Source organism: Callithrix jacchus, chromosome 7 (assembly GCF_049354715.1).
Source record: "Callithrix jacchus isolate 240 chromosome 7, calJac240_pri, whole genome shotgun sequence".
NCBI classification, from domain to species: domain Eukaryota; kingdom Metazoa; phylum Chordata; class Mammalia; order Primates; family Cebidae; genus Callithrix; species Callithrix jacchus.
In genome coordinates, this window is record NC_133508.1 from 39,182,743 (window position 1) to 39,315,803 (window position 133,061).

At 60.7% G+C, this 133,061-nt stretch overlaps 9 protein-coding genes and 1 long non-coding RNA gene across 72 annotated transcripts in view; 5 read left to right on the plus strand and 5 right to left on the minus strand.

The window, feature by feature from the left end:
* Positions 1 to 227: 227 nt before the first annotated feature.
* On the plus strand, positions 228 to 4,984 carry KLHL17 (kelch like family member 17). Of its 10 annotated transcripts, XM_035307221.3 has the most exons (12): positions 228 to 474; positions 944 to 1,203; positions 1,290 to 1,411; positions 1,508 to 1,729; positions 2,047 to 2,163; positions 2,388 to 2,601; positions 2,789 to 2,933; positions 3,018 to 3,185; positions 3,554 to 3,642; positions 3,741 to 3,814; positions 3,981 to 4,162; positions 4,286 to 4,984. In XM_035307221.3, the coding sequence occupies exons 1-12, from the start codon at positions 362 to 364 to the stop codon at positions 4,512 to 4,514; spliced, it is 1,935 nt and encodes a 644-aa protein (XP_035163112.1). In that variant the 5' UTR covers positions 228 to 361; the 3' UTR covers positions 4,515 to 4,984. The 10 variants fall into 10 exon arrangements, 9 of the variants coding, with proteins under 9 accessions (XP_035163112.1, XP_078186062.1, XP_078186061.1 ...); XR_013519703.1 differs by having other exon boundaries at positions 228 to 1,203; positions 3,741 to 3,801; XM_078329936.1 differs by lacking the exon at positions 3,981 to 4,162.
* A 649-nt stretch (positions 4,985 to 5,633) lies between these two features.
* PLEKHN1 (pleckstrin homology domain containing N1) lies at positions 5,634 to 14,523 on the plus strand. 7 transcript variants are annotated; one of them, XR_013519705.1, is made up of 16 exons: positions 5,634 to 5,777; positions 5,863 to 5,962; positions 8,845 to 8,991; positions 9,090 to 9,170; positions 9,227 to 9,323; positions 9,441 to 9,568; positions 9,639 to 9,770; positions 9,875 to 9,955; positions 10,600 to 10,675; positions 10,815 to 10,951; positions 11,653 to 11,802; positions 12,001 to 12,115; positions 12,243 to 12,380; positions 12,607 to 12,825; positions 13,106 to 13,154; positions 13,231 to 13,897. XR_013519705.1 is itself a non-coding variant. In XM_035307230.3 (16 exons), the coding sequence occupies exons 1-16, from the start codon at positions 5,695 to 5,697 to the stop codon at positions 13,362 to 13,364; spliced, it is 1,917 nt and encodes a 638-aa protein (XP_035163121.1). In that variant the 5' UTR covers positions 5,634 to 5,694; the 3' UTR covers positions 13,365 to 14,523. The 7 variants fall into 7 exon arrangements, 4 of the variants coding, with proteins under 4 accessions (XP_035163121.1, XP_078186069.1, XP_035163122.1 ...); XR_013519706.1 differs by having other exon boundaries at positions 9,251 to 9,323; XR_013519704.1 differs by having other exon boundaries at positions 10,791 to 10,951; positions 13,231 to 13,875.
* Positions 13,883 to 18,931, minus strand: PERM1 (PPARGC1 and ESRR induced regulator, muscle 1). Of its 4 annotated transcripts, none has more exons than XM_035307225.3 (4): positions 18,904 to 18,931; positions 15,944 to 18,032; positions 15,152 to 15,277; positions 13,883 to 14,941 (listed from the first exon to the last, which is right to left on the minus strand). In XM_035307225.3, exons 2-4 carry the CDS (start codon positions 17,901 to 17,903, stop codon positions 14,838 to 14,840), a joined length of 2,190 nt encoding a protein of 729 aa, XP_035163116.1. In that variant the 5' UTR covers positions 17,904 to 18,032; positions 18,904 to 18,931; the 3' UTR covers positions 13,883 to 14,837. The 4 variants fall into 4 exon arrangements, with proteins under 4 accessions (XP_035163116.1, XP_078186064.1, XP_078186068.1 ...); XM_078329938.1 differs by having other exon boundaries at positions 15,944 to 18,177; XM_078329942.1 differs by having other exon boundaries at positions 18,812 to 18,931.
* Positions 18,932 to 33,873: 14,942 nt separating this feature from the next.
* LOC144576906 (uncharacterized) lies at positions 33,874 to 35,721 on the minus strand. Its single transcript, XR_013519707.1, has 2 exons — positions 35,574 to 35,721; positions 33,874 to 34,023 (listed from the first exon to the last, which is right to left on the minus strand). It is a non-coding gene; the product is annotated as an uncharacterized LOC144576906 (long non-coding RNA).
* Positions 35,722 to 36,027: 306 nt separating this feature from the next.
* Positions 36,028 to 37,148, minus strand: HES4 (hes family bHLH transcription factor 4). 2 transcript variants are annotated; one of them, XM_035307235.3, is made up of 4 exons: positions 36,944 to 37,148; positions 36,765 to 36,860; positions 36,597 to 36,684; positions 36,028 to 36,500 (listed from the first exon to the last, which is right to left on the minus strand). In XM_035307235.3, exons 1-4 carry the CDS (start codon positions 37,049 to 37,051, stop codon positions 36,124 to 36,126), a joined length of 669 nt encoding a protein of 222 aa, XP_035163126.1. In that variant the 5' UTR covers positions 37,052 to 37,148; the 3' UTR covers positions 36,028 to 36,123. The 2 variants fall into 2 exon arrangements, with proteins under 2 accessions (XP_035163126.1, XP_035163125.1); XM_035307234.3 differs by having other exon boundaries at positions 36,028 to 36,684.
* Positions 37,149 to 47,441: 10,293 nt separating this feature from the next.
* ISG15 (ISG15 ubiquitin like modifier) lies at positions 47,442 to 48,445 on the plus strand. Its single transcript, XM_009000214.5, has 2 exons — positions 47,442 to 47,506; positions 47,888 to 48,445. The coding sequence occupies exons 1-2, from the start codon at positions 47,504 to 47,506 to the stop codon at positions 48,401 to 48,403; spliced, it is 519 nt and encodes a 172-aa protein (XP_008998462.1). The 5' UTR covers positions 47,442 to 47,503; the 3' UTR covers positions 48,404 to 48,445.
* A 3,424-nt stretch (positions 48,446 to 51,869) lies between these two features.
* Positions 51,870 to 86,953, plus strand: AGRN (agrin). 17 transcript variants are annotated; one of them, XM_035307236.3, is made up of 39 exons: positions 51,870 to 52,126; positions 53,863 to 54,124; positions 64,728 to 64,775; positions 70,086 to 70,301; positions 70,712 to 70,936; positions 71,017 to 71,241; positions 71,552 to 71,758; positions 72,876 to 73,094; positions 73,175 to 73,369; positions 73,449 to 73,649; positions 73,735 to 73,883; positions 73,960 to 74,065; positions 74,767 to 74,883; positions 74,963 to 75,127; positions 76,487 to 76,630; positions 76,717 to 76,841; positions 76,914 to 77,019; positions 77,157 to 77,483; positions 77,565 to 77,702; positions 78,052 to 78,179; positions 78,424 to 78,538; positions 78,628 to 78,747; positions 78,856 to 79,215; positions 79,391 to 79,583; positions 79,882 to 80,097; positions 80,200 to 80,429; positions 80,512 to 80,646; positions 80,832 to 80,928; positions 81,020 to 81,184; positions 81,316 to 81,427; positions 81,621 to 81,632; positions 81,829 to 81,945; positions 82,031 to 82,223; positions 82,303 to 82,390; positions 82,520 to 82,543; positions 84,307 to 84,339; positions 84,596 to 84,820; positions 85,287 to 85,390; positions 85,656 to 86,953. In XM_035307236.3, exons 1-39 carry the CDS (start codon positions 51,920 to 51,922, stop codon positions 85,811 to 85,813), a joined length of 6,207 nt encoding a protein of 2,068 aa, XP_035163127.3. In that variant the 5' UTR covers positions 51,870 to 51,919; the 3' UTR covers positions 85,814 to 86,953. The 17 variants fall into 17 exon arrangements, with proteins under 17 accessions (XP_035163127.3, XP_035163130.3, XP_035163129.3 ...); XM_035307239.3 differs by lacking the exon at positions 84,307 to 84,339; XM_035307238.3 differs by lacking the exon at positions 82,520 to 82,543.
* A 14,319-nt stretch (positions 86,954 to 101,272) lies between these two features.
* Positions 101,273 to 102,533, plus strand: LOC144576907 (uncharacterized). 2 transcript variants are annotated; one of them, XM_078329964.1, is made up of 3 exons: positions 101,273 to 101,425; positions 101,742 to 101,876; positions 102,178 to 102,533. In XM_078329964.1, exons 1-3 carry the CDS (start codon positions 101,414 to 101,416, stop codon positions 102,391 to 102,393), a joined length of 363 nt encoding a protein of 120 aa, XP_078186090.1. In that variant the 5' UTR covers positions 101,273 to 101,413; the 3' UTR covers positions 102,394 to 102,533. The 2 variants fall into 2 exon arrangements, with proteins under 2 accessions (XP_078186090.1, XP_078186091.1); XM_078329965.1 differs by having other exon boundaries at positions 101,742 to 102,088; positions 102,178 to 102,312.
* Positions 102,534 to 103,520: 987 nt separating this feature from the next.
* RNF223 (ring finger protein 223) lies at positions 103,521 to 106,822 on the minus strand. 4 transcript variants are annotated; one of them, XM_054258687.2, is made up of 3 exons: positions 106,573 to 106,822; positions 105,109 to 105,191; positions 103,521 to 104,875 (listed from the first exon to the last, which is right to left on the minus strand). In XM_054258687.2, the coding sequence occupies exons 2-3, from the start codon at positions 105,130 to 105,132 to the stop codon at positions 104,114 to 104,116; spliced, it is 786 nt and encodes a 261-aa protein (XP_054114662.1). In that variant the 5' UTR covers positions 105,133 to 105,191; positions 106,573 to 106,822; the 3' UTR covers positions 103,521 to 104,113. The 4 variants fall into 4 exon arrangements, with proteins under 4 accessions (XP_054114662.1, XP_054114661.1, XP_035163153.1 ...); XM_054258686.2 differs by having other exon boundaries at positions 105,109 to 105,195; XM_035307262.3 differs by lacking the exon at positions 105,109 to 105,191 and having other exon boundaries at positions 106,573 to 106,655.
* A 3,966-nt stretch (positions 106,823 to 110,788) lies between these two features.
* Positions 110,789 to 133,061, minus strand: part of C7H1orf159 (chromosome 7 C1orf159 homolog) — a 33,598-nt gene continuing 11,325 nt past the window's right edge. For 3 of the 24 annotated variants that reach the window (XM_078329953.1, XM_035307248.3, XM_078329954.1), the window contains 10 exons: positions 123,623 to 123,735; positions 123,037 to 123,133; positions 121,918 to 121,993; positions 118,385 to 118,480; positions 118,020 to 118,085; positions 115,059 to 115,193; positions 113,682 to 113,707; positions 113,555 to 113,585; positions 112,465 to 112,660; positions 110,789 to 112,006 (listed from right to left, as the gene is read on the minus strand). In XM_078329953.1, coding sequence (XP_078186079.1) covers positions 111,712 to 112,006; positions 112,465 to 112,660; positions 113,555 to 113,585; positions 113,682 to 113,707; positions 115,059 to 115,193; positions 118,020 to 118,085; positions 118,385 to 118,480; positions 121,918 to 121,993; positions 123,037 to 123,108 — 993 coding nt within the window. In that variant the 5' untranslated portion in view covers positions 123,109 to 123,133; positions 123,623 to 123,735 and the 3' untranslated portion in view covers positions 110,789 to 111,711. Of the gene's footprint in view, positions 112,007 to 112,464; positions 112,661 to 113,554; positions 113,586 to 113,681; positions 113,708 to 114,110; positions 115,194 to 115,294; positions 115,510 to 118,019; positions 118,086 to 118,384; positions 118,481 to 121,917; positions 122,229 to 122,845; positions 123,134 to 123,622; positions 123,736 to 133,061 lie in introns of those variants that run through there. The other 21 variants (XM_035307249.3, XM_054258674.2, XM_035307251.3 and 18 more) reach the window with 17 other exon arrangements.

Sequence of the window (133,061 nt, forward strand, 5' to 3'; positions counted from 1 at the left end):
CTGGGAGGAGGGCGGGGCCTGAGGGCGGCTTCTCCCGGGAGGAGGGCGGGGCCTGGGAGGGGTCTTCTCTTGCGAGGAGGGCGGCGCCTGGCGGGGCTTCTCGGAGGAGGGCAGCGCCTGGGGGGGTGCTTCTAGCCGGAGGAGGCGGACCCCAGGCGCGGCGCTCGGAGGATTGGCGTCTAACATCGAGTACCACCAGCCTCTCGGGAGGCGGGGCGGGCGGCGCCGAGAAACAGCGGCTGCTGGCTGGAGCCGCGGAAGCGACGCTTAGCGGGCCGCCACCGCCGAGCAGCCCTCCGGTCGTCCCCGCGTCTGTCCGCCTGCGCGTTCTCCGCGAATCCGCGGCGGGTCCGGCGGCCGAATGCAGCCCCGCAGCGAGCGCCCGGCTGGCAGAACGCAGAGCCCGGAGCACGGCAGCCCGGGACCCGGGCCGGAGGCGCCGCCGCCGCCACCGCCGCAGCCGCAGCAGACGGCGTGAGTGTGCGTGGGGCGGCCTCGGGACCTGCCCGGCCCCCGCCCTCGCGTCCGCCGCAGAAGAGGCTGGGGCCGCGCCGAGGGCTCGGGGAGGTCGGGACTCGGGTGCTGAGCGGGGTCGCCCCGGCGCGGCAGCTCCACCCGCTCCCCGTGCGCGGAGGACGTGGCTCCCGCTGCGGGCCCTAGAGGGCGGCCTGGGACGCGGGGGAGCCGAGCTCGTAGCGGCGCCCGCCGGGGAGCGGGGTGGAGCGCGGGGCTGTGCTCGCGGCTCTGGCGACGCCCGGGGGAGCAGGGGCGCAGCGCAGGCCTGGACTCGGCGCGGGGCGTACGGGGCGGGGTCCTGGGCTGGGGTCGGGCGAGGGTTGCCGGCGCCCCCGCCGCACCTGGGGCAGTGTCCCCGCGGGCTGCCCAGGTCCGGCCCAGAGGCTCCGGAGGGGCGAAGCCTGAGCCGCCCACCCGCCCCCCGCAGCCCTGAGGCGGAGCGCGCGCGGCCCCGGCCGGCGCGGCCAGCAGCCCCCATGGAGGGAGCCGTGCAGCTGCTGAGCCGCGAGGGCCACAGCGTGGCCCACAACTCCAAGCGACACTACCACGACGCCTTCGTAGCCATGAGCCGCATGCGCCAGCGCGGCCTCCTGTGCGACATCGTCCTGCACGTGGCCGCCAAGGAGATCCGCGCGCACAAAGTGGTGCTGGCCTCCTGCAGCCCGTACTTCCACGCCATGTTCACAAGCAAGTACCGTCCTGCGCGGCCTGCACGGCGCTATGCGCTCCGTGGGCCCCTTGGGGTCGGCCCCTCTGATCCTCTGTCCCCACAGATGAGATGAGCGAGAGCCGCCAGACTCATGTGACGCTGCATGACATCGACCCTCAGGCCTTGGACCAGCTGGTGCAGTTTGCGTACACGGCTGAGATCGTGGTGGGCGAGGGCAACGTGCAGGTGAGGCTGCCTCACTAGGGCCTTGCAGAGGCCTCGCACCCGATCCTCCTGTCCCCGACCCTGTGTCTCTCTGACCCGCATCTCCCTGCTGCGCAGACGCTGCTTCCAGCCGCCAGCCTGCTGCAGCTGAACGGTGTCCGAGACGCCTGCTGCAAGTTCCTGCTGAGTCAGCTGGACCCCTCCAACTGCCTGGGCATCCGGGGCTTTGCCGATGCGCACTCCTGCAGTGACCTGCTCAAGGCGGCCCACAGGTACGTGCTGCAGCACTTCGTGGACGTGGCCAAGACCGAGGAGTTCATGCTGCTGCCCCTGAAACAGGTAACAGCGGCCCAGCCCTCACTGTCAGCCTGACCCCACCCAAGTCTTTGCCTTTGACTGCTGACCCCGTTTTGTCCGTAACGCAGCCCTGCCTGCCACCCTTAGTGCCTGCTGTATGCGCCCAAGTCCTGTCTGGGTAGAGGCCCCCCCAAGTCCTGTCTGGGTAGAGCCATTTCTGTGGCTCCTGACTCTGCTCGGCCCCTCCCAGTGTAAGCACTCAGTCCCCACCCCCTGACCCTCCCTCCTACGCATCTTCAGGGCTCCCTGGGCCCACAGGACCCTCCCCAGATCTCAGGCCTGGGGACCCTCATCTCCAGGTGCTGGAACTGGTATCTAGTGACAGCTTGAACGTGCCTTCAGAGGAGGAGGTCTACCGCGCCGTCCTGAGCTGGGTGAAACACGACGTGGACGCCCGCAGGCAGCATGTCCCACGGGTGAGGCCCAGCCCCGGGGGCTCCCATAGTGTCTGTGAAGGCGTACAGGTGGCCAAGGGTCTGGTGTGCCTTGACCTTCCTCGGGTGCAGGGACTCCTTGGGGGTGGTGCCCGCACTTGTCTGAAGAATTGGTCACAGGTGGTATGGGCATCTGGGGGGGTCTCAATCCTGGGGCCAAGTGTACCCAAGGGTCCTGCCTGACCTTGGCACCTCCGGCGCCCCAGCTCATGAAGTGTGTGCGGCTGCCTCTGCTGAGCCGTGACTTCCTGCTGGGCCACGTGGATGCCGAGAGCCTGGTGAGGCACCACCCCGACTGCAAGGACCTCCTCATCGAGGCTCTGAAGTTTCACCTACTGCCGGAGCAGAGGGGCGTCCTGGGCACCAGCCGCACTCGGCCCCGGCGCTGTGAGGGGGCCGGCCCAGTGCTCTTCGCCGTGGGTACGGCTCCGCCTCTTTCCCTCCTGCCTTGTGCCTTCCAGGCTTACCAGCACCCACCCTCTCCATGTGTGCGGGTCAGGGCCTGAGCTGTTCCTCCACTCCTCCATCCAGGGGCCTCCCCAGGAGCCCGAAGTGTAGCCCATCAGTGGGTCCCCTTACAAGTCTTGTCTCCACCTGTCTTTGCCAGGCGGTGGGAGCCTGTTTGCCATCCACGGAGACTGTGAGGCCTACGACACGCGCACCGACCGCTGGCACATGGTGGCCTCCATGTCCACGCGCAGGGCCCGGGTGGGCGTGGCTGCCGTGGGGAACCGGCTGTATGCTGTGGGCGGGTAAGCCTGGAGGCAGGACTTGGGTCAGGGGTCTGGCGCTTACGTGATAGGCCAGTCTTGACCTGTGTGGGTCTGTTGTGCTAGCTACGACGGGACCTCAGACCTGGCTACCGTGGAGTCCTACGACCCCGTGACTAACACGTGGCAGCCGGAGGTGTCCATGGGCACGAGGCGAAGCTGCCTGGGTGTGGCCGCCCTGCATGGGCTCCTGTACTCGGCTGGCGGCTATGACGGGGCCTCCTGCCTGAACAGGTAGTAGTTGGGGACCCGGTGGCTTTACAGGGTCCGACTGCACGAGGCGAGGCTACGTCACCATCACCCAGGTTGCGTCTGACTGTGGCCGCTAAAGGGGATCCGTGCAGTCTCTTCATCCCAGGCCACACACTGAGCTCCTGGCTTTGCTAGGCCAGTGCCCTTTCTTCTCTAGGGTCCTCACCCCCAGTCCAGAGGCTGGGCCCAGGCGGGTGCACACCAGGGTTGTCCAGGCAGCTTAGGGCCTGTGTCCACCGGCGGGCCTTGCCTGTCTGGGAGTAGTTTGTCTCCAGCGCTGGGGAGGGCAGGTCCTGGGGCTGGGGCACCTTCCGTGTCTTCTGAGCTGCGGTGGGTCGTGGTGCCCACAGTGCCGAGCGCTACGACCCCCTGACTGGAGCGTGGACATCCGTTGCTGCCATGAGCACCCGGAGACGCTATGTGCGTGTGGCCACGCTCGGTGGGTGATGGGGTCTGCCTTGGGGGCATCCCCATCTTCCCCCACCCTGGAGACCCCACTCACAGCAGGAATGCCATGGGTGTGCTGGCTTCCTGCAGATGGGAACCTGTACGCCGTGGGCGGCTACGACAGCTCCTCACATCTGGCCACTGTGGAGAAGTACGAGCCCCAGGTGCATAACGCACCCCTCCCGGCCCCCCCTTCCGGGTGTTGCGGGCTGTCTGCCCTGCAGTCACCCACATCCCACCCATCCCTGATACCCACCCTTGGAGTAGGGGCTGCAGCAGGGGATGGAAGCCCATGGCGGGTCTGCCTCCAGCCCGCTCCCTCACCCCCAGGTGAACGTGTGGTCGCCTGTGGCGTCCATGCTGAGCCGGCGCAGCTCAGCAGGTGTGGCTGTGCTGGAGGGTGCCCTGTACGTGGCAGGGGGCAACGATGGCACCAGCTGCCTCAATTCAGTGGAGAGATACAGCCCCAAGGCCGGCGCCTGGGAGAGTGTGGCGCCCATGAACATCCGCAGGTCCGCAGCCGGGCGTCCTGCAGGGAGGGGTTCTCACCTCGCCCCGCCCCGCCCCTTCTCATGGTGCGACCCCTCCCCCTCATCCCTTCCTGCCTCCTGGGTCTCACCCCGCCTGCCCTCCAGGAGCACACACGACCTGGTGGCCATGGATGGATGGCTGTACGCAGTCGGGGGCAACGATGGCAGCTCCAGCCTCAACTCCATCGAGAAGTACAACCCGAGGACCAACAAGTGGGTGGCTGCCTCCTGCATGTTCACCCGGCGCAGCAGCGTGGGCGTCGCGGTGCTGGAGCTGCTCAACTTTCCGCCACCATCCTCGCCCACGCTCTCCGTGTCCTCCACCAGCCTCTGACCCAGCCACTGCCAGAGTCCCGCAGCCTCCCACATGCCTTAAGGGGGCCATGGCCCCCACCAGGGACGCCCTGCACCATCTGTTCGCATCTTCCGACCATTCCTTTTTGTCTGTGTTTAGTTGTTTATTTATTTATTGAGGGCTGAGTGGTGCTGCAGCCGCTCCTTTACACCTTGAGCGTTTAGTCCTCTGTGTCCTCCCACCCACTCGTTGCCCCAGGGCCACCGCCTGCTCAGACCCTGCAGGCCGAGGAGCACGAGGTCCTGGGGCCTTCCAAGCAGCTGCAGACTCAGCTGTTGCACACGGTCCTCACTTGCACATGGGGGTCCTGGGAAGGATGGGAGCAGGGTCCTGTCTGCCACGCCACGTGCTGTCTTCCCTGGGTCTTGTAGTGGGTGCACACGTGCACACGGACCCTACACAGCAATACAAGCCAACTTGAACAATAAACACATTTCCTGGGCTCCTCAGGCCTGAGGCCGAGCATCTCTCTGGCTTGTGGGGCACCTGCACAACTTGGGTCCTGTTGGGGTGGGGGGTGGGGTCTGAATTGCTGCGTGAGCCTCTGAGGGCTGAAAGGTAGAGCTGTGCATGGTGGGGGGGTGGGTTGGGGCCATGGAGTCCTTGTGGCCAGTCCCCAGCTGTGAGTGGGGTTTGCCAGGGCTGGGTCCTGAGGCCGAGGTCTGGGGGTGGGGCCAGGCAGAACAGCGTTGCCCCCGTGTACCCCAACTGTCCTGGCTGCCTAGGGAGCATGTGGCCTTCTGGGTCTCCTTAAACCTTGGGGATCCTTCCTCAGGCCTGTGGTGAGGAGGCCACACAGGAGGAGAGGCTGGGGTGACTCAGGCCTGCCAGGGTGTAGATGGAAATGGGATGTGTGCCCACATGGTTCTTGGGGGCAGCCAGGGTTCGCCAAGCCAAGCACAGGCAAGTGGGGACTCCCTGCACACTGGAGGCCTTGTCTGGGCCAGAGGGGTGCTCGCCCCAAGGCTGGCCTCTCGGTGTGGTGGGCCCAGGGCAGAGACCCGGATGGCTCAGGTAGGGCCAGGCCCCTTCCAGAAAGGCTCCACCCTGGCCCAGCCCTCAGTGCCAGGTGGGACGTCCCACAGCCCCGCCTGCCCCAGGGAGGCGGCAGCAGAAGGCTGTGGAAGGGGACCCAGACCTGCCAACCTGTGACTCGGCCATGGGGAACAGCCACTGCGTCCCGCAGGCCCCCAGAAGGCTCCGGGCCTCCTTCTCCAGGAAGCCCTCGCTGAAGGGAAACAGGTGAGGGGCATGGGCGCGGCCACCTGGGCGCGGGGCTCCTCCGCCTGCTCCGGGTCCAGCCCGTGAGCCCTTCCCTCGTCCCCAGAGAGGACAGTGCGCGGAAGCCGGCCATTCTGCTGGGCCCCGAGGCCGCTGGGAGCGGGGACACCGCCGCCGACAAGCTCTTCCACTACATCCCGGGCATGGTGAGCGGCGGGCGGGGAACGGCTCTGCCTGTGCATGTGCGCCGCGCCTCCCTCGGCCCGGCTCGGGGGAGTCAGACCCCCCCAGGTGAGGAGCAGCCCCGCCCCGGGGAGTTCATCCGGCCGAAAGTCTGAGCGGAGAGCGAAACCGAGACGCGGGACTGAGTCAGTCGGAGCGCGCTGGGCGGGGCGGGGCGGGCCGGGCGGGGTACCAGCACGCACATCTCGGCTGTTGCAGTGGGGCTGGGGTCGTGCTGGTAGCGTCCATGGGGAGTAAGAGGCCTCAGAAGAGCAGTGAGCCCTCCGGTCACCTACGCCGGCCTCAGTTTCCCCACCGGCGTCTCGCAGGAAGTTGCTGCTGGCTGGCCGCCTGGTCCACAGCAACTGTGCGCACTGCTCAGGCCTCCTCCCAGCCTGCCAAATCCTCGCAGCAAGGAGGTATTTCCCTGGCCCACACGCGGCCACCTCGCCATGGAAGGAGTGTAAACGGCCCACACCCACCCTGCGGGGCCCGGGGTACTGAGGGTCTTCACAGGATAGAGACACCCAGCCCCTTTGAGACGCGGCCGGTGCTGGGTTGAGGGAACAGGAGGAGGAATCTGGGCTTCAGGGCAGACAGGAATTCCCACTGCAGCCCCCTCGGGCAACCTGGATGGGTGGGCTCTGCTATATGGGCCCCAGGGGGATCTAGGGGGAGGACCTCTGCCCTGCACTGTACAGATCCCTTCCCACCATGGCCCACCAGGCAGGAAGCTTGTGCCGTAGCCTCTCCTGACCCCCCGAGTTTCAGGGCACCCTGCAGATAGGGGCAGGCTTCAGAAACATGCTATCTCAGAGGCGTGGGCAGGGAGCAGAGCCGGGCTGGGTCAGGGGTAGGGGGTCTCTGGCTGCATCTGAGCCACCACACTCTCTCTGTCCAAGCCCAGGATGTGCAGTGTGACCCTGGTAGGGTCCTATGAGGTATGGTGACCCTGGTGGTCCTCCCTTGCCAGGACATGGTAGCCGGAGAGGGAAAAACCTGCTGAATCTCAGAAGATGGGGCTGGGGGAGGAGTTTTGGGTTTGTCCTAGAGCCATTCACCTCCACCCTGTGCCTGGGCTCTGCACCCGTGCTGTGAACTGGCCCTGCCACTGCTCCAGGCTGCGTCCTCCTCAGGGCCCCAAGGCTGAGCTGGGCTGCAGGACCAGCTGTGTGGCCCTTCCTGATTTGTGGCCTGTTTTTCATGGGTGCCAGCCCGGCATCAGTTCCCATGCTGGGTGTGGGCACAGGAGGCCCCACCCAGAGGCAGGAGGCCGGGGAAGCCACGCATCTGTCCCTTCACATTCCTGGGCCTGCTCAGGGGCAGCTAAGCTTGGCCAGGGCACAGCAGCCCTACAGGTAGCCCTTAGCAGCTCCTAGAGGGAGCAGGACACCTACCCACTTGCCCCTGAGCCTGTGGATAGGTCACAAAGCTCTCCAGCCCCAGGTTCAAGCCCATGCCCTTTCCGATCCCTAAGTTGGTGATTCCAGCCTCCATCTGTAGAGGACTGTGTGCCAGGACTGGCTGAATGTGGGTGAATATAGATTCCTCCGTCCCTGTCAGCACCCTGTGGGTGCCCACAGCACATCCCAGGCCCCATCTTAGGCTCTGGGGACACAGCAGTGAACGAGACAGAAACCCCTGTTCTTCTGGTGCTCTCATTCCCACAGCAGACACGTGATGGGACAAATAGAAGATACCGCAAGTGGGGTGGGGTTGGCGCTAAGGAGAAAAATAGAGGGGCCAGGTGCAGAGGCTCGGGAAGGCTGGAATTTTAGGACTTTCAGAAAAGGGCCTCTTAGAACAGGTGAGGTTAGAGCAAAGCTGTAAAGTGGGTAAGGGTTAGGGTGAGGGCTGAGTGGTCCCGAAGAGCTTGGGCCTGAGGTGAGGAGACAGTGAGGCAGAGGCAGCTACGGAGACCCCTTGGGGCACTGCCAAGACCTGGCTGTCACCCGAGTGAAGCTTGGGGAGCGGCCGGCACACGCCCAGGGGATGGATTCCAGAAATCTCCTCATATCTTTCTCTCAGGCTGGGGGCTGGAAATGGCTGGCAGTGGGGACATTTACACTGAGGAAATTGGCAAGCGTTATCAATCAGGTCCTTGGTGTGCGTGTGTGTTTGTAAAACCAGGTGCTAAACATTTACCGGCCAATACTGCAGACACGAGAGAGTTTTAGGTGTTACTTCCCCCACACACCCCCAAATTCTTTTAACCAGTCTTCAGAGGTTGAATAACCACAGCCATATTACACGTCTTAGGAAAGAGTGAAGATACGGTTTAATCCACTGAGTCCACATCTCAATCTCATCTCCACCAGGCAGCTCTGTGTGGGGAAGAGTGTCTGTGTGTGTGTATGTGCGTATGCATGTATGTGAATGTATGTGTGCAAAAATGTTTATGTGTGTGTATGCACATCTGCACATGTATGTTTGCATACATGTGCCCCGTGTATGTGTGTGCATGTTTGTGCATGCATACATGTGTGTAGTTGTGCGTTGATGTATACTGTGTATGCACGTGTCTATTTGTGTCATTTGTGTGTGCACGTGTGATGTATGTCTCTGTGTGCATGTGTATGCATGCATATGTGTGTGCTTGTATGAGCATGTATTGTGTATGTGCACATGTGTGTATGTGTGTGGGCATATGTGCATGTATTTATGCATGTATGTGTGTAAATTCTGCTGTGATTCTTCCTGTGGAGGGGCTGTGAGCATGCAGGGCTCTGTGCACGTGAGGCTGCGTTCTTTGCATAGGTGTTGTCTGGCCGTGCAGACTCTGCCTGTTGGCATATAGCTGTGTGGACATTGATGAGGGTGTGGAGCGCCCAGCCCAGGACCCTCCCCTGAGTTCTGTGCCTTCTAGGACATCCTGGACCTGGAGAATCAGCGAGAAAACGCGGAGCAGCCATTCCTGAGTGTGTTCAAGAAGGGGCAGCGGAGGGTGCCTGTGAGGAACCTGGGAAAGGTGGTGCACTACGCCAAGGTCCAGCTGCGGTTCCTGCACAGCCAGGTGTGGCCACGTGGGTGGGCGCGCTCAGCATCCAGCATCCGCACCAACCTGGGGCCTGCTCCCCAGACCCTCCACTGACCACCCTGCTCCCTGCACAGGATGTCAGTGACTGCTACCTGGAGCTGTTCCCCGCCCACCTCTACTTCCAGGCCCATGGCTCTGAAGGACTCACATTACAGGTGAGGTGGTGGGCAGCAGGGGTGGGGGGGCATGATCTCTCCCTGAATCCCTGAAGGCCCTGTTATCCTGTGCCCGGCAGGGGCTGTTACCACTGACGGAGCTGAGCGTCTGTGCGCTCAAGGGCTCCCGAGAGCACGGCTTCCAGATCACAGGTGTGTGGGATGCTGACCGGGCCCCCAGACGCACCCCTGACCAGGCCTTAGAGAGGAGCCTGCCTGCCTGCTGCTGAGTGTGTGTGCATACCTGTGCCCTCTCTGCCCCTCCCACAGGCCCACTACCCGCACCCCTCCTGGTGCTCTGCCCCGGCCGGGCCGAGCTGAACTGCTGGCTCTACCACATGGAAAAGCAGATGGCCCTCCTCGGGGGGCTCCGGCGCTGCCACTCAGCACCCCCACAGGTCAGTGCCAGGGACCCCACCACCCTCCCCACCCTGATCCTCGCAGCCTGCTCTGACCACATCCTCACAGGGGCCCCCTGGAGAGGAGCTACCCTGGACTCTCCAGCGCCGTCTCACCCGGCTGCGGACAGCATCAGGGCACGAACCTGGCGGCAGCGCCATCTGTGCCTCAAGGGTCAAGCTCCAGCACCTGCCTGCACAGGTGGGTGGGAGGTGGGGCTGTCAGGGGACAGGAGGGGTGCAGGGTGGGGGGCCAGCCCTGGGTTCCCAGCAGCTCAGCTCCCCCTTGTTTGATCCCCAACTCAGGAGCAATGGGACCGGCTCTTGGTCCTGTACCCAACGTCCCTGGCCATTTTCTCTGAGGAGCCGGATGGGCTTTGCTTCAAGGTGGGCCCCTCCCCACTGTGGACCCGCCCCAGGGAGGCACCTGTGTGGGGGTGGGAGGGGGCGGCCATGCAGGAGGAACCTGTATTTCGGGGCCTGTTGAGACAGAGCATGGGGCCCTGCCCACCCGGCCCGCTGTCCTGGTCAGTCTGGTCTCCACCATGACGTGGAGCCCCTGCCCTGCATCCCAGCCCATCCTGAGGTTCTCAGTCCCAGCCGACTGTCACCCTGGGTCGGGCAGCATGGGAGTGATAGCTACTCCTGGGACGGTCTGGTGCGTGCCCTGGTGTGTGAGGGCTGTGTGTTCACGTGTGTGCGTGCCCTCCGGGGTGGGAGTATGGGGTGCACGCACAGTGACCTTCAGTCACCGAGGAAGGACTGAAGGTCACCCCCACCGCAACTGCTCCAGGGACTCTAGAAGCCCAGTCCTGTGGCTTCGTCTGTTAAGTACCAGCTGGCGAAGGCCCCCTGAGGGCTGGTGGTAGCCCCAGGACAGATGGGACCCACTGGCCTCTCCCAGGGTGGTGGCCTCAGTCCTGGCTCTCCAAGTGCCCAGCCAAGCTCTTGTGGGCAAGAGGGTGGGATGAGACCAGGCGGGGGCCCAGGGGCTGCCCTACAAAGGCCTGGCTCTCATTCTGCCCCCAAAGGGGGAGCTCCCACTCCGCGCCATCCACATCAACCTGGAGGAGAAGGAGAAGGAGATCCGATCCTTCCTAATCGAAGGTGGGCCCTGCCCCCTAGTCTGCCTCCTGCTGGCCAGGCCAGGGTGGGGGCGGGAGCCTGGTGGATGCCCCAGTTCTCTAGTGGGGGCACTGAGGGGTGCACCCCACCCTGCCAGCCCCTCACAGCGTCTGTGTGCCAGGTCCCCTCATCAATACCATCCGAGTGGTATGCTCCAGCTATGAGGACTACAGCCACTGGCTGCTCTGCCTCCGCGACGTCACCCACAGGGAGGGGGCCCGGCAGCTGCCTGGCACCGAGAGCTTCCTGGGAATGCAGGTGAGAGGTCAGCAGCACCCACAGCCCAGATCCTGGGCAGTGGTAAAAATGGGGCAGCAGGCCACACGCAGTGGTTCATGCCTGTAATCCCAGCGCTCTGAGAGGCTGAGGTGAGCGGATCATTTGAGGTTAGGAGTTCAAGACCAGCCTGAAACCCCATCTCTACTAAAAATGCAAAGAAATTAGCCAGGTCTGGTGGTACATGCCTGTAGTCCCAGCTACTCGGCAGGCTGAGGCAGGAGAATCACTTGAACCCGGGAGGCGGAGATTGCAGTGAGTGAAGATTGTGCCATTGCACTCCAGCCTGGGTCACAGAATGAGACTCCACAAAAAAAGGGGGGCAGCAAGGTGGGTCCAGGAAGGGGGCAGGTGGGGAGGGGGTGGGTCCAGGCAGGAGGCAGGTGGGGAGGGGGTGGGTCCAGGCAGGAGTCAGGTGGGGAGGGGGTGGATCCAGGCAGGGGGGTAAGTGGGGAGGGGATGGGTCCAGCTATGGGGGTACGTGGGGAGGGGGTGGGTCCAGGCAGGGAGGCAGGTGGGGAGGGGGTGGGTGCAGGCAGGGGGGTAAGTGGGAGAGGGTGGGTCCAGCCAGGGGGGTAGGTGGGGAGAGGTCCAGGAAGGGGGGGCAAGTGGGGAGGGGTCCAGGCAGGGGACAGGTAGGGAGGGGTCCAGTCCTCACTCACCCCCACTCACTGCCCACCCAGGCGATGGGCAGCGGCCGAGGCTCACTCTCCTCAGGTGGACTGACCAGCTGGGACTTGGAGTGCCTGGCGCCCCCGTCCACCCGCACCAGCCACTCCCTGCCTGAGTCCTCAGTGCCACCCACTGTGGGCTCTCCCTCCCTGTACACACTGGTGAGTATCTGGGGGGTGGCAGACAGAAGCGGGCAGAAGGCCATTGGGTAAGCATGTGTTGGGGACCCTGTTTCCTCAGGGGACTAAGACTGGAGGGAGCCCCTGGCAGCCTCAGGGAATTGCATGGAGAGGGCCCCAGAGGCTCTTTCTGGAAGGTCTGTGGTCCTCACAGGACCAGGCCAACTCTGACCCCACCAGCATCTGCCAACGGAGGACAGAGCTGAGGCGCAGAGGCAGCAGCCGGTCACCCAGGAGCAAAGCCCGGGCAGAGGGCCAAGGCCCTGCCATACCACTGCACCTGGACCTGACACAGGTGGGCCTGGCACACCGGGGTGGGAGTATGGGCCCTGGCCTGGCTCCCACCACTCCTCATCTCAGAGAAGGAAAGAGTTAGGCTGCTTCGAGCTGAGGAACACACCTCTCCCACCTCTCCCCTGCAGCTGAACAGGCTGAGCCTGGAGGGCAGCTCAGAGGCCGCTGGCCACACAGAAACACCACACTCGCCCCTCTATGCCGACCCCTACACCCCACCGGCCACCTCCCACTGCAGAATCACAGATGTCCAGGGCCTGGAGGAGGTCAGTCCCTTGCTGAGCCAAAGAAAGGGTGGGATGTGCGGCCACCTGAGGTCGGGAGGTACCTGCACCCCAAGGTTCGGGGTCTAAGGAGGTCTAGCCCATGAATCTCGCCCTGGGGTCCGGGGCTGCCCAAAGCCTGAGGTCTGTTCTGACTGTGCTGGGAGGTTGAGTTTCGTTGCTGGGGTCCCTGGTGCCATCAAGGTTCCAGCCCAGGCCCTCCCTGCAGTTCCTCAGCGCCACGCAGAGCTCACCTGGACCTGTGCCCTTGAGCCCGCTCCCCTTGTTGCCCACATCTGTGCCTGTCTCTGACCCTGGCTCCAGCTCCCCCTGCCCCACTGGGCCCCACTTGCTCTCCAAGAAGGGAGCCTTGCAGTCCAGAGCCTCTCAGAGACACCGAGGCTCAGCCAAGGGTGCAGGGCCGCAGCCCGCAGACGCCCCTCAGCTCGTGAGTAGCAGCCCCCATGCCGGTGTGCCGTGGGCTCTGGGGGTGCTGGGGGGGCTGGTGTGGGGGCCTCCTGGGACTCTAAGGGAACAGGGAGGGAAACAGGAGGGCAGGGGCAGCTGGAGACCAGGGCAGCCAGCAGGGAGGCAGGCAGACAGGGCCAGGAAGGGAGAGCAGGGGTCATGTGGGTGATGCAGGGTCCAGCACTGCGCATGGACAGGCTGCCTCCAAGCTGCTTGCCTGGGGCCGTGCCCCTCTTAGACTTGTGGTTTGGGGTTCCCAGGTCTCTTCTGCCAGGGAAGGTTCACCCGAACCTCGTCTGCCTCTGACAGGTGAGTGACAGTCCTGCCTCCTAGGGAGGGTGCCTGTGGCCTCCCGTAGGCTGATGCATCTCTGCCTTCCCCCTAGATGGCCAGCCCCCCAGGAGGAACGAGGGCCCAGGCTGCAGCCACCCCTGGGATGAGACTTTGGCTTCCTCCCACCAGAAGTGCGCCCAGCTGGGAGGGCATGAGGCCAGTGGCGGGCTTGTGCAGTGGATCTGATGGCCCCAGCAGGGCAGGTTCTCAGGACCACCCTTGCCAGGCCTCCATGACACCCACCCCCTAAGCCACTTCAAAGTCCAAGTCAGGGTCTGAACCCAGTGAGGTGGGGGGAGTCTCCAGGGCCCTGGGCTCCTCAGCGCCAGCAGCTGGGGTGAGGAAGGGGCCCCATCCCAAGGACACCCTGGCTGGAGAGGCCAGGTCACAGGTCAGGGAGGCCCTGGCCATCCACAGGGTTGGCCCTCAGCTCAGCCAGCCAGGAGTCGGGGAGGAGACTTGGGGCGTTCCTGGGAGTGGGAGGGTGGCATGGGTGTGAAGGTCGGAGGACAGAGCAAGGTTAGCAGGGTCAGAGTATGTGAGGTCAGAGGGCAAGAGGGTCACCGGTCAGCAAGTGTGAAGGGCACAAGCCAGGGTGTGGGTGGGGGTGTCCCAAGGAGGAGGGCAGGTGCGGCCTTGTGGCCTGGGTGTGTGCAGCTTGGGAGAGGCCGACACCACCGGACAAGAAAGAAAAAAAGAAGAGAGAGAGAGAAAGAAAAGATTTTATTGGTGCCGCGTCTACATGTTCTCTGCTCAGCAGCTGGGGTCTCCCACAGTCTTGGACACCCTCTCACGCTCCCTCGGGGTTCCCCCATCTGGCACCCAGCCAGGCAGCCCCCTGCTACTGCCACCTCAGGCCCCTCACCTGCCTTCCCACTGCGTCTCTCACCCCTCTCAGCTGTGCCCCACAGCACCCCACTTCTGCCACCTCAGTCCCCTCACCTGCCTTCCCACCACGTTTCTGACTCCTCTGAGCCCCCAGGAGAAACCCAGAGCCCAGTCCTCCATCTGATGCCACCGAATTCTCCCTCAGCACCTGCACCAAGGGCCCTCGGGGCTCTACTGCAGACCCCCCACCCTGCAGGGGCCGCCTTCACTGTGTCAGGCCAGAGCCCGAGAGGCCTTGGCCACAGTCCCTCTGGAATTTGGGGTGATGAGCCTCGGAGCCCTTGCCACCAAGCCTACCCATGAGGAGGGCAGAGTCCTTAGACCCCCCACCCGCTTTGAGGCCACCCCATGTCCTCACTCCTTCCTCTGCCCAGAGCTCCTGTCCCGCCGCTCAGCCCCACTGCATCCTGGAAGCACAGGGGCGGTTTCCAGGTAAACAAGTCACTTCTCAGTAAAATGGCCTCCGTAGTATTGCACGTCCGAAATTCAAATTTAACCACATGCCCCGTGTTCTCATCTGTGAATCTGGCCACCCTGCTGCCCAGCCACCTGCCCGGCCTCCACCCACCGAGACTGGCATCTCCGTCCCCAGTGTGGGGAGCAGCTGTGCTCACTGGCTGGACCCTCAGGTGAGTCCTAGGGAGCAGCACCAGGACACGCCCCCCCGGACCCCGCAGAAGACGAGTCAGGGGGCCCCGGCGAGGGCGGCACCTGTTCCAGGCACCCGTGCTCAGCTCCTCGTCCTGCGTCTCCCTGGCCCGGGCCTGGCTCCTAGGAGCTGGGGCTGGGGCTGCGGCTGCGGCTGCGGCACCCTTGCCTCACCTGCCGGCGGAAGAATCGGATGGCAGAGACGGTGCCAATGTTGGCCAGCAAGACTGCAAGGGAAGCACAGGGTCTCCTGAGGGCCAGCTGTGGCCGTCAGCACCATCTGCCCGAAACGCTCAGGACTCGAAGGACGGGCAAGTCCCGTGCGGCTGGGGAGGAGGTCAGGGGAGAGCCCTGGGTCCCCCACACAACCCTCATCCTGCTGGTGCCCCTGGGTCTGACTTATAGGCACAGTTCCCTCTGCCCCCAGGCACCCGAACCTGTTTTCCAGGCGTCTGGGGTGTGCAGATCTGACGTCCTCACAGCCCAGGTGGCAAAGGCTACAAACACCAGGCACATGTCATTCTGGCTGAAGACAGATGATGGGACGGGCCCCCGGAGCTCCCCTAGGAAAGAAGCCCTCCTTCAGCCCCACAGCCGCACTCAGAGACTGGCCTGCACGCCCACCCCGAGAATCACCTGCCCCGGGAACCGCTTGCCCCAGGAACCGCTTGCCCCAGGAAACACCTGCCCCGCACACGCCTGCCCCAAGAACCAACCACCCGCCCCAAGAGCCATCTGCCCCACACACGCCTGCCCCTGACACATCCATCCTGGGACACATCTGTCCCAAGATCCGTTTGTCCTGGACACATCTTCCCAAGAACCACCTGCCCCGACACATCTGTCTGAGACTTTCACGTGGTTGAGCTGGGCCAGTTTCGGGGAACTGCCTGTGGGCCCCCATTTTCTGATGCGTAAAGCACCTCCCAGAGGAGATGAGATGTGTGATGCTACCTGGCGAACGCCTCACCCTGAAGGCAGCCAGGCCTGGACAGGAGCTCACCAGAGGCCGGGGCAGGCGCTGTCATCACGTGGGCTGAACAGACCAACGGCCAGTGCGGAGCCAAAGCCCTGAACGGCCCGGGTGCCTGGCCATGGCCGCCCCGTCTGCACTGTGTCCTGGAATGACCTGGGCCCTGCCTGCCTGCCCCTCAGCGGCCCCGTGGCTGAGCTCCCTGGACACTGTGTGTCTGTGACCTGGATGGGCTGTGGGACCCGAGGGCACGTACCTGCCTGCCTGAGAGCCAGGTGGAACCGCTCTACTGTGGCTGGCTTGGAGGGGGTCCCAGGCCCCGCTCCCTGGGAGGCCAAGCTGGGAGGCTCCAGGGCCTGTAGCCAGTTCGGGGCAGCCCCCGCACCCGGGACACCCCCAGGCACATCCTCTCCAAAGAAGTGTTCATAGGCCTCAGGGATGGAAATGGGCACGGGGTCTCCAGGTGGGGGGGCCGGCATGGAACCAGCTCTCGGGGATGGCACTGGGGCCCGCCGCTGCCTCAACCTCTGGGCTCCACAGTCTTGGAAGAAGAACTCGCACGTGTCCGGCCACTGGACATCTGCTGGGCCCTGGCTGGCCGCTGCTGCCTCGGCATGTTCGTCCTCCTCGATGGGGTCACAGAAGAAGAACTCGTAGGCCTCTGGGAGGGTCACAGCAAAGCGGCTCCCGGGCCCGGCCCTCGTCATGGCAGAAGGGGGCGGGCGAGGCAGATGCTTGAGGATGCGAGGCTGGTGGGGCTGGGGCCCAAAGGCCACAGCGTCCCAGACTCCAGGCCCCCTGTGACCCCCAGTCACTGTCCGGAGGGCTGAGGGCCGGGCTGTGGCGGGTGGGGCCGGGCCTGAGGCCTCCCCTGTGCCTGGCTCCTTGGGGGTGGGGACAACCATGGAGAATCGCACTTTCTTCTTCTTGGGGACTTGGGTGAGACCCGGTGTGGGCTCCCCAGAGCAGCGTCCACAGGCTCGTGCTGAGGGCTCAGACCCGACAACCTCCGTGTCCACCACGTCAGGCCCAGCTTTTTGGGTGGGAGACCAAGCAGGGCCAGTGGTGTCAGCTCCAGAACCAGGTGTACACACAAGCCCGGCCGACTCGGCCATCCTTGGCACAGCCCCTGAGACAGGTGGAAATGAAGCCACCTCTAGCTTCACCACTCGGCCTGCTGTAGCCAAGGCCACATCCAGGCAAGATGTGGAGGCTGGTGTGGACAGAGCCATGTCCATGTCTGGTTGAGAAGTGGAGGCTGGTGTAGACACAGCCATGTCAGGTTGAGGCTTGGAGGCGGGTGTAGACACAGCGATGTCACACTGAGGCTTGGAGGCGGGTGTAGACACAGCCATGTATGACTCAGACCGTGAAACATCTGGGTGGGCTTCCTGGATGGGTCTGGACACTGTGTGCAGCCTGGTGCTGGGGGCGGCTCTGATTTGGTCTGTACCTTGCTCAGTCACAGGGACAGGTATGGACAGGCCCAAACCTGGCCCTAGTTTGGCTTCCTGAACAGGAGGCCCAGGGCCAGGCTTGGGAGCTCCTACAGGGCCTGGCCCCAGCTTCTCCTGCCTGGCTCTGGCTGTCAGCTTTGCAATCTCAGGGGAGTCCGTCTGTGCAGAAGCAGGGGCTCCTGCCTGCCCACTCCCCTTAGCACCCACCGCTCGCCTCTTCTTTCGGCCGGGGCTCCATGACGAGGCTCCAGGGCTACTGGGGGGCCTCTGGGAGGCAGCGCAGTGGCCAGGGGACTCAGGACTTTGAGGGGGCTCCCCTGGGGGCTGTGGGGCAGGCCCCTGTAGAAGTCTCTGCATCTGGTCTCCAGAAGACGCTGGACTGGGGCGGGATGAGTGCTGGCCAGGAGGAGTGGTGCCGGGGCCAAGGAACAGCCGAGCTTCTGCCCGTGCGGACGTGCTGGGTGTCAGGTGACTGGTCCCCAGGGCCAAGACAGGGTCACACCAAGACCTGCTGACAGGGAACTGCCCGGCCACCTCCTCCTCCTCACAGCCCTGCCCCCCAACCACTGGCTGCCCAGTCAGGAGAGGCGGGGCGCTGGGGGGATTGCTGCCGCTGCTGTCCCCTTGGTCAATGTCACTGGACAAGAGCTCGTCCCCAGAGGCCAGGCCAGCCTGCAGGAGGCCACACTCGTCGGTGGTGGCTGAGAACTCGGCCCAGTCCTGGTCACTCAGCTGGACGCTGTACTGGAAATTTTCCATCTGGGGTCAGCAGAGGCACTGAGACTGGTGGGGTCCTCATGGGTTCAGGCCCCAGGCACCACCCTGCACCTGCTGCCCCTGCCCCACGAGACCTGGGGGCTCCCACTGCCTCGGGGCTCTATGCGTGCCCTGGAAGGAAGAGAACAGCATATAGAAGGGCCGGGCCTCCTTCAAACCTAGTGGCGACGATTTCCTCCAAGCTAGCAAGTCTGCAGCTCCCATGGCCCTATTTCCCAGCGCACTCAGACGGGCTTTGAAAGACGTTGCTACATTCCTAAAATCGGAAATGACCTATCAATGAAGCACCCTATAAACCAGCAGTCCTCAGGTCTGAATGCTGCTTCCCATCACGGCTTCGCTGGCAGCCTCACCCCCTCCACCCTCTGCCAGCACTGTCTTTACACAGCAAAGCCCCTTTTGAGGTCCACCCAGTGGGACCAATGACCTCGGGTTCGGGGGGGCAGCCCTGGCCTGACCAGCGTGCCGCAGCTGGTTTACAGGGCCCGGCAGGTGCCCAGCCCTTGGGGATGACCTTCCCATCGCCTTGGCTGGGACGGGCTTCCTCTGAGCTCACCAAGTGGTGCTGGTCTGAGACGGCCCAGGTCAGCAGGGAGAGCCTGGGCAGGAGGTGCAGGGTGAGATGGTTTCTCAGCCGCCAGCGGCCACCTCGGGCCGTCCTCAAGGTCTTCACCACGACCCAGGCCTGCCCAGCTACCAGGGGTGCCTTCCTTTGCCCCATCTCAGAGAACAGGGAGAACCTAGCTGGCTGTTAGGTGTACCCCAAGAGGGGGCTCCCCTCGGCCTCAGGTCAGCCCCTCTGGACCCAGGGTGTAGGAGGTCACTCTCGGGGACAGTCCTGAGATGGAGATGCCTTGAGGCCAGGAAACGGCGGCTTTCTGCCCACTGACCTTTGCCCTCCTCTCTGGTCCCTTGAGAAGTCTCTAGGGTTTGTTGCCATTGGGACCCTTGGGTCAGGAGCAAGCAGCGGGTCATGTCCTACCTGGGTCCCGGCGGCCAAGCAGGTGTCTGAGCAGTCTGTCCCTGGCATGGCACTAGGCTGGCCGAACAGGCTCCACCCCCTGTGCCAAAAATACCATGTCCCTGTGGTTACATGTGACACGTGCCAGCCCTCAGGGTCCAGGCCACAAATAGATGGCATTTGAGGGCCCTCCAGCTACGGCTGTGAGAACAGCTTCCTGGTGTGGGGCTGGCTGCAGTGGGGTCGGACACTAGCCGCAGGGCGCTGACCAGCAAACAGCACTGCAGGGTCCTTCCCAAGCTGAAGGCCACGCTGTGCTTCCGCCGCCGCAGTGAAACCTCAGACCTGCCCTCCCTGCTGCCCTGGAATGTTCTGGCCCGCTTCTGAGATGGCCTCTGTGTCCTGACCTCAGGGCTCATGTGAGGGCGAGTGACCCTCTGGACCTTCACCCCTGGCTCTGCTCAGCTGCACCCTCCAGGCTGTCCTGACCTTGGGGTTCACAGTGCCCACCCCCAGGCAGGTTCCAAGCCGGGGACAGGAGAACAGGGCAAGGGAGCCACAATAAACATCCCATCAAGCAGGGAGATGAGCTCAGCTCCGACAATAACATGTCCTGAGAAAGAAGGAGGGAGACGGGTGGCCAGAGACCTCTCTGAGGAGGGGGCCTTGGAACCAGAAGCTCCTGACAGTCCAGGGTGCTGGGGCCTGTGCTGTGAGGGGTGGTGGTGAGGGCGAGGTGTGCAAAAGTGCATGCCTGGTCCCACACGATGCTCTTCAGGAAGTAGCCGGCTCGAGCCCACAGGACAAGGCATTCACCCCCAGGGCCAGCCTGTCGTGAGCCTTCACAGGCGGACTCACACCCTGCATACCTTTCTGCAGTGGTGTCCTCGGCCGAGGTTGCGCTCTGGAGACAGCTGCCACGAGGGCTGCGGGTGAGGCTGTCCCACGAGAACATGCCACGTGGCTGCCTGAGTTTCCCATGGGTGGTGACGTGGGTCATGTCCAGTTTGCAGCTCTCACACGTGGTGCAGCCACGACTATCCTGGAACATTCCTTTCGATGACCCTCTCGTGTTTCTAGGATGCATGGGGTCAACTTGAGAAGTTGCTGCCCCACAGTTCCTGGAGTTGCATGTTCTGGACAAGCTCTTTATTGAACTCTTCTCTTTGCCTCCACTTTCCACCCTCTTAATAGTGCCTTTGTTTGTTTGAGATGGAATTTCGCTCTCGTTGCCCAGGCTGGAATGCAATGGTGAAATCTGTGCTCACTGCAACCTCCACCTCCTGGGTTCAAGCAACTCTCCTACCTCAGCCTCCTGAGTAGCTGAGGTTACAGGCATGTGTCACCATGCCCAGCCAATTTTGTGTTTTTAGTAGAGATGGGTTTTCACCATGTGTCCCAGGCTGGTCTCAAACTCCTGACCTCAGGTAATCCACCCTCCTTGGCCGCCCAAAATGCTGGGACTACAGGTGCGAGGCACCACACCCGGCCTGATACTCCTTCACATTTAAAAAAACTTCATTGTGGCTGGGCATGGTGGCTTACGCCTGTAACCCCAGCATCTTAGGAGGCCGAGGTGGGCAGATTATGAGGTTAGGAGTTCAAGACCAGCTTAACCAACACGGTGAAACCCCGTCTCTACTAAAAATACAAAAAAAATTAGCCAGATATGGTGGCGTGTGCCTATAATCCCAGACACTCTGGAGTCTGAGGCAGGAGGATTGCTTGAACCAAGGAGGCAGAGGTTGTGGTGGGCAGAGATCATGCTATTGTACTCCAGCCTGGGCGACAGAGAAAGACTCCATCTCAAAAAAAAAAAAAAAAACTTTATTGTGTCACCTTTCACGCCCAGATCTGCACACACTTGGCATGGACGTTTGTGGACAGACGTTGGGGCATGGGACTCCTCTCTGTCTTCCTGTGGTCGCCCAGCCGACCCAGCACCACATCCTGGGTGGCCATGCAGGTGGCATCCGGGCCCCACGTGACCGTCACCAGATGAGAAGGCTTTGGGGCTTGGGACAGGAGAGGCAGGGAGGCCAACGGCCAGGCTGCAGCCAGGGGCCTGTGTCGGGAGGTCGAGGAGGGAGGGGCCCTACATGAGGCCTTGCAGGACACGCTGTCCCTGGGGCTGGCCGGGGACTTCGTCTTCACTCCCAGCCTCGTCATGAACCTTCCTGGTGGGAGCCACAGGGGGAAGGCAGCTGTGGGACGAGGAATAGGCAGGATCCCCCCGCACTTCAGGCAACAGCACCGCTCAGTCCAGGAAGGAAGGATAACCCAGCTCTATGGTGGAGGCAGAGACCAACACCTGGGCCTGCGGGGTGAGGGACCCGGCCTGCTGTGCTCCGAGAGGCCACCAGAGGGCACCAGGACACCACTGAGCAGTGGACGGGCTCCATAACCCCTGCCCTGGTCAGGGGGCCCCAGGTCCTGCCCCCTCCACGGCGGGCAGCGGCGAGAAGGGCATTTCTTGGGGGTTGCTGGGCTTCCTTTCCTGAAGCCACGTAGCCCAAGTGAAAGCCCTTGTCCTAAGACAGTCAGGAGCTGATTCCACGAGCGACTGTGCATGCGGGGCTAAGCCCCAAACCATTCACCTTTCTTTTTTTTCTTTCCTTCCTTCCTTTCTTTTTCTAGCTTTTTTTCTTTTTTTTTTTTTTTTTTTTTCTTTTCTTTTTCTTGAGACGGAGTTTCACTGTTGTTTCCCAGGCTAGAGTGCAATGGCACGATCTCGGCTCACTGCAACCTCCGCCTCCTGGGTTCAAGCAATTCTCTCTCCTGCCTCAGCCTCCCGAGTAGCTGGGATTACAGGCGCATGCCACCATGCCCAGCTAATTTTTGTATTTTTAGTAGACAGGGTTTCACCATGTTGACAAGGATGGTCTCGATCTCTTGACCTCGTGATCCACCCGCCTCAGTCCCCCAAAGTGCTGGGGAGCCACCGTGCCCAGCCCTCTAGCTTTCTTTTTCTTTCTGTTTCTCTTTCTTTCCGTCTTTCTCTCTTTCCTTCCTTCCTTTTTTTTTTCTGACGGGGTTTCACTTTGTCGCCCAGACTGGAGTGCAATGGTGCGATCCCAGCTCACTGCAGCCTCCACCTCCCAGGCTCAAGTGACCCTGCAGCCCCAGCCTTCCAAGTAGCTGGGACCACAGGCACCATCACCACGCCCGGCCTCCTTTTCATTTTTTATAGCTTTATCGAAGTATAATTAGCACATAACACACTTTAAGTATTTGTTTATCTATTTTCTGAGACGGAGTTTCGCACTGTCGCCCAGGCTGGAGTGCAGTGGTGCAATCTCGTCTCACTGTAACCTTCCCCTCCTGGGTTCAAGTGACTCTCCTGCCTCAGCCTCCCGAGGAGCTGGGACCACAGGTGCCCACCACCATGCCCGGAAAATGTTTGTATTTTTCGTAGAGATGGGATTTTGCCATGTTGGCCAGGCAAGTCTCGAACTCCTGCCTCCCAAAGTGCTGGACTTACAGGCGTGAGCTACCACACCTGGCTCACTTCAAGTATTTAAAGTGTAGGTTTGCTAGGTTTTGTCATGCATACCCCCGGGGAGCCACTGCTAACGTCTTCACCACTCCCAAACGTTCCTGTGCTCCTTGTAATTCTTCCCCTCCCCCCACAGGCAACCATGAATCTGCTGTGACCATAGACGGTGCATCGGCTAGAATCGTGCAATGTGCACCTCTTTGTATAAGACAGAAGAGTACAACCATGCCTGTCCTCTGTGACAGCAGACTTAGAGTCCCCCACACTGTGGCATATATCAATTGTTGATGTTTTTTATAAAAAGTGTTCCATTGTTGGATACACTATAACTTCCTCCTCTGCTGATGGGGCCAGCACATGTAAAACTGCTATGGACATTTGTGTACAAGCGTTTGTGCTGTGAAAGGAAAATGAATCTTGGGACCCCCAAATCACTAAGCCAAAGGGGAAAGTCAAGCTGGCAACTGCTTGACCTGCCTCCCATCCTATCCCTAAAAAACACAGCTACCAAGATCTAAAAAAAAAAAAAAAAAATCGCGTATCTTCCTCATGATTTATCCACAAAATTCCTCGCAAAGGATGGACAGAATTCAAAGTCACGCATCTGCTCACTGAGATAAATGAACATCTGATTACTTTCTTTGGAAAGTCTAATCAGAAACTCAGAAGAATGCAACCTGCCAGACTCAGTGGCTCACGCCTGCAATCCCAGCACTTTGGGAGGCTGAGGCAGGTGGATCACCTGACGTCAAGAGTTCGAGACCAGCCTGACCAACATGGAGAAAACCTGTCTCTACTCAAAATACAAAAAATAAGCTGGGTGTGGTGGTGCATGTCTGTAATCCCAGCTACTTCGGAGGCTGAGGCAAGAGAATCACTTGAACCCAGGAGGCAGAGGTTGCAGTGAGCCAAGATTATGCCACTGCACTCCAGTCTGGGCAACAAGAGCAAAATCCACCTCAAAAAAAAGTTAATTAATTAAAAAAAAGAATGCAACCCTTTATCTGCCTACAACCTGGAAGCCCCTCCCCGCTTCAAACTGTCTGGCCTTTCAGGACCGAGCCAACGCATGTCTTACACACATTGTTAAACTCTCGTGTTTCCCTAAAATGTAAAAAACCAAGCCATGCCCTGACCACCTTGGGCACAGGTCGTCGGACCTCCTGAGGCTGTGACAGGCACATCCTTCACCTTGGCAAAACAGACTTTCTAAATGACTGAGATCTGTCTCAGATACTGAGGGTTCACAGCAGGGACACATGGTCTCACCTCTCTTGGGTAAGGACTCAGAGCTGGAGTGGCTAGGTCAAATGGTAGGTATATGTTTAACTTCTCGAGAAGCTGCCAAGCTGCCTTCCGGTGTGGTTGTACATGTTTTATTCCCGCTGGACGTTCCAGCCTCCGTGTTCTCACCGGCACCCAAACGGGCAGGCTTTGTAATTCAGTCGTGCCAGGAGGCGCTCAGCACTGTCTCGCTATGTGGCTTCAATGGGCATTTCCCTGCTGATGAGTAACACTGGGCATCTTCTCGTGTGCGCACTTGTTCAGGTATGTTCTTTGGTGAAAAGACTGATCAAATATGTTGTCCATTTTATTTTATTTTATTCTAGATGGAGTCTTGCCCTGTAGCCCAGGCTGGAGTGAAGCGGTGAGGTCCCGGCTCACTGCAGCCTCCCCCCCATAGGTTCAAGCTATTCTCCTGCCTCAGCCTCCTGAGTAGCTGGGAGTACAGATGCCTGACACCACACCCGGCTAATTTTTGTTTTTTTAGTAGGGACAGGGTTTCACCGCGTTGGCCAGGCTGATCTTAAAACACCTAACCTCAAGTGATCTGCCGGCCTCAGCCTCCCGAAACCCTGGGATTACAGGCCTAGCCTGTCTTGTCCACTTTAAAAATTAGGGTGTGGCCTGGTGCGGTGGCTCATACCTGTAATCCCAGCACTTTGGGAGGCTGAGGCAGGCGGACTTCTCAAGGCCAGAAGTTTGAGATGTATCAGGGCAACACGGCAAAACCCTGTCTCTACAAAAAATTTAATTAAACATAAAAATAAAAATTAATGCATTGGAACCAAATCCTTTTGTGTGCAACAAGAAAAGAATTCAAAAAGAAAGGAAGAAAAAAAGAAAGAAAAATTAGATTGCTTTCTTATTTTCGAGTTTTCTGAATTCTTTTTTCTTTTTTTTGAGATGGAGTTTTGTTCTTGTTGCCCAAGACCCCAAGTTTCGCTCTTGTTTTCTCTCAGCCTGTGGTTTGCTTTTTTTCTTTTTCTTTTTCTTTTTTTTGAGACAGAGTCTCGATTTGTCACCCAGGCTGGAGTACAGTGGCGTGATCAGGGCTCACTGCAACCTCTGCCTCCCGGAGTCAAGCCATTCTTCTGCCTCAGCTTCCCAAGTAGCTGGGACTACAGGCACACACCACCATGCCTAGCTAATTTTTTGTATTTTTAGTAGAAAAGGGGTTTCGCCATGTTAGCCAGGCTGGTCTCGAACTCCTGACCTCAGTAATCGGCCCACCTTGGCCTCCCAAAGTGCTGGGATTACAGGTGTGAGCCCCTGTGCCTGGCCCAGAATTCTTTATATATTCTGCATGTAAGTCTTTCATCAGATATGTGATTTATTTTCTCAAAGTCTGTGGTTTGTCTTGTCTTTTTTTTTTTTCTTTCTGTTTTTTTTTTTTTTTGAGATGAAGTCTTGCTCTGTCACCCAGGCTGGCATGCAATGGCATGATCTCGATCTTGGCTCACTGCAACCTCAGCCTCCTGAGTTCAAGTGATTCTCCTACCTCAGCCTCCTGAGTAGCTGAGACTACAGGCACCCACTACCACACCCTGCTAATTTCTGTATTTTTTAGTAGAGATGGGGTTTCACCATGTTGGCCAGGCTGGTCTTGAACTCCTGACCTCAGGTGATTCGCTGGCCTCGGCCTGTCATCCATTTTGAGTTCACCATGTGTGTGATGTGAATAAGGTGGGCAGCTTCCTGCACACACATGTGGATGTTCAGGTGTCCCAGCACCGTTTGTTAAAGACAATTCTTTCCTCCATTGAATTGTCTTGGCACCCGTGTTGAAAATCAGTTGACTATAGGCCAGGCACGGTGGCTCACACCTATAATCCCAGCACTTTGGGAGGCCAAAGCTGGAGGATCACTTGAGGTCAGGAGTTTGAGACCAGCCTGGCCAACATGGTAAAACCCTGTCTCTACTAAAAATACAAGAATGAGCCAGGTGTCGTGGTGCGTGCCTGTCATCCAGATATTCGGGAGGCTGAGGCTGAGGCCAGAGGATCGCTTGAACCCAGGATGCGGAAGCTGCAGTGAACCGAGATCTTGCCACTGCACTCCTGAGACTCTGTCTCAAAAAAAAAAATCATTTTTATATTGTTCATTGCCAGTGTGAAGAAATACAATTGATTTTTGAAATATTGATCTTGTCAAGAACTCTAACCCTTGCTCTATCAGCTCTAATAATTTTTTAAATGGCTTCCTTAGGGCTCTCTGTATATTTTAAATGGCTTCCTTAGGGCTTTCTGAATAAGGGTTCATGTCATCTGAAAAGGGCTTCCCATCTTCCTTTTTATCGCTCTGTCACCCAGGCTGGAGTGCAGTGGTGTGATCTCCGCTCACTGCAACCTCCACCTCCTGGACCCAAGCAATCGTTCCACCTCCGTCTCCAGAGTAACTGGGACTGCAGGTGCATACCACAAGGCCCAGCTAGTTTTGGCATTTTCCCCTTTTTTTTGGTAGAGACAGGGTCTCAGTATGTTGCTCAGGCTTGTCTTGAACTCCTGGGCTCAAGCGATCCTCCCACCTTGGCCTCCCAAAGTGCTGGGACCACGGTGTGAGCCACTGTGCCCGGTCCTGGATGCTTTTGTTTCGTTTTCATTCCTAATTCCTCAAGCAAGAACATCCTAGAACGTCAAAAGTATGTGGCAGGAGTGGCACTGTTGCTTCGTGGGGTATTTCAACATTCCCGGGAGTCCTGCAAGGTTCTCGTGCTTGGGTGCTGCCAGGCTCCTGGCACCTGCGGGTTTACGGTTCCCACCAAGCTTGGAAAATGCGTCATTATTTCTTCAGCTGTTTTTCCTTCTTCCCATCTGCTGCCACTGACCCCACTACATGGATATTAGGCCACGCAAAGGTGTCTCACAGCTCACTATTCTATTTTTCTGTTTTCTAAAATCTGTTTTACGTTAAAGAGTTTTTATGGTTACAGTTTCAAGTTTGCTACTGTTTTCCTTCCTGGTGTCTAAACTGTCAGTACTGCCACCCAATGCATCTCTCGAATCAGACCTTGAAATTTTCATCTCTAGAAGTTCCCTCTCCACTGGGTTTTTTTTTTTTTTTTTTTTTTGAGACGGAGTTTTGCTCTTGTTGCCCAGGCTGGAGTGCAATGGCGCGATCTCGGCTTACCGCAACCTCCACCTCCTGGGTTCAGGCAATTCTCCTGCCTCAGCCTCCTGAGTAGCTGGGATTACAGGCACGCGCCACCATGCCAAGCTAATTTTTTGTATTTTTAGTAGAGACGGGGTTTCACTATGTTGACCAGGATGGTCTCGATCTCTTGACCTCGTGATCCACCCGCCTCAGCCTCCCAAAGTGCTAGGATTACAGTTGTGAGCCACCGCGCCCGGCCTACTTCATGCTTTCATCTCTGCTCCCGTATGGGGATGGCATTTGCCCCAAAGATTTCTGTGAAGCAGGTGACGACCTTCTGCCTGCAACCTGCTTGATAACATTCAGCCCCTGGTTTGGTCAGAAGTCTGGCCAAAGTCTGGCAGCCTGTGCGGTAGATCCTCCAGCATACCCCCACCTCCTCCAGCATCCCCCCACCTCCTCCAGCCCCTCCACCTCCTCCAGCATCCCCCACCTCCTCCAGCCCCCCACCTCCCCCAGCCCCCCACCTCCTCCAGCATCCCCCCACCTCCTCCAGCATCCCTCCACCTCCTCCAACATCCCCCCACCTCCTCCAGCCCCTCCACCTCCTCCAGCATCCCCCACCTCCTCCAGCCCCCCACTTCCTCCAGCCCCCCACCTCCTCCAGCATCCCACCTCCTGCAGCATCCCCCACCTCCTCCAGCCCCCCACCTCCTCCAGCATCCCCCCACCTCCTCCAGCCCCCCACCTCCTCCAGCATCCCCCCACCTCCTCCAGCCCCCCCAAACCCCCACCCCCACCCCGCAGCGCTGCTCTCACCCCTTCCCCAGCAAACCAGCTTCCTGGGGACATGTTAATGGAGCTTCCTGTTTTCTTTTCTCTTTCCTTCCTTCTTTCCTTTCTTTCTCTCCCCCCCTTCTTTCTCTCCTTCCTTCCCTCCCTCCCTCCTTTCTTTCTTTCTTTCCTCTCTCTCTCTCTCTTTGGAGTCTTGCTCTGTCACCCAGGCTGGAGGGCAATGATGCAATCTTGGCTCACTGCAACCTCTGCCTGCCAGGTTCAAGCAATTCTCCTGCCTCAGCCTCCTGAGTAGCTGGAATTACAGGCATGAGGCACCAAACCCAGCTACTTTTGTATTTTTGGTAAAGATGGGGTTTCTCCATGTTGGCCAGGCTGGTCTCAAACTCCCAACCTCAGGTTATCCGCCCACCTTGTCCTCCCAAAGTGCTGAAATTACAGACGTGAGCCACTGCATCCAACCAGCTTCCTCTTTTCCTTTTTTTTTTTTTTTTTTTTGAGACAGAGTTTCGCTGTTGTTACCCAGACTGGAGTGCAATGGCACGATCTCGGCTCACCGCAACCTCCGCCTCCTGGGTTCAAGCAATTCTCCTGCCCAGCTTCCCGAGTAGCTGGGATTACAGGCACGCGCCACCATGCCCAGCTAATTTTTGTGTTTTTAGTAGAGACGGGGTTTTACCTCATTGACCAGGATGATCTCGATCTCTTGACCTCGTGATCCACCCGCCTCAGCCTCCCAAAGTGCTGGAATTATAGGCGTGAGCCACCATGCCCGGCCAGCTTCCTCTTTTCTTAAAGGCAAATTGGAGAAACTGAGAGTGCATAGGCACACACCAGGTATGTCCTGCCCCAGGAGTCTGCAGTCACAGCTCGCCCCGCCTCCTGGTGCGTGTGAGGGAGGAAGTCTGGCCAAAACCAGCAGAGCTTCCGAGTGGGGCTGGGAAGGCCAAGACCGAGGGTGCCACTGGGGCTTAAGAGGACATGCTTCGGGGGATCAGAAGCTGCAGCGTCCCATGCTGGTGTGCAGCCAGCCCTGCCACCTCGTGTATTTGGCACAAGCCATGGTCAGTGATACAGTCTGGATCTGTGTCCCCACCCAAATCTCATGTTGAACTGTAATCCCCGGTGTTGGAGGTGGGGCCTGGTGGGAGGTGGTATGGATCGTGGGGTCGAATTTCGCATGAAGGGTTTAGCAACAGTCCTTGAGATGGTGAGGTCTCACCAGATCTGGTCTTTAAAAGTGGGTGGTGCCGCATCCCTGCCCCACCTCCACCCTCTCTCCCACCCCGCCCCTCCCCTCCCCCACCCCTCCATCTCTCGTCTCTCGCTCTTGCTCTGGTCATGAGACCTGCCTGCTCCCCGTTCTCCTGCCCGGACTGGGAGCTTCCTGGGGCCTCCCCGAGAAGCTGAGCAGGTGCCAGCCCCATGCCACCTGTGCAGCCTGCAGATCCACAACCCACTGAAGCCACTTTTCTGTCACCCAGGCTGGAGTACAATGGTGTGACCTTGCTCCCTGCAGCTTCTGCCTCCTGGGTTCAAGTGGTTCTCCCGCCTCAGCCTCCTGGGTAGCTGGGATTACAGGTACCCGCTGCCATGTCTGGCTAATTTTTATATTTTTAGTAGAGACGGGGTCTCACCATGGTGGCCAGGCTGGTCTCTAACTGCTGACCTCAAGTGATCTACCCGCCTCAGCCTCCCAAAGTGCTGGGACCACGGTGTGAGCCACTGTGCCCGGTCCTGGATGCTTTTGTTTCGTTTTCATTCCTAATTCCTCAAGCAAGAACATCCTAGAACGTCAAAAGTATGTGGCAGGAGTGGCACTGTTGCTTCGTGGGGTATTTCAACATTCCCGGGAGTCCTGCAAGGTTCTCGTGCTTGGGTGCTGCCAGGCTCCTGGCACCTGCGGGTTTACGGTTCCCACCAAGCTTGGAAAATGCGTCATTATTTCTTCAGCTGTTTTTCCTTCTTCCCATCTGCTGCCACTGACCCCACTACATGGATATTAGGCCACGCAAAGGTGTCTCACAGCTCACTATTCTATTTTTCTGTTTTCTAAAATCTGTTTTACGTTAAAGAGTTTTTATGGTTACAGTTTCAAGTTTGCTACTGTTTTCCTTCCTGGTGTCTAAACTGTCAGTACTGCCACCCAATGCATCTCTCGAATCAGACCTTGAAATTTTCATCTCTAGAAGTTCCCTCTCCACTGGGTTTTTTTTTTTTTTTTTTTTTTGAGACGGAGTTTTGCTCTTGTTGCCCAGGCTGGAGTGCAATGGCGCGATCTCGGCTTACCGCAACCTCCACCTCCTGGGTTCAGGCAATTCTCCTGCCTCAGCCTCCTGAGTAGCTGGGATTACAGGCACGCGCCACCATGCCAAGCTAATTTTTTGTATTTTTAGTAGAGACGGGGTTTCACTATGTTGACCAGGATGGTCTCGATCTCTTGACCTCGTGATCCACCCGCCTCAGCCTCCCAAAGTGCTAGGATTACAGTTGTGAGCCACCGCGCCCGGCCTACTTCATGCTTTCATCTCTGCTCCCGTATGGGGATGGCATTTGCCCCAAAGATTTCTGTGAAGCAGGTGACGACCTTCTGCCTGCAACCTGCTTGATAACATTCAGCCCCTGGTTTGGTCAGAAGTCTGGCCAAAGTCTGGCAGCCTGTGCGGTAGATCCTCCAGCATACCCCCACCTCCTCCAGCATCCCCCCACCTCCTCCAGCCCCTCCACCTCCTCCAGCATCCCCCACCTCCTCCAGCCCCCCACCTCCCCCAGCCCCCCACCTCCTCCAGCATCCCCCCACCTCCTCCAGCATCCCTCCACCTCCTCCAACATCCCCCCACCTCCTCCAGCCCCTCCACCTCCTCCAGCATCCCCCACCTCCTCCAGCCCCCCACTTCCTCCAGCCCCCCACCTCCTCCAGCATCCCACCTCCTGCAGCATCCCCCACCTCCTCCAGCCCCCCACCTCCTCCAGCATCCCCCCACCTCCTCCAGCCCCCCACCTCCTCCAGCATCCCCCCACCTCCTCCAGCCCCCCCAAACCCCCACCCCCACCCCGCAGCGCTGCTCTCACCCCTTCCCCAGCAAACCAGCTTCCTGGGGACATGTTAATGGAGCTTCCTGTTTTCTTTTCTCTTTCCTTCCTTCTTTCCTTTCTTTCTCTCCCCCCCTTCTTTCTCTCCTTCCTTCCCTCCCTCCCTCCTTTCTTTCTTTCTTTCCTCTCTCTCTCTCTCTTTGGAGTCTTGCTCTGTCACCCAGGCTGGAGGGCAATGATGCAATCTTGGCTCACTGCAACCTCTGCCTGCCAGGTTCAAGCAATTCTCCTGCCTCAGCCTCCTGAGTAGCTGGAATTACAGGCATGAGGCACCAAACCCAGCTACTTTTGTATTTTTGGTAAAGATGGGGTTTCTCCATGTTGGCCAGGCTGGTCTCAAACTCCCAACCTCAGGTTATCCGCCCACCTTGTCCTCCCAAAGTGCTGAAATTACAGACGTGAGCCACTGCATCCAACCAGCTTCCTCTTTTCCTTTTTTTTTTTTTTTTTTTGAGACAGAGTTTCGCTGTTGTTACCCAGACTGGAGTGCAATGGCACGATCTCGGCTCACCGCAACCTCCGCCTCCTGGGTTCAAGCAATTCTCCTGCCCAGCTTCCCGAGTAGCTGGGATTACAGGCACGCGCCACCATGCCCAGCTAATTTTTGTGTTTTTAGTAGAGACGGGGTTTTACCTCATTGACCAGGATGATCTCGATCTCTTGACCTCGTGATCCACCCGCCTCAGCCTCCCAAAGTGCTGGAATTATAGGCGTGAGCCACCATGCCCGGCCAGCTTCCTCTTTTCTTAAAGGCAAATTGGAGAAACTGAGAGTGCATAGGCACACACCAGGTATGTCCTGCCCCAGGAGTCTGCAGTCACAGCTCGCCCCGCCTCCTGGTGCGTGTGAGGGAGGAAGTCTGGCCAAAACCAGCAGAGCTTCCGAGTGGGGCTGGGAAGGCCAAGACCGAGGGTGCCACTGGGGCTTAAGAGGACATGCTTCGGGGGATCAGAAGCTGCAGCGTCCCATGCTGGTGTGCAGCCAGCCCTGCCACCTCGTGTATTTGGCACAAGCCATGGTCAGTGATACAGTCTGGATCTGTGTCCCCACCCAAATCTCATGTTGAACTGTAATCCCCGGTGTTGGAGGTGGGGCCTGGTGGGAGGTGGTATGGATCGTGGGGTCGAATTTCGCATGAAGGGTTTAGCAACAGTCCTTGAGATGGTGAGGTCTCACCAGATCTGGTCTTTAAAAGTGGGTGGTGCCGCATCCCTGCCCCACCTCCACCCTCTCTCCCACCCCGCCCCTCCCCTCCCCCACCCCTCCATCTCTCGTCTCTCGCTCTTGCTCTGGTCATGAGACCTGCCTGCTCCCCGTTCTCCTGCCCGGACTGGGAGCTTCCTGGGGCCTCCCCGAGAAGCTGAGCAGGTGCCAGCCCCATGCCACCTGTGCAGCCTGCAGATCCACAACCCACTGAAGCCACTTTTCTGTCACCCAGGCTGGAGTACAATGGTGTGACCTTGCTCCCTGCAGCTTCTGCCTCCTGGGTTCAAGTGGTTCTCCCGCCTCAGCCTCCTGGGTAGCTGGGATTACAGGTACCCGCTGCCATGTCTGGCTAATTTTTATATTTTTAGTAGAGACGGGGTCTCACCATGGTGGCCAGGCTGGTCTCTAACTGCTGACCTCAAGTGATCTACCCGCCTCAGCCTCCCAAAGTGCTGGGATTACAGGCATGAGCCACCAGGCCCATCCTACGGTCAACTGATTTTCAACACGGGTGCCAAGACAATTCAACAGAGAAAAGAATCATCCTTAAGAATTGCACCGTCACAGTACTGCAGTCCAGCCTGGGCAAGAGCAAGACTCCATCTCAAAAATGAAATAAAAATAAAGCAACAGAAAAATCCAGTGCCCTGTCCAGGTCAGAATGAGCCCAACGGCCCAGACGCCACCACCTTCCTCTCCCCACGGCCTCCCCTCTACAGGCCCCATCCTGAACTCACAGGCTGAGACTCTGTTCTCGCATTGTTATAAAGAAATGCCTGCGACTGGGCCGGGGTGGTGGCTCATGCCTGTAATCCCAGCACTTTGGGAGGCTGAGGCGGGTGGATCACTTGAGGTCAGGAGTTCAAGACCAGCCTGGCCAACACGGCGAAACTCCATCTCTACTAAAAATACAAAAATTATCTGGGCATGATGGGGGGTGCCTGTAATCCTGGCTACTCGGGAGGCTGAGGCACGAGAATCGTTTGAACCCAGGAGGTAGAGGTTGCAGTTAGCCCAGATCATGCCACTGCACTCCAGCCTGGGAGACAGAGTGAGACTCAGTCTCAAAAGAAAAAAAAGAAAAGAAAAGAAAAGAAATGCCTGAGCCTGGCCAATATGGCAAAACCCCTTCTCCACTAAAAATACAAAAATGAGCTGGGCGTGGTGCAGACACCTGTAGTTCCCAGCCGCCCAGGAGGCTGACCTAGGAGACGGAGGTTGCAGTGAGCCAAAATAACGCAACTGCACTTCAGCTTGGGTGACAGAGACTGTCTCAAAAAAACAAAACAAAACCCAACTAAACAACAACAATGAATACTACGAATCTGCAGTGACCAAGAAGACAGTGTGACTGATAACAGAACAAGGATAGACATATTTATTAATAGAATATAATTGAGAGTCCAGAAGAATAAGCCTTCACCACATTCACTGTCGACTGATTTTTCTTTTTTCTGAGACAGGGTCTCACTCTGAGCCCATCACCTCAGCAGGGTCCTATTTACCCCACAGGCCACTCTCAGGACACTGAGGTGTGAATGCCATGAGGGGCCCGTGGGCCACTGGGGAGGCTGCCACCCCAGGCCTCAGGGCCCTTGCCCTGGCTGCATCCTATGTGGGTACAGCCCTGGGGCTCCAGGGCACACTGGGGCAGCAGCCAGGCCTGGGTGACGAGACAGTCCTGGAGCCAGGGGAGCCAGAGGAGAGGTGGCTGGGACCCAGGTGAGCACAGGGGCATGGGCGGGGCTGGGACCCAGGTGAACACAGGGGCCTGGTGGGGGGGCTGGGACCAGGTGAACACAGGGGCCTGGGGGGGGAGGAGCTTCGGCCTCACCTCTCACAAGCCATGGCTCCAGGCAGCCCCAGGCCCCAGCCCCACCCCCATCCCTAATTTCCATGCTTGGAGTTAATGGGCCCAGCCTGGCCATCTCTCACCACGGGACTGATTTGTTCTCCAGATTTTGAAAGCCCGTGGTCTGCTCTTGTGTCGCCCAGTTCCCTGATGACAAGCCCAGACCCCACAGAGGTGCAGGAGTTCAGCAAACATTTATTGACTCTCGGTCCTCATCAGGGAGGCAGCAGGAGATGAACTGCAAGTGACTGGTGACCATCAGCCACACTCCTCCATCGAGAGGATGCGGGACCGGCCCAGAGCCCAGCTGCACAGTGGCCTCCACCTAAGGCGGGGAGGGGCAGGAAATGTCTGGAGGGTGGAGAAGGCAGGAAGGACCCCAAGTGAGAGGGGGCAGCCCACAGCTGGGGCCCCAGGAAGCAGGTTCTGGCAGGCGTCCCTCCTGGGTGTGGGCAGAGGCTGGCTCCTGGAGGCCGGCAGGGGGGCAGGGGCGACTCTGAGAAATGGGAATCCTAGGGGGGCCCATACTGCCCACCTAGCCTGGCCCCTCAGGCTGTGCTTCCCGAGGCCTCCCTGGTCTAGCCCAATCCTCCCAGTTCTGTCATTCAAATCGTTGGATTAGGTCCCTGTGGGTTCATTTCCCTGTTTTGGGCAAGTGCCGAGGACAGCGCATCAGGACAGACTGGCTCTCGCCCTCTGGAGCCCCATCCAGCTGGGCCCAGATGATATGAGAGACACCGAGTCTACGGCAGTTGGGATGGATCACGAGTTAGGAGGAAAGTCAGGGAAAGCTGGGGGCAGGATGCTGAGTACAAAGGGACCCGGACTGCCACGGGCTTGCCCAAGGACTGTGATTCCCACAGAACCTGAGTGGCCCCTGGAGAGCTACAGGCCCGTTAGCCACAGCGGGGGTGGAGCGGGTGGAGGGCGTTCGACGCTGGGGTCTGGTGGAGGCTGTGCTGCCTTTTAGGACCCACAACCTGGGTGACGTTGCAGGGTGCCTCTCCAGCGCCAGGCTCCCTCCACACTCCCAGCTTCACCTCCGAGGTCCTCCCTTCCCTTCTGCACTGACGCCTGCTCTGAGCAGCTCCCCTCCCCCATTCCCAGCCTCCCTCACAGAGCTGGTACCCAGGCTCCAAAGGAGAAGGGCTACTTTGAGGTTCCCCTGGGAGCAGGACTCCCGGGGCAGGACTGCTGGTGGGACCAAGGGTGCAGGTCCCAGCCCAAGGTTACTGAGACCCAGGTAAGCATAGGGGCCTGGCGGGGGGGGGGGGTGCTGGGACCCCAATGTTACTCCGGCTCAGGGTCACTGGCCGGTCCTTGGGAGCTTGGGGGGAGGGCAGGGTGGCCTGGGAGGCTCCTGCGAGGTGTGCCGCGGGGCTCTGTCCTGGAGGGTCCAGGGGGCTCCTGCTGGAGGCATGATTGGAGCCTTCGAGGCCCCATGCTGGTGGGACGGCTCCCTCGCCTCCGGTGGGCCCCGGTGAACTCAGCACTGATGGGAAATGGCCCTGGGCGGGGCTTGAGGGAGATCCTCTGCCTCGGCCCCCCGGGGAGCACAGGACCCAGGATGGCGACGGCAGCGGTGGTTGAGGGGGATGCCCGGCGCTACCTGGTAACTCGGTGGTCGCCAACGGCACGTGCTCAGGGCCAGTGAGGAGCCCCCAGGCCTAACCCACTGGAGAGTGGAACCTCCCTTCCCCGGAAAGGGTAGGCTGCGGGAGGGCCCGACGCCCTCGGGAGCCACGTCCTTGGCCCGGGTACCTGGTGTCCGCACCCCAGCTCGGCCCCCAACCCTCCCCAGCACAGAGCCCGGGCCGCTCCGCACGAGCAGGAGAACCCAGCGGGAGGCTTCAGGGCTAAGGGTTAGGGCTCAACTCAGCTCAGGACCGCAGCCTCCGCCTTCCAGGGTCCGGGGACTGGGAGTCGGGAAAGGGACCGCTGAAAAAGTAACGCCTGGCGATGCTGCGCGACCGCCTTCCAGCGCCGGGACACATTCTGGACACTCAGGGACGGTCACCTTCCCGCCTGAGCCTCCGGGGACCCCTCAGAAACGCACCGCAGAGCGAGGCAAAGCCAACGTAGGGGCAGAGGGGGTCTGCGCGGAGGGACTGCAGCGGGTCAGAAAGGAGAGGGGCGAAGAGGGGCCGCAGGGACGCGGGGGGGCTGCAGAGGGCGGAGGTCAGGGAGGGCGCGGAGGGGCTGCAGGGGTCGCCCCCAGCCCGCCCGACGCCCCCGGCCACCTGCGGACCTCCGCCCTGGGAGGGCGGGACGCCCTGCGCCACCAAAGTCGACTTACAAAGACGAAAAAAGGAAAACTCCTGACGCGTCCTCTGGAATAATAAATACGTATTCTCCGGTACAGTCCAGAAAAGGCCCAGGCCCTAGAACAGGGCGCGGCCTCCGCGGCGGTCCCAGGGCCGCAGCCTCAACGCAGCCACGGCCGCCAGGGTCCGCCCAGGCCCTGCGTCCCCGCCCTGGGGGCGGAGGGCAGCGCCCGGGTCAGACCCGGTAGCAGCGGCGGCGCGACCAGGGGGAAGGGGCCGCCGAGCGACGGCAGCGGCGGGCGGCCCGCGTAGACCTCGGGCGCCGGGGCCTCTGCGGTGGGGGCAGCCGGGGCCGGCGCGGCCGGGCGGCGGGAGGGCCCCAGCTGGCTCAGGCAGGAGGCCAGGTGGCCGAGCAGGCGGGAGCGCACGTCGGCTGGGACGCCCTCGCAGCCGGCTAGGAAGCGGTTCACCTCCGCCAAACACTCGTGGAAGCCGGCGCGGTACTTGCCCAGGACGGCGGGGTCGTAGCTGAGCGCGGCTACCGGGGCGACGCGCGAGGAGCGGTCGGGGCCCGGCCCGGGGGTCCCACGCGCCCCCACCCCCCGCCTCGGAGCCGCCGCCACCCGCGCCGCACCTGTCACCTGCACGCGCCGCAGGCTCTGCAGGTGTTTCACAGTCATCTCCAGGATGTCCGCCTTCTCCAGCTTCGAGTGGCGGGAGCTCTGGGGGCAGGGATGGGGCAGGAGGTCCAGGCTCCGCTGCGCCCCAGACTCCGGGTCTCGGGCCGTCGCCCCCGGCTTACCTCTTTACTGAGAGCGTCCAGGATGAGGGTTTTCAGCTGAGCGAGGCTCTCGTTAATGCGCGCTCGGCGCCGCTTCTCCATGACCGGCTTGGAGGACTGCGGATGGCACTGGTTGAATCCCGCGTCCCTCCGTCCCTCCCCGCCCCCGCCGCCCCCCTCGCGCCCGGCCCGGACCCCACCTTGCGGTGCTCGGCCGCGCTCCGCGGCTTGTCCGGGGTCGGGCTGGCGCTGGCCGGCGCTCCTGCCAGCGGCGAGGCGCTCGGCTTCCCCGGCGTGTCTGCGGGCATGGTGCGCCACGCGCGGTGGAGCGCGCCGCCGGGGACCGCCGGCGGGCGGGCTGGCGGCGAACCGAACCCCTCCGGCGGGTCCCTGCTCCAGGCCCGCGCGCAGCTCCGGCTCTCGCTGCTATTTAAGGCCTCGCCGCCGCGGGGCGTGTGAATCCTGCTCCGCGTTCTTTCCCACACTCGCGCCAGCCAATCGGCGCCCGCAGTCTCCCCCGCCGCTGTCAGTCACGCCTCGGCTCCCGGCCGCGGGCAACAAAGGCTTGGGAGAACCCCCCCGCGCCCTCCTCCGACCCTGGGGCTAGGCCGGGGGATCCACGCCCCTACCCTGCAACCGGGGCCGAGCACCGCGCCGGGGGACAGCGGGGACCAGGGACCCGGGGCTGGGCGGAGTCTCGGGCTCACTTTCCCACCCCGGGGGCGGAGCAGGGGTGGAACGGAGCTCGGGCTGGCGGCGCAGGAAGTCGGAAAGGACTTTTCGCCCAGGGCGCGGGGTCGGGCGGCCACGAGGGGTGGGCGAGCCTGGGGTGGCGCCTCTTCCTCCGACCGACCCCCGCGCGCCCCCTCCGGTGCCGGTTTTGGCCCCGCTGGGTCTCCGAGTTTGACACGACACCGGCCCGGCCTCCGGGGGCGCCTCCCCCGGCGCGCGTCCTGGGGCACCGAGGGCTGCGGGAAGCGTCCTGGTGGGACGTACGGGCAGGGAGAGGGCGACGTCACCGGGTGGTGAAGGGGCGCACGGGTGACCCCGCAGGGCGGAACCACAAGGAGCAGGACGTCTGCGGGACGCGAGCAGGCTGGTGACGTCACGGGCGACCGCGGCGATGACGCCATCGGTGGGATGACGTCATGTGGCCGGTGTCGTCACGAGCTTCCAGGTGACCCGTCCACTCGCTCGGCTGCAGGAAGTCGGGCTCACGGAGAAACAAGGGGCGCTGTTCGTGCTGGTTACTGCAAGGGCGGGATGCGGGCGCCGGCGGCGGTCGCTGTCGCGTGCGCTGTTTTTACCATGAATGCCGCGGCGGGGCGCGCTGGCCCTTTCGGCACTCGGGGTCCCCTGCGGCCTCACGCGTCCGTGCGCCGGAGGCCTCCTGAGCCCCCTAGAGGGCCGGACTCACGCCGGGCTGGAGACCCCCAGGAAGGCCGAGGCAGACCCCGCAGTCTCGCGGCTGTAAGAACCGAGTTGGTGGAGAGAAGCCTCTCCACGGGCTGGTTCCAAAGGCTTCTGCGGCCACGGGGGTCTTCAGCAGGAAAGCTCCGAGGGAGGGCGTGGCGTTCCCAGGGCGCGGAGGGGGCGCGGGGGCGCAGGGGCGAGGGAAGTGGGGGGGCGGCCTGGCCGGCCGGAGCCGCCAGCTTCTGGCCGGGGAGGGGTCGAGGAACCTCCGGGGGCTTTTCTGGCCGCCGAGTCGGCTGAGTGGCAGGTTCGCCCCTGCGCGAGCACCGGGACCCACCCGGGGTTTGCGTCCGGAAGCCTCCGCTCCCTCCGAGCCCCTGCGGCGCCCCCCACACCCCGCCGCCTGCACCCGGGCGCGCGCCTAGGGGGCCTGCGAGGCTGGAGCGGGGGGCCCTCCCGTCGGACAAGCTGTCCGCGCCCCTCGCGGACTGGGGAAAGCCGCGGGGCTGGGCGGGCGTCTCGGAGGTGGCCCCGGCAGCGTCCACTGGAACCCAGCTCGCCTGCGCCGACCCCTCTGCCCAGACCGGCCCCGCAGCCCAGGAGGTGGCGTGGATGGCCCCCCGCGTCCGCTCCTCGGCCTGAGCGCTGCGCCGAGGCGGGAAAGCTCGCGAGCGCCCCCAGGGGCCCTAAGGGCCTCAGCATCCTGCTGGGGGTCATCCCAGGGGAGCTGCCGGCCTGAGTCTCCCCAGCCCCTGGGCCCGGATTTGGGAAGGGATTTGGGCGGCCTCTGGGCCTCCCCCAGTCTCCAGACAGGCAGGGAGTTCAGGATGGAAGGAGGGGCCTGAGGATCGTTCTTTTTTCCTCCTTATTCTTTTGTAGAGATGGGGGCGCTCCCTATGTTGCCCAGGCCGGTCTCAAACTCCCAGCCTGAGGCAATCCTCCTGCCTGGCCTCTCAACGTGCTGGGACTACAGGCATGAGCCTCCTTCCTGCCCGGCGTGGCTGGGGCTGACCTTTCCCTCACTGGTTGTTAGATGGGCCCACTTTCCTCCCTGTAGCTGCTTCCTCATTTGTACAAGGGGCTAACTTTTTATTTAACCCAGGGTTGTTGGGAAGACAAAGGAGATTCTACTTTTAAAGCCGCTGACCTGCTGGTGTCTAACTCAGTGAGCACCGACATCCATCTGCCACGGTTCCTGTTCCAGGCAGCAGGCCGGGTCCTCGCGGAGTAGAGGGCAGATGAGGTGGGACGCTCGGCCTGCTGTGCTGGGTAGTGAGGGACCCTGCTCCCCGCTGCCTGCACAGGGAGCCCACTCCAGGGTCTCCAGGCCTGTGCTCTTCCCACCATCTTTGCCACAGGGCAGCTCCCGTCTGCGTCTGTCTCATTAATTCTCACTTGGTGCCACTTCTCCATGACCGGCTTGGAGGACTGCGGGTGGGCACAGGCTGAGTCCCTTGTTCCTCCATCCCTCCCTGAGGGGAGGGTCCTCAGCCTCATGGGGAGTTTCCTCACATTGGGCCACTGTAGCCACATGCCATGACGCCCAGCCAGTGTCCCCGTACAACCTGCCAGGTGCTGGCTGTGACCTCCCCTCCCAATCTCTGACCCGGAGGTGGCCGCTACATTCCTGCCGTGCCCCTCAGCATCCCCCTCACAAACTAGCTCCTGACAGTGGAGACCTGTAGCCATGCCCTGCATGCCGTCCTCAGCATGCTCCCCAACTCCTGCCAAGGGCACTCAGGCAGCTGGGACCAAAGCAACCGAGGAACCACGGCTGGACCAAGTTGGGCGAAGAGCTGGTCCTGGGTGTTTGCTGGGATCAGTGATGGAAGGCCAGGGCTGCAGGAATCCAGGATGCAGGAGAAAGAGCAGGACCCAGGCAGAAGCAGGAGACCCAGCTGTTAGGCTCCCACCCCGATGCATGCCTGCTTAGCAGCAGGGGAGCTGTGTCCCCACGTGGGGTGGTGCCGGGTCTCCTCCCTGCCCTGCCTGTCTGGGATGCCCTCCCGGCCCGCTCCCAGCAGGCACTGCTTTTCTCTCCACTGCACGGGGACGAGCTCGGTGCCCTTGTCCTTCCTCATTGGCACTTCAGACTGTTTCCTTTTCCACCAAACCACCCCAGCTTTGTGAGCAGACCTCATCATGTTGAGGTCCTGGCTCCCTTTCCTGAAGGAGGGGACACTGCTCCATGACCGTCTCCCAGCCATGCTTTCAAAATTAAGATGGCCAACTTGATTCACCAACTTGGACTTCCTCTCCTTTGGGGGTCCTGTACCCTCCCCGCCCACCCCACTAGTCTGGGTCCTTTCTCCTAACCGCACCCCTCCGCAGTCTGGCTTCCAGTTCTCTGCCCCGCTCCTGCTCCAGCTCTGCTGTCCTTTAGCCCCCAGGTCTGCAGTGTTTTCGCTGGCCTTCATCTGAGCTTCTGAGTCCCCTCCGACCCTTCTCCTCTCGTTATCAAGAGTAGCCTGTCTGGCCACCATTGTTTCTGCCCCTCACCCTCCCTCCCTCCTCTCCTTCCTCCCATTCTTGTGGGCAGACCACAGCCCGTGTGGAATCTCAGCCTGGGTGGCTTAAGCACCACCTGCCCATTCTTTCTCTCAGCGGGGATCGGGGTGGTGCCAGTGGCTTCCCGGGCCTCACACAGGCCTCGCCCTGGGCCAAGGTCAGCTGAGTGGGGAGGGCCCAAGTGTCACCATGCTGGACACCCAGGGCTGCTGTCCCTGGCTGCTGCAGTCTCTGCCAGAGCCCTGTGACCTGGAATCCTGCCTGCCCGGGTCAGCTTCCTCCTAGGCAAGGCCAGCCTTCCAGGAGGGTGAGGTGGAAGCTGGGGTCCAGAACGCATGCAATGAAATTTTCACACATTTCATTGGCCAATGCAGGTCACAGCAGCCGGATTCCAGGGGAGTCGGAAAACGCAGTGATCCCTCCTCCCCTCCGCTGCCAGCCTCTGCCCTCCCCCTGCAGGGGCAGGGCTGCCTGACAAGCGAAAGCCCCAGGTTTTCTGCCTGCTGGCTCTGGGAAGGCAGGGATGGAAGTGTCATTTAGTGGCAGGGACACTAGGGAGCCTGGTTTGGCCAAGCCCTAGCTCCCTGCAGCACTTCCCCCAGGAAAGCTGGGCCTGTGTATCCAGTGGGTGGGTCTACCACCTGGTGACTGCACCAGGCAGTGGGGTGGGGGGGGGGGTCCAGCACAGCAGGGCCCTGCCCTCTGCTGTGTGACGTCAGGTATCCAGCTTGGGGCTTCTGGGCCCCTGCTCCTCACAGGGGTGCAGCTTCTGTGTCCTCTGCCAGGTCCTGTGGGTCTAAGAGGGGGTCTCTCGCTCTCCTCCAGCACACCAGGCTCCATCCACCCCCAAGCCCTCCCCAGCTGGCTGCCTCCCCCCTGGCTGGAATAGCAGCAGCCCTCCTGGGTCATGGGCCTCCCCTCCACTCTGTCCTCCCTGACGCAGCCAAAGGCATGCTTCTAACCTTCAGACCCCCTCCCTAGGGCCAAGGTCACCAGACACCAGGCGGTTCTAAGTGTCCCACTGGGCCCACTGTGTGGAGTGGGGCCCTCTGCCCTGTCCCGAGTCCTGCTCTCCCAGGGAGCCCTTAACAGGGGGCTGCAGCTGGGAGGGGACATGCCTGCCATGTGAGTGGGGAGGCTCCAGCCTGGTAAGATGGAATCCAGGACTGTGAGACTTGTGGCCCAGGTCAGGTGGTGGCAGCTAGGCTTCCTGGTCCCAGGTGGAAAGACAGGGCAAGGCTCCTCCTCATGGGTCTGGAGGGGAGGGGCTGCCTGTCATCTGCCCGGCTTTGAACTTCAGCAGTCCATGTTTCTTAGGAGAGGGGGTCAATCCCATGACACATTGCCGGGTCATTCTCCTCTGGCCGCAGGGCATGGCAGGCTCAGCACGACCTTCTCAGAGTGCCGTGTGTGCCTGTGGGGTACCCAGCCATCCTTCCCGGTGGAACCAGGCTGAGGTCCAGCCCTGTTGTCAGAGTGACCTTTGAGCTGTGACGAAAGGTTACATGTGACCAGGAGCCATGAGTCAATCAGATGTCATCCAGGGCGGTGGCTGAGGAGGGGTCACTGACCAGATGGGAAGGCGGGGAAGGGTCTGGATGTGAACGGGAGCAAAGAAGTGGGCCACAGGCTGGCGGGCTCCTTCAGATGGGTGAGCCCTGGCCTCTGGCCTCTGTGAGGCCAGATCCCTACAACAGCCAACCTGAGCAAGGCTCAGGCCTCCCTGGGAGTCCAGGGCCCCAAGTCAGCCCTGCACCTGGCCCAGACCTCAGACCCTGATGGGGCTCACCCACCTGAGATCACTCTGGCTCTGTGGGAAGGCAGGAAGCTTTGGAGTGACCCTGCGTGGGTGAGGATTACACAGACACTTGATGAAGCACGAAAAGCCCCGTTTGACGGTTTCCCAGTTGGTGCCGATGTCAGAACTCATCAGATTGCACATTAATTAGATGCAACTTGCTGTGTGTCAATCACACCTAATTAAAACTAAAAAATCAGACCCATAATTTTTACACTTGTGAGTGTTTTATCAGATGAGCCTTAAGGTTCTAGATTCAAATGCACACTCAATAAAACATTTAGGTTTATTATTTAAGGAGAAAGACCAGAGGATGTTACTGAATTTATTAAGAAATCAGGATGAGGCCCGGCATGGTGGCTCACACCTACAATCCCAGCACTTTGAGAGGCTGAGGCAGGCTGACCACATGGTCAGGAGATCGAGACCATCTGACGCGGTGAAACCCCGTCTCTACTAATCTCAGCTACTCCAGAGGCTGAGGCGGGAGAATCGCTTGAACCCGGGAGACGGAGGTTGCAGTGAGCTGAGAGTGTGACACTACACTCCAGCCTGGGTGACAGAGCAAGACTTCATCTCAAAAAAAAGAAATCAGAATGAGGCCAAAGTGGGAGGGTCACCTGAGCCCAGGAGTTCAAGACCAGCCTGGGCAAGTGGTCTCACATAGTGAGAGTCCATCTCTTAAAAAAAAAAAAAAAGGAAGAAATCAGAATGTTTGAGAATGTAAGATTCAGCACATTTGCATTTTACATTTAGTTTCATTAAACATACAAGGCAGGTCTACCAGTGAACTAACATTCTGCTGAGGGAGAAAGACCCCGGCAGCAGTCACTAGGGGGCTGAGAACAGTGGGGCATGAGTGGAAGATGGGTCTCAAAGGCTGGGGTGCCAGTGTGCCCGTGTGTGCCAGGTATGGCCCAGAGGCCCAGGTGTTGGAGCAAAGAGCCCAGGACGGGGGGGGGGGGCAGTTGTGGGCAACTGGAGAGGACACAGGGGGAGGGCAGAGGCCATGACGTAGCAAGCCTAGGCCGGGACGGTCACCCCAAGAGCTGAGGGGAGCCATGGGAGGCTTTGTGTGGATCCGTCTGGCTACCGGGTGAAGAGCAGGTTGTGGGGTCGGCATGGGAGCAGGACCGCCAGGTGTGTCCACAGGACCCCATGCAAAAGGCTGCTGTGGCCGGGACCAGGGCACGCAGGTGTAGGTGGTGAGGACCAGTCTCAGGATGATTTTTCCTGTTGCTTCTGTTGTTACCACATAGTTAAAGGCTGGACATGGTGGCTCACTCCTGTAACCCCAGCTATCTGGGAGGCCAGTTGGGGAGGATCACTTGAGCCCAGATGGCTGCAGTGAGCCGAGATCACATCACTGCACTCCAGCCTGGGCGACAGAGCAAGACCCTGTCTCAAAAATATGTATATATATTTTGAGACAGGGTCTTGCTCTGTCGCCCAGGCTGGAGTGCAATAATGCGATCTTGGCTCCTGCAACCTCTGCCTCCTGGGTTCAAGCAATTCTCCTGCCACAGCCCCCCAAGTAGCTGGGATTACAGGTGTCCACCACCACACCAGGCTAATATTGGTATTTTTTTTTAATTTTTAAATTAAAAATATTTTTTTATTTCAAAGATGGGATTTCTCTATGATGGCCAGGCTGGTCTTGAACTCCTAGCCTCCAGTGATCTGCCCATCTGGGTCTCCCAAAGTGCTGGGATTACAGGCGTGAGCCACTGCACCTGGCTTATTGGTATTTTTAATAGAAATGTGGACCAGTCTTGGGATAATTTTTCCTGTTGCTTTTGTTGTTGCCACATAGTTAAAGGCTGGACATAGTAGCTTTAACTATGTGGGTTCACCATGTTGGCCACGGCTGGTCTTGAACTCCTGGACCTCAGATGATCTTCCCGTGTCAGCTTTCCAATGTTGCTGTGTGAGCCACCACACCTGGCCTGTGTTTTGTTTTATGAGACAAGTTCTTGTTCTGTTGCTCAAGCTGGAGTGCAGTGATGAGATCATAGCTCACTGCAGCCTCAACCTCCTGGGTTCAAGTGATCCTCCTGACTCAGCCTCCCAAAGCACTGGGATTACAGGTGCGAGCCACTGCACCCGGCTGTGTCTTTGGTTTTTACATGCTAACAATGTTTGTGCCCCACTAGATTTTTGCTGGGAGAGGGGAAGGCCCACGATTCGTATTCAGAATATGTTGTTTTTTCACTCCTTTACTTATTTATTTGAATGTTATGTATGATTGCTGAGTCTTAGCTACCCTTGCCTGCTATGTGCTGTATGTCACAGCAGCAATTTGGGAACACTGAGTGATGTGGGACTGGTTAACTAAATCGACTCTGTGTGGGCAGGGACCCGTCTGCAGTTAAAACAACTTGCATAGATGTATCCACCAATGCGGATAGATGTGTGTTTTGTGTTTTGGGGTTTTTCTTTTGAGATAGAGTCTTGCTCTGTTGCCCAGGCTGGAGTGCAGTAGAGTGATCTCCACTCACTGCAATCTCCACGTCATGGGCTCAAGTGATTCTCCTACCAAGTAGCTGGGATGACAGGCTTGCATCACCACACCCAGCTAATTTTTTGCATTTTTAGTAAAGACGGGTTTTCACCATGTTGGCCAATCTGGTCTCGAACTCCTGGCCTCCAGTGATCTGCCCATCTGGGCCTCCCAAAGTGCTGGGATTACAGGTGTGAGCCACTGCTCCCGGCCTTTTTTTTTTTTTTTTTTTTTTTTGTATTTTTAGTAGAGATGGGGTTTCACCATGCAGGTCAGGCTGGTCTCAAACTCCTGGCCTTGAGTGATCCGCCTGCCTCAGCCTCCCAAAGTGCTGGGATTACAGGTGTGAGCCACCCACACCCGGCCTAGGCAGATGTTTATGATACATTGTTTCCTGAATGAAGCAGATTACAAACTGGTGAACATACAATGAGGCTTTTTCTCTTTTGCTTTTTATTGATGTGAAAATCATATAACATGAAACTAACCATTTTAAAGAATGTAATCCAGTGGCCTTTATTCATCACATTGTCCAACCATCACTCTACGGCTGTTATCACCCCATCCCTCCTCCCCAGCCCCCGGTAACAGGCCTGACTTCCTGTTCCTGTGGTCTATCCGTTCTGGGCATTTTTCCTGCAGTAAGTGGAATCACACAACCTGCCGCCTTTGTATCTGGCTCCTTTCCCTTAGCATAATGTTTGTGAGGTTCTTTTACATCGTAGCAGGAATCAGTGCTTCAGTCCTTTTCACGGCTGCATAATATTCCATTGCATGGACATTCCACATTTTGTTTATCCATTCATCTCTGATGGACGTTTGCTCTGTTTCCAAGATTTGTCTAATGTGAATTGTGCTGCTATGAACATTTGTATGCAAGTATTTGAACACCTGTTTTCAATTCTTTTGAACACATGCCTGCAAGTGGAATGCTGAGTTACTCAATAATTCTATGTCTAACATTTTGAGGATCACAGTGGCCAAACTATTTTACATTCCCAACAGCAGTGTTATGTGCCATGATTCCAACTTCTCCGTGTAGTCATTCACCAACGCTTGTTATTGTCCTTTATTTTTATTTTATACTAGTTTTTGAGACAGTCTCGCTCTGTCGCCAAGGCTGGAGTGCAGTGGCACAGTCTTGGCTCACTGCAATCTACACCTCCCGGGTTCAAGAGATTCTCCTGCCTCAGCCTCCCAAGTAGCTGGGATTACAGGTGCCCTCCACCACACCTGGCTAATTTTTGTATTTTAGTAGAGATGAGGTTTCTACTAAAAATGTTGGCCAGGCTGGTCTGGAACGCCTGACCTCAGGTGATATGTCTTCCTCAGCCTCCTGAAATGTTGGAGGACATGTTCAGTGAGCCTTCATTTTCATTATTACAGTCATGCTAATCGAAATCAGCTTCTCATTGGGGTTTTGATTTGCATTTCCCCATGAATAATGATACGGCCGCCTTCCCGAGGTACGCAGCTGTTTCTGTGTCACTGGAGAAATGTCTATTGAAGTCTTTTGCCCATTTTAAAATTGACTCGCCTTTTTAAAATTGAGTTGTAAGAGTTCTTTGTACGCCCTGGATGCTGCCCCTCATCAGAGAAATAATTTGAAAATATTTCTTCCCATTCTGTGGATTGTTTTTCACTTTCTCAGTAGGGCCCCAGAATTCATTTTTTTTTTTTTAATAAAAGATATGTCTCTTCTATTAAAAAACAATATGAGGCCTGAGCGTGGCGGCTCAGGCCTGTCATCCCTGCACTTTTGGGGCCGAGGCAGGTGGATCACTTGAGTCCAGAAGTTCAAGACCAACTTGGGCAACATGGAGAGATTCCATCTCTACTAAAAATACAAAAAATTAGCTGGTGCACCTGTGGTCCCAGCTACTTAAGAGGCTGAAGTGAAAGGATCGCTTTGGCCCAGGAGGTGGAGGCTGCAGTGCACTGAGATCGTGCCACTGCACTTCAGCCTGGGGGACAGAGTGAGACCCTGTCTCAAAAAAACAAAAACAACAACAAAAAACACCAATCTGAGCAAACATTTCCCTAAACCAAGTGAGGTTATCTCTGGGTAGTTTGGACGGTCACTGTTTCACTTCCAAGTTTACTAATCTTGCAAACTGGTAAATGGAAAATGAAAACTGCCCATCATTCGTTCATGCGACGATGAGTTACTACATCTCGTGAAGGACCCAGAATGCTGGATACTCAGGTGTTTCCAGGGCGTTGGGCAGGGGTGGGGACGCTGTCCGCTGTCCTGAGTCCCTGTCCCTGACCGTGCCCTTGAGACCCTGCCTACTCTGCTTCTGCTTTTCCCTCTGTTTTCGTCATTCTGTTTTGTTTCTTCTACTCACTCCCGGGCTTGCCTCGGGAAAAGGAAACTGAAACCGAAGCTGAATCTGGCCACTAGGCTCAGGCTCCCCTGGCACGCCCCCTGACATGTGCGGCTCAGGCTTATAAAAGGGCCGGTGGTGGCTCGGGAGCTGGCAGCCCAGAGGCAGCGCATTCATCTTTGCTGTATGGGAGCTTGTGCCACAGCCCACAGCCATGGTAAGGCAGATGCCACAGGTGGGGGCGGGGGGCTGCGTTCAGTCCATTTTCCTCTCTCTTCCCCAGCCAGGGTCTCCTGGGGGTGCAGGGTGCTGAGTGGTCAGCCAGGTGACCTGAACGTTCTCCTGAAAGCGGGTCACCCCGGAGAGTGTCGGGGTGGGGCACAGAGGGGCGTCCTAGCAGGTAAGGGGAGGCCACAAGGTGGCTGTGGGCAGCTGACCTTCTAGCAGTGACCCCTCAGTGCCTTCTGTGCCTGCGGTCCCTGCTGACAACATGTGGATGGAGCAGTATCCCTGGGCACAGGCGCTTGTGCAGCCAGAGCCTCATGTGTGGTGGGCCTGGGGCTGGTGCAGAGTCTCTGAGCCTGTGTGATTCCTGCAGGGCCGGGACCTGACAGTGAAGATGCTGGGGGGCCACGAGTTCCAGGTGCCCCTGAGCAACTCCATGTTGGTGTCAGAGCTGAAGGCAAAGATCACCCAGAAGATCGGTGTGCACGCCTTCCAGCAGCGTCTGGCCATCTACCCGAGTGGCATGGCACTGCAGGACAGGGTCCCCCTTGCCAGCCAGGGCCTGGGCCCCGGCAGCACCATCCTGCTGGTGGTGGACAGCTGTCATGAACCTCTGAGCATCCTGGTGAGGAATGACAAGGGCCGCAGCAGCACCTATGAGGTGGCACTGACACAGACCGTGGCGCAGCTGAAGCGGCAAGTGAGCCAGCAGGAGGGCGTGCAGGAAGACCTGTTCTGGCTGACCTTCGAGGGGAAGCCCATGGAGGACCAGCTCCCGCTGGGAGAGTATGACCTCAAGCCCCTGTGCACCGTGTACATGAATCTTCGCCTGCGGGGAGGCAGCGCAGAGCCTGGCAGGCTGAGCAGAGGGCCTCCTGCCAGCATCTGAGCAGGATCAAGTGCTGGAAATAAAGGTTGCTGCAAGGGGAAATGGATGCCTCTGTGTCTGCGCCTGCCCCTCCAGGGGCCATCTCTGATCTGACCCTGCTGATGGAGCTAGGGGAGGAGTCAGGAGGGAGAACTGCCTCTGTGTCTGCACCTGCCACTCCAGGGGCCACCTCTGATCTGACCCTGCTGATGGGGCTAGGGGAGGAGTCAGGAGGGAGAACACAGGGTATATCCTGGTGGCCAGGCCTGCGTTGCCAAGTGAAGGGCCTGCAGTTACAGCCTCGAGGGATCAAAATAGGGACCCCCCCAAAACTGAAGTAAGACAGGTCTTCCCACCCTTTGGGAAATTATCTTCTAGAGAAAGAAAAAGAGGTGCATTTGATGGAACCCACCTGGCCCTCCAGCATCTGGGACAGCAGACGGCTTGCACAGGGACCAGCCTGCTCAGATCAAAAGGCTACCAGGGAGGCTCATGGAAGCAGTGAGGGGTGATTCCTCGGGGCCTACCCAGTGGGCCGTGAGGCAGGCTCTGCACAGGAACTGGGGCTGGGGGCCTTAGTTATCCCTAGGCAGCATGCACAGCCTGCTCCACCTGCCTGGGCTGGGCTAGGGAGGAGTAGAGACGGTCTGAACCTCACATCACCACTGTGGCCAGCTGCAGAAGAGCAGAAGGCAGCCTGGGTGGCCCCAAGCACACTCTTCAGGGCTCTGCATGAGGGAGGGGCTGTGGCCAGCAGTGGGGGGCACCTGGAATTGAGGCTGACACTGTCCAGGAAGAAGGGCTTGTCCCAGGTGGGGGGACCCAAGTCAGTACAAGCTATACCCCCCTCCCCACTGATGTGCCCTTCCCTGTCTCTCGATTCCAATTTGCTAAATGAGTCCCCCCAGAAGCCAGCTGTCGGCCAGGACACTTCAAGGACACGGCACAGTGGGACACACAGAGTCCGGATTGGGGCACTTGGGCCTCAGCTTTCAGAGCCCTGGAGGGGATGTGGCTGGAGACACAGAGCCCTCCGTGGTCTGTGAGTCCATGTCTGGGTGGGGGATCCCCATCTGGCTGCACCAAGACCACTGTGTGCCTGAGTGTGTCCAGCAGGGGCTGTCTCAGCTCCAGCCTTGTTTCTGGTCCCCACCTCATCCCTTTGCCACAACAGGCACTTGAAGCTGGCCCAGGAGTCTCTCCTGAAACCCCCACAGGGTCAGGGCAGGGCAGAGTCTCTGTCATACTCTGACCCAGAGATCAGTAGCTAGCTTGGGGTGAGGGGGTGCACCACAGACCCAGTCCTTTTTTTTAAATTTTGAGACGGAGTCTTGCTCTGTTGTCCAGGCTGGAGAGCAGTGGCACGATCTTGGCTCATTGCAACCTCTGCCTCCCAGGTTCAAGCAATTCTCCTGCCTCAGCCTCCTCGTGCCTGCCACCATGCCCAGCTAATTTTTGTTTTGTTTTGTATTTTTAGTAGAGACAGGGTTTCGCTGTGTTGGCCAGGCTGGTCTCAAGCTCATGATCTCGTGATCTGCCCTCCTTGGCCCCCAAAGTGCTGCGATTACAAGTGTGAGCCACCTCACCTGGCCTAATTTTTGTATTTTTAGTAGAGATGGGTATTTTACCATCCTGGCCAGGCTGGTCTTGAACTCCTGGTCTCAAGTGATCTGTGTGCCTCAGCCTCCCAAAGTGCTGGGATTACAGGTGTGAACCACTGCAACCACTGCATACGGGCGACCCAGTCCTTTGAAAATAAATACAGGCCAGATGCAGTGGCTCACGCCTGTAATCCCAGCACTTTGGGAGGCCAAGGCGGGTAGATCACAAGGTCAAGAGATCGAGACCATCCTGGTCGACAAGGTGAAACCCCGTCTCTACTAAAAATACAAAAAATTAGCTGGGCATGGTGGTGCGTGCCTGTAGTCCCAGCTACTCGGGAGGCTGAGGCAGGAGAATTGCCTGAACCCAGGAGACAGAGGTTGCGGTGAGCCAAGATTGCACCATTGCACTCCAGCCTGGGTAACAAGAGCAAAACTCCGTCTCAAAAAAAAAAAATAAATAAATACAGGCCGGATGCAGTGGCTCACGCCTGTAATCCCAGCACTTTGAGAAACTGAGGTGAGTGGATCATGAGGTCAAGCCTGGCCAAGATGGTGAAAACCCCGTTTCTACTAAAAATACAAAAATTAGCCGGGCATGGTGGTGGGCACCTGTAATCCCAGCTACTTAGGAGTCTGAGGCAGGAGAATTGCTCGAACCCAGGAGGTGGAGGTTGCAGTGAGCAGAGATCGTCCTACTGCACTCCAGCCTGGGCAACAGAGCAAGACTCTGTCTCAAAAAAACAAAAAATTTACTTCCTAAAAGCAGGGTCATACTCTTAGCTAGGCTGGAGTGCAGTGGTAAAACCACCCTCACTGCAGCCTCTGCCTCCCACACTCAAGCAATCCTCCTGCCTCAGCCTCCTGAGCAGCTGGGACCACAGGTGCGCACCACGAAGTCCAGTTAATTTTTAATTCTATTTGAGAGATGGGGGTCTTGCTATGTTGCCCAGGCAGGTCTCGAACACCCGGGCTCAAGGGATCCTCCCGCCTCCACCTCCCAAAGTGCTGGGACGACAGGCGTGAGTAACCGCGCCCGGTCTAGACTCAGTTCTGAGGGGACAAAGGGGGCCTCCGCTACGCCCCTCGAATTTCGCTGGGCCAAGCTCTCACTTGGGCCCTCCAGCCCCGTTTCCCGCTGCACCCAGCCCCGCCAAGCCGCAGAGGTGTGCGGCGCTTAGCGGGGAGGGGGCGTGGCGGGACACGCGCTTGCAGCCGCGGAACTGCAGGGGCCGGGAGGAGCCGGGCCTGGAGGGCGGGCCGCGCGCCGTGCTGGCCAGTCAGCGTCCGCCCCGGCGCCGGGACCCGCCCTCTCGCCGCAGCTCCAGGGGTCCCCGCGCTGCCCAGCCTCGGTCCCCCGGGGGAGGGGCGCGGCCTGTGGGGCGGGATCGGGGCCGGGGCGAGGGCCCCTCCCGGCGGCCCGCCCGAAGCCCCTCCGCAGTCCTGTCACGTCTCCTCCAGATTAGGCATTAACTCGGGTGCAGCCGCACTTCCGGGGGGCCGCGGCAGGGGAGGGGCGCCTGCGGGAGCCGGCCCCCCCACTCCTTCCCCGCCCCCTCCCGGGCCGCCCCTCCCAGCCCCACGGCCTAGCCCGCCGCCGCGTCCCAGGGCTTTGTTCGCAGCCAGCGCGGGTCGCAGGGCGCCGGGCGGGGAGGGGGAGGAGGGAGGGGAGGGGAGGAGGAAGGGGAGGGAAGGAGGGAGGAGGAGGGAAGGGGGAGGAGGGCGGGGGAGGAGGGTAAGAAGGGGTGGAGAGGGAGGAGGGAGAGGAGGAGGAGAGAAGAGAGGGAATGGGAGGGGAGGGGAGGGGAGTGGCGGGGGAGGGACGCTCCCCGGCCCCGCCCCCCCGCCCTCCGCCACCGCCTCCGGAGCCGCGTCCCGTCCTGTCCAGTCCCGTCCCCGGCGCGGCCCGCGCGCTCCTCGCCGCCTCTCCTGCGCCATGGCCGGCCCAGGCCCGTCCCGCCCGGGCGCGCTGCGGCCGCTACTGCTGCTCCTGGTGGTGGCCGCGCGCGTCCTGCCCGGCGCCGGCGGGACGTGCCCGGAGCGCGCGCTGGAGCGGCGCGAGGAGGAGGCGAACGTGGTGCTCACGGGCACGGTGGAGGAGATCCTGAACGTGGACCCGGTGCAGCACACCTACTCCTGCAAGGTTCGCCCCCGCGATGCCCGTTTCCCGCCCGGACCCCGCCCCGTGCCGTGGGAACCCGCGCGGCCGCCGCGCAGCCCCAGCTCCGCTCCCTTGACCGCCAAGCCCCCGAGGCGGGGGGGCCGCCGGGAAAGTTGCTGCGGCGCCCAGGCCGGGTCGCGTCCGCCCCTCCGCCTCGGAAGCAAGTGCAGCTCGCCTGGGACTGCAGCTGCCGCGCACCCTCCCCGCCGGCCGTGGAGAACGAGAGGGACCGGGGAGGGGCCTTCGCCCCAGTGGGGATCTGGGTGGGCCTGAGCCCGCTGGTTCCGTCCCGAGACGCCTTTCCCGGGGCGAGAGGGAGTGGTCAGGAGAGAGAACGGGGCGCTCGGCCTGAGCTCCCAACCCCAGGAGCCGGGCGGGGGGTGCCGCAGTGGCGGCGGGGGGGGGGGGGCAGGAGCCGATAAGTGGGCGGGGCCGCCGCCGGGCCTCATGTGCTGGGGGCAGGGCCGGTGCCCCATTGAGCTCTTGCGGGAACCGGGGCTCCCCCAGCCCGGGAAGTTTGCCCTGCGTCTCCCTCAGGTGCCTCTGGGAGCCCTCGGCGTAGGTACGCGGGGCCCCCCACCATCTTCTCCTAGCAGGGGCCCGGGAGACCCAGAGTCGGCTCCCCTGTACCCCCAAACCAACTCCTGGGACCAGAAATTGGCTTGCTTCCCCTCCACGGAGGTGGAGAAGGTGGCAGCTTCTCTTAACACCAGCCAGCTACGGCTGGGCTCCCCCGCCGGCCCCGTCTCCTCCACAGCGGCCAGGGCACTTTGCCAGGTCCCTGCAGGATTTTCCCGACTTCCTCCCCGCTGCTCCTGGGTGTGGCTGGGGTGGGGGAAGGCGATGAAAGCCGCCAGACCCTCCCCCTGCTGGGTGATCTGCCTCCTGAAGCAACTGTTGGGGGGGGCGGGGTTGGAAGCGGCTCTGCCCGGGCGGCTGGAGGGGTCCCTGCAGATGCGGCAGTCCCGAGGCTCCCAGCGGGGCTGAGCAGTGGACAGGCCAACCATTGTCTCACCCCATCCTGCAGCCCCAGCCCCCCAGAGCTCCTGAAGGGGGCTTCTTCTCCTGGCTCCGTTTTCAAGGGGTGCCTGGGTCTCTGTCCTTGCGAGGGCCGCCAGGTCTGCTGTTGGCTTACCACAGGCCACCGTTAGAGCAGCTGAGAAGGTGGAGGGTGGGGCGCCCTGTGCTGCCCAAACTTGATTCCGTGGTGCTGGGGCTGCCCTGACTGCACAGACCAGGAGCCCAGAAAAGGGGTTCTCACTTTCCCAAGGGCAGGGCCACCAGGAGCCATGCTGCCCCCTACCCTGAAGCTGAGTCCTTCATGGCCACTGCCTAGGATTGCCAGGAGGTGGGCACTGAGCAGTGGGCAGGTGGGAGGGGATGGGAGGCAGGCACTCTGGGCCACGTGGGCCCCCTTCCCCAGTTCAGCCTCAGCTAAGAGGGACGTTATTGGAGCTGGAGTGGCTGAAGTTGGTTAGACCTGGGGTGGGAGCTGCTTCCTGGAAGGGGGATTTGTTCACAGGTGGTGCATCCCTAAGCGTTCCTGCATGGTCTGTGGCTGCCATGGGTGTGCTTCCCCAGCCTCTACCCAGCGGGGTTAACCACATCTCTGCACAGGGCTTGAATCTACTGTGGACATTGTAGTGAGCAGCTGAAACCCCAGTCGAGCCCCCTCCCCAGGAGAGGACTAATGACACCTACCCCCATGTCCACCCCAGGTCCGCGTCTGGAGGTACCTGAAGGGCAAAGACCTGGTGGCCCGGGAGAGTCTGCTGGACGGCGGCAACAAGGTGGTGATCAGCGGCTTTGGAGACCCCCTCATCTGTGACAACCAGGTGTCCACTGGGGACACCCGGATCTTCTTTGTGAACCCTGCACCCCCGTACCTGTGGCCGGCTCACAAGAATGAACTGATGCTCAACTCCAGTCTCATGCGCATCACTCTGCGGAACCTAGAGGAGGTGGAATTCTGTGTGGAAGGTGCGTGGTGGAGGGCTCGTGTGGGGGCCGATGGGGGTCAGGCTGGTGGCCAAGGTGGGCAGGCTGCAGGGGTCGCTGGAGGGGTCCTCTCGTGTTCTGCTGCAGCACCCAGTGTCTTGTAGTCTGATCTGTGGTCTGACTGTGATCTAACCTCGGCCTCCACTAGCTTCCCCCTCCCTGGCTCCCGGCTATGTCTCCAGCCGTCAGAGGTCAGCAGCTCCAGCCCTGAGTTACACATCTCTGGCCCTGGGGCAGAAGGCAAGTCCCAGCCCTGCAAGGGTTAGCCTCCCGCCTCCTCCCGGCTCTCCACACTTCCTCCTGGAGGCCCCTTCTAGGGAGAAGCTGGACAGGTGAATGTCCTGTGTCAGTGCAGACATCCATCTAGAGGGGCCCACGCCTTGAGCACCCCACACCGTGAGCATCCCAAACTGTGGGCATAGGGTGGGACAGCGGGGCTGCGAGGTGAGGGCTTCTGTGAATTTAGACAGTGCGGAATTCGCCATTGAGAGGTCTTCCTGCTCACTGTTCCCACTTCTCTGCTGAATGGCCTGAGAGTGGCCCTAACACTGACCCCAGTGGGGGGGGGAGGGGGGCAGGGGGAGCAGAAGTCCCATGACAGCCCCAGGACAAGTCCTAGTTGGGGGCTGAGGTCCTTGGCTGGGGAATGTGGCAGGGAAAATATAGGAGGTCCCTGTCGCCCCCACATCCTGTCTGCTCCCTCATGGCTGTCTGGGAAGGGATGTGTTGGTGGGGGGCACGGAGAATGCTTCCTCCCTGAGGCCACAGCAAGGGTCCTGACTTCCTGTCCCTCCAATTTGCTCTGCTGGCCAGCAGGAAAGTGCTGGCTTCTGTCTACTTTGCTGCCCTGACGCTAGCCTGGCTCTTGTGGGGTCCTCGCAGGGTCCTGGAGTGTTGTCTTCCTGTCTCTGTACTTGCCTGGGGGCTGTGCAGGGGGAGGGGCAGCACCCAAAGCAGCCAGCACTGCAGCCTCTCGCCTAGCCAGTGGTCAGCAGCCCCCAAGCTGTCTTCAAAGTCCAGGGTCCAAAGGCAGCACAGAGGAGGGTCCCCCGGGTCCCTCCCCAACCCGGCCCTCCACTGGAGGGATGCGACACCTTAGCCCTCTTCGGGGCCCTTGTGGTCTGGGGAAAAGATCTGGCATTATGGAGCTGGGACCGGCTGTGGGGCGGTGATTTCGGGAGCTGAGGAGGGGCTGGAGAAGGAGATCAGCGTGAGGACAGTTCCTGGCTCTGCAGGATCAGGAGAGGGAATCATTAACCCCACAGCCAGGCAGGTCCAGCCCGAGGGTCCATGACTCAGTAACTGAGGACTTGCTATAGGGTCAGAGGGCACGTGGCAGAAGAGTCATCCCGGCAGTCTTGCCAAAGCCGCACTATGCACGCCAGGCCCTGGCTCTGGAGTGAGTGCCCAGGCTGAGCCCAGCACTGGGAGGAGGGTCCCTGGGGACCCCCTGCCAGGAGGGTGTGGCTTAGCTTCTGGGAGGGAAGCAGCATGAGTGGGGCCCCTGGAAGGTGCCCAGGAGCCCAGGAGCTTCCCGTGGGACAGGTGGGCCTCTGCTTTGGAAGCCGGCCAGTGATTTCTGCAGGGGCTGGGGGCACAGGTGCCAGGATGGGGAAAATGCCTCCCAGAAGCCTGGGTGAGCTCTGAGGGACAAGGTCCCTGGAACCAGCCTGGCTGGAGAAGGGACAGTCCTATGTGCCCACCCCTCCCCTCAGCTGTGGGAGATAAGGACATTGGAGCCCACCCTAGACTTTCTGGAAGCAAAGGCCTCACCCTAGTGAGGGGGATGGATGTAGGGGGCTTGTGCCTAGCTGGCCTCTCCCCATCTGACTCTAACCCACCTCCCAGGGCACAGGGTGAAGTCTGGGCGGCCCCTAGTCTTCGGAAGCCACCGCTGAGTACACTAGATGCCACCTATTTTTTTTTTTGAGATGGAGTCTCACTCTCACCCAGGCTGGAGGGTAATGGTGCAATTGGCTCACTGCAACCTCTGCCTCCTGGGTTCAAGCGATTCTCCTGCTCAGCCTCCTGAATAGCTGGGATTATAGGCGCGCACCACCACGCCCGGCTAATTTTTGTATTTTTAGCAGAGACAGATTTTACCATGTTGGTCAGGCTGATCTCGAACTCCTGACCTCGTGATCTGTCCGTCTCGGCCTCCCAAAGTGCTGGGATTACAGGTGTGAGCCACCTTGCCCGGCCAGGTCCCACCTTTAACGGGGAACCCCCGTCCTGGAGCCAAAGGCCCTTCTAAGCTCCCAGGGTGGGGAGGGCACGTCCTCCCAGGCCACGCCCCCACCAGGCTGCCTGCACACTGCCGGGGAGGCGCACCTGCTGCTGGGCCACACCTGCACTTGGCTCCAGGGGGACTTCCTCAGTTTCTCCCCTGGCTCTTCCCTGCCTGGTCTTCCTGGCCCTGCTAGTCTTCCTGGCCCTGCCCAGCCAGGGCCCCTCCCCCAGTCCACAGCCCCCAGGACGGCTCCTCCCCCTCCTGCCTGGGGAGCCACATTCCTGGCATAACTAAAGCAGGTATGCGTCCCTCCCTCTGAGCCACCTTTGGGCGGGGGAGGAGGCCGGCTGCTCCCTCCGGAAGGAGACCCCCGCCCCTGCTTTGTGAGGGAAGTGGCCTGGTCTCCGCAGTGCCAGCTGCCCAGGGCTGGTGGCTGAGCAGGCCACTCTTCCGGCCCTCACCACCCTGCCCTGTCTGGGCACTGACCATGTGCTCCCAGCCCACCTCTTAAAGGCTGGTCGTAGAGCCTCCCTGACGCCCCTGAGGGACGCCTGGCTGAGGGCCGTCCAGGCTGCCTTGGGCCCATCCTCCCCGATAGGAGCCAGGAGCAGAGAAAGGAAGTGTTGTCTGCTCCTGCCAGGGCCTGGCAAAGGGACAGGGCAGGGACCAGGGTCGGAGTGAGTCTGGCGTCTTCCCAGCCCAGCCCTGCCCAACTCTGAAGCCCAGGGTCCTGGCGGCCTGGTCCCGGCCCCACCTGTATTCCAGCCTTCGAGCCCTCCCTTCCTCCTTCCTCCCTGCCCACCAGCTGTCTAGGCCTCAGGACCTCAGTTCTGAGGGTAGCCTAGGGTCCCATGGCCCCGGGTGCAGCATCGGTGCTGGGAGTGAGGGGCCAGACACCCCCAGACCAGGCTCCCTTCAGTGTGGGGCAGTCTAGGAGATGGGGGAAGTTTCTGGGCTACAGGAGGACCTCCCAGAGGGCTGGGCCCTTCCCCCTCTCCTGCCCCCAACTCCTCCACCTTCCTCTTGCACAGGGAGAGGCAGCTTCTCTGTCCCTGCCACCCTCTCCTGCCCCTTCTGACTCTAGGTTCTCATCCCACCCCCTGATCCCCCCAGCTCCACCCCATGAGACCCTCTTAGGGTCTCCCTCAGGCAGGCCTGGGCTGGAGGCTGCTGCCCCGTTTCCCTCCTGCAGCTGGGAGGGGGTCTGCCGGATGGGGAGGGCCCACCTCCGTCTTCTCCCCATCCAGGGGCTCCCAGTGGGAAGTTGGCCCGGTGCTTCCCGAGTGCATGAATGGACTTGTCTCGGCTTCGACTTCACCTGGGCTTGCCCCTGCCTTGCCGCAGGCTCACAGGGGCGGCCCTGGGGTGGGCTTTGCTGGCTGAAAGCAAAGGGAGCGAGATGCTGGGAGGGGTAGGGGAACTCGGTGGCTCACTTCTGTGCGGATGGCCTCTGAGGGGCCGGGCTAAGCTGGTGGCAACTACACTAGGCTTTTTCCAGACCCCACCCTGCCCCTCACTCCCCACCCAGAGAAGAGCCTGGCTCCATTCTCCCTGCAGACGGGAGGTGGAAAGCTGTTTTGGAACTGGGTTTCCTCCCGCTTGTCCACACTGGCCGCTCTGGTGGGACCTCTGTGGGTGGTGGGGATGGCACCTGCTGCAGCCTCCAGGTTGAGGAGGGAGAGGGGTTTAGGGCCAGGACAGGTCCTGTCCCCACAGTATCAGAAGAGGGAATCTTTAGCCCCACAGTCTGCAGAGAGTGGGAGGGGGCTGCTCCAGAGAAGGGGGTGCCCATGCTTCGGGGCCACAGGTCCAGCCAGAGGTCATTCTGGCCAGGCCCATGCAGCTTCCTTCCTGAAGGGTTGACCTGCCCCCATCACCACAGGAGGGTGGAAAACAGCTGCCAGCCACAGCAGCAGGCCCCCCACCCCCAGTCCTTTGCTTCCACCTGTGGAACCCAGGTCCACAGCCCACTTCAGAGCTGGGGGTGGGGTGCCACGCTCCACCCCTCCAGTGGCCTGGGTGGGGCAGGAATGGACCCCCTTCCTGCAGTCCTAGTTCTGGCATCCCCTCCCCATTGGACGGGGCTCCCCAGGGCCCCCGAGGCCCAGCTGGACTGGGGCTGCAGACATAATCACCGTGGTGGCCCCACTGCCTGAAGATTGACCCCCCACTCAGGGTCCCGGGGGTGCCTGCCCCTCACAGATGAGAAGGAAGCTCAGGGCTGAGATGTCGCCAGCTGTGCCCCCGAACCTCCTGCCTGCTTCGGGGGCTGCACTGGGGCCTGGGAGGGGTCCTGTGCACCCCCAGGCTGTGGCAAGATTGTGGCTGGGATCTAGGGGGTGAGGCAGCTCTCTAATGTAGCCTCCAGCACAGAGGGAAGCCCCCCTGAAGGGGCCTCGCCCCCCAGTGAAGATCCTGGGAACTTCCTCTGAGGAAGGCCCCCTGCCAGGGGCAGCTCACAGCGGGACCTGGGAAAGGGGAGATGGCTCCTCCCAGCCCCCTCCCCCTGCAGTCCCCCTACTGAGCAGAGGCGTGGGAGAAGGGGAGCTTTCTGTCCTACAGGCAGCCGACTGTTTCCAGCTGTGTGGCCTGCATGTCTGTGTATGTGTTTGTACACACGTGTGTGCACGTGCCTGCAGCCTCAGATGTACCCGCCCATGCCCTTCAGAACTGTGGCTGGAGCCTCTGCCCGTGGGCCATGTCTCCTGCCCTCTGTGTCCCTGGACTCAGCCGGGGCCGGTGCTGCAGAGGTGGGGCTGGTGGTGGGTGACCCTGTCCTGTCCTGGGGATCTCGGAGCTGGGCTCTGGCCTCTGACCTCCTGCACATGTGAGTCTGGCCTCAGTTTGCTGCTGGTTGCCCAGTCTCCTGCCCCCGGTCACTGCATCTAGCACTGCCCTGAGCCTGGCAAAGGGCCCAGGACCTTCTGCAGGTACTGCCTCTGGGAATGCCTGACGTGGCTTCTGAATGTTTGCATGAGGGCATTGGGGTCTCTTGGGGCTGCAGTAAAGACAGGAGGGTCCTGGGTCACTGTCCCCTCACATGCCGGCCGGACCTCCAGGCTGACACAGATGCCCACCCCTGCCCAGATGGGGCTCTGTCTGGGGGCAGCAGGGCAGTCTGGGAGTCAAACCAGGCAGGGGCAGGGCGGGGGGGGGATGTCTGTCGTCCGCCTGAGCCACGCTGCCCTGCCCCTTGGCAGCCCGCCTTGGCCACCCTCACACCAGGCCCTAGGAGAAGCAGCCCCTGTGTGTCCACAGATGGGAGGCACCCATACAGCCCCACGCTGGAGAAGCCCTAGCACAAGCACCCAGCCCACGGTGGCCACAGCCCACAGCACCCACTGCCCACAGCGCTGGTGGGGAGGGGCTGTGCACCCACTTCTCTCCCCAGGGGAGGTTTGGGCATGGACAGGGCTGGGCGCGGACAGGGTTTGCCCTGCACTTCACTGATGCATTTATCGGTCCCATCCCCATTCACACACTCACGGGTTGGCCATGGATCCTCTTAGGGTCACCTCCACAGGGCTTCCCAAGGAAGCCAGGGGTGAGCTGTGCCTTGAGGGGTGAAGTAAGTGCAGGGAACAGTGGTCCCTGTGGTTTGGGTGAGGGTGGGAGAAACATGCTGTGGACATGCGGCAGGGGAGAGGGCTGGAGAGCAACTGCCATGACCCCATGGCTGATTCCTGCCTCGGATGCCTCCCAGCTGCCATCTCGCTGCCAGCCATTCCCTCTCCCATGGGGAAGAGCTCCCCTGGACCCTGGCTGGCAGCCCCTGTAAGCACTGACCACTCCATGGCAGCTGTTTCCCTTGGCTGGGGTTGGGGGCACCAAGTGCACTCAGGTAGACCAGGAATCAGTGTCTGCATCAGAGCCTGTGTGCCTGCATGTGCAATGTGTGGCCAATGGCACCCACACCCACCTCACCCTTTTCCAAAGGAACTGATCCGCAGCCCCTCTGGGACCTGTCAATTGCCAGAGGGCCCCAGGGCTCCCACCTCTCCAGGCCCCAACCCTCCCTCTGAGGGCAGGATAAGTACCTGTGAGTGCTCAACCAGAGCGTGCACATGTCTACACAGAGACATGTGTGAGTGTGGGGGGAACATGCCTTCCCAGTGTGTGGGTGGGGGTTGAGAGACACAATTAATGTTACACAGAGGTGTGTGGAACACCCAGTGTCTACCCGGGCAGGTGGAGGGGGACGTCAGTGTCTAGGCGGGCAGGTGTGGGGATATCAGTGTCTATGCGGGCAGGAGGGGGACATCAGTGTCTACGTGGGCAGGTGTGGGGACATCAGTGTCTACGAGGGCAGGTGGAGGGGGACATCAGTGTCTACACGGGAAGGTGTGGGGACATCAGTGTCTACATGGGCAGGTGGAGGAGGACTTCAGTGTCTACATGGGCCGGTGGAGGGGGACATCAGTGTCTATGCGGGCAGGTGGGGGGGGGATGCAAGTGTGACACCTGGTGCCTGTGGGTATAGCTGAGTGTATGCATAGCAGCTGGGACTAGGGCTATACCTAGGCTGGGTGGGGAGGGGGTGCTGGGACTGAAGCTGGGGCTGGGCCCGCAATGGGGCTGGGCGGGGATCCAGGGGTGGGGCATGGGGAGGAGGGGTGGTGCTGGGCTGGCCTGGGGCACCTATTTCGTGGCAGTGAGTGTGCAGTGAATGGTGCTGTGAGTGTGAGCTCAGAGACCAGGGGGCTCCTGCCTGGCTCAGAGCACCCTGTACTTTCCCACACATGAGCCTGCATGGGCTGGTGAGGGCTGAATGATTTTTCCCTGAAGATCCTAAAATAGCTCAAGTCGCCTGAGCTCCCCTCCCTGGCTGGGCCTGGGGCCTCAATGGCCCTTTGTCTTTCTGAAGGCATCTGTGCCTCTGTGGGGGGCTCAGACACTGACTGGGGCTGGGTGGAGCCAGGCTGCCTGCCTGGTCCCCCTTCCCCCTGGCTCAGCCTAAGAGGCCCTAAGCCCCATTCCCGTGTTGGCCTGGGCCAGCCAAGCCCCCCATGTGACTTTCAGCCTGTTGGGCCTCCTTGGCTGGTAGATTCCATGGTATCTGTGTGGGGGCAAACTTCCCAGGCAGTGTTTGAGGCCCCTCTACCAGCCCATACCTGGGGCTCCACCACCCCTCCCACATCCTGGTACCTGCAAGACTTCCTCCTGCAGAGCCCCCCAAGAGATCCCATGGCTGGAGGTGGTGGCAGCAGGCAGGCTGGCATGTGACCTGGTAGCATAGCCTGGGTTTGACCCTGGCACTGCCCCTGGAACTCTAAGCTGGGAGGTGAGAAACGGAGTGTGTGTGAACCACCTGAGCTCTGCACAGCAAGTCCTGTTCTGGGTTTTCTCGTCCCTGGGCCACACCCTATGCTGGGGAGATAAAAAGTCCCTGCCCGCGGTGCCCACAGTCAGTGCCGCTGGAACACTCCACCTGTCATGGACAGTGCCAAGGTCCAGCGGGGCGGAGTGGTTGGGATAGGAGCTGCCCTGAGGAGAGGGTGAGGCCAGGATGGGTGGGTCTCCAAGTGGTTCCTTTGACAGCTTCTCTGGATGGGACGTGGCTTGGGGCGGGGGAGACCCCTTGGCTGCGTTTGGATTTTTCCTGCAAGGTTTCACTGAAACAGCAGACTCCAGGGCCATAGAGATATTGGAGGCCTCCAGTGTGGGTGATGGGGCAGGGGTGACTTCGGTGCGGACATGGGCTGGACGCCTGGCTGTGGGGTGAAAAGGAGTCCCAGGAGAGGGAACTGGCAAGACAGGGCCTTCCCAGCTGAGGTGGGGTTGGTGGGATTGGGGCGGGGCTCTTGGAGGAATCCGAGCAGGACTGGACGGTGAGACCCAGCACCTGGAGGGGAGGAGGCCTTGGGGAGAGTCCAGATGGAGGCTGTGGGGGTCGAGGGGCCCACAGACGCGGCTGGGGGACTTCAGAAAGGCAGGTGTGGGAAGTGGATCCTCCGGGGTGGACTGAGGTGAGGCCTGGGTGTGACCACGTGGAGGCACTGGTGGCTGCTGGCAGCGTGGGTGAGACCATGTGGCAGACGGCTTGGTCCGCGGAGCTGGAGGGACCGGCGTAGCAGAAGCGCCCTGGCACCAGGTCCTTGCTTTCCTGGAGCTGGGGTTTGGGGGATGGGGGTAGGTAATTGCAGTGTTTTTTTCCAAAGGCTGTGGGTAGTTAGGGGTGTGCGAGGGCCGAGGTGCAGTCGTGGAGGCCTGGCGTGAACTGTAGAGATGGTGCACACACCGAACCAGAGGGGCCCCTCGTTTACCCCGGGATTCCCCTGCTGGGCAGCGGCCAGGGAAAGGGGCGACCTACGGGGGCTGGCATGGGGACGGGACTCCGTGACAGGGGTCCCCTCTGGGCCGAGTTCCCATCCCCCACCCCGGGCGGCAGTAACGTCAGGGCCTAGACGTTCCCGGAGCCGCCTTTGGGGAGCGCTCCAGGCCCGCAAGGAGGCCCCGCCGCTATTTGCATGGGGCTCATTTGCATGACCCCGCCCCGCGCGGGAATGGGGGGCCGCGGGCGACTGGAGGTGCCGCCGCCAATTCCCAGGGGAGCGTGGGCCGCTCACCTCCACTCTCCAGCGTGCGCCCACCTGGGGCCTCCCCCACATACGCCCCGCCAGGGTGGGGCCGCGGGCACACGCACGACGCGCACAGGCGAGCGCACGCGGCCCGCCCGAGCCCCCTGCGGCGACTCCGATTCACCCGAGCAGGCGCGGGGCGCGGGGAGCGGACCGGCCCAGTCCAGCTACTGCTCGCCGGGCGCTTCCTCCTCCCGACCTGCCCCGGCCACCCCCGCCTCCGCTCCAGCAGGAGACCCTGCCCTGCACGACCCCTGCTCCCCCGGCCCATCCCCGCCGCCGACTCAGTCCGGGTCCCACCTCCAGCCCCAGCGCCCCCGGCGCAGTCCCAGCCACAGCTCCAGCCCTATTCCCCGCCCAGCCCCAGCGCCCCCAGCCCCAGTCCCATCCCAGCCCCAGCCCCAGAGCCCCCAGCGGCCCCGGCCCCGCCCCAGCCTGCCCGGCGTTGCCTTTTGTGCCGCGCTCTCCCGTCCGCGCGATCCTCTGCGACTCCCCGCGGACGCCGGGGTCCCCGGAGGCGGCTTCCTTTGTCTCTGCTCCCGCCCTCCCTCCGCGGCGCCCTCGCCCCTCACTCGCCTCCCTTGCCCGGCGAGGGGAGCTGGCGCTGCTCGCCCAGTGGCGGGAGCCCGGGAGCCGGCGCGGCCTCCGCAGGCTCCGCTTTCTCCTCGCTCCTGACGCGGCCGCCCCTCCTGCCTGCGCGCTGCCTTCGCCACTCCCGCCCCTGCCGGGGACAGGAGCTGCCCGAACCCCGCGCACCTGCCTGCCGCGCGCACCGCCTCTGCAGCCGGCCCGGCGGAGGTGGCAGGCAGCAGCGGTGGCCACGGGCTCCCGGTCTCTTCTGCTCTGAGCCCACGTTTGGGATTTCGACTCCAGGAGAATCCTGCACGCCTCCCACTATGAGCCCGCAGGGCTGGCACCGGGACCTGACGTCCCCAGGGCTGTGCCTGGGTGACCTCTGAGAGCACAGCTGCTGTCACTGCCCCAGGGGTCCCAGGATGGGGCGAGCAGCCCTGAAGAGGCCTAAGGGCACCCCGTGAGGAGTCCCCGCGCTCAGAGTGGGGTGCAGAGCCGGAGACCCGGGCCATGCCTCCACTGCCGCTGGCGCGGGACACCCGGCAGCCGCCTGGCGCGTCCCTCCTGGTACGGGGCTTCATGGTCCCCTGCAACGCCTGCCTGATCCTGCTGGCCACCGCCACCCTGGGCTTCGCGGTGCTGCTGTTCCTCAACAACTGTAGGTGGCTTTGGGCGGGGCCGCTGCACTGGCCGAGCCCCAAACCCGGAGCCGGCATAAACGCTGGGACCCGCGGTGGAACCCCAGGGGCTGCGCGCAGCTTCCTGGTGATGGGATGGGTCACCCTCCAGACCTCTGGGTCACTGGAGGCCTGTCCTTGGGTTCCGGCCCTCACTCAAAGCTGCAGAAACACTTTCTGCGGTAGCTGGGGAGGGAGGGGCAGTTTCACGTAAGGCAGGGCCTGCGTGGACTCTAGGGAATCGGGAGCTGCCTGCACCCCTGTGGCTGAGGCCCCATCTGACAGGTGTGAGGCCATGACCATTTGGCTGGAGGGGCGGAGAAAAGCAAGGGCCTCTACCTGCATCTACCCCACGACCTCAACCAGCCCATGGGGTCAGGGTTGGACCCCTCAGCATCCTTGCCTCCCGGCCTGGATCTCTGGGGTGGGGGAGGGCTGGGCAGGGGTGACCCCTTTCAGTCTGGGCAAAGGGATGGGACAGGGAAGGACCTGCTCAGAGTCCTAACTTGGAGATTTGTTTCTTCCAGACAAACCTGGGACCCACTTTACCCCAGTGCCTCCGACGCCTCCTGATGGTGAGTGGGGCTGAGTTTGGGGACCTGGATGCGCCATGGCACACTTGGGAGTCAGGGCCATTTGGGGGTGTGCACACCAGATGTGTGAAGTGTGTCTGGAGTGGGGAGGAGGCTGGACAAGGGCACCTGGGCCTGTCCTGGGAGTCCACAGTTGTGGGCAGCAGATGGGCTGGGGGTCTGGAGGTGGCTCTCACTTCAGGCCTTGGCCCCTTCAACCTCAAAATTGGGAACCAGTCCTGGGACCCACAGGTTGTGAGATGGTGTCTGCCCATGTGGGGCAGGGCCAGTCTGGTCAGGGGGCTCCTCTCCTTTGTCCTCCCTTCTCCCTGTTCAGCAAGGGGTGGGGCTGGACAGAGGCTGGAAGTGGACAGGAGCCCAGAGGGGAGGCTGGGCTGGGGGAGGGGCCCGGAGGCCAGAGTCTGTCCCTGGGACTCCGCAGGCTGTCGTGGGGGGCACAAATGATGGAGACAGTGGGCTGACCTTGTTGACCTGCTTTGTGAGGTGGGGCCTGTCCTCCTGGGTGGCTGCTGGTGTTTGGGTCACTGTCATCAGGGTACTGAGAGGGGGAGAGAGGGAACGGTCAGCACCTAGAGGGAGCAGGGATGGGAGACTGGCTGCTCCCTCAGCAAGACCTGCTGCAGGTCCTTCTCCAGCAGGCTGGGAAGGGGCAACCAGCTGTCCTCTCAGCACCTGCCCCTTCCCTGGTCTTGCGTTCAGTCCCGTGTGCAGGGCTGTCTGTTCGAGGGCTGTGTTGTGAAGCTTTCCTGACCAAGACGTGGGGTGGGGAGGACAACCTGGGGAATCCTGAAGTGGCCTGAGGACAGGGCCTGGGCTGGATAGGTCGTCTGGGCCACTCTCAGGTCTTGGGAGTGGGGGATGATGGCTGGAGGAGGTGGCTGTGGACCTGGGCCTGGTGGGGGCGGGGCCTCCATCCCACTGTCTGCAGCTCTGTGCTGCCCACCTGTGCTGAGAGGTGGGGGCAGCTTGGGGTGTTCGGTGGTCTGAAGACAGGGTGGAGTCTTCCCTGGGAGTGTGGAGTTTGGGCACTTGGGAACCGGAGCTGGATTCAGGAGTGTGAGATGGAGGTGCCTCTGTCTCCTGGGCCGCCGGACAGGCTGGCGTTGCCTCCAGTCAACTGTCCTTTACGCCAGGAGCCTTGAGCCAGTGATCGGGCAGCCTGTTCTCCCACGTGAGGCTACTCAGCTCCTGGTCCCAGGGACTCTGGGCAGGGTCAGCGCTGGGCCTGGGGCGAGGAGCTGGGCAGTGGGAATGGGGGGCAGTGGCTCTGGGGAACCCGGCCTACCCCTGGGCTCTAGCCCTGCAACCTGTCTGTTGGCGTCCAGCCTCAGCTCCTGATGGCCCTCCAACTCCCCAGGCTGTTCCAGTGGGATCCCAAGGGCCCCTCAGAGTGCCAGGCTCCTTTTGGACTGTGGGGAGGGGAGAGCTGTCTGCATGGCCGAGGTGATAGAGGCCAGAGCGGCCTTGCAGCAGTGGTGGAGGCCTGTGGCCTCTGAGGGGCCTCCTCCCGGTGGGGTTGCTGTTCCCCTCCAGATTCAGGAACCCTGTGGTCAGGGCAGCGCAGCACCATGGGTGGTTTGTGACCCAAGGCATGTGAGAGGACATGGGGTTGCAGGGGCCTGCAGTGGGCTGGGAGAGCAGGTAGGTGAGCAGCTGGCTTGTCCTCCCTCCTGGCCAGTCCAGGAGGGTATGGACTCAGAGAAGGACCTGAGTCTTGCAGGAAGGTGCCTGAATCCTCCCAGTGGGCTGAGCCCTGGGGAGGAGGCAAGTCTGCGCTGGCGGCTGGGGCCAGGGCCAGGGCAAGAACTGAGTTTGCACTACCTGTGAGCAAGAGGCCCGGAGCCCCGTGGATTTAAAGATGTGCTCAGGTGGGAGGTCCCCTCTCTCAGGGTCCTCAGCCTCCTCTCCCGACAACCAGCAGGCTGGGGGCTGTCTCCTTTTCTTTACACACGGAGGGCTCCACACCAAGGCCGTCATGACCCACGCGCCACCTCACTGCGGTCATAGTTACGGGCCAGAGCCCATAGCAGGGCTGGGTCCTCTCCATCCCCCAGCCTACCCGGGACCAGGAAGGGAGTTAAATATACCCGCTCCTATAAAAAGCACTGCCGCCTCCAGCATTGCACATGGCGAGGGAGGGGCCCAACACGCCGTGGGAGAGTGGCTGGGGCGGGGCTCCTACAGGAGTCAGAGCTAGGGCAGATGTGGCAGGACCCCGAGGTGACCCAGCAGGAACGCGGGGCTCTCGGGCCGAGGTGCGCCACCTGCGTCTATGAGGGGCCGTGTGGGCAGCAACCGGAGCACGGCTGCGTCTGAGCCCAGCGCTGCGTTTCCAGCAGTGTGGCCTCATCCGGCGGCCTCAGCCGTGTCTCACCTTCCTCCTGCCGGCTGGCTGGGGAGGCGAGTGGACTGATGTCTCGGGGCGTGGCTGCTGCAATGCGCTGTGCCTGGCGCCAGCGTGTACCGTGTCCGTGCGTGCGTGCCGTCACCGCATCAGGCGCCAGCGTGTCCGTGCATGCGTGCCGTCGCTGCATCCGGCGCCAGCGTGTCCGTGTGTGCGTGCCGTCACCGCGTGCACCTGTCTGCGATGATCTCATGTGGAGCCTCTGTGATCCCCTAGGCCTGCGGGGAAGCATGCAGTTACTCAGCACAGTGTGAGCGGCCCCTCACCCAAGCCACAGCCTGAGCATAGAATGGGGGTCTTCCTGGAGGCGGTGATTACTGAGCTCACTCTTGAGGGGCAGATGTGTTTCAAGCCTGGATGGGAATAGGAAGGAGGGACCAGCACTGTGTTCTTTAAACCCTGTACTGGCTGGTAGCATCACATCATCAAACACTGCCACTCCCACTCCTATCCGAGGACGACCCAAGAGGAGGCAGAGGGGGAGGGGCCGGGAACCGGCCCTGCTGCACCAGATGGGGATGGGGAGACCAGTGCTCAGCCTGGCTCCAGGGTTCCCCCCAGGTACGCAGGGTCTCTCCACTGCCCTGCCTCATTGGTCCAGTAGCTGGTCACTCAGAGCCTGTCCTAAGGTATCTCTGCCCACCCCCTTGCCATACAGAGCCCGCTCCTGTGCACCTCCACACCCTTGCAAGCACCCCAGCCCAACGCATCCTGGTGAGCTGCCATCATCACCTTCTTCCCCAAGGCTCTCTCTCTGGTCGAAGCAAGGCCTTAGGCTGGACTGGGGGGAGCCGCAGTTCCTGGTGGATGAGCACGCTGGCTATTCAGGAACAGTGCCCTTGGCCATGGTGTCAGGGCCTCGGGAGAGGTCTGGCTGGGCCAAGGTGACCAGAAGGGGAGATAGGCTGAGTAGCCTAGGTGCAGGGAGGTGACTGGGTCCTTGGCCGTGGGGTTGGGACTCCAGGGGAACCCTTTTTCGGTCCATTGGTCCAGCTGAAGCCCAGGAGAACAGCTGGCTGGGCATCGGCAGGTGCCTGTTGGATTTGGGCTGGGAGACCGAAGGCCTTGGACAAGACAGGGACAAAAGGGAGAGGGAGATGCTGAGGGGAAAGGGAAGTGAAGGGGCCAGGGGTGCACGTGGTTTTGAGTTTGATTTGAGCCAGGACAGAGGGGAAGCCAGTGGCGATTGTAGCTGTCATTGCTGCACTTAGGGTGGTTGCAGACGGGCCTCGTAGTGCTGTGTGCTGGGCACTCTCTAAGCTTTGCAGATTCTGGCCGATTTATCCCACAATCCTGGGAGATAAGTGCTATTACTCCTACTCACAGAAGGGGACACTGAGGCACAGGCAGGTGAAAACCTGTCCACAGTCCCATGGTGGGTAGTGCAGAGCAGAGCAGCCTGGCTACAGGATCTGAGGTGGGAGAGGAGTGGAAGAGGGGTGCACAGCCCAGGTTTGGGAAGAGGACAGGGCTGTGGTGGAGGGGGCATGGGTGGGTTACAGGGATGGCAGGCTGATGACCCTCAGTCTTCTGGGGTTGGGCAGGAACACCCAGACAGCACTGGAGCCTGGGGTGGGTTGTTGCCATGGCAACAGCTGGCTCCAGCTCCTGGTGCACTCACCCTCTTTGGAGTTGGGGGGGGTTCCCTCCTGCCCCATTTCGTGAGCATACTGGGAAGTGATGGGTGGTAGCCACCCCTCTGACATGACTTATTAATGATAATTGGGCCCAATTAAACATTTATTAAATCCGGACAGCTGCAGCCCTTAATGGGCCTTTCCCTGATCCTGGGTGTGCCATCCTGGGGGTGGGGAGTGCTCAGAAAGGGCTGCCCCAGGGGCTCTGGGTTTTAACGTGCCTGGGGAAGCTTTGCCGGCCACGTGGTGTAGAGAAGGGATGTGTGCCAGGCACTAAGGTCTGCAAGAGTAAGAACTAAAATTAAGGACAGTTCCTGCATCTCCCAAGAAGGTCGCTTTGTCAGAGAATGAGGGGGATGGAGGAGGCAGGGGTAAAGTGAGGCCCAGGGGGACGCCCTGGGGAGGAGGGGGAGTGTGGGTGCCCCAGGGATCCCAGGGAGCGAGAGGCTGCGGAAGGATGGGTGTCAGTGGGGGTGGGGAGGGTGGGGCGCTGGCCAGGGAAAATAGAACAGAGTAGAGGCAGGCGGAGGCAGGGAACGGGCACTTCTCCAGGGAAGCTGGGGAAGAGTTGGGGGGGAGAGGCCGCTAGAAGAGGGTCACCTACCCGCCTTGGGTGCAGGGATCCGGTAGGAAGGTCTGGAGGTGCCAGAGGTGGGTCAGAGCTGTGACCAGGCCTCAGACCTCACCACCCCCTTCATGTCCCTGAGTGCCGGGCGGGACCTGGGCGGACCCGGGCAGGAGGCAGGGCTCAGGTGTGCTGGACCCTGCAGCAGCGCGGGAAGGGCCCCCCCCCGGACCTCCCCTGGGTGGGTCGATGAGAGGGTCCGGTGCACACCAGGGGCCTGGTCTGCTTGTGCCCGAGTTGGTTTCGAGGCGTCTCTGCTTTTCGTTGGGGGCCCACGAGGCGGGTGGGAAGTGGGTGCTCGCCCGCCGCAGAAACAGGGGCCGGTGCCCGCTGCAGGAGACGCCCCTCTCCGTGGCTGCAGGGGCGGGGTGGGGGGAAAATGTGCTCCCCGGAGAGGCCAGGGGCTGGCGGGAACCCTTGGCGGCGGGGTCTCCGAGGGGCAGGGCCGCCCCGTGAGTGAGCGCACGCGCGTCCGTGTCCGTGTCCGTGGCGGACGACCAAGGTGGCGCCAGTGGATGTGTCCGCAGGGGCGGCTAATGAACGGGCCGCGAACACAGCAAGGTCTCGCGGGCATATGGACGTGGGTGCGGCGTCCTGACCCCTTCCTTCTCCCCCACCCGCCCCAGCGTGCCGGGGGATGCTGTGCGGCTTCGGCGCCGTGTGCGAACCCAGCGCAGAGGGGCCGGGACGAGCGTCCTGCGTGTGCAAGAAGAGCCCGTGCCCCAGCGTGGTGGCGCCGGTGTGTGGCTCGGATGCCTCCACTTACAGCAACGAGTGCGAGCTGCAGCGGGCGCAGTGCAGCCAGCAGCGCCGCATCCGCCTGCTCAGCCGCGGGCCCTGCGGTGAGCGGGGCGGGGATGGACACGGCCTGCGACGAGCGGGGCGGGGCCTGTGTTGTGGGCGGGGCCTGTGGACCGCGGGGGCGGGGTCTGTGGGCGGGCGGGGCGGGGATGGGCGGGGCCGGTGACAGGAGGGTCAGGGTGGGAGGGGCCTTTAGGATGGGGCGGGGCCGGTGAGGTGAGGGGGGTGAGGGGCGGGGCCTGTGGACAGGACGGTCGGGAATGGGCGGGGCCTGTGGGGGCGGAGTGGGTGGGGCCTGTGGTATGAGGTTGGGGGAGGGACGGGACATGGCAGGGCTGGAGGGGCGGGGCCTGTGGTGAGGGTTGGGCGGGGCCTATGGGGAGGGTTAGGCGGGGCTCGTGGGGAGGGCGGGAAGGGATCGGCATTTGTGACCAGCGAGCCCCGCCCACAGGCTCCCGAGACCCCTGCTCCAACGTGACCTGCAGCTTCGGCAGCACCTGCGCGCGCTCGTCCGACGGGCTGACGGCCTCGTGCCTGTGCCCCGAGACCTGCCGGGGCGCCCCCGAGGGCACCGTGTGTGGCAGCGACGGCGCTGACTACCCCGGCGAGTGCCAGCTCCTGCGCCGCGCCTGTGCCCACCAGGAGAACGTCTTCAAGAAGTTTGACGGCCCCTGCGGTGAGCGCTGAGGCGGGCGCACGTCTCGACCTCTGTGGGCGCGCGGCGACAGTGTCCTGACCCCTGCCCTCGACCCCCAGACCCCTGCCAGGGCGCCGTTGCCGAGCTGAGCCGCAGCTGCCGCGTGAACCCACGCACGCGGCGCCCCGAGATGCTTCTACGGCCCGAGAGCTGCCCTGCCCGGCGGGCGCCAGTGTGTGGGGACGACGGTGTTACCTACAAAAACGACTGTGTCATGGGCCGATCGGGGGCCACCCGGGGCCTCCTCCTGCAGAAAGTGCGCTCCGGCCAGTGCCAGCCTCAAGGTGGGTGGGCGGTTTCCCAGTGGAGGGCTCTGGGCAGTGCCAGCCTCGAGGTGGGTGGGCAGTTCCCCACGGGAGGGCTCTGGGCAGTGCCAGCCTCGAGGTGGGCAGGCAGTTCCCCGGGGAGGGGTCTGGACAGTGCCAGCCTTGAGGTGAGTGGACAGTTCCCCAGGGAAGGGCTCTGGACAGTGCCAATCTCGAGGTGGGCAGCTCCTTTGGGGAGGGCCATCTGCTCCTGTGCTTCCCACATATCCCGGGGAAGGCCTGAAGGGTGCTCTGGCCTCTCCATGATCTCCTCACCCCTGTCCCCTAGACCAGTGTCCGGAGCCCTGCCCGTTCAATGCCGTGTGCCTCTCCCGCCGTGGCCGCCCCCACTGTTCCTGCGACCGTGTCACCTGTGACGGGGCCTACAGGCCTGTGTGTGCCCAGGATGGGCACACGTATGACAATGATTGCTGGCGCCAGCAGGCTGAGTGCCGGCATCAGCGTGCCATCCCCAGCAAGCACCAGGGCCCGTGTGGTGAGCACCCCGGGGTGGAGGCCAGGCAGGGTGAGGGCTGGTCCTGCATCAGTCCCTACCCGGACATCACACGCCATCTTCATCTGTCACGCTCCTCCTGGGGTCCTGGGAGTGGGCTGGTCACTGGGGAGGGTAGAAAGTGTGTGTGCACAGGGTGCCTAGGACCCTGGTAGGGGTTGGTGGGGCAGAGGTAGGGCCTCATGCAGGCTCCGTGGTCCCTGCACTGAGCTACATTGTCCCTGCAAGCCCTCTGGCCTATTTGTGCATCTCCATACTAAGCGAGCACAGACTGCTGGGGCGGGCGGGCTGGACACAACACTGGGGCCCTCACTCTTGGGACATGGGCAGCCCTCAGCCCGTTTGGAGGCAGTGTCTGCGTCAGAACATGATGGGCCAGGTGGAGGCAGTGGCCACCGTGTCCCATGTGGGCCCAGCTCCGTGGCTCTGCCTGCCTGTGTCCATCTTGGTCGGTTCTCCCATCTTCTGGTCGTTCTCTCTGCGTCCGTCTCTTCTCCTTGGTCTTTCCTTCCCTGTCGGCTCCGCCTCTTGTGTCTTCCAGCCTGACCTGCTGGCAGGATGAGGTGCCGTGCCTGCCCGCCAGGAGCGCACAGCCCGAGGTCTGCCCCCGGCGTGGCGGGGGGGGGTGGCTTGCTGCTGCCTGGCCTTGTGGTCCTCAGAGCAAGTGGACAGACACCTCCTCCCCCATGCAGCCCTGGGTGTGGCTCGGTGGGGGGGGGCGAGACTCCTCCCACCCACGGAGAGCCCCCCACATCCCCACATGCATGGGTGTCCCAGGGATGCTGGCAGTCAGGAGTTAGTGGCTTGGGCAGGCCGGGGAAGCTTGGCCCTCCCATAGCCTGCTGTGGACCGTCAGGAAGCCCCCAGCTTGAGGGCAGCCCCGCCCATGGCCACGCCAGGCTTCCTGGGTGTGTCCCACCCACCTCTGCCACGTGTCTGTCGCTTTCTCTGCCGTGTTTGCTGTGCATCTGGCCCTTCTCCTGTGTTCTCTCTTCCTCCGCCATCCCCTTCCTGGGAGAGGGACTGCTGCGTGGGGCTGGGGATTTTGCCTGCAGCTGAGGGGGGCTGTGGGCCCGCTGAGCGCCGGTGTCCTCTGCAGACCAGGCCCCGTCCCCGTGTGTCGGGGTGCAGTGTGCATTTGGGGCGACGTGTTCGGTGAAGAATGGGCAGGCGGCGTGTGAATGCCGGCAGGCGTGCTCGGGCCTCTATGATCCCGTGTGCGGCAGCGACGGTGTCACCTACGGCAGCGTGTGCGAGCTGGAGGCCATGGCCTGCACCCTCGGGCGGGAGGTCCGGGTGGTGCGGAAAGGACCCTGTGGTCAGTGGCGGGCGAGGGGCCGGGTGGGGGCCGTGGGAGGGAGGTTCCTGGTCGCCTTGGTGACGGAGCCGCCTCCCCAGACCACTGCGGGCAGTGCCGCTTTGGAGCCCTGTGTGAGGCTGAGACCGGGCGCTGTGTGTGCCCCTCCGAATGCGTGGCTTTGGCCCAGCCCGTGTGTGGTTCCGACGGGCACACGTACGCCAGCGAGTGCATGCTACACGTTCACGCTTGCACTCACCAGATCAGCCTGCATGTGGCCTCAGCTGGACCCTGCGGTGAGTAGGGCCAGGTGGTCCGAGGTCTTGTGCCTGCCTCAGCCGGGGCCTCCTGACCCCACCTGGCTGTCTTCTGCAGAGACCTGTGGACATGCCGTGTGTGCTTTTGGGGCTGTGTGCTCTGCGGGGCAGTGCATGTGTCCCCGGTGTGAGCACCCCCCACCTGGCCCTGTGTGCGGCAGCGACGGTGTCACCTACGACAGCGCCTGTGAGCTACGGGAAGCCGCCTGCCGGCAGCAGAAGCAGATTGAGGAGGCCCGGGCAGGGCCGTGCGAGCAGTGTAGGCCAGGGGACGGCTGGCGAGACTGCTGGGCTCCAGCCTCCGACACAAAGCCCCTGGTTGACGCAGCCCCACTTCCCTGCAGTGGAGTGCGGCTCCGGAGGCTCTGGCTCTGGGGAAGATGGTGACTGTGAGCAGGAGTTGTGCCGGCAGCGAGGTGGCATCTGGGATGAAGACTCGGAGGATGGGCCATGCGTCTGCGACTTCAGCTGCCAGAGTGTCCCAGGCAGCCCGGTGAGCCCTGCACCCCTGGCTCTAGGTGGGTGGCGAGGACGAGGCTGCAGCCGCTCACACTGACACCACCCTCCAGGTGTGCGGCTCAGATGGGATCACCTATGGCACCGAGTGTGACCTGAAGAAGGCCAGGTGCGAGTCACAGCGGGAGCTCCATGTGGTGGCTCAGGGAGCCTGCCAAGGTGAGCGGTCGCTGCGCACAGCATCCTGTGCACAGGGGCAGCAGCCTGTTTCCGTGGGCACACGAGCAGCTGGCATGTGGGCGGCTCATGTGGACGTGCATGTTACGTTGTGAAAGAGAAGCCCCAGTGTTGCTGCAGGTGCATGTTTGTGTGGCTGTGTGTGGGCGTGTGTCCGTCAGTCTGTGAGGCTGCACCAGGCCAGGCTTCACTGCTGGGAGGCAGCGTGACCACGTGGGGCTCCACCTGTGGGCGCTTTCTCTGGATACACGGATGGGGTCAGTGTATCATGTTGAGGAGGAATGAGTGGTGCCTGTTGTGGGCTGAGGCACGTATACAGATGTGTGTCTGCAGTGGTACGTTAACTGCACAGGTTTGGAGGAACGTGGGTGAGTGTGCATGCTGACGTCTTTAGATGTACGTGTCTGGATTTGCAAGGACGCTCATCTGCGTGTGCACCGCTCCTCCGTGTGTCACAGAGCTGCGTGTCCGGGATCTTTGGGTACTCTGCGTTCTGTGTTCCTGGGCCTGCATTTACAGACACAGCCTCATCTGTGATATCAGCCCCAGGCTCCCAGGCTCCTTTGGGAACTGGGATCGGGAGGGCTGAGTGGTGATGGTGGGGGCAGGTTGAGGCAGAGTGGCTAGGCCCAGGTGGGTGTTCAGCACTGCATGAAGTTTGACTCCTGTACCCTTCCCTGCAGGCCCCACCTTCGCCCCGCTGCCACCTGTGGCCCCCTCTCACTGTGCCCAGACACCCTACGGCTGCTGCCAGGACAATATCACCATGGCCCGGGGCGTGGGCCTGGCTGGCTGCCCCAGTGAGTACCTGAGCTCAGTCCTGACTCGGCCTGGTGCAGCTGTGCGGCCACATGACCTGATCCTGTCCTGGTCTTGCAGGTGCCTGCCAGTGCAACCCCCATGGCTCCTACGGCAGCACCTGTGACCCAGCCACAGGCCAGTGCTCCTGCCGCCCCGGCGTGGGGGGCCTCAGGTGTGACCGCTGTGAGCCTGGCTTCTGGAACTTCCGAGGCATCGTCACTGATGGCCACAGTGGTTGCACACGTGAGTGACAGGGCCCAGGGCTGGCCACTGGCTGTGCTCTCTTGTCTGTCTTACCCCCATGGCTGTGTCCCTCCTCACCTGCCCAGGCCCTGGCCAGACACATACCTCTCTGGGGCTGGCAGAGCCAGGGTTAGGGGCCAGGCTCTGGAGGAGGTGGGGAAGCCTGTCCAGGTGCAGACATCAGATTCTGTGGGTAACCCCCCATATAGGCACTGAAGAATGAGAGCTAAGCAGAACCCTGGCACAGTTAGGGCTTGACGAATATTTCGCTCTATAGTGTTACTACTCAGCAACTTTCTTTTATATAATCCTTCATACAATCATATATTAGTTTATAGAAATAGGGCTTGAAGAATCCCTTTATATTATCCTCTCTATATAATCATATAATAGTTGATAGTATGAGTGCCTAAAGAGTATTTCCCTAAATATGTAATTATATCTTAGTTCATAATCGGAGGACTGCCGAGAGTGGACACAGTACAGAGCATGAATTAAGGAATAAGCAGCTTATAATCGGAGGAATGCCTAGAGCAGACACAGTGCAGAGCATGATTTAAGGGACAAACAGTCATACCAGGCCAAGAATCCATGGCCCAGGCGCCAGCGTTCAGTATCATAAAGATACCCGCTGTGTGGCAGGCTTGGGGCAAGAGCCTCTCCTCCTGATAAAGGAGTTGTAGGACCTTGCTCCAGTTCTTGTGGAAGGCTGCCCTCAGACCGGCAATCCACCTTGGTGACTGTGAACTTTATCAGCTCTTGCTACTGTGCTGCTTCAAAAGCATCTTCCTATAGAATTCATTGGAGCTGCCAGAAGGTGGCGGTAACCCTGACAGCTCTGTCACTGCTGTGTGACTTAAAGCATCCTCCTATAAATCTTCCTAGAAGTAGTTTGACCATAGATTGAAGTATTGCACACTGCACCCTCTTCACTGTGCACGGCCCACCTTCAAGCTTCGGTGACCTAATGGGGATGGACCCCTTACTGCACACAGCCCTCGCCTTCATGAGAACGGGCCCCTTGCTGTGCACTGTTCACCTCCTGGCCTAGGTGACCTAATGGGGGTGGACCCCATGTTTTATTGCTCACGATCCTATCACTATCCTTAATGATGATTTCACTCCCTGCCCTGACCCCTAACCTATGCACAATAAATACTCAGACTTCTGGACATTCAGGGCCTCACCTGACTCCGCTCATAGGTGACGTGGCCCCCTGAGCCCAGCTGCGTTTTCCTTGTACTTCTGTGTCCTGTCTCTTTATTTCTCGGATCCTGCGCCTCAGCACAGCATAAGGCTCACCCCACGACCCTGTGGGGCCTTCAGCCCTACAAGACTCCTCCCTCATTTCCCCCAAAGCCTGCAGCTGCGATCCCCAGGGCGCCGTGCGGGACGACTGTGAGCAGATGTCCGGACTGTGCTCCTGCAAGCCCGGGGCGGCTGGGCCCAAGTGCGGACAGTGTCCAGATGGTCGTGCCTTGGGCCCTGCGGGCTGTGAAGCTGGTGAGTGAGAGCCAGTGCTGCTCTGGGCTTCGTGGGCTGGGGTGAGGCCACCTGAGCTCCAGGGGTTTCCCATGCCTGTGCCCCAGATGCCTCTGCACCCGAGACCTGTGCGGAGGTGCGCTGTAAGTTTGGTGCGCTGTGCGTGGAGGACTCCGGCTCAGCCCACTGTGTCTGCCCGATGCTCACCTGTCCAGAGGCCAATGCTTCCAAGGTGAGGGGTGTGGAATTCAGAGGGGGGAGTGGGAAGGGGCCTCGCCCTGAGCACCCCTGTTCTGCGTCCCAGGTCTGCGGGTCAGATGGAGTCACGTACGGCAACGAGTGTCAGCTGAAGACCATTGCCTGCCGACAGGGCCTGCACCTCTCTATCCAGAGCCTGGGCCCGTGCCAGGGTGAGGCCTGACAGGCACCCCCCCAGAATTGACCAGGAAGGCCTGACACTACCCTAAGTCCAGCCCCACCCACCCTGAGCCACTTGATCCTGTCCCTCTGCCAACCAGTCCCCTCACCAACCTCCCTCTCCCTGCAGAGGCTGTTGCTCCCAGTACTCACCCGACATCTGCCTCTGTGATCGTGACCACCCCAGGGCTCCTGAGCCAGGGACTGCCAGCCCCTCCCAGCGCCCTCCCCCTGGCTCCTAGCAGTACCACACACAGTCAGACCACCCCTCCGCCCTCATCGAGACCTCGGACCACCACCAGCATCCCCAGGACCACTGTGTGGCCTGTACCCCCCACGGCACCCTCCCCTGTACCCAGCCTCGTGGCATCTGCCTTTGGTGAATCTGGCAGCGCTGATGGAAGTGATGACGAGGAACTGAGCGGGGACCAGGAGGCCAGTGGGGGTGGCTCTGGGGGTGAGCAGGGATCTGGACTTGGGTGGTGGGTGGGCTCAGAGAGGTTCTTCCAGGGCCTGGGCTCAGACATGGGCTTTGCAGGCCTCGAGCCCTTGGAGGGCAGCAGCGTGGCAACCCCTGGGCTGCCCATTGAGAGGGCTTCCTGCTACAATGCCCCTTTGGGCTGCTGCTCGGATGGGAAGACGCCCTCGCTGGACGTGGAGGGCTCCAACTGCCCCGGTGAGTGGGCGGCCGGGCGAGGGGAGTGAGGAGCGGCCTGGGCTCCTCGGGGTGCTGGCCCCTTGCCCGGGCAGCAGGTCAGTGCCGGGGGTTATGGTCGTGGGACTTGGCCCCAACAAGCACGTGTGTGCCCGGGACCCCGAGCCTAACCTGTCTCTCTCGTTGCAAGCCGGCATGGCCCCCTGCTCCGAGGAGTCCGCCTGGTAACTGACGCCAGCCCTACCCTGGGGTCCTCACTAACCTCATGGCCATCTGACTAACAGCCACCCTCCCCTGCACCATGTGGCCCACTGGCCAGCCTAGAGGCCAGGCAGATGCCAGGCAGGGCCTCACTGCCCCTCCCCCACAGCCACCAGGGTGTTCCAGGGCATGCTGGAGCTGGAGGGCGTCGAGGGCCAGGAGCTGTTCTACACACCAGAGATGGCCGACCCCAAGTCTGAGCTGTTCGGGGAAACAGCCAGGAGCATCGAGAGCGTGGTAAGATGGTGAAGGTGCAGCGGCCCAGCCACGGGCCTTCCTCCCCAGACAGCGCCCCAGCCATGGGCCTTCCTCCCCAGACAGTGCCCCAGCCACAGGGCTTCCTCCCCAGACAGCGCCCCAGCCACGGGGATTCCTCCCCAGACAGCACCCCAGCCACGGGGCTTCCTCCCCAGACACCCAGAGCAGCAGTAGGCAGCCAGCTGGGGCGGCCCCTGAGTCCTTGCCCACTGCCTGCCCACAGCTGGACGACCTCTTCCGAAATTCAGATGTCAAGAAGGATTTTCGGAGTGTCCACCTGCGGGACCTGGGGCCTGGCAGATCCGTCCGTGCCATTGTGGATGTGCACTTTGACCCCAGTGAGACCCCCCAGTCTGTACCCCTCCTGGGAGGCAATGGGTGGGAGCTGCCTGGGGCTCTGCAGCGCTCAGTACTCCCACCTCCCCAGCCACGGCCTTCAGGGCCCCCGACGTGGGCCGGGCCCTGCTCCGGCAGCTCCAGGTGTCCAGGCGCCGGTCCTTGGGGGTGAGGAGGCCACTGCAGGAGCATGTGCGGTTTATGGACTTTGGTGAGTGCCAGGCCATGTGCCATGGCTTACCTACCCCCACCTCTGCCCATGCCCCCACCCCTCCTGGTGCTGCTCCCTGGAAACACTAACAGCTCCCCGTGCCCACAGACTGGTTTCCTGCGTTTTTCACCGGGGCCACGTCGGGAGCCATTGCTGCAGTAGCCACGGCCAGAGCCACCACTGCGTCCCGCCCCCCGCCCTCTGCTGTGACCCCTCGGGCCCCACACCCCGGTCACACAAGCCGGCCCATCAGCAAGACCACAGCAGCTCCCACCACGCGTCGGCCCCCCACCACTGCCCCCAGCCATGTGCCTGGATACCCACCTCTGCCCCCAGCCCTCCAGCAACCTCCCAAGCCCTGTGACTCGCAGCCCTGCTTACACGGGGGAACCTGCCAGGATGGGGCCTTAGGCGGGGACTTCACCTGCAGCTGCCCGGCAGGCTGGGGCGGCGCTGTCTGTGAGAGGGGTAAGGGTGTCCTCTGCAGCGGAGGGCGGGGAGGCGGTGGGGGCACGGATTGGGGGCGGGGCTAACCATCTGGCTTTGGGTTGCGGTCAGCGGCCTGGGTTAAGGGGTGGTTTCAGGGGTAAAAACGGGGAGTCCTCGGAGCTTTTCCAGCCAGCCCTACCGGTCGCTCTTGCAGTGCTGCACGCCCCTGTGCCGGCCTTCGGGGGCCACTCCTTCCTGGCCTTCCCTACTCTCCGCGCCTACCACACGCTCCGCCTGGCGCTGGAATTCCGGACACTGGAGCCTCAGGGACTACTGCTGTACAATGGCAATGCCCGGGGCAAGGACTTCCTGGCATTGGCCCTGCTAGACGGCCATGTGCAGCTCAGGTGGGTGGGAGGGGTGGGGCCAGGAGGCAGCTCAGGTGGGCGGGGTGGGGTGGAGTGGTGTGCAGCTCAGGTGGGCGGGGAGGGGCCACGTGCAGCTCAGGTGGGCAGGGAGGGACGGGGCCAGGGGTCAGCTCAGGTGGGCGGGGTGGGGTGGGGCCGCGTGTAGCTCAGGTGGGCAGGGAGGGTGGTGGGGTCAGGGGGCAGCTCAGGTGGGCAGGGAGGGCAGGACCAAATGCCGCACAGATGGGTGGTGTGGGGGCCGGCCGAGATGATCCTAAGCACCTGCTTCCACCTTCAGGTTTGACACAGGTTCAGGGCCTGCGGTGCTGACCAGTGCAGTGCTGGTAGATCTGGGGCGGTGGCACCGACTGGAGCTGTCACGGCATTGGCGCCGGGGTACCCTCTCAGTGGATGGGGAGACCCCCGTTCTAGGCGAGAGCCCAAGTGGCACCGACGGCCTCAACCTGGACACAGATCTCTTTGTGGGCGGTGTACCTGAGGACCAGGCTGCTGTGTGAGCCCCCAACCCCTGATCCCGGCCCTTTGGGGTCTCCGTGTGTGAGGTGGCTTTGCCTGTGGCCCCTGCACCCTGACCCAGTGCCCCTCCTGCTGTCAGGGTGCTGGAACGGATCTTCGTGGGCACTGGTCTGAGGGGCTGTATCCGTTTGCTGGACATCAACAACCAGCTCTTGGAGCTCAGCGTTGGGCCTGGGGCTGCAGCCCAAGGTTCTGCCGTGGGCGAGTGTGGGGACCACCCCTGCCTGCCCAACCCTTGCCATGGCAGGGCCCCATGCCAGGCCCTGGAGGCTGGAAGGTTCCGCTGCCTGTGCCCGCCCGGCCACTTCGGTAAGGGTGGGGCCAGAGTGGGTGGGGGTGAGACCTCAGGGCCTGTGGACGGTGCCCAACCAATGCCATCTTTCTCCACTAGGACCGACCTGTGCTGAGGAGAAGAACCCTTGCCAGCCCAACCCCTGCCACGGCGCAGCACCATGCCATGTGCTGCCCGAGGGTGGTGTCCAATGCCAGTGCCCCCTGGGACAGGGGGGCACCCTCTGCCAGACAGGTCGGGGCCATGAGGCTCTTAGGGAGGTGGGTGGGGAGGTAAAACGTGTGGGCAGGTACTGTCCAGGTGGCATCGCAGTTAGGGTGCGGTTCTAGTTTAGGTTTTGAATTAGTCTCTACATGCAGCCAGCAGGGGGTGCAGGAGGCCCTGGGGGTCAGGACTGAAGCCTGGGTGACTCCCTACAGTCTCAGGGCAGGACGGCTCCCGGCCCTTTCTGGCTGACTTCAACGGCTTCTCCCACCTGGAGCTGAGAGGCTTGCACACCTTCGCCCGGGACCTGGGGTCAGTGGGTCAGGTGCGGGGGAAGGGCCGGCCCCCACCTATGTCTGTCCTGTTGGGGACCGAGAGACACTCCGACTCCCTGTGACCCCAGGGAGAAGATGGCACTGGAGGTGGTGTTCCTGGCACGAGGCCCCAGCGGCCTCCTGCTCTACAACGGGCAGAAGACGGATGGCAAGGGGGACTTTGTGTCACTGGCACTGCAGGACCGCCACCTGGAGTTCCGCTATGACCTGGGCAAGGGGGCAGCAGTCATCAGGTGGGCCAGCGAGGTGACGCTTCAGAGCCTGGGGCGCTGGCCTGAGGCCAGACACCAACAGGTGTCGGGCCCTGGGCAGGCAGACAGCTGGCAGCAGCCAGAGCCCACTCACCCTGCCCCCTCCTCACCAGGAGCAAGGAGCCCGTCACTCTGGGCACCTGGACCAGCGTCTCACTGGAGCGAAATGGCCGCAAGGGTGCCATGCGTGTGGGTGATGGCCCCCGCATGCTGGGCGAGTCCCCGGTGAGTGCCCTGGGCTGTGAGGGGACCCGCTGCCGCCTGCTCTTCCTCCTCCGGGCAGCGGCCCCGCCCCTGCCAGCGCTCACGGAGCTGTTTTTCTGCCCTGTTCTCTTGGCCGCCTGTCCTGTCCCCTGCCTCCTCTGCCTTCCTGCTCTCTGCTCTTGCTCTGCAACCCCACCCGCTCTTCGGAGGCCAGAAATCCCGCAAGGTACTGTCGGCCTCATCCGCTCACCATCTCAGATGCCTCCTCCCCTAGGGTAGCTCCTCCCCACCAAGGACCCCACCATTTCTGTGTGATTAACACTGCCCCCTAGATAGGCAGTGGATGGGAGCACACAGGGGGCTGGGCCCTGGGTCTGCACAGCGGGTGGGCTCTGCACAAGCCTCACCCAGCACCCCCACAGGTTCCACACACAGTCCTCAACCTGAAAGAGCCGCTCTACGTAGGGGGAGCTCCCGACTTCAGCAAGCTGGCCCGTGCTGCTGCGGTGTCGTCTGGCTTCAGCGGCGCCATCCAGCTGGTAAGTGGGGATGGGGCCTCCCACCAGGGCCTCTGGGGTGGGCAGGGCATCAGGCGGGACGAGGCTCTTCCCCCTGCCCCTGCAGGTGTCCCTGGGAGGCCTCCAGCTGCTCACCCCGGAGCATGTGCTGAGGCAGATGGACGTCACATCCTTTGCCGACCACCCCTGCACCCGGGCCTCAGGCCACCCCTGCCTCAATGGAGCCTCCTGCGTCCCGAGGGAGGCGGCCTATGTGTGCCTGTGTCCAGGGGGATTCTCAGGACCACACTGCGAGAAGGGTGAGCTGGGCACAGGGCAGAGGGCAGAGGCTGGACGGTGGGAGCCTGTGAGGCCCATCCTCACCTGCTGGTCTCACAGGGCTGGTGGAGAAGTCGGCGGGGGACCTGGATGCCCTGGCCTTTGACGGGCGGACCTTCATTGAGTACCTCAACGCTGTGACCGAGAGGTAACATGCCATCCTCTGCGTGCCGCCTGTCCCGCCCATGCCCTCGGGGCAACCCCCACACACGCTCGCTCCGAGGGGCCTAGTGCTGTCACCTCTGTTCCTCTCACTGTCTGTCTCTTTGTTTCCAAGCGAACTGGCCAATGAGATCCCAGTGTGAGTAGAGCTTGGCCCCCACCTGCTCCCTCCCTCTCCCTTTCCTCCATTCTTCCTGGTGGGGAGCACAGCACAGGCCCGAGCCCCTGCAACTGTCCATCCCTTGTGGCGGAGGGTGGGGGTTGGGTGCTATTTTGCAGCAAGAGGCTAGTTCCTGCCTCGAAAGTGCAGTCAACCCTCCCAGCCCACAGGCCGAGCATCACCCCACAGGCAACCCCTGCCACTGAGGCTGCACACACATGTGCACATGCATGTCTCATCCGTGTGTGCATGTCTGTGTGCATGTGTGAACATGCAGGTGTGATATGTACGTTTCTGTGTGTATGGGGTGGATGTACAGGTGTGTGTATGTGTGTACGTGTGTGTACGGAGGGAGTTGTGTATATGAGAACATGCAGGTGTGCATTTGCATGTCCATGTGTATGTGTATGTGGGGGACATGTATATGTGTGTGAGAACATGCAGGTGTGTGTGTGCATGTCCATGTGTATGTGGGGGGCATGTAGGTGTGTGTATGTGAATATCCAGGTGTGTGTCCAAGTGTAGGCTTGTGTGTGTAATATGGAGGAGTGTGTGTGTTTAGGTTTGGTAAATATGCAGGTGTTTCTGTGTGTAGGTTTTTGTGCATGTAGATGTGTGTGTGACTGTAGGTGTGTCTCCGTGTGTTTTGTGTGAACATGCAGGTGTGTGCCTCTGTGTGTCCCTGTGTGGTTTGTGTGAACATGCAGGTGTGTCTCCATGTGTTTGTGGTTTGAACATGCAGGTGTGTCTCTGTGTGTGTGGTGGGTTCGTGTGAACATGCAGGTGTGTCGTGTGTGTTCAGGTCTGTGTGAACACGCAGGTGTGTGTTTCCATGTATGTGTAGGTTTGTGTGAACACACAGGTGTGTCTGTGTGCAGGTTTGTGTGAACATGCAGGTGTGTCTCCGTGTGTGTGTAGGTGTGTGTGAACATGCAGGTGTGTGTTTGTGTGAACATGCAAGTGTTTGTGTAGGCTTGTGTGAACATGCAGGTGTGTCTCCGTGTGTGTGCAGGTCTGCATGAGCATGCAGGTGTGTGTCTCCATGTGTGTGCAGGTCTGTGAACATGAAGGTGTGTGTCTCCATGTGTGTGTGCAGGTCTGTGTGAACATGCAGGTTTGTGTCTCCGTATGTGTGTGCAGGTCTGTGAACATGCAGGTGTGTGTCTCTGTATGTGTGTGTGCAGGTCTGTGCAAACATGCAGGTGTGTCTCCCTGTGTGTGTGCAGGTCTGTGTGAACATGAAGGTGTGTATGTCCATGTGTGTGCAGGTCTGCGTGAACATGCAGGTGTGTCTGTGTGCGCAGGTCTGTGAACATGCAGGTGTGTCTCCATGTGTGTGTGCAGGTCTGTGTGAACATGCAGGTGTGTGTGTCCATGTGTGTGTGCAGGTCTGTGTGAACATGCAGGTGTGTCTCTGTGTGTAGGCTTGCGTGCATGCACACATGCATGTGTGTCCCTGGCATCTGAGGGACACACTCCATGCCACCCTGCACTCACCTTGATCTCTGCTCCCATCCTTGGCTGTGCTCTCGCACTGTCTGCACATGGGTGTCTGTGCCCTCACGTGTCTGCACACGCATATTATGTGTGTCCTTGCTGGGACTCTGGTGGGTGGGCTGGTGATCTTTGAGGTCATCCGTGGTTTCTGTGGATGCCTGCTCCTTGCACCCCAATGTTGAGGAGGGTTTGCATTGGGCCGCCTATCCCCTGCTCACCTGCCTCCCTCTCTTCCTGCTTCTAAGCCCCAAAACTCTGGATTCCGGGGCCCTTCACAGGTGAGCATGTGGCAGCAGTACCTGCAGACCCCCGGCTGGCCCATCTGTCCTCCCACCCCGCTCTCTCATCTCTGCCAGGCTGCCCCATTTCCATCCCTCTTCTCCCTCCCACTGTCCATGTTCGCCCACCTGCGACCTCTGGGTCCCATCACCAGCCCTTTGTGGCCTCCGCAGCTGGGGCCCTTGTCCTCCTGCCCCCTGCCCCCCATCATGCTGCCACCCTCTGGGAGGCCCTGACCCACCCTCTGCTCTCCAGCGAGAAGGCGTTGCAGAGCAACCACTTTGAACTGAGCCTGCGCACGGAGGCCACGCAGGGGCTGGTTCTTTGGAGCGGCAAGGCCACGGAGCAGGCAGACTACGTGGCGCTGGCCATTGTGGACGGACATCTACAGCTGAGCTACAACCTGGGCTCTCAGCCCGTGGTGCTGCGCTCCACTGTGCCCGTCAACACCAGCCGCTGGCTGCGGGTCGTGGCACACAGGTCAGTAGGGGACTCAGCATGCCAAAGATAGTGGAAAGTGCTGTCCAGACTCGTCCAGCTGGGCTGTGCCCAGTCACTTGTGGCCAGGGATCAGGGAGGACACGCTTCACTCCCTGAGCTGAGGTCACTGCCAGCGGGAGGAGGAAGGGATGAGAAGATGTGGGAGAAGCAGTGATGGGCTTCCTGGTCTGAAAGGCATCCCTGCCCTGCCAGATGCTGCTGGGGCCGTTCTAGTGTGAGCCTGACGTCGCCTCCAGCAAAGCCTGAGCTGCAGGAATGTCCCTGGCCTTGGCTCCTGGTGCTCTCCTTGGGGTCAAGGCCACCCCATCCTTGCCCCCAAGGGTGACACCTGGGTGGTCCCCCGGACTGAGGCACCTGTGAGGCATAGGAAGGATGCAGGACTTTGGGTCTAGAGGAGGTAGAGGGAGCTCTGGCCCCTGATGGTCCCCCCGACCTGTGCTCCCAGGGAGCAGAGGGAAGGTTCCCTGCAGGTGGGCAATGAGGCCCCGGTGACCGGCTCCTCCCCTCTGGGTGCCACGCAGCTGGACACCGATGGAGCCCTGTGGCTTGGTGAGTGTGTGGGGGAGACTGTGGAGGGGTGCCCAAGGGTCTCCTGATATCTGAGGGAGAGACTCCACCCCCAGGGCCGGCCTTGAGTCAGGACAGCATATAAGCTGGCAGGCTGGGCCCTTTCTTCTCCAGTGCTGTGGGGTCAGGAGGTGAGGGCCTGTGTGTAGCCCCCCATGGGCCACCTGCTTGTTGGGGTGCCGGTGGGTCCCTGTGTCGATTGGCATCACCGAGTCGCAGCTGGTGACTCCTGCTGTCTGTGCTGCAGGGGGCCTGCCGGAGCTGCCTATGGGCCCAGCGCTGCCCAAGGCCTACGGCACGGGCTTCGTGGGCTGCCTTCGGGACGTGATGGTGGGCCAGCACCCACTGCACCTGCTAGAGGACGCTGTCACCAAGCCGGAGCTGCGGCCCTGCCCTGCTGCGTGAGCTGGCACCAGAGCTCCCACTCCCCGCTATAATTATTTTCTATTTTTGTAAACTTGTGGCTTTTTGATATGATTTTCTTGCCTGCGTGTTGGCCGGAGGGACTGCTGGCCCGGCCTTCCTTCCGTCCAGGCAGCTGTGCTGCAGACAGACCTGGTGCCGAGGGACATGCGGGCAAGGTGGCAGCGTGGAGGGCTGGGCATGGATGGCAGCCTCAGGACGCACCCCCTGCCTCTGGGCACCGAGCCCCTGCCTTGCACTGTGCCTCCCCCATGGCGTCCCCGCCTGCCGGGAAGCAGCCGAGGCTCCCGAGTCACCCTCACTCCGTCTGGCTGTGAGGTCTGATGGGGCCCTTCCTCCGGGTGCCCGCACGGGGCTTTCCGAGCTCCCATTTGATCTGCTTCTCCCTGTGTGTGCTCTGGGCCATGGCTGGCCTTTTCCCGGGCTGGCTAGACCCCAGGGCCCGGCCCTGCCTGGGCCTCCAGGGCCAATACTGTGACTTAAAAACAATGTTACTGCTGGCCAGCTCCAAAGTCCCGCCCCTGCTGCCTGCTCCAGCCCCAGTAAGCAGAGGCCAGACCAGAGCCGACCTGGGTGCTGTGACCCTCAGCTCACCCCGCCCAGCCACCCAGCCACCCTGGATGTGGCCGTGTCCCTCTGCCACACCCCAGGCCCTGTGAGGAGCCACTGAGCAGAGCCCCTGTAGGATGGGGTTGGCCTCTGCTGCCTGCCTGGGCATCTGGGCCTGGCCACCTGCCGTGTTCTTCATGTGTTTGTTCATTTGACCCCTGGAGTGGTGGGTCCCATCCTTCCCGTGTCAGCTGAGAGTGGCTGACGGTTGCCTCACTGCAAATCCTCCCTCCAGTGCCAGGGATGGTCCCCTTGTCTCAGAATGACCCGGGCCAGCTAGCGTCTGACCAACGTCAAGGGGCAGGTGCAGGTGCAGGGGTGGCAGGGATGGCTCTGAAGCCAGAAATGCCTTAAACTGCAACGCCCCATCCTGCCCACCTCCAGCCCCAGCCCCAGCCCAGTCCTCTTAGGAGCAGGACCAGATAAAGCGGCAGCGGGAAGGCTGGGCACCATGTTACTAACTCCAGTACATTTCTGTCAATCGCTGTGAAATAAAGTCTGAAAACTTTAAAAGCATTGTTTGTGTCCATCCTCACCAGAGCCCTGGCCTGCTGGCACCTTACTCAGCTTTGGTGGCAGTGAGCTGAGATTGCACCACTGCACTCCAGTGTGGGCCCCAAAGCCAGACTCATATCTCCAAAAAAATAAAAAGGAAAATAATACCCATGAGCTTCACGCCCAGGTGGTCCCATGTGTCCGGACATTTGCTTTCTCAGCCTTTTATCACTTGGTTCTCTGAGGACACGCTGAGTGACCCTGTGTGCCTGGCAGGTGTCAGGTGCCAGGTGTCAGGGAGGAGAGGGTCCAGGTCTCTGATGGTGGGGTGGTGGGGGGGAGCAGACTAATTTTGGGCTTCCGGAAAGGTCCAGGGAAAACTGATTCCCAAGCCCAGACCCAAAAGATGAGCTGGGGGAGGACAGATGAAGAGGCCCGGGGTGAAGCACGTAGTGTGGGTTCATTGGGATGGCGTGCAGGGGCCCTGGGCTGGACAGGGAGTTTTCAGCAGGCAGTGGAGGCATGGGAGCAGCCAGAGGCCAGCATGCAGGACAGAGGCCACGGGTCAGAGCAACGGGGACTGGATGGAGATGGGCAGTGGGACTGCGGGGGTGGGGAGGCCCGGGGAGGGCCGTAAGCAGGAGGACACTGGATCTCATGAGGACACTGCTGGCTGGGACAGGGTGCTCGGCTGCAGGGGGCGCAGAGGGAGGGATTTGGGGGAGAATGGGCAGGTCGAGGGGGTGAGAATAGGCTCTCAGAGAGATAGAGATGGAGCTGGAGGCACCGGAGCCTTGGGTGGATTCGCTCTGATGCGCCGGGCTGGGGGAGCTGGGGTCCCCTGAGTGGGGTCCAGGGGGCCGAGGGGTGCCAGGCAGGGATTGGCTGGGCTGAAACTCGGGCAGGTGCCCCTGCTGGGTGAGCCTAGAAGGGGAGAAAAGGCCGGATGCCAGAAACGGAGGAGGGAGGAAGACCTCGGAGGGGAGGAGGAGGGGGCGCAGAACCAGTAGAGGGGGTTTGAGGAACACCCTGAGAACTCGAAGGGGACCTGGAGGGTGATGAGATCTTCCGTGGCCTGGGGTGAGGAGGAGAAAGGCCTCGCGGGCGAAGAGACGCTGGTGGGTCCCGCGTTGGAGGCTGTGGGTCTGAGAGGTGGGAGCCCGGGGCCACCCCTGAGAAGGGGGGCGGCCGAGCGCCGGCGAGGGCCGGGGTCCCGCGGGCCCCGCCCCCCAAGCCTGGAGCCCTGGCCCGGGTCCACAGAGGAGGCAGCCCCGGAAGGGCCGGAGGGTCTTGGAAGGGAGCGCGGGATGGAGCCAACTAAAGCGCCAGCGGCCCGCTACCGGGCTGCCCGCGGGACCCCCGGCTGTGAAGGGGGGACCGCCGAGCTTCTGCCTGCAGCCCAGACTCCCGGGCGCCCGGCACGACTGGCTGGAGCGGGCCTTTAAGGAAGCAGGGGGCGTGGCAGGGGCGTGGAGTCGGGCGGGGACAGGGCGGGGCCTCTGCGGAGCTGCCCGAGGGCGCGGCCTCCCAGAGCGCACCCCGGGTGCCAGCGAACGGCGCGGTGACACTCGACCTGGTGCAGGTGAGCCCGGTGCACGGCAGCCCAGAATCCACGGGAAGCGCCGAGGGCCCCGACGGGTGGGCGTGACGAGATGCCACCCGGGACGTCCTCGCGCTACCTGGGGTCCCACAAGCCCGCCCTCCTCCACCCGCAGGCCCTGCCAGGGTACTTGGTCCCTGGTCCGACAGGCCTGGCCTCCCTCAGGCGGGTGGAAAGGGCTGCAGAGGTTGGGGTTGGTGAGGGTCAGCAGCACCCCGACCCCGGGAAGGTGTCCTGCGGGTGGCTGACACAGCCTCTCCCTCTGTCCCCTGGACCCCGTGCCCTCCTCCACATTCCCTTCTGGCTACCCCGGCGATGCAGTCTGTCGGGGGGCACCCCACTTTTCCCAGTCCTGAAACTGACGTGGCAACACCAGGGGGTCCTGGAGGCCAAGTCTCCCTCCCAACCCAGGCGTGGCCTCTGCTCACCTGCCAGGACCAGGTTTCCTTCCAGATCCCCCAGGGGACCCAGTGTCGAGGGCAGGATCCCTGTCTGGCTGGGGGGCTCAGGGCGGATGTGCATGAGAGCTGGAACAGGCCACTGGTCCGGCCTGCTTCCTGCCTCCAGGGAGAGGGAGGTGGTACGTTTATAGGAACCAGGCACATCCTGCCCTTTCTGCCGGACCGCTGCACCCTTCAAGAGTGCACATGCATGTAGGCTCACCTTGCCTCGTGCATTTGCCATCAGCCGGGAGCTTCGGAGGTGACAGCCACACATCACCACTTCCCAGGTCCGGGCACAACACCCAGAGCCCCACCTTTGGGGCTTGGGGTTTGGCGAGCCTGGAGCTCACAGGAGTTGCCCTGTGACCCTGAGTGTCCCCCAGATCCATGAAGGAACCAATAGGGACTCCCAGGGCTTCTCTGTAGAGACCCTTGGCCCACCCCTACTCGGCAGCCGAGGTGTGTGGGGGGGGAACCCGGGAAGCCTCCTGCAGGGTCTTGGGTCTCGTAGGCTCCGAAGCAGTGGAACTGAGTCAGATCACTAAGAACCTGTAGCCCAAAGCCCTGTGCTTCTAATGCTTTGCATCTAGCCAGAACCCAGGAAGGAAGAGGCTGCTGTGTACTGACCATTTCGGGGACTGGTTGGCAGGACCCCTGGGCAAAGTGCTGGGGCTCAGGGAGAGCCGTGTGCGTGTCATCAGCATGTGACCAGGGCCTGCCTGGGAAAGCCCTGGGCCAGGCTCTGCCGCAATCTGCCACCCTTCCCTGCCCTGCCCTGGGATGACCATTTGGACTGTTTACTCCTCTGGCCTCTGGGACCCTGCCCACAACCCTATCAGGCCTGGGCAGGCGGGGCCAAATCCCAGGGTCGAGCCAACCCCGCTGCCCCAGGCCCTCCTCATGGTCTGGGGGTCAGCAGCCCCTCAGTGAACACCTCTCGGACATGGGGCGGCAGAGCTGGGCTGGTGAGGTCGTGACTGGTGCATGTTTTGTTGCGTTGCTGGTGTCTGGGTCCTGGGGTCCTCCGAGGTGGGCCCACCGAGCCCTTGGGTCCCCTGCTCTTCAGGGGCTGGGGACGGAAACGGGGCTGTGGCTGGTCTCAGAGGCAGAGAACCCCTGCTTGTGGTTCCTCCGCCTCCGAATGGCTGGCCCTGGAGACCTCCACGTTCTAGGGACGGAGGTGGGAAGGGCACCTCCAGAGCTCTGAGACTCCTCCCCCCAGCCCTGCGTGCCAGCCACCAAGAGGCAGGTGTGGCCAGGCCCTGGCATGGGGGAAAGCAGCCCCCATACCGTGCCCTTGTGTGTGTGCACACATTGTCAAGCCATTCAGGGGTCCTCCCACCCACACTTCTCCTCAGGGGGAGTCCCAGGGTCCCAGCGTTGGACCCTTCCCCCCCCATGGATCAGATGCCAAGACCAAAGCCACACAGGGAGCTGCAGCAGCTGGTGGCCAGTCTGGGTCGGGCTGACCTCTTGGGTGGCCTCATTAGACCTGTTGGGGGACCTTGGGTGCCTGAAGCCCAGTGTGTCCCACCCACTTCACAGTCCCCCCCACCCTGTCCCTTCGGCTGCAGGCCACATCACCAGGGCAGAGCTGAGTCACTGGCCCACCACAGAGCTAGGAGCCCTTCGGCACAGAGGTGACCCTTGGCCCTCGGGGTGGGGATCAGGCCTTCCAAGCCCCTCTCCTGCCTGAGCAGCGCCTCCAGAGGGAGGGATGGGAGCTGGGAACCTGGGCCTCCCTGTCCTCCCCAGTGCCTGCTGGGCACCTAGCTCCACCTCCAGGCCCAGTGTGAGGCCCAGGCTCAGCCTGGGATGGCAGTGGGTGTGGGAAGAAAGTTGCCCAGGTACCACAGCAAGAGACTGAAGGTATAATCTGTCCCAGCATAATAAATAACTGAGTAAGTTACAGCAATGACACCGATTAGACTTAGATTCAATCACATAATCAATTACATAATCAGTCTCATTACATCTTTATCAATCTTTGCTTTAGTGTAGGAACATTCTAGTCTTTTTATTTTTATTTATTTATTTAGCAATGGGGTTTCACCATGTTGGCCAGGCTAGGCTGGTCTCGAACTCCTGACCTCAGGTGTCCACCTGTGTGAGCTCCTCAGCCTCCCAAAGTGCTGGGATTACAGGCATGAGCCACCGCGCCCAGCCCTCTCTTAGAGTATAGACATAATCCGGTGAAATATAATTCGGAACTGAAGGGACAAGACGTGATCAAGAGGCGAGAGTAAATGCCTTGTGGTAGCAGCGTTGGGGGGAGTCTTGCGGGGGGCGGTTGCTTAGCAGGCCGTGAGGGGGAGGGAGTTTCCTTCTCACTGGGGAGTTCAGAGAAAACTCTGCTCTGCCAGCTCTTGAGGAAGGTCTGACATTGGCCAGCTGGCCCACAGATATCCGGGGGCTTAAACACCTCTCCATGGTGCTGTGCTCTGATGGTCACCAACCTTGTCCACCTTCATGTTCCACTTTCCACCCAATGCCCCCTTGTAAATTCTTAGAAGCTGTGAGAAGAACAGAGGAATCGTAAAAGCCTTTGCTCTCTCTGATAAGTGCATGGAAAGATACTGACGTAAGCGCCTCCCCTCCTTGCAGCAGCTGCCTGAGAGGGAGGGGCCCTCTGTACTGTACCCACGAGGCCCCCTGAACTCTCCCACATATTGTAAGAATGTGATTTGCTTGGCCCCTACCAATCATGTCAGATGAGTCACTCTCCGGCCCTGCCCCCTGCCTTGTATACAATAAATATCAGCGTGTCAAAGCGCTGGGGCCACTGCTGGACTCCGCCCCTTGATAGCAGTGGTCCCTTGGCCCAGCTGAATTCTTCTCTTATCTCTGGGTCCTTGTCTCTTTTTTTTCTACGATCTGTCATGTCCTCACACAAAAGAACACCCGCTAGACCCTGTGGGGCTGGACCCTGCAGGTGGGCTGGCCGGGAGCAGGATGGGGGTGGCAGTGGTGCTGGTGGTTCTGGGGTGTGAGCTGCTACAGCCCTCGGGCCCCACCCCTGGAGATTTCCATGCCACAGACTCAGTGGCAGCTTTCGGTCAGGAGAGGAGGGGGGAAGTATGGTTGAGACCCCACAGGGACAGGTAAGTTCCCTCACCCACTCTGCATCCCCACCCTCATCCCAGCCCCCACACCTGGGCATCAACCATCTGGGGGGTGGGTGGAGGCTGAGGCCATGGGTGGAAGCTCCCTCCTGGGTTCTAGCCCCCGCCACCTGCGGCATCTCAGTTTGGGTTCAGGGCTGCGCTTACCCTTTCCCGGTGGCCTCCCCTGCTCTCCTGTGACTGGCCCTGGAGGTCACCATGTGGCACTCCTCCTCCGGGAAGGCTTTCCTGGTAGCCTCCCCGAGGAACACCCGGTGGGAACTGCCCCCAGGTCTGGGTCCCCCACCAAGCCAGTTTCGTGGGAAGGAGCTTAGGCAGCAAGCCCAGCAAGTGCCCAGGATGTGCCTGGCTGGCTATCCCCCTTCCCCACAGGTCAGGTGTGGACAGGGGTCTGCTCACTGCTGGGGGCCCTGCACAGATTCTCTGAGTGTCTGGGCCTCCCTGAACCAGTGTGCAGGCCCTGGAGTGCCACTGAGTCCAGGGCCAACACCCCTGGGCCCTCCTCTAGAGACAAAGACACCGTACACAGAAGCAGGGACAGGGATGGGTCAGTGCCAGCCTGGAAGGGCCTCTCTGGAGGTGTGTGCCGTGCCTCAGGGACAGGCCAAGGTGGCTGGCCAGGGCAGGGTTGACAGAACTCTGTGTCTGGTGAGAGCCATAGAAGCAGACACTGAGCTGTGAGCAGCTCCGACGTGCAACTCCTGAGAGCCCCTGTCTGCCAAGCTTGGCTGTGAGGTCAGGTGGAGCCGGGTGTGGTGGGAGAACTAGTTCTGGGCACCTTTTGTTAAAATTTGAAACCACGTCTTGCTCTGTCATACAGGCTGGAGTGCAGTGGCGCAATCGCGGCTCACCACAACCTCCACTTCCTGAGTTCAAGCAGTTCTCCTGCCTCAGCCTCCGGAGTAGCTGGGACAGGCGCACACCACCATGCCCGGCTAATTTTTGTGTTTTTAGTAGAGATGGGGTTTCACCTTCTTGGTCAGGCTGGTCTCAAACTCACAACCTCAGGTGACCGGGACGCCTGGGATCTTTCAAAGTGCTGAGATTGCAGGCATGAGCCACCATGTGTGGTCTCTGGGCACCTTTTGAAGGTAGGAGGAGAGGGGCTGATGGATCAGAGCCAGGGAGGGGCGTGCCAAAAGGGGCAGGGCTAGGCCAGAGGGCAGGGCCGGGGCCGGGGCCGGGCCGGGCCGGGCCGGGGGCGGGGGCGGGGGCAGGGCGGAGGGCAGGGCCTGCGCCCTTGTCCGAAAGGGAGAGATGAACAGGGGCAGGGGTGCGGGAGCCTGATCGGGAGCTTCGAGTTTTGCAAATGTCAGGAAACAGGTGCTGTTAACTTTCCAAACGGAGATGCTGAAACCAGGTATCTGTCAGGAGCTCAGAGCCTGGGGGCTCCCAGTAAGGGCTCAGAAAGAGAAGGAGGACGAAGGGCCCCAGCAAGGGAAGGTGGGAAGCCGGGGAGTGCAGCCTCTGTGCATTGGAAGGACGGAGCTCTGACCGGCCAGGAGGAGCCCGAGAGCCAAGTCCTGCACGGGCCTGGAGGGCGGGACCCAGCTCTGAAGACGTGGGTGAGGGTCGCTGCGCCCACCAGCCCCGGCCGCACCACGGTGTTCCTGAGCAGCAGCAATTTTGCCATTGCTGAATTTTAACTCATTCACATTTACAAATCACACAGCTGTGGCGCTTCTTCCAGAAGTTGTGCTCAGAGGTGAGCAGAGGGGCAGGGCAGGAGCTCCAGGGATGGAGGCAGCGCCGGAAGGAGGAGGGGGATCTGGGGCTTGGGAGAGGGACCCAACCAGGGCAGACCGGAGCTGGGGATGGGGTCCCCAGGGAGAGAGGGACCAGGCCAGGGTGGGCTGGAGCTGGGGATGGGGTCCCCAGGGGTACAGCCAGGGCTGTGAGTGCCAAAGGTGGGGCAAGGTCTTGGCATCTATCGGCCTCGCCCCCTCCCTCTGCACCTACCCCCGCCCCTCTACTGAGTCATTTCCTTCAATTCCTCTCAAGGATGAGAGGTTGTGGAGGCCTTTATTTTTTATTTCTTTTCCTTTTAAGTGAGATGAGGTCTGGCTGTGTTGCCCAGGCTGGTCTTGAACTCCTGGGCAATGTGTTCGCCTCCTGAGTAATTGGGATTATAGGCATGAGCCACTGCAGCTGGCCATGGAGGCCTTTCACAGTCACTGCCCTGTGGCCTTCATTCCAGAAAGAGCCCAGCAACAGCCCTTTGTGGGCCGCCCACAGCCCCCACACATTTGTGCACAGGTTATGACTCCACAAACAAGCAGGCTGGGCCAGTGTGGGGCGTGGGGGCGCTGTCCTGGGGACCTGAGTGTGGAGCTCCTGAGGCGCCGGCCCACTGGGTGTCATCTATGCAGCCAGGAGATGCCCAGGAGCCAGATGTCTGGGAACTCTCTGGGGAGACATCGCAGCGGGGGAAGGCAGAGGGCTGGGGCGCTTAGTCCTCAGTTCCTTCCTTCACCGCCTCCCTGCCTCACCCCCTTCCCTCCCTCCATCCCTCGTCCATCCGTCCATCCATTTGTCACTCATGTGTGTGGCTCTTTCTGCTGACCTTCCGGGCTCTGGGGCTCCACATGAGTACAATTTAGTCCTGAGCTCTGGAGACCCGAGCCATGAAAGTAAGGAGCAGTTGTGATCTCGTATGCAGGCTCGGGGCGGCCCTGAGCTCAAGGGGGGATGTGAATGAGAAGGTCCCGGGGCAGGGCGGCCCTGAGCTCAAGGGGTATGTGAATTAGGGGGTCCCGGGGCAGGGCGGCCCTGTCCTCAAGGGGGGATGTGAATAAGGGGGTCCCGGGACAGGGCAGCCCTGACCTCCAGGGGAGCATGTGAATGAGGGGGGTCCCAGGGCAGGGCAGCCCTGAGCTCAAGGGGGGATGCGAATAGGGGGTCCCGGGGCAGGGAGGCCCTGACCTCAGGGGGTCTGTGAATGTAGGATCCAGCCCTGCTGGAGTCGTGGGGTGTCCCCTATTGCTGTGCTGAGGTGCTGGATTCAAGAAACAAAAGAGACAAGACAGCAGAGAACAGAATAGAAGCAACTGGGCTGGGGGGGCCACGCCACTTACAAGCAGAGTCAGGTGAGGCCTCTAGCCTCCAGGCATGTCTGTATTTATTAGGCATAGGTTGAGGGGAAAGGTAGCGAGTGAGGTCACCTTAAGGACAGTGATAGGGTCAAGACAATCACCTGAGTGATAAGCCAGGGGCCCACCCCCATGAGGTCACCGAGGCAAGGAGGTAGGCAGTGCCCAGCGAGGAGGGTGCAGTGTGCAATGTCGCTTATCTAGGGGCAGGCAGCTTCTAAGAATTTCTATAGGAGGATGCTGAGTCAGCACAGTAGCCAGAGAGCTGACAGGATCTACAGCCCCCGAGGGAGATGGCACCAGAGGGGTTTTGAGCCCTCGGATACACGCAGGATTGCCAGCCTGAGGCCAGCTTTCCACAAGAACTGGATGCAAGAAACTATGACTCCCTTTCACAAGGGACTCTTGCTCCGAGCCTGCCGCACAGCGGCCATGGATTCTTGTCCTATGTGACTGTGTTTCCCTAGTTCATGCCTGCACCATGTCTGCTCTACACACTCCTCTGACTGCAAACGAAGATATGATTATACAAAAGGATTATACGTATAAGGAAATAAATGAGCACTAAGTTATTCTTCAGGCACTAGTTGTACAGGGGGTCTGCTTAGCTCTCCTTCCTCAGTGCCCAGAAGAGGGGTTACTCACATGTGAACTCACGGGGTCCCAGGGCAGGGCAGCCCTGACCTCCAGGAGGCATGAGAATGAGGGGGGTCCCGGGGCAGGGCGGCCCTGACCTCCAGGGGGGCATGTGAATGAGGGGGGTCTGAGGCAGGACAGGCTGTTCTCCAGGAAAGGGCAGGGCTGCAGCCTCCAGCCTCCCCTCCCAACACCGACAGCACCAGCCTCCGCCTACCTTGGGCCCCGAGGTGCGCAGAGCCAAGATCCAGCTCCTCAGTGACACCTGTCTTCCTGACCTGCCCTGAGACATGGAGCCTGGCTCCCAGGGTCCACACAGGCCCCATCAGCCTCGCCCCCTCCCTGCGCACCCACCCCCACCCATCTACTGAGTCACTCCTCTCAATTCAGGTGTTGACAGACCTGGGACGCCACAGTGCATGGAACAGCTTCTGCCCTCTGGGAGATGAGACCCCATCAGGCGGCAGGGCTGCTGAAAGGACTGTAAGCTGGGCGGGCAGGAAGTCTGCCCTTTGGAGGCTGGAAGTCTGAGATCCAGGTGGAGGTCCCAGGGCCTCCTTCCTGCAGGTCTTAGGCACTGGAGACCAGGGTGACTTGGGGAGCCAGATCCTGCCCCAGCCCCATCCCTGCCCTCCTGGGTGCTGCCCTGGGCGTAGCTGGTCCCTCCAGCCTTGGTTTCCCCGCTGTAGGGGCTGCATCTGCAGGGAAGGAGGCCTGGTCTGGGGAGGCTGCTGGGCCCCTCCTTGCTGAGGACGAGGCTGCCACCTGGTGGCTGGTGCCTGCCCCTGCAGAGCCCGCCAGCCTTCTCCTGGACTGGGTGAGGGCCAGGGAGGCGGGCAGAGCAGTAATAGGGCCTGCATGGGGGTGCTGCCTGGACCCCCAAGGTCTGCGTGCGTCTGCCCGAGCCTTTCACCCCATCCATGTGGGTCTCTGCCCCTCACCTGGCCAGGCCATGGCCTCCAGTCTCACCTGTGCTCCCCCATGCCCTGCCAGGTGGTCTGGCAAGGAGGCCAAGAAGCTGCTGCTGGAGAAGGGGCGCCGGGCAGCTTCTTGGTGCGAGAGATTCAGAGCAAGTCTGGGGACTTCAGGCTGCCGGTGCTGGCGTAGGAACAGGACAAGGCGCAGGGCACGGAGCACCAGCCGCGGGTCACCCACATGATGATTCGATTCCAGGTGGGAGGGGGCGGAAGCCACAGGGGCCCCTGGGAAGGGCAGGTGACCTTGGCCAGGCCCCTCACCGCCGCCCCCGAAGCCAGACGGGAAGTTCGACCTGGGAGGCAGGGAGTGCTTTGACACCCTCGGGGACCCAGGGGAGCACTGCAGGAAGGGTCTGATGGTGGAGAAAGCGGGGGGTGGGGGGGGGCCGTCATGCACCTAAAGCAGGTAGGCCCCTCCCCAGCACCAGAGCCCTGGGTCCAGAGTGGGACCTGGGTCCTTAGCTCTCCTTCCTCAGTGCCCAGAAGGGGGGTTACCCATATGTGAACTCACGGGGTCCCAGGGCAGGGCGGCCCTGACCTCCAGGGGGATTGTGAATGAGGGGGGTCCCGGGGCAGCGTGGCCTTGACCTCCAGGGGTGATGTGAATGAGGGGATTCCCGGGGCAGGGCGGCCCTGACCTCCAGGGGAGATGTGAATGAGGGGGGTCTCAGGGCAGAGCAGCCCCGACCCAGGGGCGATGTGAATGAGGGGAAAGCAGCTGGGGATTGACTGGCATCAGGGAAGACCACCTGCCAGGGGAACCCTAGGCGCGTAAATGGCCCAAGTGAAGGAGAACCTGCAAGCCCCTCCAAGTGTCGCATGACGGCGACCTCTGTGACCTGATGAGGATGTAGGTCCCGGGGCAGGGGGGTAGGTGGAGGGGTGTGGGGGCTGGGGCAGCTGCCCTCAGGAGTGGTGTGTTGGGGTCTTCGGGGCTGGGGGGTGTGTGTGGTGGGCTCCACTGGGCCCTGGGGGTGTGTGGTGGGGTCCCTGGGGCCCTGGGGGTTGTGGTGGGGTCTGCAGGGCCCTGGGTCCCCCACAGCTTGGACATGGGCCTCTCTGTGGCAGCCCCTCAAGGCCAGGAGGATCAGCGCTTGGAGCCTTGAGAGCCATGTACAGGAGCTCAGCAGGGCCACCGATGCCAGCAGAAAGGCCAGGAAGGGCTTCTGGGAGGGGTTCGAAGTGCACCCTCATGGCTGCCACGCTCAGACCCTGTTCCCTGCGGCTGGGGCAAGTGCCTGAGAGGAGCACAGGGTCCAGGACAGGCTGGGGGTGTGCATCTAGGGTGTGGGATGGGCATCTAGGGCTGGGGTGGGCATCTAGGGTCTAGGATGGGTACCTAGGGCTGGGGTGGGCATCTAGGGTCTGGGGGTGGGCATCTAGGGTCTAGGATGGGTACCTAGGGCTAGGGTGGGCATCTAGGGCTGGGATTGGATATCTAGGGTTGGGGTGGGCATCTAGGGTCTGGGGTGGGCATCTAGGGTCTGGGGATGGGCATGTAGGGTCTGGGGGTGGGCATCTAGGGTTGGAGTGGGCATCTAGGGTCTGGGGATGGGCTGGGACCGTAGGCTCCATCACATTCAGATGCTGCAGCAGAAGGAATGCAGGTTCCTGTACTCTCAGAAGGAGGGACCGTGGGTGAAAAACAAGCCCAAGAATCGATACAACACCCTTCCCTGTGAGGTTGAAGGGCAGGGCTTCATTCGTCGGGCCTGGGAGGAGGTGGGGGGAGGCTGTGCCTCTGCCACCACTGACCTGAGGCTCCCTCTTGCACACCCTGGATCCCCCATCTCTGCTCTCCATGGGGTCCATGGGCAAAGAGGCAGGGTGGGGCCCATGAGCTCCACCCTGGAGACCTGAGCGGCACCTCCCTTCCCAGCTGACACCACCTGAGTCATCCTGCTCAACGTGATGACAGCAGGCCTGGAACCGATGACGTCAATACCAGCTACATCAGGGTGGGTGTGCGTGGGAGGCGGGCCTGGACCCATGGTTCCTGGGGGGCCCAGGAAGAACCAGGGCCTCCGGGGAGGCGGTGGGCGGCAGTCCACAAGGGATCTCGGAGAGGCTGGATAGGCATTGGTCCTTAGCCCCTTGCAGGCCTGGAGTGTGAGAAGTGTGAGCCACCAGGGCTCCTTTTCGCATCATTTGCATGGACTAGTTTGTTCTCTGGAACCAGCGGCAAGTGACCGCACCCCTTTTCAGATTGACCCTGAGGAGGAGCCAGGCTGTGGCATGGCCAGTGTGTATATTGACACGCAGGGCTGTCTGCAGGCCACGGTGGCTGCTTTCTGGGCCATGGTGCACCAAGAGAACATGTATCATCTTCATGACCACCAGGGCAGTGGAGTGAGGCCGGGTAGGGGCGAGGTGTCAGTGGGCACACCAGTGCCCATCCCACCCCACGCACGTCAGCTGCCTGAGACCCTTCCCACCCAGGCCAAGGAGCCTGTGGGAAGCCGTGGGACTGGGGAGGGTCCCGTGGCTGCACGCACATGCCTGTGTCTCTACAGGGCATGGGGCAGGGGGAGGCGCCAGGGGCTGCCAGGGAGGCTAATGCAAAGCGTTCTCCCCAGAATAAGTGTTTCCGGTACTGGCCCGAGCTGCATGGCAGCCAGGAGTCTGGCTGAGCGTGTGTGCATAACCTGGGAGCTGCCAGGCCAAGGGCGACTGTGTGTGGGAGCTGCAGGTGTGGCGGCCGGGTCTGGTGAGAGCATGCCCTCTGAGGGCCTGCACTGGGAGACCCCAACACCTGGCTGCATCTAACCCCACTTCCTTCGGGCACCTCCACATCCTTCAACCCAGAAGGCACACTCCAGGCCTGGGCACGGGTCACTGAGGTGGCCACATTCTCAGTCCTGGGCGAGCAGCCGCTCCTTACACACACCTCTTCAAACTGCAGCTTTGGTCTCTGTTGTCCACCAGCGTCAACCATTTCTGTCCCGGGTAGATTACCTCCTTCTCCCCCCAGCCCTGCCCGGTGGGGGGTCCTGCAGGTTGTGGGTAACCCCCCATATAGGCACTGAGGAATGAGAGCCAAGCAGAACCCTGGCACAGTTAGGGCTTGAGGAATATCTCACTTTATAGTGTTACTACTCAGCAACTTCCTTTTATATAATCCTTCATACAATCATATATTAGTTTATAGAAATAGGGCTTGAAGAATCCCTTTATATTATCCTCTCTATATAATCATATAATAGTTGATAGTATGAGTGCCTAAAGAATATTTCCCTACATATGTAATTATATCTTAGTTCATTATCGGAGGTCTGCTGAGAGTGGACACAGTACAGAGCATGAATTAAGGAATAAGTAGTTTATAATCGGAGGAATGCCTAGAGCAGACACAGTGCAGAGCATGATTTAAGGGAAAAACAGTCATACCAGGCCAAGAATCCATGGCCCAGGCGCCAGCGTTCAGTATCATAAAGATACCCGCTGTGTGGCAGGCTTGGGGCAAGAGCCTCTCCTCCTGATAAAGGAGTTGTAGGACCTTGCTCCAGTTCTTGTGGAAGGCTGCCCTCAGACCGGCAATCCACCTTGGTGACTGTGAACTTTATCAGCTCTTGCTACTGTGCTGCTTGAAAAGCATCTTCCTATAGAATTCATTGGAAACTTCCAGAAGGTGGCGGTAACCCTGACAGCTCTGTCACTGCTGTGTGACCTAAAGCATCCTCCTATAAATCTTCCTAGAAGTAGTTTGACCATAGATAGAAGTATTGCACACTGCACCCTCTTCACTGCGCACGGCCCACCTTAAAGCCTCGGTGATCTTATGTGGGTGGACCCCTTACTGCACACGGCCCTTGCCTTCATGGGAACAGGCCCCTTGCTGTGCACTGTCCACCTCCTGGCCTAGGTGACCTAATGGGGGTGGACCCCATGTTTTATTGCTCACGAACCTATCACTATCCTTAAAGATGATTTCACTCCCTGCCCTGACCCCTAACCTATGCACAATAAATACTCAGACTTCTGGACATTCAGGGCCTCACCTGACTCCGCTCATAGGTGGCCTGGTCCCCTGAGCCCAACTGCGTTTTCTTTGTACTTCTATGTCCTGTCTCTTTATTTCTCGGATCCTGCGCCTCAGCACAGCATAAGGCTCACCCCACGACCCTGTGGGGCCCTCAGCCCTACACAGGTCCCCATGGAGCCCTCACATTTCGTTCTTCCTTATAGAATCACTGTCCCAACAGCTTGCTTCCCCCCTCCCCCGACCCCCGCCCCGTCCAGCTCCCTCTTCCTTCTCCAGGCACCTGAGCCACTGGGGAGGGCGGGCCATCTCGGCGCCCCCCTCCCCGTTTCCTCCATCCTCCTGCTCCCCTTGGCCCCCGCAGCCCCTCTACCTGGGCACTCCAGACAAACCCTGTTGTGCCTCAGCCTCTCCCCCCAACCCCTCCCACCCGGGGTCGCACTGACCGCCTGCCCCGCCCATGAGGAGCCACCACGCAGTGCAACACCTTCAGTACTTCAGCTGGCAGGAACACGGCGTCCTCGGCTTCCTGGACTAGGAGAACCGGGCCCAGAGCAGCGAGCCGGGGGCCGGGCCCGTGGTGGTGCACTGCAGGTGCAGGTGCGGCGGGGCTGGCCACGCGGGCCGTGCAGATGCAGGTGCAGGTGCGGCGGGGAGGGCCACTTGGGCTGTGCAGGTGCGGGGGCGGTGGGGCCACGAGGGACGTTGCGGGCGGAGCCATCAGGTGGGGCGGGGTGGGGTGGGGCGGCCCCACTCTCATCAACGGCCGCCTGGTTTGTCAGTGCGGGCCCCGGACGCACCGGCACCATTACCGTGATCTGCATCCCGGTGGACGTCACCCGCAGACAGGGTGAGCCGCTCCTCCCCAGGAGCGCCCCTCCCGGGCCCGGCTATAACCGGACGACCCCACCCCTGCCCGCCCACCCCGCCCCTCAGCCATAGTCCCGCCCCTGCCTGCAGGCCCCGCCCCTCAGCCGTAGCCCCGCCCTGAGCGCGCGTGTCCCGAAGGCTGGACTGCGATATCGATGTCCCGAAGACGATGCAGCTGGTTCGGCGGCAGCGCTCCGGGATGGTGCAGACAGAGGCGCAAAACAGGTTCGCGTACCTGGCGTTGCCGCCGTACATCCAGGGCGACCAACTGCGCCTGCGCGGCCAGGTTGGGGGGGGGGCGTGGGCGTCGCCATGGTGACCGGCGGCCCCGCCCCTCAGCCCGAGGCGCCGCCGGAGTGCGAGAACCAAAACGTGGGCGCCGCCCCCAGCGAATAGGGTTGTAGCCCCCGGCCAGCGTCTCCACCGGCACCCGCGGTGTGAGTGGGGCGCTGGGAACAGGCCGGGGTTCTCCGGGAGGGACTACGGGTGTGCGGGGCGCAGGGCTGAGCCGCTGCTCCGCGCGCAGGAGGCCGAAGCCCTGGGACGGCGAGGATGCGAACCTGAGGAGCCGCCGGTGCTTGAGGAGCCACAGGGAACGCCCGGCCTGGCCGCGCCCGCATGGGGCGGGAGCTGCGGGTCGGGACAGTGTCCAGGACAGAGCCACAGCTCGTCCCCAGCTCATGGAGGCCCAGGGGCGGTAGAGGGAGTGGCGGCTGCAAAGCCCACGGGTGACCACGTGTGAACTCGTGTGCACCACTAGCTCAGCCACTCAGTGCGGGCCTGAGCGGCCAGGACACCGGTCTACGGGCCCTGCCTGCTCTCGTGGTCCGGGACGTGGCCCCGGTGGAGACTTGGCCCCATCAGTCACAGGGTGGATGTTTGTCGAGTGAGGTGTGCATGACATGTTCCTGTGACCACCTGTGCAGCGTCATGCGCCTGGCCCTGCCGGTGACAAGGGCGTGGGTCTGTGTGTGCATAACCGCCTGTGTGTCACAGTGTGACGTCACTTCCGTGGCCCGTGCTTGCATTCCCCACATCACCAGTTGGCCTGTGGCTTTGCGGCCTTCCAGTAAAGTGCTGTGTTCTCCGTTCTGTGTCTTTGTTGGGGCCTGGGGGCAAGGGTGGGTGTGGGCCCCCACAGCTGGACTCAGCTTCTGTGGGGCCTTCCCGAGCCCCTCCCCACCCTGGCCAGAGGCCCAGCTGGTTGGAGCAGGAAGTACCTGGGTTCTGAGGTCAGGGGTGTGAGACCTGCTTGAGCTGGAACTGGCCTGGGCTCTCCTGGCCGTGCTGGCCTGGTGGTGTGGCGAGCCTCCTGGCGAGCCTCCTGCCCAGCCCTTGTGAAGCTGCATTCTGCCTCTTCTCTAGCAAGGCTGGCCCTGGGAGGGCCAGAGGGTCTGTGGGGGCCGCATATCTGGAGGCTGGATGCTGGCTGTTCCTACCTCTGCTTCTGGGGACCCTTATGCTTAGCTTCCCACATGGGTCACACGTTCTGGGGTTCTCTAGTCAGTGACCCTACCAGGGCCGTGGAGCATGACTTCCTGGAGGGGCAGTCTAATATGGCCATGGTGGGGGATGGGGAAGAGAAAGGCTCCCTTTGTCAGCCACTGGGCTCTGGGCTGAGCTGAAGCCCTCTCCCTGGTCCTGCCTGGCCTGCCCCAGGTGCCCCGGGCTCTCCCCGTCTACATGGGGAGCCTCATACTGCTGAGGCGCCAGCCAACTCCAGAGACCCACAGCCTGTCCACAGCCAGAGGGGCTGGGAGCTGGATCCCTAGAACCTGGGCCCACTTGTCCCGGTGGCTGCTGGGAGTCTGATCCAGTTGGGGTCTAATCTCGGTTGAGGCTGGGGCAGGGGCGCGCAGAATGAGGCCCTTTTAAAGAAGACGGATACAAATCATTTACTTAAAAATCTACAATTCTCAAGGGTTGGAGGGGCAGCTGGAAGTTTCCGTGGTTATCTTGCATTGGGGCGCTGCCCTGCCCCCCCGTTCCCCCAGTCAGAGGGCAAGACCAGCACCCCCACCCAATGGCAGGGACCAGCCCCGCCTGAAGAAGGCCTGGGGAGGACCTGGGGGTGAAACATGAGCATGAGCCAGGGCATGGCAGGCCCCTCCCTCCCTTCCCTGGCAGGTGATTCTGTGTGCATGGACGCAGGGTGCTGGCTGGCTTCCCTCCTGGGCCCTTCCCCATCTGCATAACAGGAGCTGCAGGTGGTCTCTGCGGCCTGTGGGAGCCTGTGGTTCTGGGAGGCTTTGGAGACCCTCTCATCCACCCCATCAGGGCCCAGCCTGGACACTGAGGGGTGAACAAGCTAAATGGTGCCTGGACTTGGCGGGGCCCAAGTGGAATCCTCAGACATGCTGGGCTCCTTTTGGGTCCTCAGGGACAGACTTCCAGTGGCTGCTGCGCCCTTGAGACCCCGGTGGGGGACCCACTCATGGCTGACCTGGGCAAGGCTGGTGACTCTAGTTGCCAGTTAGAGGCCCGAGGGGGAAGGTGGCCGTGGTGGTGGGGAGTTGGGGGGTCGGGGGCAGGCAGCGCAGGTTCCCTGTCTTGAGGGCGCAGTGCACCGGCCAGAGTGCCACACAGAAGAGCACCAGCAGCAGGGCGGAGACCAGCGCCATGCGCCTCCAGTCCCTACAGCGTGCCCAGCAGCGGGCCAGGCAGCCCCGGTGGGGGGCAGGGTCCTGGGCGGGCATGGGTTCGGGGGGCTCGGCAGGCTTGCTCAGGCCGACGTCCACACATACAAAGCCAGGCTTGCGGCCAGGCGTGGCAGGTGGCGGCTGGCAGCACAGCTTGGTGCCCTCCAGCCACACAGGCTCCTCGCGCCGAAGATGCACTGGCATCCGGGCCTGCAGCTGGCGGCTGGTGCGCAAAGCGGGGGCTCCGGCAGGTGGCACGGCCGTGGGCTGCCTGCAGAAGGGGCAAGGCACAGCCTCACCACCGGGGCCGTCCTCGGGCTGAGCAGCCACCAGCCGGGCCAGGCACTCCAGGCAGAAGACGTGGGTGCAGGAGAGCTCCTTGGGTGTCTTGAAGATGTTGTCATAGCCTGAGAAGCAGATGGAGCACTCCAGGGGGGAGGCCACTTTCTCCGAGCCGGGGGTGCCAGGGGACCGGAGGCTGCCGGCCGAGCTGGGGGACTGGGGCATGGAGGCCGTGGAGCTAATCCGGCAGGGGGGTGGCACAGCTGTGTGCCACACTTGCTGGCCTGAGGACATGTCTCTGAGCTGTGGGACAGAGATCGTGGTGAGCAACCACAGGCCGCCCCTTCTGGTGGTCTTTTGTCTCCCCCTCTCCTTCTCTTTTGCCCAGCACCAGCCTGAGAGATCCCAAGGAAGGGCTCTGTTCCCCGAGCACTCCTAAAGAAAGTTCCTCCGGTGCCCCGGGAGGTCATTCTGCCCCAAGCGTAATCCAGCCCTCGCCACCTGTCATCACACGGCTGCTGCAGCGGTGAGCCTACCCTGGGAATGCTGGCCATGTGCATGGGGGTCTCACTGATCACTCGGCGGGCACTTCTTGCTGGCCTTGCCCCTCCTGGCCCTGCTGCCTGGGCAGAAATCATGGTAAGGATGACAGACCACAGTCGCCACTGTTTATACAAGGCTGGGCCCATGTCATGGGACTCACGCCACAGGGCCCATGTCGTGGGACTCACAGATACCACACGGCCCACGTCACAGGACTCACTCTACAAGGCCCACGTCACGGGACACACACACGCCACAGGACCCACGTCACGGGACTCACAGACACCACAGGGTCCACATCACGGGACTCGCAGACGCCACAGGGTCCACGTCACGGACTCAGATACCACAGGGCCCACATCACGGGACTCACACATGCCACAGGGCCTACGTCACGGGACTCACAGATGCCACAGGGTCCACGTCCGGGGACTCACAGGCACCACAGGGCCCATGTTACGGGACTCACACATACCACAATGTGGAAAAGGCTGCCCAGATCATGGGAGACTCAGCCAGGGCCATCCCAAGGGAGTCAGCAGCCCCTGGGCCCCAGCAGATGTGGCTCTCAAGCAGGTCGGGGGCTCCAAGTTAGGTGAAGTGAGTTTGAACTCGGATCCCAGGATGGGTGCCTGGCTTGGGTGGTGCAGGCCCGATTTGCAGGCAGCTGTGTGAGGGTGGGATGTGGGGGTCTCTGGGTCTGGGGGGCTGAGCTGAGCCCCAGGGGCTTCGGGAAGACAGGGAGGGCCCAGGCACAGGTCAGTGCCTGAGGAAGGCCACAGTCTGGGGCCTTTGGGGCCAGCCTGTCTGGCTGCTGAGGGTCTGATGGGCATGGGGGGTGGGGACTTGGACACAGCCATTCCCTTTGGGCCAGCCCCGTCTGACGGTCAGGACACCTTCCGCCACCCACCCAGGGGAAAGCAGGATGCGTTTCTTCTCCCTGACCCACTCCCACCTCATGGCAGGGGTCATGGGGATGCGACTCTGCCCCTGACCTGGCTCAGGTGGGCATCTCAGCTGACCTGGGGCCCTGCTCTGCCTCCCGCCCCTCCCCTGCACCCAGGCTCCGCTGCAAGGAGCCACAGGACTGTCTGGCCCTGGTGGCTCAGGCCACAGGTGTCCCACCTGGAGAGAAGGGGCAAGGGGTGACAGTGAGCCTCAAGGGGCTGACTGTGCATCCCTGTGACGTGCCTCCTGGCACTGCCCTGTCCCACCCCTGACTTGCCAGTCAGTCCCAGGCAGGCCGGTGGGATGACACAGGCCACTGTGACCACCTGAGTCATGCACCATCACTGTGAGGTCGTGAGTGCCCCGGGCACCGGGACCTGGGGAGTGTCCTCTGTAGCCTGAGCACCCCACAGAACCGGTTCCTTGGCCCCAGGCCCCACCCCTCCATGGTGGAACCCCACCTTGAGCCTGTGCAGGTGAGGGGTGAGCGTGGGCTGCGCTGGCCTTACCTGGCAGCTGGGGGTCAGCAGGTCCTGGGCATGGTCTTCCTTGCCGGGCACAGTGGGGCTCCAGGGACTGGGGCTGCCCTGCCCCCCAACATCTGCTTCCTCTCCTCCAAGCAGCCTGTGCTCCACCTGGCAGGTAACCCTCCCAGGCCGGCTGCCAGCAGCTGTGCTGGTGGCTTCTGCTCTGTCCCAGACAGACGGGCACAGGGAATGCACGGGGCAGAGCTCTGCTCGGAGGCAGGTGTGAGTTGCCGGGTGTGGGCTCCTAGGCAGGTCTATTTATACCCTGTGGGTTGTGCCAGCCGAGGGTGTGGCCACAGGGGTTGGCTGGCTTCATCCCCATCTTGATGGGCCAGGCAGAGGTGGCTGGAGGGCAGTGAGTGAGGGGTGAGGGTTGGAGGCTGGTGGGGTTGTCAGGGCCTTGGCAGCCTGGGCGGGTCTGGGCTGGGGTGTGGACTAAGCCCTCTCCCCCTCTGGCCCCAGGAGCCCAGAGCAACCTCTGGAAGCTGCCCACCCAGGGTCAGGTCCAGCGGACCCTGAGCTCCTGGGTGGGCCTCCCAGCAGAGACCTTCCCCGAGCCCCCCACAACCTCAGCCCAGCCTGCCCTGGCCCTGGGGTCACTGCCGTCTTTCCTCAGCCATTCCTGCCACTTCACTGCCCACACCCACCCATGTGCTGACCTGCCTCATCCACACACACACACGCCTGCTCTCAACATGGTTATGTCCACACGTGTGCCCCGTGTCCACATACCCACACACCCCTCAGTGTCACACTGTCACACACAGCCATGTCCAATACTAACACGAGGCTGAGTCCACTCACACATGCCCCAGTGTCACACACTGACACATGCCCATCACACGCTCTCACACGTGCCTGTCACATTCACACACATGCCCGTCACATGCTCACACACACCCGTGTCATGTGTCACACACTCGCATGCCCGTGTCACACACACGTCATACGCTCATACACGCCCGTCACATGCTCACACACGCCTCAGTGTCACATTTCACATACCCACCCGTCATGCTCACACCTCACACCTGTCATGCTTTCTCACCTGTCACATGCTCTCACATGCCTGTCACACTCATACACACCCATCACACGCTCACCCGTCAGTCACGCTCACACGCCCGTCACATGCTCACACGCCCGTCATCCACACATGCCCCAATCACACGCTCACATGCCCGTGTCACACGCTCACACCCGTGTCACACACCTATCACACGCTCTCACACACCCGTCACATGCTCTCACATGCCCATGTCACTCTCACATGCCCCAGTGTCACACTCACCTGTGCCCTGTTCACATGCCATAGCACACTACAGGACTGGTCTGTGCGAAGACCAGGGCTGGAGCTGGTGAGAGTCTGGGGGCTGAGGCCAGCAGGGCTGGGATGGAGGGTGTGGGGGGGCCTGGAGGGGCAGCCAGTGGCCTGGACTGCACCCACAATGCACACTCTGCCATGCGCTTGGCCTTGTGTAGACCGAGCTGCACCCCTAGGCCGTCCAGCCACCAGCTCCCCACGTCATGGAGGCAGCTCTCTCCCAGCAGGCCCAGTGGACCCCATGCAAGGGCAGGTCAGACCCAGTGCCACAGCCCCACCCCCACCATGAGGGCCCCACACAGGTCTGAGGCGTGTCACTCTTGGTGGGCTGGGAGTTCAGGGCCCACCCTGGTGGGAGAGCTGGCGGGGACACCCCACAGGCTGGCCTCACGCAACTTCCCCCACAGGTGCCTGCTGACCCCTCAGTGGGGACCCAGAGGCTCCCCCAGTGCTGCCCCGGGCATCTTGGAGCCCAAGGGACACTGGAAATGACTGCAGATGGGAGCGGGCAAGGCCCCGTGGAGGACAGGGGCCTGGGCTCAGGAAGGGAGGGCTCTCTGTGGGGGCTGAGGGGCCTCAGCAGGGGGTAGGGGTCCAGTATGGGAGAGGGTGGGGCTCAGCAGGGGTGTGGGAGCTCATGGGGGTATTTGGGTGCTCAGACCAGGGACAGCAGGGGCAGGGAGTGGGGGCAGATGCTCAGAGAGGGGGATGAGGGCTGGGGTGGAAGATGGGAGGGGTCTCAGCAAGGCATGGAGGTCCAGAGAGGGAGGGATGGGAGCTCTGTGAGGGGCCCTGTGCGGGTAGCCACGGTGAGAGCCAGCCTGGAATGTGCTCACTGGAGGCTCCTGCTTCCCAAGGTCGTGACTCGGGGTCACATGCTGCTCCAGGAAGGACCCAGGTCCCCGCTGCTCTGGGAACATCCTCCCGACAGTTCCTGGGAATATCTGGGCACTGAGGTCACTCTGGGCTCCCAGCTGACACTCGTGCCTGAGGCAAAGGTGAGGGAAGGCCTGAGGAACGTGCTGTCTCCGGGCCAGGCCAGGCCAGGCCTCCCTCCTCCCAGCCCAGACCATGCAGGGGCCAGGGTGCTGGGCTCTCAGGTGGCTTGCAGGGACTGCGGAGCAGCTTGGCCAGCTGTGTCCAGGGCAGAGGGTGGGCCTGCCTGGTCCCCTGTCCCAGCCAGTGAGCAGGAGGCTGAGCATGTGTGCGATGCGTGTGGATGCTGGTGTGTGCATGTGACCCCCATCTCCTTCACTTCTGATCTCCTCATGCCCTCTCAGGGACTCCTTCCCCTCCACACCCCACCAGGCCCCTGGGTTATGGGTCAGACCCGGTGCTGCCAGGCCTGGGAACACGGTGTGGCTGGTGGGGGAGGGGCCTTCCAGGCCTGAACTGCTCTGGCCCTGCCCTGCCCACCCCACCGCACGCTGGACCATTGGCTCAAGTGCAGCCGTTCTGCTGGCTCTGGGGCTGGACTTCTTTCCCAAGGACCAGCTGTACAAGGGAGGCCGGTGTGGGGGGCAGGGATGGGATAGGCGGACTCTGGGACATGACTTGGGTCTAGCGTTAACCCTGACAGTCATTCATCTCCAGTGTGGGGCCAACCCGCAGCCCGGCTCAGTGTCCACTTTGGCAGGAGGCCCAGCCGGTGCGTCCTCCTGTGCCCGGTGAGGAGGGCATGCCCCATGCCACCGCAGGTCCTGGCTGACCACGTGCTGCCCAGCAGGGCCAATCGAGATGGAATGGGCAGGTGGGGTCGAGGAGGGCTGTGAAGCAGGGGCCATGTGCAGGTGGCAGGATGACCCTGGGTTTCTGATTTGGGCCACTGGGTGGAAGGAGAGGGAGGGGACCCAGAACAGAGAGAGGTAGGGCTTGGGGGTGCTGCTTGGAGAGTGGGTTGGGACAGTGCCCGTCTGCCCAGCCCAGCCTCCAGAGCCTGCCTGCTGGACCTGCTGTTTCCGATTTTATCCTCCAAACCGCACACCTGGCCTGGTGCAAACGCAGGACTCGAGTTTCCAGGGGCACATGGACTCTCCCTCCACCCCATCTCGGTCCCTCTCCTTCCCCACATGAGTCTGGGGTTCCCAAATCACAGGTGTGTGGCCCAGGGCCTCAGGCACTGGGGTCAGTGGCCTTGCACTGGCCAGTCCCCCTTTCTCCCCAGGACCAGGTGACCCACCCGGGCCCAGGGCAGAGCAGATGTTCCCTGGTGCCACCCGCTGCCGACCTTGGGCCAGGGATGGGGACACAGGTGTCTAAGGACATGGCCCTGCAGCAGTCACATTCCTGTCGCAGTGATGGGGACAGGCACAGCGCTCTGACATCCTAGTGCCAGGCCCTCTGCCCCTCGCGGGCCTGTCCTGCACCAGCTCGGCCCTCTCTGGCCAGGCCCATCACTGTCAGCAAACGTCCCCACACTGCGGCCCCTGAAAGAGCTGAGGAGTGACTGCTGTGCTGGGCTCGGGGTGGCCAGGGCCCCTGTTCCCCAAATGGCCCCAACTGCAGTCCTCCTGGAGCCCCGGCCGGCCTAGAGAAATGCACACCCACGCTCTCTCCCGCCTCAGGGCCGAGCTGGGGGGTCAGGGGCCACAGGTCCCACTGCACACGCTGCATTTGGGGAATGAATCTGTGGGGGAAAATGTGCAGGGGTTGGGAGGTTCACCTTGTGCTTGTGGCTCTCAGGACCCCAACCAGGCAGCAGGTGGGGGCTCCTGGACTTCCCTTCACTCCCGCCCTGCCTCCTTGTCCCCAGCACAAGGTGGCGGAGTATGTGGGGCCAGCCTGGTGGGGGCTTGCTCCTCCCCCTGCCCTTAGAGAACAGAGGATCCTTGGGGCAGGGACAAAGCTGAGGGAGAGAGCAGCTCAGAAAACAGCTTGTGTAAGGCTGACTTTATATCAGCACCCTGTGCCCCCATGTTCCTGCTGGCGAGATCCCGGGGACCATGAGAGCACCCACAGTGTACTTTGCAGGAAAAGCATGGGGCCCTGGTGGCCAGGCCGCCCCTCAGAGGTGGACCCAACACTAAAGCAGACGTGCTGGTCACTGCAGGGCACCCGAGACCCATGACCAAGCCCAAGCCTGTTAAGCGCCTTTCTCTCAGGAACCCCAGGGTCACCTGCCACCAGCACAGCCCGAGATGCACAGGGGCAGCACCAGAGCCTGGGAGGGACCCCGAGACTCGGTGCCAGAGCCTGGGAGGTACCCTGGGGCTCAGCATCAGAGCCTGGGAGGACCCCGGGACTCAGCGCCAGGGCCTGGGAGGGACCCCGGGACTCAGCGCCAGGGCCTGGGAGGGACCCCGGGACTCAGCGCCAGAGCAGCCTTGGCAGGTCTACAAGGTAGTGACCTGTGGGGGCCCCTGGGGTTGGATGTATCACTGAGGGCATTGGCCTAGGGCTTCAGCAGACGTTGCCACCAGCCAGAGCCTGCCCTGTGTGGGAAAGGATCAGCCAGGCCTGGGGGTCTGAGCGGGGTTGCCAAGCTCTGGAGGACTTTTCTGTACAATGAATTTCTGCTTAACTCGGAAATGGGTGACTGTGTGCTTGGGGTCTTCACCACGTGGGAGGGTACCCGGAGGCACCCTGGTCTCAGGCAGCTGGTTCCTAGGCTGCGTCCTCCCCACTGGCTGGGCCATGGCTGGAATGGCCCAAGGACCAACCTCACTGCCTCAGAGGGGTGTTGGGCCACTGGCTGCAGCGGAGCTGGAGTCCTGCCCCTGGGCCACCCCAGCTTTGGCTGCAGGCGCTGGGGCCTCACTGCTTCTCCTGGGGGTACCTGGACCCCCCAAGGCCTCGATCTAGAGCTCTGAGGTCTCATGGATGCAGGCGGCTATGGTGGGAAGGAGGCTGGGGCGGCCTGGGTCCCCTCGGTGTCTGTCGCTGGGAGACGGAGGGTTCAGAGCCAGGGCTGTGCTGGCCTCTCCCGGCTGCTGGGCGACGCCAACCCTTTGTGCTGGGCTCCTGCTGCCAAGCGCATGGCGTGGTCTCAGCCTCCGGGTCAGACGTTGCTGATGCGGGCCTCCACCGAGAAGGCAGCAGGGTCCGTGGCCCTGTCCAGGGGCCGGTCCCGCCTGACGTAGCGTGGCTTCCGTACTGAAATGGAGTCAGAGACAGGCGGGGTCAGCGGGACCTGGACAACGGACAGTGCAGGCCTCAGCCCTCACCGGAGGCTCTCAGGATCGGCTGTGGCACTGGCAGTCAGGGCTGTTGGCTCTGACCAGGTGGGAACCCAGATGCCCCTGCCCTAAGGCACCCTCAGAGCTCCTGCCCATCTGCATCCTCTCATTTGCACCTGGGCACCGGGGCCTGGACGAGGGTCAGCCTACCCCTGAAGGCAGAAGTGTGGGCCCCTCACCATTACACACTTCAGGGGCTGGGGTGCCCCCAAAAGACAACCAAGCCCTGAAACCTCAAATGTGGCCTTATGAGAAGAGTCTTTGCAGGCGGAGTTACATCAGGATCTCAGGTGCGATCGCCCAGGGTTGCGGGGCAGACCCTAAATGCGTGGCCAGAGCCCTCCTGAGAGGGAGGCGGAGAGAGGAGAGGCAGACCTGGTGGAGATGCCGTGGGACCGGGGGGCAGAGACGCCTGAGTCGGCAGCACTGAGGAGGCAGCAGGCTCTTCCCTGGGAGCCTCCAGAGGATGTGGCCTGCCTGCCAGTGGCTCTGGAGTTCTGAACTCTGCGACCGTCAGGTTGAAGGTCTGTTGAAGCTGCAGCCGCAGGGTGCTCGGGCACCGTGAAGTCAGCTGGACATTTGCAGACAGGGCTGCTTTAGGGACAGGGCAGGTCCAGCCTTGATCAAGGAACTGTCTGTACCCTAAGGACACTGTCACCTGCCCCTGTGAGAGGCCTCTGCACACCGGGACAAAGCCGGGTGAGACCTGTCAGTCTTGGAGCCGCGGGGCTGTGGTCACTCAGCCTCTCTGTGCCTGTGGCCTCGCCTATAAAATGGGTCCTAACTGGGCTGACCCCTGGGTGCCCCTGACCCAGCATCGCTGAAGGGTGGCTGCTCTCTGCTGCTCAGGAGGGCCTGGCAGAGGCCGGCTGCACCTGTCCTCAGAGGGAGCTGGGACTTGGAGGAGGGGCAGGCACTGGGGGTCTGCCCTGTGATGGGTCCTCCTTTCCTGCGGACCCCATGTGTCAGAACAGGAAAGGGCATGGAAGTCACAGGGATTAAAGGGGGGTGGTGTGGGAATAAAGGTGCCTAGGTGCCAGGCAGGAGACTGCAGGCACAGTCTGTTCCGGCGTGACAGATAAGTGATCTACACCATAAGACTGAAGTTCCTACACTAAAGCAAAGATCAACGGAGAATAATGATGTTATAAGTCTGTGTAATTGATTATGTGACTGAATCTAGTATCTATTTGGTGTCATTGCTGTAAGTACTCAGCCATTTATTATGCTGGGACAGACTGTGCCTTTAGTCTCCTGCCGTGGCACCTGGGCAACTTTCTTCCCACAGGCGGGCAGGGGGCACTGGCCAAATCCAGCCCTGGCCCTGCCTTGTGGGTGGGTCTCCTGGGGACCTGGGCAGGGGCGGCCGAGGACCAGAGCCAGTGTGTTTGGGGACAAACCCACAGAGCATCCTGGGTCTGGCCCAGGGATGGGAAGCCCCACAGGGCATATGATGCTGCATTACCTGAGGGCTGTGGCGGGGGGATCATTGCAGCCTTGAAAAGGAGAGAAAGGCAGAGTGAGGACGCGGACGGCCCAGCACAGGTACCCGCAGCCGGGGACACTCAGCCCGGACGACGCAGGTTACTTACAGCTTCGCCAGGCTGCAGGGCCGGGGCTGCGGGGAAGAAAGTGGGCAAGAAAGAAGCTGCCTCAGCCTGGTGTGGCGTCCAGGGGAAGCAGAGGCCCTTGGGTTGAGGGCCAAGGGTCAGGCTGGTCCCACCCCCCTCTCCCTGCTGCGCCGTCAGCCTGGCCGACCACCTTGCCACATTCTTCCAGGGCACTCAGGGGTGAGGGGGCCTCCCTAGCCCCCCAGGTGAGACTCCCCTCCCCGGACCCACCTTCCCGCCTCCTTGGAGGGGACAAGCCACTCTCCTGAGAAGTGTTTCTCTAGACTCTAGGCCCCAGGGGAAGGGTTCCCTCCCACCCTCCCAGGAGGAGCCTCAGGCACGAGGTGGCTTTTGGCCCCAAGGCATGGGCATTTGCCTCCATGGTGGGGGGGCCGTGGCATCATGGCCAACCTGGCTTCTCCTTGTCCCATGGCCATCAGGGCACTTCAAGCCCTGAGCCGTCCCCTGCTCCAGGGTGCCCATAGGCAGAGATGCTGAGTAGGCTGGGACGTGGGGGGTATCTCGGTGCACGGCTGCGCGGCAGCCCCTGACTGGAGGCTGGGCCCTGTGAACCCGAGTGGCAGAGGCCCCGGCCTCCAACTCCCAGGACCCAGGAGACACAACAGCCCATGAAGGCAACCAGCGCTGGCTGAGGGGCGTGGCCAGGGGTCTCACGGTAGCTGGCGAGGCAGCTTAGGGGCCTGGAGGAGGCCCCAGCTCTGGCCATGACAGTATGGCCATGTGCTCACCTCAGGGTCCAACCTGCCAACTGGACCCTCCCTGGAAGGGACAATGAAGGCAGGTGCCAGGGACCCTGCATAGAGCCCGCCCCTGCCTGAGGGCGCCTCAGTCACAACCCTGCCTCTCCGGCGGGAGGGGTCGTGTCCAGGCCAGGGGTGACCCTGTGTCGGCATGGTGTAGGCTGGGGTGCGGGCCCTGCACTGGCCTGGCCAGCCCTGACCCCAGGAGAGGGGAGGGAGGAGCCGTGGCTGCCAGAGGAGCCCCCACGTCCAAGTTGCTGAGAGCCACCTGGCCCCGCTCCCCCCACCTCATGGTGCCCTGAGGGACCCCAGGAAGATGCTGGGCCGGAGGAGGGTTCCAGCGGAGGCTCCGGGCCCCGAGGAAGGCCCCCTAATGCTTTGAGCAGAGTCCACGCCTTCACGGAGGGACCCCTCAAATCCATACAAGGGTGTTTCTGGGAAGTGACTGCTGTTCTCACAACGGGACCCAAAAGCCCCGTGACAGGCCTGCGCCCTCCCAGCCTCTCACAGTCCCAGGCCCATCCCCACGGCCAGCCCTGCCCACCCTACGCCCTCCCGTGGGACGTGGGACGTGGGACGTGCGCAGTCCGTGAGACACCTTTGTTTCTTCGGTAGAAGACCCTGGGGAGTTTACTGGAGCGCTTGAGGTAGAAGAATCCAGCTACGGAGAGGATGAGGCCAGAGCTGATGAAGAAGGTTCCCAGGAAGAGGGAGGCGGCCACTCGGGGAGCCCCTACAAACACATGCAGCTGAGCGGCTGAGCAGGATGCCGCCCAGCCCCTCACCCGGCCCTGGTGGCCCCTCACATGGTTGACTCCTGCTCCCCGAACACACCTGAGCCTCATGGGACCGGCCGTGGGGGTGAGGGCCCTGCACACAGACTTGGGTGGTCCCTGCAGACACAGCCACGCCTGGGCATCTGGCCATGGGGTCTGGGAAAGTTATGACCTCCCTGGCCTCAGCTTCTTGCAGGAGTTTGGACGTTGGGTGCGTTACAGGGGCCAGCCCCGGCCAGGCTCTGTGGAAACGCCTCTCCGATTCTAGTTGCCCTGAAAGCCAGGGTTCCCAGGCTTGTTCGTTCCTCAGGGCTCAGCACAGGCCCTGGGGCCCCTGCGTGGTGCAGAGCCTTGAGCTGACAGCAGGTGCCCCTGCTTCCTACTTGTCTCCACCTGCCTGGACCAGGACGGGCAGGGCTCAGGACAGTTGGTGATGGCTGTTGGGTGTGCTGTGAGGCGCTGGGGAGGGGACTTCCCAACCCGAGACACAGGCATGTTTGCCAGGCTTGGGGGCCTTGTTTTTCCCACCCCAGCAGGGAGCCACAGAGGCCAAGAGCCCATCTAGGCCAACCCTACCTGAAAACACTGCCACTCAGGTCAGCAATGGGCCCAGGCCAGCTCCAGGCCCGAGTCCATGTTCTAAAGATGTGAGGGTTTTGCCCTCTCAGAACACAGCCCTCTGCCCCATCCCCAGGTCCAGCATGTCCTCTGTTGAAGGATGAGGGTCTGCAACTGCCTGGGTGGGCACCACGACCCGTGGCCCAGCCACACACATATCTCAGGAAAAGCCGCTAGCCATGGTTAACAGAGACCTCAGAGCACCTGTTCCTCCTGGTTCCTGGACTGTGGCCGCAGGCCGGGGTGAGCTTGGGTGAGGCAGAGGCAGGACCAAGCTGTGAGCATGAACCTGAGTGTGTGTGGTGTGGGCATGTGAATCTGAGTGTGCAGTGTGGCCATGAGGTGTGAGTGTGAACCTGAGAGCGTGTGGTGTGGCCGTAAGCTCTTTGAACCTGAGTGTGTGTGGTGTGGGTGTGTGAACCTGAGTGTGGTGTGGCCGTGAGGTGTGAGTGTGAACCTGAGAGCGTGCAGTTTGGCCATGAGGTGTGAGTGTGAACCTGAGAGCGTGTGGTGTGGGCGTGTGAAACTGAGAGTGTATGGTGTGGCCATGAGCTGTGTGAACCTGAGAGCGTGTGGTGTGGGCGTGTGAATCTGAGAGTGCATGGTGTGGCCGTGAGCTGTGTGAACCTGAGAGCGTGTGGTGTGGGTCTGTGAATCTGAGTGTGTGTGGTGTGGCCGTGAGGTGTGTGAACCTGAGAGCGTGTGGTGTGGGTGTGAACCTGAGAGCATGTGTTGTGGGTGTGTGAATCTGAGAGTGTGCGGCGTGGCCATGAGATGTGTGAACATAAGAACGTGTGTGGCCATGAGCTATGAGCATGAACTGTGTGTGGTGTGGGTGTGTGAATCTGAGTGTGGTGTGGGTGTGTGAACCTGAGAGCGTATGGTGTAGCCATGAGGTGTGAGTGTGAACCTGAGAGCGTGTGATGTGGGTATGTGAATCTGAGTGTGTGGTGTGGCCGTGAGGTGAGTGTGAAATAGTGTGTGGTGTGGGTGTGAACCTGAGAGCGTGTGGTGTGGCCATGAGGTGTGAGTGTGAACCTGAGTGTGGTGTGGCTGAGCTATGAGCGTGAACCTGAGCGTGTGGTGTGGGTGTGAACCTGAGAGCGTGTGGTGTGGCAGTGAGCTGTGTGTGAACCTGAGTGTGTGGTGTGGGTGTGTGAACCTGAGAGCATGTGGTGTGGCCGTGAGGTGTGAGCGTGAACCTGAGAGCGTGTGGTGTGGCTGAGCTATGAGCGTGAACCTGAGTGTGTGATGTGTGAACGTGAGAGCGTGTGGTGTGGGTGTGTGAATCTGAGTGTGTGGTGTGGCCGAGGTGTGAGCGTGAACCTGAGAGCGTGTGGTGTGGCCGTGAGCTGTGTGTGAACCTGAGTGTGGTGTGGGTGTGAACCTGAGCGTGTGGTGTGGCCGTGAGCTGAGTGTGAACCTGTGTGTGGTGTGGCTGTGAGCTGTGTGAACCTGAGTGTGGTGTGGGTGTGTGAACCTGTGTGTGGTGCAGGTGTGTGAACCTGAGAGCGTGTGGTGTGGCCGTGAGGTGTGTGAACCTGAGAGCGTGTGGTGTGGGTATGAACCTGAGAGTGTGTGGTGTGGGTGTGTGAATCTGAGTGTGTGGTGTGGCTGAGGTGTGTGAACTTGAGAGCGTGTGGTGTGGCCGTGAGCTGTGTGTGAACCTGAGTGTGTGGTGTGGGTGTGTGAACCTGAGCGTGTGGTGTGGCCGTGAGGTGTGAGTGTGAACCTGAGTGTGGTGTGGGTGTGTAAACCTGAGCATGTGTGGTGCGGGTGTGTGAACCTGAGAGCGTGTGGTGTGGCCATGAGCTGTGAGTGTGAACCTGTGTGGTGTGGGTGTGTGAACCTGAGAGTGTGCAGGTGTGTGAACCTGAGAGTGTGTGGTGTGGCCATGAGGTGTGAGTGTGAACTGAGAGCCCATGGTGTGGCCATGAGGGCCTCCCCTAACTATGGCCCTTTACAGATGTGGACAGCATGCTCCACGTGTCACATCCCCAACACACCCCCACGCCAGCTGACCCCAGCCCCTGGGGCTGCCAGACTCCCCTCTGGTCCGGTTTGGCAGTACAGACTGACCCTGTGGTGGCCGTGTCAGTGGTCAGGGTCTGCACTGGCGGTGGCTCTGACAGCCCCCAGCCTCCGGGACCCCTGCAGAGACTTACCGGTATGTGGCCGCCCAGGGGTCCCTGAGCTTCTGTTCATGGGTAACGGTGCACCCCGGCCAGCGACTGTGGGAGAGCAGAGTTGTGGGAAGCCTGCGTGCACGGAGCCCACAGGGGACCCCCATGCACACCCTGAAGTGAATCTCAGGCCAGAAATGAGAGGCTGTCAGGGTGGGCAGCCCTCACCAGAGCTGTCCCGGGTGGGCCAAAGGACACAGGAAGGCGGGGCTCCCGGGGCTGTTCCCCCAGTGCACAGCGGCTCTGAGGCAAGGTGGGGACATGGACAGCCTCCCCAGGTTTCTCCCCAAGCTGGAGCTGCGGCCCTGCTGTGAGCAGGGACCCGGGGAACAGCCGGGCAGGCTTACAGCTTCTGCACTCGGAGCTGTTGTAGGCCGGGAGGGTTCCATTCCCGCAGCGGATGCAGCTGGCGCTCCCATCCGCATTCCAGCGCCTGTAGCAGCCTGCGCAGGGCAGAGGACCGGCATCTCAGCCAAAGCAAAATCCACAGCAGCTCGGTCTCCCAGGAATGATTCTCCATTTTGAGTTTGTGAGATAATTTTCATCTGAAACACTAACGTGCTCTGGAGGTGCGCGGCGGGCTCAGGCTGCAGACGAGGATGCCCCTGGCAAGCGTGGCAGGGCCCTGGGACACCAACCCGAACACTGCGCTGCACACTCCCGAGAGTACTGGGCAGCAGCATCCAGAATGAACAGGCCTGCGTGGGGGCTTGTGCTCTGCAGGACTGGAGGATGAAGGCCAGCGTCCACAACCACCCAGTCCCCACCCCACAGCCTCCCCAGGACCCCCACCTGCAGCACACACCCCACGGCCTGCCCACCTACAGCCCCTGCCCCATGACCTCCCCCAGGACCCTCCCAGTCTCCCCCAGGACCCCCACCTGCAGCCCCTACCCCACGGCCTCCCCAGGACCCCACCCTGGCCTCCCCCAGGACCCCCACCTGCAACCCCCACCCCACGGCCTCCCCAGGACCCCCACCTACAGTCCCTGCCCCATGACATCCCCCAGGACCCCCCACAGCCTCCCCTAGGACCCCCACCTGCAGCCCCCGCCCCATGGCCTCCCCAGGACCCCCACCTACAGCCCCTGCCCCACGGCCTCCCCAGGACCCCCACCTGCAGCCCCTGCCCCACAGCTTCCCCAGGACCCCCACCTACAGCCCGCCCCTGCCCCATGATGTCCTCCAGGACCCACGGCCTCCCCAAGGACCCCCACCTGCAGCCCCCACCCCATGGCCTCCTGAGGACCCCCACCTGTAGCCCCCACCCCACGGCCTCCCCTAGGACCCCCATCTGTAGCCCCCATTCCGCGGCCTACCCAGGACCCCCACCTACAGCCCCTGCCCCATGACCTCCCCCAGGACCCCCCACAGCCTCCCCCAGGACGCCCCCACGGCCTCCCACAGGACCCCCACCTGCAGTCCCCGCCCCATGGCCTCCCCAGGACCCCCACCTGGAGCCTCCTCCCCACAGCCTCCCCAAGGACCCCCACCTGCAGCCCCCACCCCACGGCCTGCCCAGGACCCACACCTATAGCCCCTGCCCCATCACGACCCCCAGGACCCTCCACAGCCTCCCCCAGGACCCCCCACAGCCTCCCCCAGGACCCCCACCTGCAGCCCCTGCCCCACGGCCTCCCCTAGGACCCCCACCTGCAGCCCCCGCCCCATGGCCTCCCCAGGACCCCCACCTACAGCCCCTGCCCCATGATATCCCCCAGGACCCCCGCATGTCCTCCCCCAGGACCCCCACCTGCAGCCCCCACCCCACGGCCTCCCCAGGACCCCCACCTACAGCCCCTGCCCCATGACCTCCCCCAGGACCCCCACCTGCAGTGCCTGGAGCTGCTGACTTGTGTGCCGTGTTCCCTCACGCAGCCAGGCAGGACAGGCCCACCCCCCAGCAGCACGGCCTCCTACCCCAAGCTATCCCTTGGTCCACCTGCCACCCCCCATACCCTTGCACCCTCCCCAGGTCTCTCTTGGGGGATCCTGGAGAACCAGGCCTCATTTCTATCCCAGTCCAATGCTGCACCCAAAGCCACACCCCTCCCTTCTGCTGGGCATCACGAACAGCCCGTCCTGCCCACCAGCCAGGGCACCTTTAAGGACAGGAAGCACGCCTTACCCCTGAGTTTCTAAACATCTCTAACATTAAGCTCTGAGCTGAGCAGACACGCTGGATACTGACTGTGGTGTGGCTGCCGGCGCAGGCCACGGGTGGACCATGTGCCTCTGACCTTCATCATGGATTTTGCTGGTGTTTAAGCCGAGGCCATGGCCACACGGAGACCCGCGGTGGAGAGTGCGCCTGGGACCCGCACTCTCCCTGCACTGGGGACGGCCTCAGTCTCCCGGTGTCTCCTCGAACAGGGCTTGTGCTGACCTCAGGGAGGCTCCCTCTGTCTACTTGAGAGCCTCTGCCCCGGAAGGCCAAGCAATGGAGGCCACGGCAGGGAGCCCGACAGCAGCATGGCAGCGTCCCCAGAAGTGCCCAAAGCCTCCCCCAGCGGAGGTGACCAGGCTTCTCTGAGAGCTGCTGCCACTGGCCACACACAGGAGAAGCGCATCCAACACCACAGGCCTGGCACCTCTCCACATGCACCTGACGGCTCCCACCCTGTGCCCGGCCATGGGGCCACTTCGGCCCTTGGACCTCACAACCCCTGGCCTGGCCCCTCCACGGGCACCATGACCGCTGCATAGCTGCCTGTACCCACGCAGTGCCTGGGGCACGGAATCCCCCAGGAGATGCCACGGTCCCAGCACTCTAGCTGCCATGGGGTGTGAGTGCAGTGGCCACCACAGCTTCCCCACCAGAGGATGAGGGGCTCAGCCTCCTCCCAGCCCCTCTATTCTCCCTCAGAGCAGTACCCTCTTCCTCCTCCCTGCTCACACCTCAGATGTCACCACTGTCTTCCTGCGGCCTTCCCAGCCCCCATGCTCAGCCTCAGGCCCCCAGGCCCAGCCTCAGATCCCCCCCATGCCCACCCTCAGACCCCCAGGCCCAGCCTCCAACCCCCACACCAAGCCTCGGACCCCCACACCCACACTTAGACCCAGCCTCAGACCCCCATGCCCAGCCTCACTGACTGCTGCACTGTCCATCTTGGCCACGCCCTCCTCTTGAGGCCCCTGGGTCCCTAGGAGCAGCTCCTCCCGGTTCTTCCATCCCAGGAGGGCTGGGCCTCAGGAGGGGGGTGCCAAGGCCCTTGGAGGAACAGTCTGGGCATCTCAGCCCCAAGTCCACCACAGCCCCACCAGGAGACCACCCCAGGGGCTGCCAAGGAGTAGCCCTCGCACCTTCTCACTCCATCCTCCCCTCCCCTAGCTGCTCCGCTGGCTGTCACCAGACAGTTCCTTCCACAGCCTCCCAGAACCTCCCATGAACAGGGCGTGCCCATGGCACACTGACAGTGTCCTCTAGGGGTGGCGTCCCAGGGGCCCAGTGTCCTCTAGGGGTGGCATCCTGTTGAAGGGCATCTCTGGCTCCACCCACCAGGTGCCAGCAGCATCTCTGCCCAAGCAGAGACAGCCAAAACTGTCTTGGGCTTTGCCAGAGGCCCCTGGAGCCAGGACTCCTCATGAGAATGGCTGAGGTCATGGGCTGCTCCCGCAGACCCTTCACTCAGCACCTTTCACGCTTCCGCTCCCGCCCTCTGCAGGGTCAGCCTCCTCTCAGGGCTGCTGCTTGAGGCTGCCTACCCAGGAGACTCAGGTATCCTTCCCCAAGCTCCACAGCCCTCACCACTCTGTCCACCCCTCTCGCCCCGCAGCGCCTGTGAGCACTGTCCTTGTCACAAGGTCCCTCCGACCTGGGCACACACACACCCATGGCTCAGGAGCCAGTCTGGAATCTGCTAGGGACAAAGCAGCTTACCTGGGCCACACAGGCTTGCACCCGGACAGCTGGCGTTGACGCCCACCACATCCACGCAGCACTCGGGCAGCTGGGCCTGGAGGGGACACAGCAGTGAACTCCAGGACGCCCGCCAGGCAGGCTCATGCTAGAGCAGCAGCAGCTGATGGTACCATGTGAGCACTCATAATGCCCACAGTTCCAGTCCCTTCTGGAGTCAGCATGAGGTGGCCCTCTGTCCCCTGTGGGCCTGGGAGTGAGGAGGGGACTCACAGCCACACCAAACATCACTGCAGGACCCAATGTAGGCCAATCCCAGGGAAAACCTGAGCCTGAAACAGAGTAAAGCAGACCCAAGAGGTGCACCACGCCCAGACTAAAGACCTCACACCCACGAGGCAGTACCCGCAGGCCACAGGAGCACCCCCGACGTTCGGGGCAGTTCTCCGGACGCCTCTCCATCAGCAGTTTCCAGCTTGGCCCACAGAGGAAGTGCCCAGGCCTGGCTGGTGCCTAAGGGACAAATTCACGCCCAGGTGTGCTGGGTACTGGTGTGTACGGCATGTTCGAGGGCCCATTCCCTGACCACAGGCAGGCCGGACAGGCCTGGGGGCTCAGTTTGTGTGTTGACCATAGCTGGGCTGTTTCTCATGATGTGAGTGCCGTGAAGGGTGAGGGCTTCCGGGGTGACTGAGGAGTGTGGGAGAGAATCCACACTGCCAGGAGGGGCGCAAGTACAGCCCTTCAATTGCCCCAGCCAGGTCAGCAAGGGGGCCTCACCCCCTACCCACTCTGCCTCGGAGTCTGGAGCCTGCATTCTTGATCCACACTCTCTGATAGCAACTCAGTGTGCTGTGCCACTGCCGCTGGCTGAGCTGCTCCCAGTGGGGCCAGGACGCCTCATTGTGGGGGATCCACCTGAACCAGCCACTCCTGAGCAGGTGCTCACCTGGCAGGCAGCTCAGGGTTCCCCTCTGACCCCAACAGGGGACCCGGTCAGAACCTCCAGGCCTGGGACATCAGCGACTTCTAAACCTCGAAGGGTTAGATCCCTCTAGAGAACGGGCCCACTGCTCTCCACAGATGCTCTGGCTTGACTTCCTGGTGTGAGCCACATGGACACGTGACAGGGGCACCTACCATGCTCTCCATGGACTTGCTGGCGACTCCCACCAGAAGGCCAGCCAGGAGGGCGAGGTGTGGCAGTGCCATGCTGAGAGCAGGAGGTGCGCGTGACCTGCACCAGGGAGGAGGGTGGAGCCAGAATGGGGTGGGGCCGAGGCAGGGAGGGCGGAGTCAAAGGGGATGGTGTTGAGGTAGGGAGGGCGTGGCCAGATATGGGGTGGGGCCAAGGCAGGAGGGCAGAGCCAAAGAGATGGGGTGGGGCTGAGGCAGGGAGGGCAGAGCCAAAGAGGTGAGTGGGCCTGAGGCAAGGAGGGTGGAGCCAAGTAGAGATTGGCAGGGCTGTGGTGGGGAGGGTGGGCCCAAATAGAAATAGGGTGGGCGGAGCCAAATGGAAGTGGGCAGGGCTGTAGCATGGGAGGGGGCAAACAGAGATGGGGCGGGGCCGTGACAGATGGTTGAGTCAAATTGAGATGGGGCAGGGCCACAGCTGGGGTGCAGTGCCTTGACAGGGAGGGCGGGGCCCAATGGAGGTGGGGCAAAAGAGTGAGGGGTTGGGGCCTTTGGAGGTACTGGTGGGGCCAGTTGTTGGCGGGGGTCTTACCTGCCCCTCCAGGATGGGGGCTACCGACATCAGCCCCTTGCCTGCCGAGGTGGTCAGGGGTTAGCTCTGGAAGCTCATGGGCTTAGCTGAGCCCTGCAGACCTGGGCCCAGTCCTGCAGATGAAGGCGGCAGGTGAGGCCAAGGTCAGGGGGAGGGCAACCCATGTGGGCCATGGCCTACAGTAGGGGTCTGGGTCCAGTCCAGGCCCTCCGTCCACCCCCTTGCTGGACTCTGGCTGTCTAGCAGGGCATCCTGGAGGGACCGTCACTAGGCTGTAGGGGGTCTTGACGCAGCTGCCTCCAGGATCCTTTCCCTCAAGCTGGCTTCTTGCAGGTGAGAGTGCCTGGGATACAGGCCATCAGCCCAGCCTTTGCTCAGGAAGCAGGTATGGAATGCAGTGGCCCAGGCTCCTTCTGCGCAAACCCCCTCTCCCCTGCAAACCCTTCTCCCTTGTAAATGCCCCTCCCCTGCAAACCCCCTCTCCCCTGCAAACCTCCTCTCCCCTGCAAACCCCCTTCCCCTACAACCCTCCTTTCCCCTGCAAACCCCCTCTCCCCTACAAACCTCCTCTCCTTTATAAACCCCCTCTCCCTTGCAAACTCTCTCTCCCCTGCATTTGCCAGCCACAGGACCTGGTGCCATGGCCCTGCCTTCCTAAGTAATGGAGGAAACACCACCTCCCAGGCACACAAACCCTCATGTGGTATGACTGCACTGGCCCAGGGGCCTCCCTGGCAAGTTAGCCCCAGAGGGGCTGCAGCCAAGTTGGGCCTGGGGATCTCCTCTTGACAGGCCTAGGCCAGGGTCCTGGGACAAGGGCTGTGAGCAGCAGGGAGATGGGGGCCCTGGAGGACACAGCTCCAGTCCCCACCACAGGGACTATGGGAAGAAAGTTGCCCAGGTGCCACAGCAAGAGACTGAAGGCATGATCTGTCCCAGCATAATAAATAACTGAGTACTCAGTTATAGCAATGATACCAAACAGATTTGCTGATTAGTTATAGCAATGATATATTTACTGATTACTTAGTTATAGCCATGACACCTAATAGACTTAGATTCAATCACATAATAAATTATATAATCAATCTTATTACATCATTATTCTCTATTAATTTTGGTTTTAGTGTAGGAACATTTTAGTCTTATAGTATAGACATAATTGAGTGAAATATAACTCGGAACTGAAGGGACGTTATGAGAGGTGCTCAGGAGGTGAGAGGAAATGCCTCGTGGTAGCGCCAGCGTCTGGGGGAGGTGCCCGTTACTTAGCAGGCCATGAGGGGGAGTTTCCCTCTCACTGGGGAGTTCAGAGAAAACTCTGCTCTGCCGGCTCTTGAGGAAGGCCTGACACTGGCCAGCCGGCCCACAGACATCCGGGGGCTTAAACACCTCTCCGTGGTGCTGTGCTCTGATGGTCACCAACCTTGTCCACCTTCATGTTCCACTTTCCCACCCGATGCGCCCTTGTAAATTCTTAGAAGCTGTGAGAGGAACAGAGGAATCGTAAAAGCCTTTGCTCTCTCTGGTAAGTGCATGGAAAGATACTGACATAAGCGCCTCCCCTCCTTGCAGCAGCTGCCTGAGAGGGAGAGGCCCCCTGAACTCTCCCACATATTGTAAGAATGTGACTTGCTTGGCCCCTACCAATCATGTCAGATGAGTCACTCTCCGGCCCTGCCCCCTGCCTTGTATACAATAAATATCAGCGTGTCCAAGCACTGAGGCCACTGCTGGACTCCGCCCCTTAGTAGCAGTGGTCCCCTGGCCCAGCTGAATTCTTCTCTTATCTCTGGGTCCTTGTCTCCTTTTTTTCTACAATCTATCATGTCCTCACACAAAAGAACACCCACTAGACCCTGTAGGGCTGGACCCTGCAGGGAAAGTCCACTCCATCACCCGCTCCATGCTGGATTCAGGTCACGGCCCCACAGACTCACCAGGTTGCCTAGGTGTGAGTCTGTGGGAGAACCCATCTCCCCTGAAGCCTCCTTAGGTGCCCCTCCTCCTCCCAGGGGGCGCTGTGATCTTTAAAAGTCTCAGCCACTGACCCCATTAAAAATGTACTCTGCAGGCGGGGTGCCCTGGCTCCTGCCTGCAATTCCTGTACTCTGGGAGGTGGGGTGGGTGGAATGCTTGAGCTCAGGAGCTGGACACCAGCCTGGGCAACACAGTCAGACCCTGTCTCTACAAAAACTTTAAAATTAGTCAGGCCTGGTGGTGTGAGCCTGACTGAGGTCCCAGCTACTCAGGAGGCTGAGGTGGGATGATTGCTTGAGCCCAGAAGGTGGAGGCTGCAGTGAACCGAGACGGCACCACCGCACTCCAGCCCTGCGCTTCAGAGCAAACGCCATTGCTAAAAAAAAAAAAAAGCACGTTCTCCTGTGATTCACTCCCTCCCCTCTCTGATGTAACCCTTTTAGATAAGCACATTGAAGTCACAGACACACTGCTCATGCTGTAAGCAATCAAGTCTTATCTTAACATCTGCCTATCAGAGGCCATCCGCCTCGCCTCTGCTTGGTGGAAAACTCCAGACATCACAGGCCCTTCTCCCTCTCTGGCTAAGCCACAAAACATCACTTCAATTCAGGAATCAGAAGTCCAAGATTTCAATCAACACTTTCATCTGCTATTTAGTCAACTTTATGGAGGTGTAATTCTCATACGGTAAACCACATCCATGTAAGAGCCAGTGAGTCTGACCACCCTCTTGAAGCTGCCACCACAGCCAGGACAGGGCCTGGCCCTACATAGCTGCTGCCAGAGCTGGCTCCCAGCACCCAGGAGCTGACCGGGCTGCATCCGTCTGCATTTTCTAGGATTTTATACAAAGGGGTTGCTCACACTGACCTTTAGAGCCTTCCATATTGTTTATCTGCACTTTCTTTTTACGGCCAAAGGATTTTCCACCGTGTGGCCACACGTTGCCACCTCTGCCTGTTGGCCTGCTGGCGGGCGCCTAAACTGCTCCCAGTTCGTGCTGACTGGATTACACTGCGGCAGAGGCCCAGGCACACGTCCTCCTGTGGACACCTGTCTCCACTTCTCTTGGGTAAACACCCAGGAGCGGAGTGGCTGGCTCACAGCAAGGTGCGTGTGTAACTTTGTAAGACACTGCGCCGTCTTCCACAGTGGCCGTGCGTTCACCTTCCCACTGGAGGTGTGGGAGCACGTGTGCAGGAGCATCTATTGCTGGTCTGCACTTCCCTGAAGACTGTGATGGCCAGCATCTTCCCCTGTGTTTATCAGCCACTTATACCCCTTCTTTTCTGAAGTGTCTGCTCCCATCTCCTGCCCATGTTTAACTGGTGGTCTTCCTATTATCGAGTTGTAACATATGCTGTTTTTGGGGGCGGGGACAGGGTCTCACTCTGTTGCCCAGGCTGGAGTGCAGTGATGCCATCGTGGCTCACTGCAGCCGTGACCTCCAGGGTGTAAGGGATCCTCCTGCCTCAGCCTCCCAAGTAGCTGAGACTACAGGTGCACGCTGGCATGCTCGGCTAAAACACATATTCATCATCCTGTTTATGCGAATATTTTCTTCTATCTTGTGGTTGATCATTTTCTTATGGACATTTTTAGGAGAGCAGATGTTTTTAATTTTGATGACATTTTTAATAAAATTGAATGCTTCCATTTTTCTTTTTGTGGTTCTTGTGTTTTGTGTCCTAGGAAATCTCTGCCTCATGGTCACTAAGACTTAGGACCCTCTCCCAGAAGTGTTACAGTTGTGGCTTTTGTATTGTGAAGTGGAGGTCAGACGTCATTGCTTTTATTATGTATATCCGGTTGTTAAAAAGACCTCTCTTTCCATGTTGAATTATGTTGACACCTTTGTTGAAAATCAATGGACAGACATGGAGTCTATTTCTGGGCTTTCCATTCTGTTCCACTTACCTGTGTGTCCATTCTTCAGGGCACCGGGCTGGCTGGATTACTGACGCCTAATGTATCAACTCTGCTTTTGTTAATTGCTTTGGCAATTCTAGGTAACATGCATCTCTTATTTTAGACTCACTGCGTCTGTTTCTACAAAAAAGCCTGCTGTGACTGTGACTGGGAGCACTGACGTTTAACGGGATGGAGTCTTTTCACATGAGCATGCCATCTCTTCATTTCTCCGGGTATTCAACTGATCTCAGCACTGTTCTACAGTTTTCAGTGAACAAGGCTTGGACACCTTTTGTTAAGCTAATTACTAAGTATTTTACTTTTTGTTATTACAAAAAGAGCGGAATTTCTAATTTAATTTCCTGATAGTTTTCGGCTTCTATATAACTATAAAATTGTGCACACTAACCTTGATTTCTGAAATCCTGCTAAATTCCCCTTAATAGTTCCAACATTTCTCTGTAGCTTTCTCAGGATCCTCTACATAAATAATCATGTCATCTACAAGTAAATACAGCTTGACTTCTTCCTTCCCTTATCACAGTGGCTGGGACTTAGAGAACAATGCAGACAGAGTGAGAAAAGCTGTTGTCCTTGTTGCTGATTTAGGGACACAGCACTCAGTATTTCACCATTAAATGTACAATGTGAGACCAGGCGCGGTGGCTCACACCTGTAATCCTGCAACTTTGAGAGGCCGAGGCAGGTGGATCATTTGAGGTCAGGAGTTTGAGACCAGCCTAACATGCTGAAACCCCTCTCTACTAAAATACAAAAATTAGCAGGGCCTGGTGGCAGGCACCTGTAATCCCAGCTACTCGGGAGGCTGAGGCAGTAGAATCGCTTGAACCCAGGAGGAGGCAGAAGTTGCAGTGAGCCAAGATCGCCCCACTGCATTCCAGCCTGGGTGACAGAGTGAGACTATCTCAAGAAAAGAACCCAGTATAATGTGTAGTTAGGTTTTTCACAGACATCAGTTTATCAGGCTCAGAGGTTTCCTTCTGTTCCTAGTTTGCTGAGGTTTTTTATTTTTTTTTATCATAAAACAGGTGTGAACACTTCCAAGTGTCTTTTCTGCATCTATTTCAGTGATCATGCTTTTCCTTCTTTATTCTGGTAATGTGGTGACCACAAAGACTGATTTACGAATCGAAGCAACCTTGTACATGGGCGAACCTCGCTTGGCCAAGGTGCACTACCCTCCCAGGGTATTGCTGGATTTCACCTGCCAATACCTTCTTAAGGATTTTTGCCTGTGTTTATGAAGGACAGTGGTCTATAATTTGGTTTCTAGATGTCTTTGTTGGGTTTTGGTATTGGGTTGGTTATATTGCCTCATAAAACAAGCTGGGAAATATGACCTCCCTTTTTAAAAGAGAGAAAGGGTCTCACTTTATTGACAGGCTGGAGTGTAGTAGTGCAATCATGGTTCACTGCAGCCTTGAACTCCTGGGCTTAAGGGATCCTGCCACCTCAGCCTCCTGAGTAGCTAGGGCTACAGGCATAATTATTATTTTTTTTTGTAAACAGGGTCTCACTATTATTGTCCAGGCTGGTCTCAAAACTCCTGGCCTCAGGTGATCCTCCTGCCTTAGACTCCCAAAGTGCTGGGATTATAAGTGGGAGCCCCAGCACCCATTCCCCCTCCTCTTTTATTTTCTGAAAGTTTGCATAAGAGTAGTGCTATTTCTTCTTTGAATGTTTGATAGAATTCACCAGGAAATCATGTATGTATGCCCAGAATTTTCCCGACAGGTAGGTTCTTTGGTAATTAACTCAATTTTCTAAACAGAAAGAGGACTGTACAGATTTCCTGTCACTTTTGACAAGCTATATTCTTCAAAGACTATCCACTGCATTGAAATTGCTACATTTACTGGACTAAAATTGTTCATACAGTCTCTTATTATTTTGAGACATGGTCTTGCTCTGTCACCCAGGCAGGAGCTGTGGGGTGACCACAGCTCACCATGGCCTCAATCTCCAGGCTCAAGCAATTCCCACCTCAGCCTCCCAAGCAGCTGGTAACACAGGCAAGTGCTGCCACACCTGGCTAATTTTTAAATTTTTTGTAGAAAGGGTCTCACTATGAGGCAAAATTGAAGCACTGTGTTGCCAAGGCTGGTCTTGAATTCCTGGACTCAAACAATCCTCCTGCCTCAATCTCCCAAAGTGCTGGGATTACAGGCATGAGCCACCACAGTGGGCAATAGTCTATTACTGTCTATTGGATTCTAAGAAATAATGGCTCTTTTGTTCTTGATATTGGTGATTTGTGCTATCTTTCTACATTTTTCTTTTGAGACCGAGTATCCCTCTGTTATCTAGGCTGGAGTGCAGAGGCACGATCTCAGCTCACTGCAACCTTCATCTCCCAGGTTCAAGTGATTCTTGTGCCTCAGCCTCCCAAGTAGCTGGGATCACAGGCGTGTGCCACCACGCCTGGCTAATTTTTGTATTTTTAGTAGAGTCAGAGTTTCATCATGTTGGCTAGGCTGGCCTCCAACACCAGACCTCAAGTGATCTGCCCACCTCGGCCTCCCAAAGTGCTGGGATCACAGGCATGCGCCACCACACCTAGTCTATCTTTCTATTTGTTTATTTGCTTTTCAGAAGAGGTCGCCTGGGCTGGAGTGCAGTGGCACAGCTTAACCTCCTGGGCTCAAGTGATCCTCCTACCTCAGCCTCCCAAGTAACTGGCACCACAGGCTGAAGCGACCATGCCCAACTCATTATATTGTGTGTGTGTGTGCACCTGTGTGTGTAGAGATGGGATTTCCCAGGCTGGTCTCAAGCAGTCCTCCCGCCTGTGTGCGTGTGCGTGTGCATGTGCGTGTGTGCCTGTGCAGAGATAAACTCCTGGGTTCAAGCGGTCCTCCCGCCTTGGCCTCCCAAAGTTCTGGGATTACAGGCGTGAACTATGTCACCTAGCTCTTTCTTACTTCTTAAAAGTGACCATTCTTGGTAGAGGTTTGCCAATCTTTCCAATCTTTTAGGAAAAAAAATCAGCTTTTATATTGTTAAACTTCTCTGTTTTTGCGTGCTTTCTATGCCACTGATTTCTGTATTTTTATTTCCCTTTGGTGGACTTTGCTCTTTTCCCTAGCTTCTGGAAGAAATCCTAGGTCTCTGCTTACAGTTATAGAGCTCTAAGTACTGCTTTAGCTACACCCACAATTTTGATGTTATATTTTGTCATTCAGTTGGAAATATTTTTTCTTCTTCTGTTTTTTATTTTTTCCCCACTCTTGAGTTTGAAATATTTTCTAATTTCCCATTTGAGTTCTTACTTGGTTCATGGTTTATTCAGAAGTGGATTGTTTAACATTTGAGGTTTCCTAAATATTTTATTTGTTGTTGATTTGCAGTTTAATTCTTTTGTGCTCAGAAAGTGCGCTTTGTATAATTCTACCTTATAACATTCACTGGAACTTGTGTCAGGGCGTAGCAGTTGGTCTGTGCTGGAAAACGTATAATGTGTACTTAGGAGGTATCTGATAGGTGCTACTTTTTTTTTTTTTTTGCTTTTTTGAGATGGTTTCACTCTTGTTGCCCAGGCTGGAGTGCCATGACACCATCTCAGCTCACTGCAACCTCCGCCTCCCAGGTTCAAGCCATTCTCCTGCCTCAGCCTCCTGAGTAGCTAGGATTACAGGCACGCACCACCACACCCCACCAATTTTTGTTTTTTAATAGAGATGGGGCTTCACCATGTTGGTCAGGACTGGTCTTGAACTCCTGACCTTAGGTGATCCACCTGCCTCAGCCTCACAAAGTGCTGGAATTGATTACAGGTGTGAGCCGTGTGCCACCATGTACAGCCTGCTATGTGTAACTTTCTATAAATACCGTGTAGGTCAAGATGATGAGTGTTATTCACATCTTCCAGGTCTTAACTAATTTTTTTTTTTTGGTCTGTTGTTCTAAGAATTAGAAAGGAGGGGGTGTTAAAATCTCCTACCATGATTTTGGGATTGCCTGTTTCTCCCTCTAATTCTGTTGGTTTTGCTTCATGTATTTTGAGGCTCTGTGTGTAATGATGAATGTATTAGGCACGTTCAGGTCAAGATGATGAGTGTTATTCACATCTTCCAGGTCTTAACTAATTTTTTTTTTGGTCTGTTGTTCTAAGAATTAGAAAGGAGGGGGTGTTAAAATCTCGTACCACGATTTTGGGATTGCCTGTTTCTCCCTCTAATTCTGTTGGTTTTGCTTCATGTATTTTGAGGCTCTGTGTGTAATGATGAATGTATTAGGCACGTTCATAATTGACGTCTCGCCCTCCCTGCTTTCCCTTTGGTAATACTCCGTATCTTGAAACTGATTTTGTTACATAAATATAGTCACTTCTAATAAAAATTCAAAAATGAGCCAGGCAAAGCAGTGCACACCTATAGTCCCAGCTACTCGGGAGGCTGAGGTGGGAGAATCGCTTGAACCCAGGAGGCAGAGGTTGCAGTGAGCCGAGATCATGCCACTGCACTCCAGCATGAGTGAGAGCAAGACCTGTCTCAAAAAAAAAAAAAAAAAAATCAGCTACTCCAGCCTTCTTATGCTCACTGGTACATACATGTGGATTTTGCAGTCACTTTCAGCCTGTGTTTTTTATATTTAAAGTGCATCTTTTAGCAGAGTGTGATGGCACATCCCCCTAATCCCAGCCACTCTGGAGACTGAGGCAGGAGGATCGCTTGAGCCCAGGAGTTTGAGCAGCACTGGACTTCACCCTGGGGGAAACGACAAGACCCCATCTCTTAAAAAAAAATACCCAGACAGACACACACACACCCCACAGTGCATCACAATACACAGACAGACACACACACACACCACAGTGCATCTTTTGTAGATGTCATGTAGTAAATCTTGCTAAATCATCCATTTTAACAATCTCTGCCTTGTAACTGGAGGATTTAGTTCACCAAGATTTAATATGATCATGATATTATTACTTGTTTTCTGATTATCCCTTTGTATACACACACACATCTTTATTTTTCAGTGATTTTAGGTTCATAGCAAAATGGAGCTGAAAGCACAAAGAGTTCCTATCTCCCCTCTGTGCCCACACACAGAGCCTCCCTTACTGTAGCAGCCCACCCCGGAGGGGGACGTGTGCTGCAGCCACACATCACTATCAGTCAATAGTTTACGTGAGTGTTCTCTGAGCTCTGGTAAGTGTGTAAGGACGCCATCACTGGACTTCAAGTCTACCGTTTTTACTGCTTTGTTATTCGTTTTCTGACTGTCCCTGCGTCTTCTGTTCCTCTAGTCTCTTTCTGGCCCTCCTTTGCATTATTTGAATAGTTTTAGAAATTCCTCTCCAAGTTACCTTTCGGCCCTTTAGGTGTACCTCTTTCCATCATTTTTATAGTTGTTGTTCCAGGAATCGCAATATTCAACCTTGCTTTTTTACAGCCTACTTTGAACTAATATTATACTATTTTATGCAAAATGTAGAAACTCAGCCTATGGGCTCCCGGTTTATCAGTCAGTCACGTTCTTCACGGTGCTGTGCCTGATCTGCTGCTTTTCCTCTGGCTGC

Excerpts from the sequence above, each read along its gene's own strand:
- KLHL17 (XM_078329935.1), top strand. The coding sequence starts at position 362 with ATGCAGCCCCGCAGCGAGCGCCCGGCTGGCAGAACGCAGAGCCCGGAG. Across the intron at positions 3,815-3,980 it reads TGGAGAAGTACGAGCCCCAG|GTGAACGTGTGGTCGCCTGT; the intron begins GTGCATAACGCA and ends CCTCACCCCCAG. Across the intron at positions 4,163-4,285 it reads GCGCCCATGAACATCCGCAG|GAGCACACACGACCTGGTGG; the intron begins GTCCGCAGCCGG and ends CCTGCCCTCCAG.
- PLEKHN1 (XM_035307230.3), top strand. The coding sequence starts at position 5,695 with ATGGGGAACAGCCACTGCGTCCCGCAGGCCCCCAGAAGGCTCCGGGCC. Across the intron at positions 8,992-9,089 it reads TGCGGTTCCTGCACAGCCAG|GATGTCAGTGACTGCTACCT; the intron begins GTGTGGCCACGT and ends CTCCCTGCACAG. Across the intron at positions 12,826-13,105 it reads CCGCAGACGCCCCTCAGCTC|GTCTCTTCTGCCAGGGAAGG; the intron begins GTGAGTAGCAGC and ends TGGGGTTCCCAG.
- PERM1 (XM_035307225.3), bottom strand. The coding sequence starts at position 17,903 with ATGGAAAATTTCCAGTACAGCGTCCAGCTGAGTGACCAGGACTGGGCC. Across the intron at positions 15,278-15,943 it reads CCTGGCTCTCAGGCAGGCAG|GGGAGCTCCGGGGGCCCGTC; the intron begins GTACGTGCCCTC and ends CTTCTTTCCTAG. Across the intron at positions 14,942-15,151 it reads CCCAGACGCCTGGAAAACAG|TCTTGCTGGCCAACATTGGC; the intron begins GTTCGGGTGCCT and ends CTTCCCTTGCAG.
- HES4 (XM_035307234.3), bottom strand. The coding sequence starts at position 37,051 with ATGCCCGCAGACACGCCGGGGAAGCCGAGCGCCTCGCCGCTGGCAGGA. Across the intron at positions 36,861-36,943 it reads GCGCGGCCGAGCACCGCAAG|TCCTCCAAGCCGGTCATGGA; the intron begins GTGGGGTCCGGG and ends TGCCATCCGCAG. Across the intron at positions 36,685-36,764 it reads TGGACGCTCTCAGTAAAGAG|AGCTCCCGCCACTCGAAGCT; the intron begins GTAAGCCGGGGG and ends CCCTGCCCCCAG.
- AGRN (XM_035307236.3), top strand. The coding sequence starts at position 51,920 with ATGGCCGGCCCAGGCCCGTCCCGCCCGGGCGCGCTGCGGCCGCTACTG. Across the intron at positions 54,125-64,727 it reads GGTGGAATTCTGTGTGGAAG|ACAAACCTGGGACCCACTTT; the intron begins GTGCGTGGTGGA and ends TGTTTCTTCCAG. Across the intron at positions 76,631-76,716 it reads CCCTGCGGGCTGTGAAGCTG|ATGCCTCTGCACCCGAGACC; the intron begins GTGAGTGAGAGC and ends CCTGTGCCCCAG.
- LOC144576907 (XM_078329964.1), top strand. Across the intron at positions 101,877-102,177 it reads CAGACAGAGGCGCAAAACAG|GAGGCCGAAGCCCTGGGACG; the intron begins GTTCGCGTACCT and ends CTCCGCGCGCAG.
- RNF223 (XM_035307261.3), bottom strand. The coding sequence starts at position 105,261 with ATGGGCCCAGCCTTGTATAAACAGTGGCGACTGTGGTCTGTCATCCTT. Across the intron at positions 104,876-105,108 it reads ACATGGCCAGCATTCCCAGG|CTCAGAGACATGTCCTCAGG; the intron begins GTAGGCTCACCG and ends TCTGTCCCACAG.